Raw genomic sequence first — 143,436 nt, forward strand, 5'->3', positions numbered from 1 at the left:
GGGCAATGAGGAACCCCTGTTTCCTCTCTTATCCCTGCCCAATGCGTGCACTACGAATTAAAGGATGTGCAAACATGGTTGCCCCTTCCTATCCCTTCATAGCATCTAATTTGCAGCTGCATCTGGTTGTGTCTGTGCTGTTGTGCTGTCAGTAGTTTTCCTCATTTGTATGCAGGCACTTTTGCAACTGCTGGTTGCTTCTTGTTATGTGAGTTACAATTTACAGCTGATAAAAAGTCATCAGAAAATTCTTGAGGTCATACAGATTTTAACTTCTCCAGTGCTTTATGATGACCTTTACAACCTATAACTTGCTCAGTCGGAAACCTTAAAAAGACTTTGACCAAATTACAGTTCTGCATGTAATTTATAGGGCTATAATTTTTACAGTGGGCGTGACTGCAGTTAAAGCATTTCTGATGCCAGGTGCTCAGTCTTTTTGAAGGCCCGTGTTTGTCATTTTCTGTGCTGTTGGGCTGCAGTCGTGAGAGGCAGCAATCCCTGAGGGCAAGGCCAGGGAGGGCCTTACCGAGGGCTGGGGAAGGGAAAGATGTTGTGCAACCTGGGTGGTTCTGCAGGGTGGATGGAGAAGGTCAACTGAGCAGCGTAAATGGCTTTCGTGCCACCTGGGTCTGAGGCAGAGGAATGGCTTGGGAGTTAGGAAATCAAGTGAGCTGTTAGAAGCTCTCTGCAGAGAGATAAGTATTATCTCCTTTTGTTTATACCTGTATTGCCACCAGGGTGAAATAAGTGCAGCAGTCACCCTGTATTAGGACAAAACAGAAAATGTTGGAAAAAAAGAACAGTTCTTGTGTCTGTGTCCCTTCCTCCCAAGCAGGATCTGTGGTGTCCAGAATCAATTTCAAGGGCACTTTGGCTTAGTCATGGTGTATGTGAAAGCCGATCAATGCAACCAGCCTCTTGCTGCTTGCCAGCATGCTGCAGCTTTACCAGAGGGCTTGCTACTATGGTTCCTGGTGGTTTTACAGCACTGTGGGGCTTGCTGGGGCCTTTGGTGCAGCACAAGGATGAGTCATCAGGAGGGCTTCTTCCATTTGCTCATCCTGTGGGTTTCTGGGAATTACTGGCCTGGAGAAGAGGGTGGTGGGCATTTGAAGGCCAAGGAGATCCAGGGCCTCCTGATAAGGTAAGAAGTCCTAGAAGTCGCTGTGATGGGAATCTGGATGTGCGTATGTGCGTCAGTATTCCTAGGCATGAGCCAGAACATTTAATTAGAGGTGGAATATCTATGAGGTGACTTCACGGTGACGGCAAGGAAAGAGGAATGTGGGGATGAGTCTTCAGGCTGGTGTAAGTGGGGAGCAGAGCGCTGGGAACTGGGATGCTGAGGGCAGGGAGGGCTGGGGGCCCGTGGGAGCTGCTCCTGCCGACAGTGGGGCTTCTCTGGCCTCGCTGGAGGGGTGCAGTAAGTGGGGAAGGGAGTGATTTTGGATGGATGGGCAGTTTCTGCTGAAGGTGAGGTTTCCACAGATCCAACCCACTGGTCGGGAGCAAAGCTGAGCTGCTGCCTGAACCCTGCAGATGAGATGCTGGTATGCGTGGCTTTGTGGACTCACCAGTCCTCACTCCATCTCTGTCTGCCTCCTCGGCCACTTTTAAACATGGCTGACAGCACCCCGGGACTGGGCTAGGTGGGTGCCATCTGGCTTTGGTCCACCACACTCCTCCATGCCGCTGTTGACAGCACATCAGGGAGATTTACTGATGGAAGAACCTCTTCGTGTATGGGTGAGCTGTCTGAAACTTTTCAAGCCAAGCGTCTCTTGCCTCCACAGCATGAATGGCCATCAAAGGGGGTTATCATGAACCATAATTGGCACAGCAGAGCACCGGGAAGCCTGCAGGCAGCACCCAGGCGCCCCTGCTGCCATGCCAGGCTGTGGCTGGATCTCACTGCTTGAAAGTGGGCTGAGCACCAGCAATACAAGGGAGCTGAGTCTCTGAGGTGGTGACAGACAGGGCAGGGCATGGAGGGGATGGACGTGCCTGGGATTTCAACAATGCTCTGGGATCTTCTCCCAGCAGCAGAGCGATCTTCTTTCACCCAGGTTGGGGGCACTGGTGCATGCGATTCTGAATGAGTTTCTTGAACTGCCTTACTTTGGGAGGGTGGCTGAAAGCACCAGGGCCTCGTCTGTGCCAGAAAGTGGTGCTAGCGTTATGTGGGATGCCTTTTCTGAGTAACAGACCTGAGGCACAGGGCAGGGTGGCTGTCTGAAGGGCAGACGGACACTCTAAACCCAAGTTCTGACAAGCAAATGCTCTCTGGCCAGCCCCAGGCATTCCCCCTGTCTGTCCTGGCAGACCTTGCTGGCACTGGAGGTGTGCGGGCAGAGCTGCTCACAGGGAAAGCAGGGGACCTCTGGGCATCTGTAATGCGTAATGGGCCCATAGTCACAATACATGTGCGGCACATGAGTAGATGGCTGCCTCTGCTTTGCGTGAACAGTCTTGCCGTAGGGCTTGCAAGATCCCCAGTATACAGAAATATGCGTGCTCTTGCAAGTGTTTTTTGCATTTCAGAGCTTGGCAGGTGCATTCTGGAAAATGCAGCGGATTCTTCGTCCTGTGCCTGATACAAAGAGATGCAGAGCTCTCCATGCGCTCCAGAATTCTTCAGCAGCAAGAAGCTAACGATAACGATTGCTGTTTTTCCCAAACATATCCTTCCTCTTCTTTTTATTCCTGTAACTCTTCATTCCCACTGAGTGATTTTCAGGAGCATCATTACTACCCTGTTGCAGCAGCAGCTTCATCTGTCTGAAACAAGAGCAGCTGAGTAGGCGTGAGTCACCCTTGTTCCAGTAAGGAAGCCACTTCAGGAAGCCTCTCTAGCAATGATGTCCTGTGCAACCCTTGTCTGCCGCCGAGCTATTCAGCTCTAACAATGCTGACAGTGTGTAATACTGCCCCGGAAACCTTCAGAGATTGCTTGTCAGACGTAGCCAGTGTCTGCAGTGCTAATCTAGCTGCAGACAGATCTCGGGTAACGAAGCCAAGGGAAAGGTGGTACCCCTTTGGCAGTGAATGGCAAGGGACCAAACGGTGCGGGAGTTGTTTCATGAGCACTGATGGTAGCCCGGAACATAGGCAGAAAAAAAGAGACTGCCTCTGAGCGTCTTAAAGTCAGCTGAAAAACTGAGTGGCTAAAAACAATAAGGCTGCTGTAAGTGGCCTGGGGAGAGGGGAGGCTTCAAGGGCAGATTACAAACCTGAGAGTACAGTGAAACTGATGTGAAAGCTGCCACAGAGGAGGCAGCTTTTGAGTGATGTATTGAGCCTGTAATGGAAAGGGCTTGGTATCCCACAAGCCTTTAGCCCCAGAATGATACACATTCTTCAGGATGGAGAAAGGGAGGAAGTGCATTTGCCATTAATTTTTAATTATATTGGAGTGTTCTACAGTGATGGGTAGTTTTTACTGTACAGGCTGTCTGCAGCAGAGGGTGGCCCACTGGAAACCTCAGCAGAGAGGAGAGGACTAGAAAATGTTTCAAAAACACTGCTGCAATGCTGCAAAAAATGAAATATTACTACACAAACTGAACGTTTCCATCAAAGTGCTCCACTGTGACTAAATTATCATTTCTTAGACCTGCATTTCCATTTCTTCAGGAATGAGAAGATCATACAGCTTGCACTCCACTGGTGGCCAGGAGATATTGTCTCTGTGGTTCTCAGAGACTTGGTTCCCTGTGCAGTCATGGGTCTCTCCTGTGCCCAAATAAGGCATGTGGACCAAAGTCTGAGCTCCTTTTGGAGTGTTTCTGATTCAGAGGGAGTATGCTGAAGGATTCAGTCCTCCAAATTAAGTTTCTGATTTGGCTCTCTTTTCATTTAACTCCCCTTCTTTCTGCCTTAGTCTGGCCACTTTTATTTGGGTTGGAAGAGTCTTCGCGATAAGTATCTGAAGTGTCTGGCAGACAAAGGAGCAGTCATCTCGCTTTGCTAGTACTGCAGTCCGAGTAAGAGGCGGTAGAGGGAGGGAGGAGAGGGAGCCTGAGGTTTTGCCGATAGCCAGGCTACTGCTTCCAGCCTCCAGCTGGCTCCTTGCTCAGGTGGTTGTGTAGCTGTGACATGGCCTCTCTGCCAGCCTGACGGACCACCCATGAGTAATGAGTGAGAACCACACAAGCTGCCAAGAGGACCTGTTTTTACAAAGTCCTGCTAGTCCTTTCCAGGCCAGGAAATGTTGCTCCTTCCTGGTTACAGAGAATCTGTGGAAAAGAAGGCCCTGGGCACATCGCTTCTGCATATCTGCAGCCCAGCTTGCACACAGCAGTCTGGATTTGAGCAGTGTGAGCTTCCTTGGGTTCATGCTGGGAAAGAAGAACCAAGAGGACTGGGTCCTTTATTGCAGAGAGGACTAAAATTGGTGTTCCTGCTCTTACCACCCTAGGTTATGGGAGGGAGAAATACTTCAGCCCTGTGCTCCTCTGCCCCTCCAGGTGGGAAACTGCTAAGATCCTAAATGAGATGCTAAGATCCTAAATGAGAACAAAGCAATGTTTTCTGCATACTTTGAGGGAGAACAAAGACAAAGGGCATTCTGGCACCAAGGGGAAGAGAAAAAAGAAACTTGCTTCTAAGAATTTGACCCTTAAGCACAGTGACGTAGAAAAAAGGAGATTCTATTTACAGATGAAGTGAGAAGGGAAATTATAGCAATGGGAAGGAAGAAACAGGTCACCAATGCAAGTTTGTCCTTTGGGGCAGGGCAAAGAGGTAGGTCTGTTCCCTGGGGAGCTCATCTTCCAGAAGGAGAAATCACTGTGGGTAGCTGTGTTGCCTGTGGTACTTGTGTGCTGTTGTTCATGGGCTGAGCTTTGAGGAAACCCCTGTGTGCACTCATTGATGCTGCAGCACAGTCAGGGCTGGCTTCCTTCCCTCCCCTGGAGGGGACAGGGCAGGATGCTTTTTGAGTACTGAATCTGTTCATTCTTGAAGAGCTCAACTTCCTTGGAAAGTAAAAGATACTGTCGGGGAAAGGGCAACAGAAGACTAGGAGTGTGCCTTGGAAACTGGAAAATGTCCTGTGTGTTTTGTTCCTGCTGCTAGTGGGAGCCTGGAGGAGCTAGTTGGGTCTATGGCATTGTTCTGACTGTGAATTAGCACATCTCCCAGACCTTCCGCCAAGCACAGCACATGTCAGTGCTGCCCCTGCAGCCCTCTTTTCTCTGTTAGGTCTCAAAGAAAACTTCCTCCTTCATTTCACAAGGTCTTACAGCAACCTCCCCATACCGCTGAGCCTGCTGGTAGCTTTGGATGGTGTACCTCACAAGCTGACAGCAGGGTAGCTGCAGTGATGCTATCCCCGAGGGGCTGCAAATTCTGTCTTAACCAAGCAGTCTGATACTTCAGCTTCTCCGCATCCGCAATGAGCGTGGGATTGCTGCAGGGAACAGAGCAGAACTGAGAAGGGAAAACAGCAGCAGCAGTGACCAGAGTGCTGCATAAAGTTATTTGGCCTGTCTTGAGGAACTGAGCCAGGGCACCAGGAGCTGCCCAGCTGTGGCAGGGTGCCTTCTTCTGTTTACTCCATGACCACAACCTGCAGAGAGAGGAAGAGAGGCAGACAGGTAGGTGCCGTAATTTGTGTTTATCCCGACTCTCTCCCAGGGGCTCACTGTGGTTCCCTTCCTTCCTCTGCCCTGCAGGGGATGCTTTGGGTTTTTACTTTAAAAATCTCACTGTCCTTGATTTCAGAATAGCAGCCAAGGCCAAGGATGCAAAACCAGGGACAGGATAGAAGGTCTCCTAGGTGTCTGTGACTGATGATGGGAATCTTCTTCCATTTCTTGCCCTTTTCACTCCTGTCCACAAAGATACACACCCTCCTCCATTCTGCCCTCTTTCCTGTCCCAGGCATTACACAATAGAAAACCTGTATGTGCCTTTGTATTGAAAAAGGCTGAAAACTTCCGTGGTGGCTGGGATATATATACCTGTTGCCAGTGGTACTAGACCTGATGTTTGTCCAGTTTGGACTTCTGCAAACTGGCATGCAGAAAGCACCTTCAGTATCATGCAGATAACACTATCAACTGCAGGGCTTAAGTTGCCTGTGCCACGGTGGGAGGGGATGAGCATGACATCAGCACCAAGACAGTGTCAGAGAAGTAACGCCTATTGTGTATTTAGCAGATTTTCTGCAAAAGGCCAGAACTAGTTTGCAGTTGGGCAGCGGAGTAGCTGTCTGCAGGCAGCTGGCTGGATTCAGGGGTGACTCAGCTCACCAGGCATGTGTTCCCTCAGATCCAGTCATTTCTTGCCTCCTGCTTGACTGTTCGATCTTACAGAAATATTTGAAGAACTAACTGAAAGTATGTGCAGTGTGGTGCAGGATATGGGTATCTCTGAACATGCCAGGTTTTCTCTTGCAAAAAGCTATATGGAAAGCTGGAAAAAAATTGTATTAGTTTTCATTCCTTCTCTCTTTGTTTTCTTTTGTGGGGTAAGACTGACAATCTGGAGCAAAAGCAGCAGTGCAGAAGGACAGAAATGGGAGTTCCCAATAGAGAACTCAAACAAAATGTAACCTCAGCTTTGATGATGTCATTTTTCAGATGAGAAGCACTGAAAGGTATTCCTGAGTCATTACAAATACTCTACTTGTTATCTATCATGTATTGTGTATGTCTAGCGCATATCTCGTGTCTGTTTCGGCTGAGATGCTCTAGAGCTCTTATCCCAGGCAGTCAAAAGGAAACTTCTCTGTCCTTCCAGGAAAGGATCAGGGAGAGTGGTGGGAGATGTTGAACACTTGGTGATTTCTTTCCATGCTTTTTCTATGCAGATAGGCAGCTCGGGACGTAACCTTTGCTCTTGGCCACACCAGCTAGCAGAAGCTTCCTGGGACAGACCCCTCCTCTGTGGAAAGGTAGTGGGGTGAGAACAAAACTTGTGTGACAGCAGAGAAGACAGTTATTGATCTCAAACCCACCTTTTGACGGCCAGTGTGATTTTTCACAAGTGCTGGCTCCTTAGAGTTTTTCGTAGTATGTAAACAAATGTCCCTGTTCAATGAGTGCAAATGGGCTTCTTGCACCTTTGAAATGTCCTCTTCCTGCAGGTTAGGAAGAATGTGAAGGCTTCTGTAGTACATACCAACATCTCAGTGGGGATGTTCCACTGATCTTTGCTCCAGCAGAATTAATATTTGCTTCATCTGTTTGGAGATGAATATGAAATTCCAGCAGCTGCCATCTCAGAGGAGTACTGCAGAAGGGTATGGTTAAACTCCAGCATTATGTTGAGCTCCTGGGATTGCCAGGAAAGGCATCTTCTACTAATGATGACATTTTTAAAAACACTCTAAAGGTTTGATCTCGGTCCCGTTGGGCGTTTTGCCATAGATCTTAATGGCTCTGTGGCTCATCTCTTAATCTCTAATGCACCTGTGCAAACTTGACAGTTTATTGCAATTTCACGCTTTTAGGAAATCGTCCCTCACTAATGACATCAAAGCGAGCAATTTTTAAGGTCATTAGCTCAGGACATAGCAAATAAATAGTGAGAGAAAACAATTTGTAAATGTCATATTTGTTTAACACACGAAGTAGCTCCTGAAGAGCAATTATCCTTATGTCTAGAGGCAGGATGAAAATTGCATTCTGTGGCTTGAAAATGTGGGGCTGATGGAAGTAAGAAGAGTAAAACATGGTTGTTTATCTTTTCCGCTCTGTTCCCTATCTCTGCACTGTTCCCTATGCGTGCATACAAGTTTGACTTAATCACCAATATCTTTAAACTATTGGCCTGCAGACAAAGACTAATGGCCTAACAAAAAACTCCAGATTCTGCTGCTGAGCTTTGATAACGGTGTCTTTTCGCTCTGAGGGTAAATAATACTTTTTAGCTGCTATCCCCAAGAAAAAGAATTGGGGAAAGTGGGAAGAGTTATCCTTTCTCCACAACAATAGGAAAGGCACAGGCCTACTAATGTAACCTGATGTAAGTGCTCTCCAAACCAAAGAAAGGCAAAACCAGGTGAGATCCTTATCACTCAAATCAGATCTGTTCTGTCAATAATTACATTTAAAACTTATATTTATTATAATTATACTTAAAACTTATTATGATTATACTTAAATCCATGGCCCCATATGGGTATTAGAATAGGAAAATCAGTAGAAAGGCACAAAGGTATTCCCTTTACTAGGGATTAGATGGGATAACAAGAGGAATGTGGGCAAGGGGACTGTAAGCCGACTACCTTCCTGTGTCCCCATCATCTCTTCCGTGTGGGCTGCCTTTGCTATCTGGTGTAATGGGGAGAGGCTGCCCAGCTCAACTGCTGCTGGAACAGCATCATCGGCTTAGCTCTTTGCCACAAGTATTTTGTGGTCACTGATGTGGTCATTCCTCATCTGGAATATTCTGTCCAGTTCTGGAATCCTCAGTGTAAGAGGGACATGGACCTGTTGGAACGGGTCCAGCGAAGGACTACAAAGATGATCAGAGGGCTGGAGCACCTCCCGTACGAGGACAGGCTGAGAGAGTTGGGGTTGTTCAGCCTGGAGAAGAGAAGGCTCCAAGGAGATCTTACAGCGACCTTCCAGTACCTGAAGTGGCGACAGGAAAGCTGGGGAGGGACTGTTCACAAAGGCTTGTGGGGATAGGACCAGGGGGAATGGGTATAAACTGGAGAGAGGCGTATTTAGACTGGACTGGAAGAATTTCTTGACTATCAGAGTGGTGAGGCACTGGAACAGGTTGCCCAGGGAGGTTGTGGATGCTCCATTCCTGGAGGTGTTCAAGGACAGGTTGGATGGGGCCTTGGGCAGCCTGATTTAGTGGGATTGGACATAGATGATCTTTAAGGTCCCTTCCAACCCTAACCATACCTATGATACTATGATACATTTTAATTTGGTCTGTAAAAAACCTTCCCTTTAGATGGTCTTCCAACTACCCTGAAGAGGATTTCTGAACATCAGAACAGTGATATCGCCACAGCTCCAGGGCACAGCATGATTTTACCAGTTAAACCTTCTGCTGTGGCCCATATTGGTCCATTCCGACAAGGCAGAGTATCATGAAAGTAGGTGGAAGCACAGGCATAGTCTTAATGACCTGTGAAGGTGGTCTTAGTCAAGACCTCTTCTGCTTTTCCCTGGGTGCATGAAAACAGGGCATAGTATTGTATTACAATTCCCCAAAGAAGAGGCTCTGTCCTCCTCTGTCACCATCTACCCTTCCTCTCCCCCACTCTCGGTACAGGATACACTCTCCAGCAGTACTGGAGCATCTGCTTGTGGGTTAGCACAGATTCACAGATTTCAAAGAAAACCTGACTTCTTCCTGGGTATGTTTTTTTTTAAGATTTGAGGGAAGTCACTTACAACAGCTTTCTCATTGCTGAAACTATAAGCGGGAGATCAAACCCTCAGGTTCTGAGATGGATATTTAGTAAATACTCACCCTGCCCTACTTTGGGCATCTGAAATGATAGATTTGTCAGCTCTCCAAAGGCTAACTGTAGCTCCAAGTAAGTGATTCAAAGGACCTAAGGGTTTCTTGGTTTATACTAAATTTACAGACAGTTGGACCTCTGAAGGTGGCGAGTGGATTAAATAAGCTTGGTGTCCAAGATAAGTGAGGTGAAATGTGCATTTCTTTATTTGCTACAGGAACACCAGGATATCAGCAAGCCCAGATAAGCTTCAGTAATGGGTAATGATTGCAAGGCATTGTGTCAACGTTGGGTTAAGCATGACAAGAATTTCCCCAGTGTGAGAAGATGTCTGCATTTTCTGAAAGTATGTGCTTTTTTTTCTGCTTGATTAGAATAATTGTTTGTTCGTTATGAAAAAAGTTAGCACTGTAAATTTGCATTTTACAATGTAAACACTGGTCCGCTGGCTAGTTTTTCTTTTCGGCCAGGTTTCTTTAAGTATTAGCAACATGTTTAATGGTTGCTTCATTTATTACTGTTTTATATGTTCTTGTAATTAATCTTGTAACTCAGCAGGGCAGTAGAGGCTTGAACTGGGGCTTCACTCCCCTTACAATGACGTCTGTTTGCTTTTATCAAGCCCAGTGACTCAGTTTCAGTTAATTTGTACATGCAGAGTTTCAGCCACGCTAGGGTGTAGATGCAATTTCAAATAAAGAGAGACAAAGTAAAGTGAAAATGGAAATGCTGTCAGTTTTGTCATGCTAGACTATTTGGTGTCTTTGAAAAATTCTGTGAAGGGCTTAAAGTTTTGTCCAATGGAAATGTGAAATGGGAGGATTTGCTGTCCGAGTGGCAGGTGCAAGATGTCGAAACCTTCTGGATGCTTAGCGACCTGACACTGCCATAACTCACATCAGCAGTAATCCAGGCCGTCCCACTCAAAATGGGCAATCGATCAGCACCTAAAAAAACCAGCAAGAACTGCATCTTCTGCAGGCAGGTTGTTTCCACTGTGGTGGGGACTGTGCAAAGGCGGTGGCAGCTATACTGAGTAAAATCACAGCCCGTAAGCCAGAATCCCATCCCCAGCAGGGAACGCCACCAGATGCTCTCAAGGAAAATGCAAAAATCTGGGGAATAGGTACATTTCTTAGGAGGATGACGGAGATGGGGCACTTGTTCCTGTTTTTCACTCTGATCTGTACTCTGAAGCATGAGCTGGCCTCTTGGCCTTCACCACACGTTCCTGGGCCGCTGCCTCATGCTCTGACTGGAGAAAGCACTGTGGCATCTCTCCTGACCTGTAACACTCCCATAATATTCTGCCCAACGCAAGGGGTCAGACTGACTCATGGTCTGCCCCATGTTGCCCTCGATGGGTCCTTGGTGAATCCTGCCAGGGGGTCACGTGTTCCCTGCCCAGGCCCTCCTCCATCACACAGTGGTGTCCCATCCCATGACTTGGTGGTGGAGCAGCTCTTTCCCTTACAGGGGAAGAGAGATATTGTAGATATTGTAGGTGGTAAGGAAGCTTGTGTGGATCCAGGAGGAAGCTGGACAAGTTTGTGGAGGAAAATCCACTGAATATCACCAGAAGAGCTACAGATGCTGCAGTTGGCTCAGGAAATCCCTGAAACACAGGCAGCTGTAGGCTGGAAGGGCATTCAGGAGAAGCATTGTATACAGTTGCTCTGTTCATGGATAGCTCAGAGAGAAAAACCAGGCTGTGCTTTTGCACTGCCATGTTTTTGGCAGCACCACTGGCTTCAGCGGTGGGTGCCCTTGGCTCTTCACCTCTGCCTTGCGCTGGGGCTTGCCTGTCTTCTGTTGTGCAGGCTACCTGCTTCTGGCCAGCACTGTCAAGCAGGTGGGACACCTGAGCTGTGTCAAAACCCAAAGATACTTGGTTGTGGGGTTTTTTTTAATTACTTTTCTGCTGGATTCTTTAAGCCAGTTCAAAACCTGGCCCCACAGACAGCAGTCTAGGTAGTGCAAGGGCGTGACAGAGGACAAGAAAGGAGGGCAATGTTAATTGTCAGAGCCAGTGTTGCTACTAATGTCTTTGTATTGTGAAGCTGAAGACAGTTAGTCCTGGTGTTCCTATGCCCACAGGAACCTTTGCAGTTAAAATCTCAGCTAATGGCCACAGCTGTCTGCTAAAGTTAGGAGAAGTGTGCTAATTTGCAGTGGCAACAAGTCATTTCAGAGAATATCCCATGGCTCCGAATACTCCACATCAATCCTGCACTACAGTCTTTGTAGTTATACAGGTACAGAGCTGAACAAAATATTTTCTCTTTCTGGCAGTTTACATTAATAAAGCTAACAAAACTCTCACCAGTGTATCCACTGGCATTTTTATAGATTTGGATTCAAGGTTTTAAAAAAAACTGAGTTGTTTTATTTTTATTTCTCTGTTAGGAAAAAGAAGAAATATGATGAGGCCTTGAGCAACCTGATCTGGTGGGAAGTGTCCCTGCCCATGGCAGGGGGGGTTGGAACTGGATGAGCTGTAAAATCCCTTCCAAACAGAACCATTCTAGTATTTTATGATATATGTATATGTATATGCATATGTGTGTGTATATATATAAAACTGCTCAGAAGAACAGTTCCTACAATAGTAACGATTTTAAGCAAGAAAAGATTCTATGGAAAGAAAAGAGTGCTTCAGTCGAAGAAATGCTGGTATAAAATGATTGTGGCAGATTTCTCTGTGTGCTCTGATTGCTGTGCAGCTTCCCGGGAATTCAATATAGCCATAAACCCAGATTGTGAATAGCAGCTTATGGCTCAGAGCAGTGCCTCTGAGCATGTAGCTGGATCAGTAAATTTGTCCCTATATAAAGCAGAGGGTGTTTTTGAATGCAGAGTGCAGCCCCCTGCTGCTTGTGGAGCCTTCCTGTGTATCCTGTGAAAGTGACAGCAATCAATATGTGACACGTGACAGCAATCATCTATTGATTGTGTATTTCTTTTATTGTATATTGCATATATTGTCTATTGTGTATCTCCCCTTTTACAGCCTGACAACCCATGACTCATTGACCCTTTAATGCAAAATTTCTCGTTGGAAGTGGAGCAGCCTTCTGTGCCTCCAAAATCACCAGTCACTCTGGAAATCTGAGAAAACAGCTCACTGAAGGAAATACAGGTGTAGGTCTAACATATTTTTTTATACCTGAAAACCCCAAACCAAGCAGCGACTTGCTGGCTTGCTCTAAGAGCAATGAGCCCAATGGAGGGAATGGGGTGGGACTTACTTCCTGGCAGTGCATTCCTCGCTGAATTATGGGCCTAAGGCAGAGACCTCTTTTACTGCAGATGACTCTCAGGAAATACCCTCCCCATAAGCTATTATTGCCTAAATAATAGGGAGGGAAGTGCAACAGACTTGAGCAATATCTGAGGTACTCCATAGGGCACATCCCAAATCTGGTGCAGGGCAAGGCTGCTAAGACAACTGATTATAATGTCACTCAGTGGGCGTATTCAATTCTCTTTGTACCCCAGAGTTATGAGGTCATGTGGAAAAATACAGACACTTGTTTAGAAATAAGGTAACGTGCTGAAAAGAAACATTACAAAATCTCTTCCTGTGCATGGGCCCATACTGTCAACATTCATGCATAGATTTAGCCTCAGTAATGGGACCTCTAGGTAAGAAAATGTGCACAAGTGTTTCCAGGATTCAAATCTTAAATGTTAAGTTTCCAGAAAGACCAGTTCAGGAAGGGAAAAGCCTGTCGAGGGAGAGGTCTGCTGGGATTTGATTTATGAACAGGACATCCTGCTTAGTTCTGTGATCTTGCAGATACGATTCTAGTGAGACCGCTGGGTTATTGTGATGGCAAAGAAAAGGAGATCACCCACTCCCTTGTCTGCCAAAGGCACTCAAACCTGTCTGGGCGTCGTATCAGTGCTAAACATTCGGCAATCTTTATCACATTTCATCACTACTATTTACTAAGCAATGTAGAAATGCATGGCATGTGTGCAGCTCCATGCAGGCAGACTGACAGGTCTGTTGTTAATTAGCAAGTTGCATGCTGTCATTTGTGCAATTAAGCTCAGAGTTGAGTCCATGACCTAGCCACAGAAGATGGCTTAGGAGGGTGTTTCCAAGTTCTTCTGGATGACTGCGGCTGCGTATACATTTTCCATAAGCTGTGGCACGAGTCTAGCTCAGCTTCTGCGCTCATGTTTCCTTTTTTTGGAAACCAGAGTGCAATGGGGATGAAGAAAGGATTTTTTTGACCCCATATCATCCCCTAGTAGGAGATAAGAGACATCTGAGACATTCTGGGGGCAGTAGTGCTCTGGAGCAGTGATGTTGCCGCATCTTCTGTTACTCGAGTTAGTGAATCACAACAAAGAGAAAGCTGCTTTGCTCCTGGTGTCTTAGATGCTGGTGCCCAGCTCCAACCACTGAAGGGCAAGCTGCCAGTGGCTGCCTGAAGCCATCCCCTGGTTTTAGCTGGAGTTGCGGTACTTCAGCACCTCAAGCTACTTCTCTGCTACTTAATTAAATGGTGCCAGGGCGCGTTCCCAGACGTTAAGACTGAGTCATCTATACTGTTAAATTGTTAGGATGTCCGAAGCATGTCTGTGGTCCTTCAGATGTTTCCCAGGCCTGGTTTTGGAGGCCAGCAGAGCCTGGAGACCGTTCTCAATAGACATTTTAGATTAAACTGACTTGTTTTGGCAGATAAGATACTTCAATAGTCTGGAAATGGAGAATCTGGTGCTGGCTGGCCTTAGTGCCAGAGAACAGACCTGGGCATGTCTGATACACTGACGTGGCCTGGGTGTTTCTGGCTGCCTGTTCTTAGGAAAGAAAGCTCTTTTATTTACAGGGGGCATTAAAAGGGGTTGTATAGTGCTTTAAAGGTCAGTGCTGGATTTGGCTGTTGAACTAAATATAATACAGTGTAGCTTGGTAGGAGCTGGTGAGGAAGAAGGTGAGTAAACTCACTTGTCTAGCTGCTTCCTCATGTGTGGAGGAAGGAAATGCCTGAATTAGAAATGGTTAAGCTGTGTTTACCTGTGTTTCCTTCTGGCTACACCACTGGCAAAGCTATCTTTTTACCTTGTTTTATTCCTGTTATGTCAATTATTCACCTCATTCTTTTACGTCCCCACAAACCAGTGCTGAATTTCATACTTTGTTGGATATTTCAGAAAATCTTGTCAAACCTGCCCCATTGTCAGTGGGCAATGTGTGCATATTATTAGGAGGAGTAATTAATCCGGCTGTGGATTAACAGAAGAACCCTCCCTACCACTTCATTACTTTGTCACTGGCTGAATCCTTGCAGTTCTTCTTTGTGCTTTGTTGTTTTACTGGTGTCATGATGCTTCACTTTTACCTCCAGACAAAGGGAAAACAGCTCAGAAACCCCAGGCAGATGACTCGCAGCCACCTCGTGGACCTGTTTGTGTCTTCCAGTTGCTGATGTCCAGTTAGCTGTGTCATCTCCAGAATGAAGCAGCTCTGGGTGGGTCTGTCTTTCACTTGGAAACCCCCCGTTTCTAACCTTGTAAGTAGCCCTGAAGGTATGTGGGGCTGCTAAAATTAAACCAGACTGACCCCAGGAATGGGATGAATGATATGACAGCTGCGTGGCCTTTGAATCAGTTGTTAATCTAACGAAGGGTGATTTAGCTCTGCCTGTCACACGTATACGTCGTAGCTGCAGCAGTGCTTGTTGGAGAGGTGGTCAGAGAGCCACGCTGCTTCAGAGGGATCCCTGCTCCCCCTTCCCCAGGGTTATCTCCAGCATGGGCATAGCCTCAGCTGCAGGATCATGTGTCTGGGGACTGGCAGCTCTGGGTTTAGAGCACTTTGTCCTGGGCAAAGAAACACTGCAGCCATGTGACACAAAGTGCTTGAGAGGAATAACGTTTCTTGGCCAAATCGGATAGGTGTGAAGAATTTTAAGCTGTGAAGAATTTAAGCTGATGTGTTGCACTGGTCTGTGTCTACATGGCTCTTGGCTCTTCCCAGGGTTGTGCTCAGTTGTCTTGTCTTCTTTCCCTTCTCAGTTCTCCAGAGCTATAGCCCTAGGTGTGTCCTCCCTCTTTTAAGCAAGTTTTGCTCATATACACCTTCTTTTGCTCGGATGCTCTCCTGACTCGGATAATTCCTTGCTACCAGCTCTCTTGTGCCAACTTCCTTCACAGCCAGCAACTCGGCACTGAGCAGAGTCTGAACACCCAGCCTGCTCTCCTGCCTCTTGGCCTTATTATACCCAAACTCTGGAAAAATGTTGGCTCTGAGAAAGTGAATGCAGGATCAGGCGTGCAACCCGTCTTTTCTTTTTAGGCTCTGAACAGAGTTTCACGCAGTGAAGTGAGATAGGGCAGGTCCTACTGGAGGGGGAGATACTAGAGAAACCTCTGCCCCCAAAACCTTATGCACAGCACAGAGGATGGGTGATAGGACAAGCCATAGTGTCGGCATCCGAGACGGACAACTTGGGACACAGAGGGGCCAACTGCCTTCCCTAATCTCATGTAGAAAGTCCATAGCAAATTTATAAACAGCATCCCAGACTCTCTGTGTCTGGGTCCCAGCCACATAAGAGCAGCTTCTGGTATGATGAATAAGGAGAAACCCCAGCACATGTGCCTTGTCAGCTGACTCTATCTGAGTGGGGTGGTGAGACTGGATCCGGCTGTGCATGGGGCATCCTGGAGGAGCGTGGGTAAGAGCTGCTGTGGGCTGGGTGGGAGGCCACAAGCACTGGGAGGAATGCATGTGACTGGTGACAAGCAGAGGAGCTGTGCCCTTTTTGCTCAGAAGTGGTTTCAAGGTGACTTTGAAGCAATTTTCAAGATTTTGAACAGTTTTGGCCAGCTCCTGAAGGGAAACCTAGTGTCTGCTGGTGGAGACCACGGAAGTGAAATAACATGCCTGATAGCAAACCTCATGAGACAGCTCTTCTGTGGGTGTAAATCAGCACCATTCCTTACATCCCATTTATGCTACACTGACTTACAGCCTGTGCTCCCAGCTGTCCTCCCGGGGTGGTAAGGAGCAGTGGAACAAGTTCAGGTGTAATTGCTTCTCATAGAAAAAAAAAAAACTATAAGGAAAGCAGCTCACTTAGTGAGAATGAATCTAGGTCTCATTGTTTTATTTCCCTTGAAGGAAATCAGACTTGTGATGCAAAGACAGAAAGACGGGAATGCCACAAAACAGGCAAACAAGGGCAGAAGGTTTTGGCATCTTGTGGCCTTTTTACTCTGCATCCTTCTTCCACACAGTAGCTAGCAAAATGGACTTGAAGAAATCCTGATGGAACGGCTGCATGAACTGCCTTTTAAAGACCTCGGGCTAGTTTTCCTTGTCATTACGTTGGTTTTCCTCACCAGTGCCACTCCATTGGTTTTCACTGCAGTGCCACAGCTGTAAAACAGGCTTAATGTAGTGGAGAATCAGACCCTATGTATCTAAATTTGTTTTTCAGATTCTTGCTTTACTTACAGGGAAAAAGAAGTGCCTCCAGTTTAAAGGTAAGCTCCAAATCTTCACCACACCATGAAGATTTGTGGACATCATAAATCCCATTTAGATGACTTTATAAAGCACTGAAGTACTTCACAGCAGCAGCATTTAACCTTGGGATGTTCACTTTCTGTAATGTGATTAATGAGCCTTTCCCTATGCATAGCAGATATCCAAGCAATTTTTTTTTGTGTATGGAAGTGGAGCAATTGTCCGGCTTTGCGCAAATGAGAAGCTACTTCAGTATTTGCCCTGTGAAGAGACTTCAGTTTCAATGGGCTTCAAGATTGCACTTTTGTGTTAAGTGGAACTGTGATCTTTTTCCAATGAGTGTTGCTATGCAGGGCCAATTTGTGACGTCCATTATTCTAAAATAAGTAACTTCTGCACAGCAGAAATATGCTCTACTTGCACTGCTAATCTGTCTCTCACACAAAGGCGTGTTTGGAAGAAAAGTTATTTATTGCAAGTAATAAATGCAGGTTCTCAAAAGCATTTCTAACTTAGTTTCCAGAGTCAGAGCACTCCAGTTTGAAATAATTTCCTTTCAGTTTTCTGTATTTTCAATCTCTTTCCTGGCTGTTTTAGACCATATATTGCATACTCAATTATTCTCCAAAGGACAATCTCAGCCACTGAAAATGGAATGTACTTATCAAAATTCCTCATGCAATAATTGGTTCTTCAGGTATCACCTATTGCCTGGCTCTCCGTTAAATAAGCATGTCATGTCGAAGTCTTCTGCCTTACCTGTACAAATGGTTATAGATCTCATCTGTGTAGGTTATGAGCTCTTCTCAGTCATTGGTACAACAGTCCTTTGAATGTCCTCTAGCGGAAAATGGAAATGATAGTTAACCCTTGCCCCATTTTTCTGAAGTCACAGAGAAGAGCCAGAGCACAATGGGATTTGAAATCAGCTCATTTGTGTTTTCATATGGTATCTTTTCCTCTAGATAAGCTGCAGCACTGTAAAACGACTGAAATTCTTCCCAAAAGAACACAGAAACCATGATTTCATTAGAAACAACGAGTTGCCACCAATTGAGGACTCGACTTACTTGAGGGGTTGATATGTTTTTTTGAGACTGTTCTCAGGGAGGTGAAATGCAAATTTATCAATATTTGGTGGGGTTCATAGGATTAATTTGGCATTTCTTCATGGCTTTGGACATCAGGTACCATGGGACCAGAAAGTGCACCTAAATAATTCCATTGCAGCAAAAGAAGGAGTGCTTTGCTCTCCTGTTTTACTCCTGTGAGAGGCTGACTAAGACATCACAACCCTTTCCCCCCTCCCCAGCAGCAGCTGGCTGTGGCTTTGCAGCTGTACAGCTCTTGCAGTGGGACGAGGGCTGACTCCATCCTTGTGCAAAGAGTTTGTATGCAGGATGAGGGACAGCTGCATCCTTCTTCTGTTTAATAATCAGGAGCAAATTCATAGCTGTTCATGTAGGTATGTGAATAATTAGCGAAGTGGAAAAGAATGTTTATAGCAAATAATTAATCTGCTTAAAATCCCTGCCTATCCAGTGTGTTAGACTTACTGATGCCCTGACAGAGTGGGAGGAACTGGAGGCATTCCTGTCATTTCTCTGCCTTTGGAGGAAGGGAGAAGTTGTGGTTGAAAGCGGGAGTTAAACCACTGTCCCAAGGTCACACAAAATCTCTGTGGCAGTACTGGAAATATCTACCTTTCCCTCTCATTTTCAAAATCCTTCCAGGATTTCATCCTTTCTGGCAGATTGTGTTAGTCAAAAGAGGTTTCTTGTGTTCTCAGAAAGACATTCTGCTTGACAGCTCTGTCCTCTGAGGAAACATTTCATCATAACGAGTTTGCCTTGAATCGATTTGGCTTGATTTTCATTTTTTTTTTCTTCCACCCCACAGCAAAACTTGTACACCAGTGTAACTAGTTTCCACGAACATCCCTGCGAAATACAGGGCAAGCTGTGTTTGCTGCTCCCCATGGGAGTGGAAAAGGAAGGAAAAAATTACATCAGCCAGTCCCTTGGCAAGGTGCAAAGCCTGTATGGGATGCTTGTTTGACAACATGAGTTCACTGAGCATAAGGAACCCACACATGCATCAGGCACTGGATTATGGACAGGGAGCTGTACGTAGCGGATCACAGAATAGGAGTTTATGTGTGGAGGCATTCCCGAGGCACTGGTGCTTTGCCGCTTCAGCCCACTTTAGCTGTGTGGCATGTTGCATGGTTTGCATTTGTTATCACCAACTTGTACTTACATTGCTTATGGAGCCTGCTAAGTTCTTCTGGAAGACAGAGCTTTCTGGGGATCTTTCCCTCCTCAGCAGTCAGGCTACTCTAATCCCTGTTTAAAGGGAGGCTGCAAAAAGCTGTGAGCTAATCTGTAAAGTCAAGGCTTGCTTCTCTTTCACTTCCTTCCTTGGGACTTGTCTCCAATATGAAGCTGATATTTATATATATAATGCCTGTGCCCTGGGGGCGGCACTCCTAAGTGAGTCGGGAGTTTGTTGTGTGCCCAGTTAGCACACTGCAGCAGTGCCTGCTCAGTCCTGCCACCTTCAATTTCTATCTGTGCCACTGGGGAGAGAAGAAAGCTCTTCTCCTGGTGCTGTCACAACGAATATGTTTGCCAGATTGGCTGTGTCCAGGAGACAGGAGATGCCACCTTTCCCCAGGGCTCATGCCAGCTCCTAGAGTGCTGATCAGTGCCGTGCTGTTGTGGACACCTGGGAATGACACAGATGACACACCTCACTGGGGTAACTAAAAAAAAACCCCACTTTAGGTATCATAGTGTGGTCACTGATTGTCCCAGGAGTGGTTTGAACCCAACAAGAGGAGGCTCCACACTCCACTATGAATATCTGCAGAGCCGTTGAATTGTCTCACAAAAGTTTGTAGATAACTCACCAGAATTTTTTGGGACTTGTTCTGGAGGCTGTCAGTTCAGCTACACTTCCAGAAAGCTTGAGCTTTTACTTTGGGGTTGAGCTATCAGGTGTAAGTGAGGGTTCAAGTTAGTTTACTGATCCATCAAAGAGGTGCTTCATTTCTTACAGCTATATATATGTGTGTATATATGTGTGCACATATAAAGAAGAAATATGGGCTATTCCATTGGCTTCACTCCACTTTCCATGAAAAGAAGTGTTCTCCTGGAAGCTGTAGTGATTCAAGTCTCACAATCTGCCACCTGTCAAAGCAATTTGTGATCCACTAGTGACGACTGAGTGCTAATGTCTGCCATCCTTGCCTCGCAAGTAGCCGGTGCATTCCAAGTCCCGTACCCCTCACATCAGTTCTCTTCTCCTAGATTAGTTCAAACTCAGCCAGTCACCCAGTGGCCATTTGGAGTGATTCACTCTTAGAAGTACATATCTTTGACACTCAATAAAACTTCAGGGGAAAAATGAGTCATTTCACATTATAGAAAGTCATATCTTGCCCTTGGTATTTCTATGCATACATGACTGATAATAATTTATTTTTAGATAAGTTTCTCCAGTATACACACTGCTTCCTTTGATAAAGGTCATCTTGAGAGCCACATGCTAATATTCTGCTTATTGCACAAATGCTATAGGAGATTGTTTATTTATTCATGCGTTTGCAGCAGTGCAGTCGAGTGTCAGGGAGCTATAGCAGTAGCTGATTGTTGGGAGACAACCTGCAGACAGGGTCCCTGTTGCTAGGCTTATCTGTTGGATGTGCGTTCAATAGTGCAGTGAAATTGTCCCTTTTTGGCATTTGCTGGCTGTTTGAGTCACTTGGGTCTGCCTCCTAGACCTTCCAGCAATGGCTGTTTGCAGGACGCAGAGAATCCTGGCTTTGCAGGGGAAGCCATTAGGCAAGGTATTTGTCAGAGTCCTGGAGGAAATCTTGGCACTGGTAAACCAAGTATGAGCAAATGGATAAAGCAAAGCCTCAGACCTAGTTAAGTTTCATCACCATCCCAATGAACCAAACCATTCAAATTTTGACTGGATGTGATTTTGGTCCAAGTAGGCTATTGCACAGCAGATCTGTGTTGGACCTGTGGCAGTTTTGAAATGTGCCAATCCTGATACTGCAACCACTTATTTCACCTTCAAACACCCTCTGGATAACAGCTTCTCTTCTACTGTAAAAAACACAGCAGCACCGCTGCCTTGGAGGCAACCTGGCCTCTCCTCACCCAGTTTCACCTGTGGCAGGCCCATCTCCTGCTAAGCCTGCGTGAGGCAGGCAGCATGAGTCCCTCTGCCATTCCAGATCTTGAGCAAGCACAAAACCTCAGCTGCCTTCTTGACACATAGAATCATAGAATAGTTTGGGTTGGAAGGGACCTTGGATCATCCAGTTCCAACTCCCCTGCCATGGGCAGGGACACGTCCCACCAGATCAGGCTGCCCAAGGCCCCATCCAACCTAACCCTGAACACTGTATCTCTTTCAGAGGACATGTGCAGCATCCTTTAGCGTGGAGGGAGGGAACAGGAGAGGAAGACAAGCAATGCCTGCGTTGCCTTTCCTTCCTCTCAGGGCAGGGCAGTCAGTCAAGCTGCCTCATGTGCCAAGCTTGGTCCATGCCTTTCTCATCTGAGCCTCCTGCCCTGTAGCATACATTTTTGGGGGGAAACCCTAAGTCCCTTTGTGCTTCTTTATGGACATGCTTTTTCTTCCCTGCTTCCCTTCTACCTTTTCCCTTGGGACAGACATCCAAGAGGCAGTTCCCAATGCACCCAATAAAACTTGGTGACTCTCCCTCCTTCCCATCATCCAACAGTTAAATGTAATTTTGGATATAAACTATCCAGATTAAAGAGTTATCTGACATATTTTACTATCATGCTGGCTCCTAAGTTAAATAAACACTATAAATCGTGGAGCTATATTCAGCTCTGACTGAACTTTTACATCAAGCTTTAGTTTGATGTTGAAATAAGATGACATACTCATTTCAAGACTACTGACTTCTCCCCTACTGGTGTTTATGTAAAGGGAATACAGCTCATGGACTTCTCCCTGCATCGTAGAGATACTGCCAAGTGTTACTCAAAGTGGTGTTTTCCTTCTCCGTCTTGCGCTGTTCACCAAACGTTTAGAGGGAAAACAGGTCTCAGACAGTGTTTGTGTAGAAACTGTTTGAGCACTGATGTTACATCATTTTGGCTCAGAGTGACAAAATGTAATTATCAGAAAACATTTCTAAGTAACAGGCATGTTGTCTGCTCTAGTTAAAATAATTTCCGGCAAATGATCCAATCACAGGCAAAAGACCAGCCACCTTCTTGTGGCAGAATAGATCTGTATAATGAATATGCATGGTAATGATATAGGACCTGAGCGAGAGTCACATCTGCAAGATCATAGAATCATAGAATAGTTAGAGTTGGAAGGGACCTTAAAGATCATCCAGTAGATGTCTGTCTACTTACAGTGAAGCTTTCTTGCTACTTTACAGAGAACAGAAAGAAACCCAACTGAAAAGACAGACTATATATGATTGAAGATGTATGCCCCAAATGTGGCATTGGGTGGATTGGCCATTTTTACTACAACAGTAAAACTTTCTCAGCTGGCTTAGCAGAGGAAGCAAGGCAAGTATTTTGCATGCCCCCATTAGGACGTATTTATGTTTTATGTGACTGGATGACATAAAACAGTGTTTCTCATCTCTTTCTGTAGCTGTGAAAGCTGGCTGTGTTCATGCTTCACTAGGCCTGCTGGAGTCAACACATCAGTCCTGTTTGGCACCCATGTCCATAGAAATTACTAAAACAGACAGTGCTTGGAAATTTTCCTGCCTGCAGTCCAGCTGCAGAGCACGCTCTCCCATTCTGCTTCTCCTACATTTTGACAGTGACAAAAGCTTTTAAAATCTTTTAAATTATTGCATTCATAGTCTTCAGCATTTTCAAATCCCTTGTCATCACCTTGCTTGACCTTTGTATGATGGAGGACTTGAATTTTAACCTTCAGTTCCTAAAATCAAACATAACAGCTTTTGGATGAACAATGCCTGTTACGAAAGTTTTGTCAGTCTAGATGTAAAGGCATCAAGTCATGGGGATTGCATGGTGTCCCTTGCTAATGAGTCCCTTGATTGATTTCTCTCAGTATTAGATGTCTGCTAGCATAATGCTTTCCTGAATTCAGTTTTCAGCTGCTCATATTACCACTCCTTCGCCTGCTTAGTTGAAGAACCATCTTCAATTTATACTGCTTCCTTGGCAAGGCACCTGGATGCTTCCCTTTGATGAGCTGAGCAGGGATCCTGACTGAGCTCTTGATGACAGCCTTTGACAGGCACCTAGTCCCATTGAAGCTTTACACATCAGGGGATGCATCTGCAAACTGGAATTATGTATAAGGCCCCACGGCCATGTGAAGGCTTGTGCTCTTAGGTCTGGCCTCTGTGAGGTGTTTACCACGTCTGTTTGATGACATTTACTTCCCATCAAAATCATTGCTGGCGGAGGACATTCAACATAACTCAGGCAACTTGGGCACCTTAGATGATCTGCTTGTGTAAATGGCATCTGGATGTCCCTGCCCTTGCCAAACAAAGGGCTGTTGCTTGAAACAGCCACACTAAGGTTTGCCTCTTGACCAGCCAGCAGCCTGTTTGAAGGTAATTAGGGAGTCCTCAGCATGCTGCAGCTGATTTGTTGGGGGTATTGCAGTGGAGTTATACAAAGAAAATGAAAGGAGGGAAGGACAACAGCATGTACTTAGAAATTATTAATGTTATTTTGTTATTTATTTGTTTCTGGTTTGATTTGTGTTTCCTTTTTTTTGTTTTTTGGTTTTTTTTTTACCTTAAAGCAACTCCTCACAGTCTTTTATTTGCAAAGAAACACGATGTACTTATCAACAGAACTGTTTTTGAGCTATGGCATTTTTAGCTTCTGCTCCCTTGAGCTGTTGGTGAGACATTGAGCAATACTTGTTTAGTGGCTTTAGAAGTTGTGTAAATCATTTTAGTCAACAAACTTGGCTGCTCTTTCAAGTTAATGTGACCTTAAAATGTAATGGTAGAGTATTTGTTTTTGCAATGTTAATGTAGGTACTTTTGCTTATAAACAAGAAGCATCTATAAAAAGGACTCTGCAAAGCAACAGTCAGTCCGGAGTGTGCAATAGTGCTCCTTCCACAGCGCCAGCCCTTTCCAGAGAGTGAGCTAAATCACCATCTTGCTGAAGCCTGTGGGAAATGTTTCCATTCACTTTAACATTATCAAGATTTGGCATAGTAAGAAAATAAGCCCTGGGTGTCAACATACTCTACCTCTTCCAGAAGCACAGATGTGCGTTTTGGCCCTCTGACATGTATGTTTTATGGTTAGCCACTGGTTTATTAGTGTAAGTCTCAAAGGATTCCTTGAACCCATCAGCAGAAAATGAAGGTGCAAACCCTAAAGCTTTCCCATTAGATGAGAATCTCCTTTTTCCCATCAATGACAGTTGCCTATGCCATGGAAGTATATCAGCAGCTTTTCTGCTCTACGGATTATATCCTGTGTTTTGCAGCTTACACTTCAATCTTTTTTTTCCTGTTAAAGCCCTGCCGGGAGTATTCAGTCATGCAAAGTCATTAGAAGTCAGTGGCGAGGATCCTCATTGACTTCAGAGGAATTTGGATGAAGGCCATATAATTAAGCCACAGAAAAGGCTGTTTCGCTGTATTATCTTTTCCTGGTTTAACTGTGTCACCTGGATAGATCATGCAATCTCCATCCTCTATGGCTAGTAAAAATGGCACCAAAAGCTAATGAATAGCCAGCAAGTTGCGAAAGGTTGTTGGTGTTATCAGTTAATTATTTTTTGCTGCTTGAACCTATTTTTTCCTTTTTTTATTGTTGGCAAATCATCGTATAACTTTCTCTTTTACTTAGGTGATTGAGTTTTGCCAGCTGATGTCCTGGCTACATGGACAGTATTTATATACCTCTGAAAGAATGAGCTGGAAGACGAGTGTCCTGTTCCTTGTCCATCTCCTACTTCAGTTTTGTACAATTGGACTTTGACGAGAACAGCGCAGAGGGTGGTACAGGCACACTTAGTGGCGTGACAGCCTGTTTTGATGTGCTCATGCACAGGGATTCTCTCACTTTCCAGAGGTTTTAAATTTGCTGGAGGGCAGACCTTCTGCTTGGACAAGAAAGGTCTGATCTCAATGGTGGTTTCAGTCCTTCCCTGAGGATGTGGTGTGAAAGTTCCTGCTACTGAGGGAAAAAAGCAAACAGCCTCTCCTGCGTTTTAGCTATTGGCTGTGAATCACTGTCTCTGGCTGCAGCCCACTCCTCTGAAGTGTGTTTCATCTGTAGTAATAACAACCAGCTTCTGATTTTGGGACTCAAACGCTTCAAAGGAGCCTCAGTTCCTCTCTGAAAGACATTGGATATGATTTCCTCCTCCTGTGATGCTCATCCCGGATGATCCCCGACACCTTAGCAGGGGCAGCCTGAGGGAGAAAAACCTCAGGGTCCCCAATCCTATGTCTGGGCTCACAAGCAAAGGGCTGCAGGAATAGGAGGGGAAGGACCTGGAGGACTGAGGGACTGTAATGTCCTCTCCTTTTCTGGGAGATGGGAAAACCGATGTATTTTGCTTAAGTACAACACACCAATAGAATCATTGCAATGTGCTAGATAGTATGTGTAATGTTGCAAATAATGATTCTTTTGATTACACCGTGGTATGAGGGACAGTGAGTTTTGCCCTGCCTTAGCTCCTTTGTGTGGGAGCATCAGGGAGGGAATGGTCTCCTCCCTTCCCTGTTCCTGCCCCTCAAACAGAAGCTCTGCTTATGCCTGTCTCCTGAGTCAGCCTCAACAGCACAGGGCAGGGAGAGACTCTTGAGAGGCTTTGAGTTTGCATTGCCAGCCTCCAAGAGCAGCTGGGCCTCCTTCCTTTCATCGGAGCTGCCTCTGAAGGATGAAATGCCCAAACCATGGACTGCTGAGAATAAGTGCGGTGAAGAAGAGTGAACAGCAAGGAAACAGCAAGAGGTGGATTAGCTGGATGGTAAGGGATGACTCAGTAGTGATGCCTCCATTGTGAGAGCAGCTGAGGGGCAGTCTTGAAGCGCTAGCGCTGGGAGGAAGAGGCCAGGCATAGGGGCAAGAAAGGACAAAGAGAGAAAAAAGTGCAGTGAAAGTTTCTGATGAAAAAAATGTCATCTCCCTACCTAAAGCTGTAAGCATATTTACTCAGAGCTGTTTGTGGCACTGACATCAATTTTTTGCTCCTGAAACCGTAGTGGGAATAAGGGGAGAAATTGGAAAGAAAAAGAGGAAATGAAAGAAATCAATTTTTGGCAGTAAAATTTATCAGAAGCACTTAGGTATTTCTGGAAATGTTATTCCAAATTTCCCAAGTAGCAGAGGCTCAATGAGATAGTAAATCAGCTTTCAGGGCACTTAGCGCTGACCCAAATCCGTTGCAACCATATAACACAAAATAGCGAGCTGCTATTTTGAATCCGCCTCCTGCTTCTTATTCACCGGACAACGTGGTTTTGGACGGGTTAACATTATTACAGCAGCTTTCATGCTAGATCAGGTGCTACACATCCTCCTGAAACTGGCATGAGGCCAGGGTGATGGATTAAGGCTGCACAGACGTTGGGGCCATGTGTTGTGGCTAATTGTGCCTAATGTTGTGCCTAATGGGGAGGCAACCGTGTGAGCGTGATTGCTGGGGCTCAGCTTTGTCCTGCCAGGTGACCTGCTAGTGTGAAGAGATGATGCTGATGGCAGCAGAGCCTCTGTCTTTGGGGCTGAAATCCTGCTTGGTGGCTGAATGCCAGCAGCAATTCGAGGCCAGACGCGCAATGAGCTGTGAGTGATGGAGGAAGTAATGGGGTTTTGAAAGAGCCTTGGTCACCAACTTCCATAGAAATAAATGCATTTGGAGATTGGGATATTTTTAAAACCCCATTGGGTTCCTGTACAAATATGCCTCCAGGTGTCTAATTCTCATGAGAGACTGCTTGAATTGTGAAGTTTTTCTATCGCTTCCACAGACCAACCATCACTGTACTCTGTGGCCATACTTCCCTGGGCTGGGCTGATCTACTGGTCCCCACCACCCAAGGACACCTTTGGGCTGGCAGTCTGGAAGATGCCATTAACAAAACTTAGGACTTCTCTAATTTGAAAGGGCTTTGTATAGCCCTTCTCCTCCAAGGGTTTCCCTCGTTGCAGGAATGAGGAGCTTGGGGAAGCCGCAGTGGCTGCTCTGCCTGAACACCACCCTTCTGTGGCCCAGGGTCAGGGCTGTGGTGTACAGGAAGGACCTCGTTGTCAGAGGCTGAGGCCAGATGTAACCCTTCAGCCAGGGAGAAGCACTGTGGAGCCTGATAGGAGCTGGCAGGGGCAGAGGAGTGCCTCTTTAAGACCTAGCAGGATGTGGGCAGCTTCAAGGTTTCCTTCAGCAATCCATAGTCCTTGGGAACTGGCAGTATATATTTTGGGGTGCTCTGCAAAGCAGTGATATGATCAAAGGCACCCTGGGGTAGGAACTTGGTCGCCGTGAGAAGCTTGAAGGATAATGTGGCTTAGAAAGTATTTCCTTCTGAAGAATTTCGTATCACGAAGCTGAAAGATTTTACACTTCAGCAAGCCAAGTACCTTGAAAGAAGAGTTTCGAGGCAAGAAGAGAAAGCCCCTGAGGTGAGCTAAGGTCTGTCAGAGACATTGCTAATGCTATGTGAACATGCCAGTGATGCAGGTTTGGGTGCTCTACTAGCACACAGCTAACAGGATGCTTGGAGAGCCAAGAGCACTCCAGGTCACTAATGCCATCACCTGGGTCAGCAACTAATAGTCAGACACTAATTCACAGAACTTCCCTTCCCTGAGAGGTCTGGCAAATATATGTATCTTTTTAAACACTGAGGAAGTGAATGGTCATGCTGAGGATTAGGTCCTCATCACATCTGACCTGAGGCATACTAGCTTCACTCCAGCCTGAGCCGCCTGCTGCCAAGCCTTGGGCTTTCTCCAATTTTCCCCTCGCCCTTTCCCCTGCTCCCTTCTTCTCCCTCTTGTCCCTGTGTTGGGGCCATCCAAAATTGAATTCCTGCTCTGGCATGGGGTGGGGAATAAGTGTGGAAATCCTTCTTTTCTTATTTTTTCTATTTTTTTCTTTGAAATGCAATTCTTACTCACTTGTCCTCTTATTCTCAGTATATTCCCTGCTGGACCCATCGCCCCTTTCCCCAGTCCCAGCTCTTCACAAGCTGCACAAAGATGTTGATAACATTGCAAGAACAACCTCCCCAGGGTCTTGGTCTGGCCCTAAAGGCAACTCCCTGGTACCAGCTGCTGTGTTCAGGAGGTCTCCGCTTGCCAAGGCCAGTTAAAGCCCACTCGCATCTGGCCAGCCCACGCCCTGGACTACAAACATGCATGCCATAGATCTTCACAGAGCTTCTGATCATAGAATCGTAGAATCACTAGACCTTTTAGATCATCGAGTCCATTCCTATCTGCCACTAAACTATGTCCTTGAGTACCTCATCTACCTGTCTTTTAAAGACTTCCAGGGATGGTGACTCAACCACCTCCCTGGGCAGCCTGTGCCAGTGATAAAACCCTTCAATTGAAGAATTGCTGTTATTCACTTTTTTTTTGGGGGGGGGCTATTCCAGTTCAGACTTTAGATACTGAAATAAATACCTCAACAAATTTCAGCAGGATGCTTTATTCCAGGTCTCTCAGCTTCCTTCTCATCCCAATTGGTCTGTCCTCCAGAGCCCAGCCATTTCTGAAAAGGACATGTCCTTCAGGGCAATATTTTACACTTTCTTGATGTCTCTCGTTTGTCCCCTGATGTAAACTCTCTTTTAGCATGACTCTTTCTGTGATAACCTTTTTAGCCTTTTTCCCTTTGGGTTCTTTTCTGTAACAGAAATGATCTACCATTGGGAAGCCGTTCCTTGCCTGATATTTGTCCCAAACTTCCTGCCCCTTGTCATCTTTATATTTAATTTCTCCTAGGTTCCCCTCTTTATGTATGTTTGCTGCTGCATTGGTCTCCTCAGTCAAGCTGATGTTCTGAAGTTTTTCTGGGGAAAAGAGATTATTTCCCAAAACACATTAGATGGATCAGGAAAACCCACCAAGTAAGCAAAATTTAGACCAGCAGAAGAACACGGCTTATTTTATTTGGGGAGGACATTAAGATAAATCTTCCAAATCATCCACTTCCAAATATAAGCTTAGTATGCTTTAGGAGATGCCGCTGAGGCAAATCAGCCAGTTTAGCTGATAGGAAAGGCTTTGTAGTGTTGGCAAGTGCTCCTACATGCAGCTGACTGAAGTGCCAGTAGTTTGACTCAATTGCTATATGTCAGTTAGGTAAGGTCACCGCTTTAGTCATGCAGTGTTTCTGCATTTTTTGTAGACTCCCAAGGGAGCAATGCTCTGCAGTGAACCTTTTTGCGTTTCTTATTTTCACATCCCGGGTATCTTCTGGCAGTCATCATATGTATCACAGCTTGATTTCAGCCTCTCGCGTTCTCAGGTCTCCTTTACAAGCAGGGTGCGATCTGGCTTGCAGAGCTTAGGGTTGTCTGGGCTTGAGTGAAGTGACTCATCCTCACAGAGTGATCTCCCTTTTCCACTGACAATGAACTGCAGAGCCGTTCCTATTAAGCAAAGCACATAAGTCAATTTTTGGTTCCATTTTTAGTCAGCAGAACATTTAACCATGAGTTTAATATTAAACTCATGCTCAAATCCCCTGGCTTATTATTGGATTTAGATGAATGTCCACACTGCATTGCTAAATGAGAAGGGGATTAATTACAAGGATGGTGGAGAGGTGGGTTCAAACAGAAGAGTGATGCATTCCTGCACCAAGGCTTTCCCCCTCACCGGCTGTGTATCCAACATTTTATTTCCAGGGCACAATGTTGATATTTAAGTCTTACTCATCGAAGGACATTTTTGTAGTGTTGGATTTGCTGAGTGAAATTGCTTGTGGCGTTCCTTAGAAACATCATCAGCATCTCAGCTTTGTTGCATGGTAAGGGTGATGGCAGCAGGGTGATCCTATGTGGTGTATAGAGGGCATCCCTCTATGCATCTAGGTTTTCTCATCTAGAGCTTCAGATGGTGGAGATGGAGGAGGCACATGAAACACAGTGGGCTCATTTGACTGCTTTTCCACAGCAGATTTCACACAAGCCCAAAAGGATAGAAATGTAAATACTCAGTTGCTGCAGTGACTTTTTAGAAGGAAGGAGGTGACAGCTCCATTTGTATACTGCAGAAGAGCAGTTTGGGCAGGGCACCACAGGCCTGTGGATCTCTGTGGAGGGCTTCTGGCTTTCTGTAAAGGAGGCTCCTCCCTCCTTGTTTACTCCTTGTAGAAAATGCTAAACTGAACATGTTTTTAGAAGCATACCGTCTTTACAAAGTCCTATTATTTAGACAACTCTCTTCCTCTAAGGCAGGAGATGACATTATATTCATGAAATGTTTCATTCAACCCTGTCTTGTCCTTAACTGCTTGACATAAAACATGCTAATCTCTTAACAGAGCTGAATTTCTGTCCCAGTTGCTGCTAAGATGAACATATGATAAAACAGTCTTGTATCTGCCCTAAAGCTAGGCTTTAGAAAAACTGTAAAAATATCTAATTAGCTGAGCAAGGTGCGATACAAGAGATGGCCCCCACTCAGAAGGCAATACAGGAGGAAGTGTTATGCAGGTCATGCTGTTTGGATTTGATTCCTTAAAATTGGATGCTAGATAAAGCAAGGCATCTGCAAGCTACCTTGAGTCCTGAGCAGAAGTAGGCATAAAGATTGATGTTGTCAATCAAGTGCTGACAAAGAGCCCAGCTCTACGGGCACAGACCAAGCTCTCAGTCTTTGCGCCTCACTTTCCTCAGCCTTTACAATGCAAAGAATAATAACTGCTAACCTCATAGAATCATAGAATCATTAAGGTTGGAAGAGACGTCTAAGATCATCCAGTCCAACTGTCAGCCCAACATTCCTGTGTCTACTGAGCCATGTCCCGAAGTGCCATGTCTACACTTCTTTTTAACACCCACATGGGAAGGAGACTCCACCACTTCCCTGGGCAGCTTGTTCCAAAGCTTGACCTCCCGGCGGTATGGCATTGACTGGTCTTAAACAATGCTTTAAACGAAAAGTCTGAGCGCACTTAGTGAAACTCCGTTTCAGCTTATGGACTTAAATTTAGCATATGTTTTTTTCCAGTGTTCCTATTGTTTTCATTAACCTGAGATATCTGCACCCCTTCTAGCATGCAGTGGCAGTAGGGGACTGATCTGTGACTTCTAAAGTTGCAAATCAGAAGCCTTTCCTTCAGCTGAGTGGAGGTACGCCACTGCCAGGCTGTGGTAAGTGAGAGGACGATCACCACAGACTGTTATGATTTGTAGAGAAAAACCCTAAAGCTTAGTCATCAAAGCCAGGGGTTAGTCATCAAAAACAATCTACCTTCCTCTTAAAATATAAAAAGGCATAAAAGTTTAGTACAGTTTACAGGGCATTAAAAAAACCCACCGCTATTACAATTGCCAGCGTTAATTCTCATCAGGTAGCCTTCCTTTCCTACTTATGCAGAGACTTACAGCTTCGTGTCTGTTGCCAAATGGTTTAGCCCTGGTGCCCATAAAAGATTTCTGCTTTAACTGTCTTGTTATCAGATGATCAATGTCCTGACACTTCCTAGCGATTAATCCTGTGTTGAAATGAAATTAAGTTTCCATATATTTGGCAGAATGACCCCAGGACTTCCTATTTGGGGAATACAAAGAATAAAGCATCTGCAGCCTAAAGGAAGTCAGAGTCTCTGATTTCCTGCAGAGGCAGAACAAGAACAAACAGGGAACACATATTTCACAGCGGCAGTCGAAAGCGCACGTAAGAGCCCTGGCGGCCCTCATGATGAAAACAATTAGAAGGGGGAACGTCCCCGGTCCCAAAATTATTTGTGGGTGTTTTGTTATATACACAATATGCCATTAGAAAATAGATGTAACGCAAGTTAATGTTTTTTCCAGGTGACTATAAAACTTTCCCTTAGCATATGCCTTTTGTTTTACATCAGCAAGATTGTACTTGTAAAGCAAGTGAGTTTTACATTGCCATTTACTACGCTAGACTCTCTAAATCCATTTGTGCTTGAGAAAACACAGCGACATTTTGTTTGATGGCTTTGTTTAAATGAGCCAGGCCAAGTTCAGGCTGATGTAAACTCTAGTGAAAGGGGCAGGAGGAGGTGCTAAAGCAACAAATCCTACTTGCATCTTAGCTCTGACTTGCAGTGGAAGGCACATAGGGCAGTAGAGGCACCAGCCTGCCTTCTGAAGCTGTGCAGCAGTCTTCCTGAGAGTGAGCCATTGCTGCCTCTACCATGCAGTTTAGCACCCCTAGACCCACAAAAAGAAAAGCTTCCAAGTGCTTCCAAATTGCTGGTTACCCCTTGCACTAATGAGCATCATCATCTTAAAATTAGACCTCAGTCTGAATAATGCTTCTACCTGAATATGTACATGCCTGTGTCCATGTGTGTATATAGATGTGTGTGTATGTATAGACAGAGGCAAACCTGTTCTGTTTACTTGCTACATTATTGGGACCATCTTGGTTGTTGTAGTGCATTTACTTAGCTTTGTCAGATGGCTCTCACTCTTTGCCATGGCCGGTTTTGCCAGTATCAATGGTTCTCTTGCTGCTGGTTCTTGCCAAAATAAATTGTTTTATTTCTCTCCTGCAAAGGTACCATATTACCATAACGGCCAAGTCAAAGAATATCTTTTTTTCCTGCAGTTTTATATCAGTCAAGCCTCTTTTAATTCTTCCTAACCCAAACTGGAGTGAAAGAGGAGAGACCTAGGTGGTGCAGGATGTGCTCAGCATGCTTCCATGGGAAAAGATCTGACTGGTGGCTGGTTAAGACAGCTGTCTTTCAGCAGGCAGAAATAGGGCTAGTATGCTTCCCTGGCAAGTTGCTTGTCTTGGCATTTTTAATAAATGACTGTCTGGAAAAAAAAATGCAAACTATTACTCTCCTTTGAACTATGACTCCATAAGGGGAACTGGTTTTGAAGTTCCAGGACTGAAAGAAGACTCTAAGTGTCCAACCATGATATTTTTCTGAAAGGGCATATTTAACTTTTTCTTTGAGTTGTTTGCCTTAGAGTGCATATTTCTGTAGCCCTGAAACTATCAAATGCATGAGGAACATAGCATGTGGCTCACAGATCCTTACTGTGGTGACACTGAGAAGATCATGTTGTAACAAACAAGTCTCAAGAGAACCACAGAGAACTGTGAGTGAACTAAGGACAAGTTTACACCACAAAACACTGCTTGCCACTGAAATGACAGAGACAGTGGGAATCAAAGCTGGTCTGGCCACATGGCATGGGGAACATTTAGTGGATGCAGTCTAGACAAATTGATTTGGTGATTGCCTGGAGTTAATTAGCCCTTTTTCTTAATTCATGCTCTTGTCATATGGACTTTGTTTCTCCTGCAGTTTGGTAAAAGGCTCAAGCAGTACCTGTTTGTACTGAAACCTGCAGAGAATTCAGGACATAGCAGGGAACAAGGACGTTCACAGAGAGAGATTAGATCCACAAGACCCGCATGCAGCAATTCTGTATCTATTGGGAGTTGGGATGCCTTTTCACCTTGTTCTTTGCTCTAGGTTTTGCAAGGCACCATGTGTTCCTGTCTCTACTAGTAGAGCTGGTTAAGTCTCTACCAGTTATTCTAGAAGGATCAATGTACAGATGAATCTACGCAGTGCTGCCAGCTTTTGTGATTTTGTAAGTCTTGCAATATTTGCATTTTGTTCTCTTGGTCGATTAATGCAATGGAATTCCTCTTCCCATTTGCAAACAAGGAGGGGGAAAAAAAACCACTCCAGTCTACCTGCAGGAAAGGAAAACCACACAGGAAGCCTCTGGCTGTTAAAATTGGGCTCAGATACGTCATTCCCCATGAAAGCTGCAGCTCCATCACTGCAGTCTGGGTATTGTTGTACATAAGCCCTGCTCAATAACTTAGTCTATCAAAAGACCGTTTTTCTCTCTTACTGCTGCCCCCCCCTACCCCCCCCCCCCCCCCCCCCCGCATTCTGCTATCATTCTTTTCTCTTATAACAATTGTACTTCCGTGCCAACAGCTGCTGGTTGTTTTCCACTCTTCCAGTGTAAAGCGTTCAGGGACAGCGCTCCCTTCCCCTCGCAGAGGTGCCCATAGGCAGAAGCAGCAAGGCCCAAACTGACCTTCAACAACCCAGGGGGGAGAGCAGTCAGCGCAGACCTCTTAAAATAGGCAGCTGACCTCCTTGGCAGCTCTGGCCTGAAGGGAGTCCAGTGGAGAGGCCAAGGATACCTTGCAGCATCTTTTCTCAGGGATGCTACCCAGGTGGTGGAGAGTCTCCCTCAGCGTGCTGTGGGTGGGAGCCACTGCTGCATGTCCCTTCCTGTGCAGGAACCACACACCTCTGATGTTTTCAGCACTGGACTCCCATTGCCCATCAGCCATACCTTCCAACACAGATTTCCTGTATTATACTGACAAATCCCACGTCCTGTACAAGAGGCACACAGGACACAGCTTTTCTTGTGTGCTTTTGTCATCTGGTCATTGCTGGCAGCAGAGGCTCTTTCTGTATGTGTGACTTAGCAGTCCAGATGCCCCTCATCTGCAAACACTTCCAGCAGCCCTGTGACCAAGCATGTCACCCTGACCTACCCTGAGTGTGGTGCACTTTCTTCCACAGCCTCCGGGCTAATTCTTATCACAGCAACTCTTCAGTCAAAGGGAACATTAACTCTAATTTGGGCACCTTGATCTGAGGGCCTTGATCTAAAGATCTAAAGAAAGATCTTTCTTTAAGGAAAAGATATCTGGATAGCAAAGCTTACTATATACAAACTCAGACTATCTTTTTCAGCGGGTTTGTACTTTTATTCTCCTGCTCCATATTCAAATCCACCATTGTGAGTGACTCAGTGAATTGTAGGCATGAGGCATATCTGGAGTTGGAGAAGTCGTTCTACTGCTGCTTCTGTTGGCCAAACCCTATTTCTTCCGTAAGCACATCACATACAAGAATACCCTTTGCCTTCCTCTCTCACTGACACCAGCCTCCCCTGGCTGTGGCTCTCAGACTTCACATGATGAGAATCAGTAGTTACCTGCGGCACCACTGTGACTACCATTGTTTGCTTTAGAAGCTGTAATGTAGTGATGAACCTCAAGGTGCTGTTTCTGTGAGAGCGACTGGAAGAAACTGTAAATCTATGTGTTGGCTTGACAAAAACGCAGGCGTCTATGCTCTACTGCTTTACTTCTACACAGAGGTAACCTCAAGGAAGTCATCATTGCTGGTATGTAATGTGCCTTGCGGCTGGAAGTTGCTGTAGTTTTTCTCAGTGGAGGAACTCGCCCAATGTAGTCATTACCTGAGGACTTCATCAAAATCACTGTTGTGTTACAAAGGTGTTAGTGAACAGAGGATCTGCCTGATACGTCAGAAGTGATAATGTTTTCCTGATGCAGCACATAAATTGCTAAGCAAGTGTTGTCTTAATTTACATCGCTTTTACCCAGACATAATTTGACAATTACAGGAGGAGCCTGGATCTCCTGGGAGGAAGATCACCTTTGCGGTTCTTGAAATTGATGATGTGTGGGTTTCCAGCAGGACGGCTATGATTGTTCAGCAAAAATTAGCTCTACACAGAGCTCATGAAACTGCGTGCATCAGAGTCATTAACAGTCAATCAGCTACCAAATCTTCTTTGCATTGTTTCAGAGATTGTTTAGAGTTGGAAACCCATAAATGAATGATAAGATCCTTTGAGGAAAGAGAGCGTTAAACTTTCTATCCTTTGCCAGTCTCTAGCCTGAGTACAGGCTGCCTGGCAAGAAACTTTGGGATATCTCTGGTCCAGCCCTTGTTCAGTCACAGAGAGGAGATCAGCTCTGAGGAAGGTCTGACCCTCACCTCTTGTCCTATCCCCTTGCAAGAGCGTACAGGGGACATTGCTGCCTTGCTTTTTGGCAGTGTGACCGTAGCTCTTGTATGGGTTTTCATGTCCCTTGGGTCTGACAAGGAGTTGGGATTTTCTGCTTGTGGTTTGAAATGTGTAGATGACTGTAAAGCTTTTATCCTAGAAAAATGCACTCCAGGAGCAAAACACATTCCTGGACCTTGTGTTAGGTTGCATATATACAATGCCTGTTGCAAACTGAAAAACTTTGAAGTCTGAATAGGGAAACTTCTGGTCTGAACTGTAGCTTTGGCTGGTAGAAAGCCCTTCTGTGCTTAAGAGCTTCTCTAAGATGTAAAACATTTTGAGTTAATTAGGGTTAGGGGTTGTTTCACTGTTTGAATTTGTGGCAGCAGAGAGTTAAATAAAGCTTTGCTTACAAAGTCTCTCACTTGGAAATACACACAAAGCTGTTCAGTGTTAATTCACAAGTTTGCTTTAAGGTTTTTGGGTAAACATTTTCTCTCCTCTCAGTCTCTTTGAAGGAGCTCTTCCAGGTCTTTATTTGCTTTCCTTTCATAGCTGAGTTTGTCTGGGCTTGGTGGGCATTGTGTCAGCTTTGCCATCAGGTCTGCAGGAAGACAGTTAAAACACTTTCTACTTGAGAGCCAGCTCTTCAGGATGACTGTTAGCAGGGGACTGGAGATCCAAATTTAGTAGAGGTACTGATATGATGAGTTAAGAGTTTACAGATGAATTCTGATAGAGCATTCAGAGAGAGAGAGTATTAAGGGAGGTTCACCAACTTCAAGTTGAAAAAAGCATCCAAGATTGTGACCTGACTTAGGTTAGGTTTATTCATTAAATTTTCACTAGCCTTGTGAGAATTTTACAGGGAAGCTCTGTAGCCTTTTCTTGTTAGGGGGAAGACACTAAAACACAAAAAGGAAAATGTATCCTGGAGTAATGAGAGCAAGCCTACTTCTCTATGCTATCTAAAGGGTTAATCAGCATATCTTGGGCCTCTAAGGCAGATAAGACACCCTTCATCTTCCCAAGGGCTGACATTTTAGTCTGTAGAAAGGCAGGTCTTATCCCCACCCTATGAGATAAGACTGAAGGAAACCTCTTGGCTGGTCCAATTAGTGTCCTTCACTCCACCATGAATCTATGGGACTGCAGCCCAACACCTTGCAGGAAGCCTCCTCGAGGTAGTCCCTAGCTGCTCTGGCAGCTTATCCTCTCTCCCCTGACCATGTGCCAGAACACAGCCTTTTGCAGAAGTGGTTACCACTCATCTGTGCCTGGAGAAGGACCTCCCCCATTCCTGTACCCTGCTGTGATTGCCACGGTGCAGGGTTTCCATGCGTCCTGCTGCTGGAGGCTGCAGTCCAGGGTTTCCTGGTGGCTGAGAGCCCAGGTCATACTCCAACCCTCAGACCTTGCCAAGTCATGACACTGATCTCACTAATGGCTTACTAACCAGTTGCAACTACTTACAAGATACAAGTGAATTTGTATGTCTCCTCAAGACATCTTGCACCAAGGTGCTCCCTTGGATGGATCAGAGACCCTGGCTGCAATCTAGTATCTCCCACTGACTGACTGGATTGGAAGCACCTTTCCTGCCTCACCACATGAAAGTCTGAGAGGCCATTCCCCGTCATGCTTTAATCAGACATGCCGGAGGCACTGTGAGTGAATAAAAGATGAGGCAGAACTGGGGACCACACCAGCCAGTGAGTCATGCCAGGAATATTTGAAGCAGTTGAGTTCCCCTCACTTACACATCCTGTCCAGGGGGGCATATTCAACTCTTCTTAAAGCATTTGTCCCACAGTAAGGCAGGGGAATAAACTATGGGCATCCTACCTTATCAGCCTTAGCCTTTCTGTTAAGGATGATATAGCTAGGTGGTATTTTCTAAGAAACAGCTGATTTTGGCAAAAATTTACTGTCAGCCTGGCCCAGAAATGAGAAAACAACTCATTACTGTCAGCCTGGCCCAGAAAACAACTTTCAAAGTTGTTTCAGAGTAGGTCATCCACAAATCAAGACCATTTATAGTTGTAATGTCCACTACTAATTCTTAAGATACTTGAATGGCATTTCAAGACAAGAGCTTGGAATTCGATTAGGGTGTAGAATATTCCTCCTGTTTGCCTTTTATTTAAATAATCACTGAATGAGATATTAAGATCTTGTCTACACTGAAGAAAAATGCATTAAAATATTTTCTGTCAGAAAACCAAAGCAGGCAGCTTCCTGCAGACACTAGTGTGTGACATTAGAGTCTTTCACTGATTTCACTTATACCTCATGGGAATAGCTCGCATTTAAAGTTAAATCTGAAAGGTAATTTTTGTACTGGAATGGGGGTATTTACGTAGGGAAGAGATCATGGTGTAACTGCACTGTATACCTGACTGCTAATGCTGTACCTGATTACAGAACTCATGTTATAGATAACTGCTAACAAGTCAGAAAGTAGATAAGGTCTTTCAGACTGTGTGAGGGAGTAATTCCAGATCTAAATTTTGGCCCAAAGACAGGCTCGAGGCTTATTCATACATATCAGGGTTCAGGCTCTCAACTGGGGTAAGGTGATACTACCCTATTGATTTCTGATGAGCTAAACTAATTTACAGCAGATGAAAATCTGCTCCAGATTTCCCAGCCGCCCTATCAAAAATCTTCTCAGAGCATTGACTGAGGAAAGAAGAAAGGTCTCGGGCTGATTTCAAATAACATAATAGATCCTAATTTAATTGACTTAATTTTATTGGCAACTATTGTATGATGAAATGAAAACAGATTATCTGTATGAACAAGAAAAGGTTAGATGGGAGTAACCCATTAGCAAATATCAGGGCATCATCCTACTGTCCTCATTTAATAAAGGAACGGGTCAGTAAGTATAATCATAAACATGTTTACATTTTAGCAAAGATTTATTTGAGATCATTGCTAGCAGAGAGATGGGTTCTTGGAAAAGCAAATGATGAAGTAGTCTAGATAAGAAGCTAGCTCCTTTACCAGGCATAAACAGGTTTACCTGTTTAATTTCACCTTTTATGGCAGCTGAGCTATTACTTCGGACTGGTGTGAGATATATGATATTTTTTTAACCTTTGACAATTTTTCTCTATTTACAACTTCTCTTGCCTGGCTCTAATGCCCTAAGCAATCTCTGCATAGATGTAACTTGACATATGGTGTACCTGAGAGTGAGTTGGGGTTTCTTCTCAGAGTGTGATCCAGGGTAAATCTTCAGGTCCAATTCTTATTAACATTTAGCATCCAACTGCATCAACACTTAGGGTGGCACAGGACAGCTCAACTTTCTGACCAGCATGGTCATCCGTTGGCCTGCTAGCAAGCATAGATACTGCCTGGATCTCCACAGGTGTGCCATTGAACTGCACTGTGAAGGCCAAACCCCTTCCTCCACCTCAGGTCTTCCATTTTCCTCCTAGGCCTGGGCATTGTCTCTGGATGCTGCCAACCTCTGCCAGTTTAAGCTCCTGAGAGCCAACAGGGCCTGCCTGAAGATGCTGCCATGGCTGGGCCATGAAGGAAGGTGATGTGACAGCACATGCGAATCTGTGGAATGGGTCAACAACCTAGGTTATCTGCAGGACCACAGGCCTCGGAAAGCAGGGAAGGGGTGGGCAGCTTTGGAAACCTGCCGTTCACACGTGAGACATTGTCTGAAGAAGCAGTTTGTGCCCATGCCTGCTCCATGCACCGCGTACCAAGTGGTCCTTTGTTGCGTGCTGTGCAACCAAGCTTTGAACTGTCTGGGGTTTGCTGGAAGTCCATCCAAACAGGATTTAAGAGCAACACTAAAATCTGATCCAAGGACAAGATTACCCTGAGGGAGGGAACAAATACCATTCAATGCGAAAGAGAGAAAATTCAGATCAGATGCAGGGAAACCAGACGTGATTCTTTACTTAATTCTTTGCTCATGTTACTTGCCAGTGGTATGTGCCGCTTGTGCAGGAGAAAAGTATGTTTTAACAAAAGGCTGTCCAGACTGACCTTTAAGAAAAGGGTTTTTGGATCACGACCTGCAAATAAATAATTTAAAAAGTATATATGAACTAAAAGCTTAGAATTTTCTTCATTTTGATTAGAAATCGATACTCCAGGAATGCAACTTTTCTGTGTGTTTACATATGCTGGGGTTTGATTTGGCCCTGTAGGTGCAAGGCTTCAGTCCTGCTCCCTTACTTGTGGAGATGTCGCCAAATCTTGTATCCTAGGCACTCAGGAAGTCACCACTACTTCATACCACTCCACTTGCACTGGTCACCTTGTTTCCACACCAGGGAACATGCGTACTGCTGCAGACCTCATTTGCCTGAGAAATGGGTTAGTCTTGCCTTGAAAACCCTGGGTTGAACTTTGCCAAGCTCCAGACCAGCTCCATCATTTTGTGCTAGTTTCTGTCCCAGCTCTTTGCTGAAGATTTCTGCCTCCACAGCAGAGGCAGTGGGAAGAGACTGCTTGTCCTCTACCTGGGCTCACAGATCCTACTGCTGCATCAGTGGGGGTCCTTGTCCCTCTCAGAGCACCCCTACAGGTGTGCCACCAGGTGTACTTCGGCTGTGGTGAGTTTCGTTCTGATTTTCTTCTCTCCCCCTCTCCCCAGATCCCTTAAACTGCTCAAACCTGGCTCTCTGCTTTCAAGGCACCATCCCCAGCCAAACCTGAGGCCCAAAAAAAAGGCAGAGCCAGTAGTGAAAACCAAGGATTACCAAAATGGCAATCCAGTGACACTGTATGAGCTAGGCTGGACCACTCCAACACTGATCACATAGCAGCAACTTATTTGTTACAGTGCTCCTGCCCTTTCTCCCAGTTGGATTTAATGAGCAGAGCCCTCAGGGGCTTCACTGTGTGCTTCCTCGCAGAGGGCTCACTCAAAAATCAGCATACAACCTCTAGTGCCGTGACCAGGATCAGGGAGAGGATGTTGGGGGTTCTGTTTTTGGGGCGAAACACTGGCAGCTCCCCTTGTCGAAGAATAGAGGCAAGTTATGGGCATGTTTGCTCCTCCTGGGAGTGTGATGACTCCTGAGGGCAGAGTTTTGCGATGCTAGGGTGACCTCTCTAATCTCACATTCCTGCACAGCGAAGCAAGCCCCAACTGCTGCAGAATATGCCCACTGCTGTAAGACAAAGTGTCAGAGCTAGTGGGCACACGCTGGTATTTCCCCATGGATTAGCTGCCGTTCTGGTGGAAAGCTGAAAACTAACCATTTACACCTGAAAAGCCCCAACACGTTCTCCAAGGAAAATTCCAAATCCCACCTCTTCCTACACCATTTCAAACATATTTGTTTTCAGGTCTGAGCTTTTCAACAAAGAAAAGAGGTGAAAAAAAATAAAGTCTTCCTAGGAAACCAACTCTTAGTGAAATTATTCGTTCTTGTCCGTAAGAGAACATGATGCAGTTGACCTCTCTGTTTGAATCCCGGCAGGAGCTGGAGCCTGTGACGCAGGATCAGGTCTCCTTTGCCTGCTCCCAGGGATCTTGCCATCTGGCTACCTGCCACAAACTGTGCCTGGCGCAGGGTGGGTTCCAGAGAGGAGGGCTGTTCCCTGCACTGCACCCCGTTACGGAGGAAAAGCAGCTTGTATCTTAACGTGTTTTGCCTGGCAGGCATTTCAAAGGCTTCTCCTCTGAATCAGGGCTGCAGGCACTGCCTACATTTCCTTTTTGCAGAAATTGGCAGGTTGAGCTATGCAAAATTCCCTAATCCTGTTTATCTGCTGCCTCCTTCCCAAGAGGCACAGTGCTTCCGTGGCCTTTCTGAACTTTCCTCTAGGCTTACACTGGAGACTGGTTAGACACTTCGACTTGCCTGCTTGAAGGCCAAACACAGGCAGGGTGAGAGGAAGGCAGCTGGGGCTCTCAGAATGCCAGGATTTGGGATTTTGGTGTACAGTGCTGCAGGCAGATGAAATGGCACTGTGCCCACTTAGACTTTCCTGGAATAATGAACTTCACAGCAAATGGCTTATGTCCAGGGCAGGTGTTGGGCCCCTCTAAGAATAATCATAGAAACATAGAATGGTTTGGACTGGAAGACACCTTTGAAAGTCATCTCGTCCAACCCCCCTGCAGTGAGCAAGGACATCTTTAACTACATCCAACCTGACCCTGAATATGTCCCAGGATGGGGCTTCTGCTACCTCTCTAGGTAGCCTAGGGCTACAAGCATCAAACTGATGACTTTAAGGAAGGAGCCATGCCTCGGGTCACACTCAACCTCACCTTTTCTCTACTGTGCTTTGATCCTAGTGGGGCAGAGGAGAAGGATGGGTTGAGGATGTGGGCAGGGGATTCTGTGTTACCTGTCTTCTGGTCCAAATTTTTGATCTCAGTGCCCTGAGCCACTCAATGCAGAGATGCTGCTCTGTGTTGCCAAGCAGCGGAACTTTGTAGCCCAAAGGGAGTGAAGAAAATAAATCAGCTCTGCCTTTAACCTTTGCACAGAGAAATTCACCTCTGCAGTTGCCAGGGATGGCTGCTGGTCTGTTCTGAGGGTTTTCTGCTCGAGACCAGGTGTGCCAGCTGGGCTGGTACTGGAGTGCCCGTGGGGAATAGAGAACAAACTGAGGGGCTGATGGAAGATTGAAGTGGAATGGGGTGGCAGTGGGTCAGGTTGCAAAAGTACAAAGTGAGGTGCTGCCAGGGTGGAGGAAGAGAAAGAGCTCAGGCAAGGGCAGTGTGAAGGAGAAGGAGAGAGAAAGGGTCTCAGTCTTGGGGAATGGCACAAGCACTGTGCCATAAGGAGCAATGCTCACCTCCTCGGCTGGGAAAGCGGATTGCCGAACCTCCATATGGCTGCTGTGGGTGTAGGTGTGTGAAAGCCCTTGGAGCCCTTGAGTCTCACACCTCTCTCCTGTCCTACAGATGGCCTGTGCGTGCATCCCTTACTCCGCAAGGTCCATTGGTGGGGGTCCGGGTGGTGAATTTTGAGGTCCGAATCCTGCTGATGAGCGGGGTGAGGGCTGACACACTGCTGCGAGGTGGTCCTGAAACAGTGCTGGCGGCATGCGTGCCCACAGTGCTCAGTGAGCGTTGGTGCTGAAAACTTGACTTCGCAACCTTAGCGCTGTTTCAGCAAAGTTTCTGTGTGGGTATTGACTGAGCAGGGATCCTGTCTGGATATGATTCACTTTCCTTCCCCCTCAAGGGAGGTACATTTGGGAACCTATCACCAGGCTGGCAGCAGCTCTGTGAAACACTGACTGTCTTCTTGTGGGGTTGAGCAGAGAGGCCACCTCAAGTACATTTCTAAAATCAGCCTCTTTTTGTTATTTACGACATTATTTTGCGTAAGGAGTGTTGCTCGTGAGCCTGTTCTCTGGGATGGCATACTGAAGGACCATATGTCATGGTTTGAACTGCCAGCACATCAACATTGCAGTCATTTGCAGACTGTTTTATATTTCTTTGATTTGAGAATCTGTGTAATTATCTCCCCAGAGCAGCCGGGTAGAGGAAATGCAGTCTGTTATTTAGGCAGAATTAACAGCCTTGTTCTCTGTATTGTGATCTTTAGTTTCCTAGCGCTGCTGTCACAGCAGTGGAGACATCAGTGCTGAGGCATTCATTCCGTGAACCTGCCGTTATTGCAAAACTATTCATGCTCCTTTGCTAGGCTACCCTTAGGACCCATGGATTGGTATAAGGCGTGCTGATGCCATAATTAATAAATGCCCACTGCAAGCGGCAGCGAAAGATTTGCAGCCACCATTGGAGGTTTCAGCAAGTGGAAAAGCACCGAAGCGTGTACTTGCGCTCACCACCAGCACAACAGTTTGCTGCTGTTTATGGTGTTTTTCTCCAGCCTCCCAGTGGGGTCCAGCTAGCATTGCCTACCCTTTGTGACACAGACTCGGTAAATAAATCTTTGCTGACCTGTTGTGGCAGAAGTCATCTATGAATGTGCTGATGGGGAAAGAGTTATGTTATTTTAGTAGGTTAACAAGCTCATGTAGGCTTCTTTGCTGTCAGCATTTGGCCTGCTACCAGGCATATGATCATCCTGTTACGCTTTCCATTCCTATTCCGGTGGTTTATGCAGGTTGATTTTTAGCGCTGCCTACATACAGCCAAAAAGCAGGAGGAAAGTGCCCATGTCAAATGGCCTCCCACTCATGTGTAGGTGGAAGCTTCATACTGGTGCTTCAGAGGCAGGAAAGGGCTCTGCCTTTGGGCAGAAAGGACAGGCAGGTGTCTGCAGGTCGGTGGTTAGGGGTTAGCGGAGTGCTCCCTCAACCTTAGCACAAAAACTGACACTACCTGAGGGCATCAGTGGAAAGCTGTGATGAACAAACAAGCAAAAGGACAGCTTGTTTTGTGCTATTGCAAGCAGCACATCTCCTAAACACATTACCAGCAAGGTGGTGAGTCTAGTGCTTGATTAGACTTAGTGTTTAAGTACCTATGAGCTTGGCCAAGGATGTTCCTAGTGATTGGATACCTCTCTTGTCCTCTTTCTTCCTCACCTCAGCACAGGCAGGATTCTCTCTCAGCACAGACATGGATTCTCTGTAGCTTGGTGCGGTCTCACTCGGCACTGGTGAGACCGCACCTCGAATACTGTGTTCAGTTCTGGACCCTTCACCACAAGAAGGATGTTGAGGCTCTGGAGTGTGTCCAGAGAAGAGCAACAAAGCTGGTGAGGGGGCTGGAGAACAAGTCTTATGAGGAGCGGCTGAGAGAGCTGGGGTTGTTTAGCCTTGAGAAGAGGAGGCTGAGGGGAGACCTTATTACTCTCTACAACTACCTGAAAGGAGGTTGTGGAGAGGAGGGAGCTGGCCTCTTCTCCCAAGTGACAGGGGACAGGACTAGAGGGAATGGCCTGAAGCTCCGTCAGGGGAGGTTCAGGTTGGATATCAGAAAAAAATTCTTCACAGTAAGAGTCATTGGGTACTGGAACAGGCTGCCCAGGGAGGTGGTCGAGTCGCCTTCCCTAGAGGTGTTTAAGGAACGGGTGGATGAAGTACTTAGGGACATGGTTTAGGGAGTGTTGGGAGCGGTTGGACTCGATGATCCAATGGGTCCTTTCCAACCTTGTGATTCTGTGATTCTGTGATTCTGTGATTGGTAAATGGTGAGTTTATATTTGTCTCTCAAACAGAATAAATTCTCTTTTCTGCCTGACCAGGGCAACACTTATGGGAATGGAAATGTCTTTGATACCATTGCCTTTCAGTAAATTTAATCAAAATTGTCCCATAAGTTCAAAAGTTATTACAGTTGGGAGGAGGGGATCAGAGAGAGCTCTTTGTTTGTATTGGAAAACAGGCAGAAAGGTGTATGTGTGTTATAGGGAAGAGAATGGAAATGAGTATTTGCAGTCTTAGCAGGTTATAGTTTTTCTCTCTTTCCATTTTCTTCTTTTCCACATGCAATGCAAACACTTTAACTGAACATTATTTATTCCCATTTACCCTTTCGGCTCCCTTGGCCATCTCTATAGGCAACATGGATGACCTCCTCAGGCCGATTTGAAAGCTTTCCTCTTCTCATCTGCTCCTTCTCCTCAGGAGATGAGTCCTTACTATGCTGGGAGAGATGCACTCAGCTCCTCAGCTACAAATGACGCAGAGTTAGAGTTCTGGCTCACTCTGCATAATCTGTGATTTTCCAGTAACCCTCTTGTCCCACGGAAAGGCGCTGTGGACCCACCGGATGGTTTGACATAGAGCTGGGCATGATAACAGAAGGCATAGCCAAAGTTAGGTCTGCTGGATGCTTTGGAACATGTCCCCTCTGGGAACCGCCTGCCTCGGCTGCAGTAGCTGGCCTGTAGCTGACCCTTGGACTCGTGGCATTTCAGTCAGAGGGATGCTATTTTGATGGTGCTTCTGCAGATTTAATGTCGTTTTGACTTTGCTCCCACTAAAGTTGTGGACATAGCTCTGTGCCCTGTTCATCAGCTGCCCCCAGTCCCTCCTCTTGCTCATCTGCTTTCTGCTGTATTTTGCCTTGCTCTCCTCAGCCCTGGGCTGTGGGACTTTCTTTCTCTGGGGAAGGGCTCAGCAGACTGCTCCTGCCTTTAGCTGCATCTGGCTGTCTCTCTCACACTGCCTTCTTTGGTTCATAATCTTGACGTGTTTCAAACTTCAAAGTCTTTTTTTTGTTATTTAGTCCTTTTTTTTCCTAGAGTTTTTTTGGGGAGCTGCTCGGTAAGGATGACCATCCTGGTTTAAGTCCATTCCTTTTCCTTTTGGCTACCAGTTGACCACACAAATGTTTTGTGTAGTTATAGTGGTATAATCAGGCAAGAATTCAACTCCTAAAAAGACTTTGGAAAGAACTGGACTCTAGGTTAATTGGGAACTTGGCTGATCAGTGTAACAGAAACAGGAATTATTTGCTCTGACCCAGAAAATGACGTTGCATTCGCAAATCAGGTGAAAGACAAAAACTCTTGTCATGTATTAATTTGATCAGAATCTGCTTGGAAACTAAAGAGGTTTTGATAAGATTTTTGTGAATAAGGCTGATGTTAATACCTCCTTATAGGCTGATGTGACCCTGAAGGTTTCTGACGAGGTGTTTGCAAAGTCGTTGTGATTCTGTGAATACCCACGAACATGAATAAATATTTTACCAATGGTAAAAGGCCAACTCCAATGTGTTGCAGAATATTTGCAAATGAATGCAGAAAATAGATATTTAGAGTCATAAAAAGGTATGCTTGAGAGGGCATTTCTGGGGCTTTTCCTGGGGTGATAGATCTGTCAGATCTCTAGGCCTGCCAACCAAAGAAGGCTGTGAGCATGGACCAGATGACAACTTGCTAATAATTTTTGTTCTGTAAAAAGGACTCTTTGAGTTAGTGGTTAAAACGCTTTATCTTCCTTTGACTTCTGCTGGAGTAAACTTTTGACTTTATGTAATAATTTTTATATGTGTGTCAAGAACTTAATCTAGAAAGCACAACAGGGCTGCACTAAACAAGCTTTTTCTAGTCTCCAGCTAAGCTGACCGTCAACAAACAAACAGGGCTTACTCAGGATGGATGTTCCTTGCGTTTACATGATGCACAGCATAGTTTCACCTCCTGGGCAGAAAGTTGTTCCCCAGTCATTTTGTGGTGTGCTTTGTGGGAGGAATGAATTCACTCCTTATAGTTTAATAGCGTCAACTGTAAAATAAACCTTTTCCCCCAGGAAATGTGTGTGCCAGAAGAGGCCTCTCTGAAGCATCCTTCAAGCATCCACAGAGTCTGACTCCTGAAGTGAAGTGCTTCTTTTGTGAGATCTAGTCTTAGTTTGCATTTTTATATTTCCCTCCTTGCTGCATCCACTTGTCCAACCTAGTGCCTCTTTGAGGGGGGGGGTATCGTTTTCCATTTCCATCATATCCAAACCCCATGTTTTCCACAGTGTATTTACACAGAGTTGCGAGTATATTGCTAGGACTGATCAAAGCTGGAGGTAGTTCGCTATGTTGACAGCAATGTAGGCCAGATGGGCATTTTGAAATGGAGTTGAATTAAAGACAAGAAATGATTATGTGTCAACATATACACACACACAGACATATATATATATAGTGCACATACATTGGATGCCATGCCTCCACATGTGTTTTCGAATGATATCAAGCTGCTAGCAAATTTGTTTTCATTAAAACTAAACCCACCAGGACATTATGTTTCACAATAAGATTCTTACAGTACTTTTTCTCTCCAAGGCAATCTCACTGTTGCTCACATCTGAACATAAATATCCCCTTCCAGCCTGATTTTAGTTCAGAGGAAAAGTAGTGAAAGATCCCATTAACTCAAGTCTTCTCATTGTATGAGAGTTTCAGCGAGGCAAAGGCATCTGGTCTTTCCATGGCTCTAGAGCTAGAACTGAGCAGCCCTGCTCCAGGAAGAGAGATGGAAAGAAAATAAAAGGACATGTGCAAGGGCTATGAGGAAACCTGAAACCATAAATGGAAAATTCCTCCACGCTCAGCAGGAGGTGCATCACCTCCTTTCAATGTGTTCTCACCCTTGAAGGCTTCCATGGGAAGAAATACAGAAGGAAAACTCTTTCCCTTCTACACGACAGGATGCCAGCAAGTGGCAGCAGCACCCTGCCTGACAAAGAGACTGTCCACATCTCACATCACCTGCCTGCTCTTTTGTTTATCTGAAAATAGAACAACAAAAAAATGTGCACCTCATAAGCTCTTCTGACACCGCTGGAATGGTTTAGCCCAGGGCTGACTTGAGGGGCTGCAAGAGGTAAGCTGGAATCTGGGGGAAGTCTTGCTCTGATCCCCTTGCGGAGAGGCCCAAGAGGAATGAGTGTAGAGGAAAGGGGAAATGTGGGGTTTAGGGAATACGGAATTCCTTTTTTGCAGGAGGAGCGCCCATTGCTATTCTGGTTTCTGTGTCTTCAATCATCAAATGCAGCTTTTGTCTTTAATAGGGCAAGGAGGAAAGTATTGTACAATAGCTGTTCTGACAGCCCGGCACACCCCACTTTGGTGGTTTAAAGCTTTCTTTGTGCTGAATTTGTTCTTATAGTGCTAATGACCAGGTTGCCATAAATAGGCACTAAATAGGTCTGGACACGGTAAGAGAAAGTAAAGGTCAATGTCAGCTCTTATGTTGTGTTTTAGATCTCTGTATCAAAGAACTTCATAAGGAAGGGGAAGACACATTTTCAACTTCAGCTTCCTTTTATGTACAGAGGGGGAAACTGAGGCATAAAAAGTTGCTTGTCAGAGCACGATGGGGATGAGAATGGACATGGACTCTTCCTGAGTCTGGCATGGTCACTGCCTAATGTCCTGCAGCAACCATATAGGGCAGAATTAACTCCCCATTGAAACCAAAGGTAAAAACTGCCATTGGCTTCATTAGAGGCAGAACTTCATCTGCAGTCCAGCTCAAGCGGCCTAAGCTCTGAGCCATGCATCCTAGTCTAATGTCCAGTGTGAGGAAGGCAGATGTATTTGGGATGCTGGAGTGCAGGTGGTATGCTGGCCACAGCGGCTGCAGGAGAAAAGACAAAAGGGAATGTGGAAGATGCTTGTGTGTGAAAGCAGAGGTTAGATTTCATGGTCCACGTAGAGTTGATATCTCATTTTAGGGTCCTAGCACCTCGAAATGTGTTTCCTTAATGGCTTGGTCACTGAGCCTTACATTCTGCCAGGGCATTACCCTTTGCACAGGTGGCAAATGGGTGAGAAATGTGCCCTTGTGAGAAGCTCAAGTGTCTTCCCTGTGTAGGCCGCTGACTAACAAATGGTTGTGTTCCACCTTTTGTGAGGAAGAAAACCATGGGACATTTTTAAGAATGAGTGCAAGTGGTTTAATATCTGCATTTCTTTTCCTGCCTTAAGTCAAGCTTTCATTGTTACAGCATGGGCACTCAACCACTCCTTGGATGTACCAGATCTCATTACCAGCCACATGAGCCTAGTTATGTCCCCAAAACTTGGGGAAATTAGGATATGCTTCCTTTTTCAACCTGCTGCAGCAGCGGGACCGTCTGGTCCACAGGCATCCTTACTGGTTGGCATTTTAATAAATAGGGATAAACCAAAGCCTACCTTGAATGCAACTCCTTCTTAAGATTCTTGTGACACAAACCTAACAAATCCCTCGCAGAATCCCTCCGAGGCTGGAAATACACTCCCCTGAGTGCTGATAGTTGGACAGATGTGAGAGCAAGGCACAGTGTGGTACCACTAGGGAACACCAGCTCAGCTCCCAGCGTGTGCCAGAGGTTGCCTGGGTCTCTCATACAAAATCAAACTCAGTTCCTGCCTAAAAGTGTTGATTCTCACTTTAAGACTGTGTGAGAACATTCTGGGTTGGCAATGATGGCCTGTGCCCTGAAGGCACACTTTGGGGACCACATTGCCCACCCATTCCCCAAGTGTTCACGGGGCTGCGCAGAAACACTGTTGGCTGTTGCAAAGTGATTAATGGATGGGCAAGGGACACAGAGCCTTCTTACGGGGACCTGACACCTGCAAGGGCACAGCTCACTGCATTATAACATGGTGACACATGGCAATTCGTACCAGATGGAGAGGACACAGACGTGACAGGTTATATCTATGGGGGCATTGTCAGATATTGCTGGTGTCTGCCAGCCCCTGTTGGCCTATGCTTGGCTTGCAGCAGCTCTGGAAATACCCCAGAAGGAGGAAAGGAAGGGAGGATTTGTCCTGCACGAGTGACTGTCAGTTGTCCAGAGAGGGTCAAGCTTATTTCTAGGCAGCTCTTGGCAGCCACTTCAGTTCATGTAGGTCTGGTGTTTGTGAAATACCCTGTACCAGCTGGCCAGAGCCAGAGTGACACGTTCCTCTTCTCTTTCTAAGAAACAACCCCTCCTTTTGGACTCCTTTATTTTTCCCTACCTCTTGTGCCTGCTCAGAACTCCCCTGCCAGGGATCAGCTGCTGTGGAGGGCTTGGGTGGCATCTGCCCTGCAGGCAGCTGAGCCTGAGCAGGCATTTTCCAGAACAGGACCTTTTCTGTGTGGCACACTCCCGTATAATGTGACCTGATGTCATTCTGCTGCCACGTGGCGTTGCGACAGGGCTTGCTGGCCTTTGCATTGTGCAGATAGGATGTTGTGTTCCTCCCCCAAACCAAGGGACTGCTGGAAAACCACACAGGATGCCAACCAAATTTTGCTATTCTTCGTTCTATGTTGTTTACTATGAAAGTGTTTGACCTTAAATTACTCTTCTTTTTGAAAAGAGAGCTTGTTTCTTAGGAAAGATGCAATTGATGCTTAGGCTTTGGAATAAGTCTGGTATGAATCTACCTACTGTTTGATGCTGCCGGTCCTTCCCACCCAAACAGGGAAACCACTGTGGTGGCTCGCATTAGACGTCTGTTGTTCAGGTAGGGAGCCTGAACCATGCTCTGTGCTCTCTGACTGTTTTCAGGCAGTGATCCAGAAGCTGGGACGCCTCTGGTTTGAGTGCAAGGCAGGCTGTGTACCTCGTGTAAAATAAGTTTACCACACACAGGTAAACATCTCTGTTCTTTAACATATCAGGTCAAATGGGAGACAACCCAGTGTGAAATGCTTGCAATAAGATGAAATCACTTCTTTTCCACTCTTTCGTGTCATCCTAATTCCAATCATCCTCGTATGAGCCTATGCTTGTCTGTACAGACAGTGAAATGCAAAGAGGTGGAAAGTCAGACCTGAATCTTCTGATGTAAAAATCATCTCCCTGGCTTCTCATCTTCAGCAGATTCCTTGGTACTTGTGCAAAATGTAGCATATCTTCTTCCTAATTCCCGTACCTGCACTTTGGCCTCTAAAACAAGAGGTTTCTTTTCCCTCGGGCATTACAAAACCAAGATGGAAATTACAGAGATTTTTTGTATAAATGTAAAAATGGGAATATCCAGAAAAGGGACAGAGGGTGTAAAAATTCAGAACTGCCTTACAGAGAATTGCATCCAAGAATTTAGGATTTGTAGTTGCTGCAGTCAAAGATAGGTTTGTGGGCTCAATACAAAAAATGGGGTAGCGGCCAGCTGAACAAAATAAAGCTTTTGGAAACCAGGCAGTCAAATAACAGGATTCAGTGTAAGCATTGTTATTGAAAAAAATCAATGACTAAAATGTTCACTTTACTTAGATGGTCGATTTTTCCTATTTACGTGTCTTATTTACCAAAGACAGCACAGCTATTGGGAAAAGAATTCTATTTTTTTAATTTTTGCTTCATATTGTATAAATTCTATCTGCAGCTTTTTTAGCTATCGGTGCTAATGATGGCTCTGTGAGCAACCTGGCTTGACTCTAGGAATGCAGGGAGGATTTGCAACGGTAGCACTTTAGAAGGCCTACCTTTTGACCTCCTGATGAAATTAGCCATGGTCTCACTGAGAGACTTATTGCGCACAGAGCACCCCCTCTGAGTCCAGCTGCATTGAACAAGCAGAAATTTCTGAGATAGCAGAACTTGGAAACCCTTCCACGAGATTGTCAAGTGACAGCAGGTTGAAAGTGTGTAATAGGGAGCACGAGTTCACTGATTAAGCACCCCTAAAGGGAGTGATGCTTAATCCTCTCATAGATGGTGCCCTCTTACCCCACTCTGAAGGAGGAAGGGGGAAATGAGCTCTAGAGGAATGACATAATTAAGAGTAAGGTTGATCTACTGCTAAATATGAATAATAAAGGGATTTGCCTTCTTACTGACCTGCCTAGAGCAGGCCAGTCTATCAGTCAGGCCACCGCATGTAGTCCTTGATTTGTCCCTAACACCTTGCCCCGAATCCTCTCATTTGGGAGGCCAGTGAGTGCTCCTACTCAGCATGTGGCAGTAAAGGCTCACAGTCTCAAAGCATTTGACGCTGATGACCTAAGTATTGCCTTGTTCCTATACCAGCTTTTTGCTGTTCATCATGACCCCTATTCATGCACATGCTGAGATGTTTTAGGAGATGCCTCCACTTCCATATAGCTGCAATACTGAAGTATTAACTCTAAACCAAAGTTGGTGTATAAAGAACCAGAAGATAAGTCTGTTGTCAATCACTGCACAGACTGATGTCCACTTGTCTGCAACAGCTAATTCCTGCTGCTACAGAGACTACTAGGTATAGCCCAGGCTGAAAGCAGTGCAGGGTAGCCAGCTACAAGAAGACCAAACCCATCATCACAGTAATGTGGATAGAGTTCCTGTGCTTATGCCTCCCCCATGTCCCACCTCACCCCTGCCTCTGCCCTCTGTGCTCTTGCTCTGCGTCAAGGGGGCTGCACAGCAGGGGAGACATCATACAGATTTTTCTGGCAGGTTTATAATGAGAGAGAAGTGATGACCCTGCACATTCATCAGATGCTTGTTTGCAGCCTGGACCCATCTGTGATGTTTTTATAATTTTTTTCCTCCCTCTGCTCAGCTCATGCTGCTTCGGGAGAAGTGGCACGTAGGCACATACGTCCTTGCACACACTATACTTGTATAAACTCCATCAGGAAGTCATCTGGCCAAATTTTCCAGAGCTCTGCTTTTAACTCTTCCTTAGGCAGGCTGGGGGTTTACGGGGAGAGTGGACACATGCATTCATCCTCCTGTTCTGTTTATTGATTCCCACCAGTCTTCTTCCTACAAGTCCTGAGCACGTGACTGTGCAGCTTTTGCACCCATCCTATTCCAAGTTCCCATCAGAAAGAAGTCCTCTTCAGTTGCACATACGCACATGCACGCCCACAGGCACATGCAGGTCTTTGCAGTGAAAGGTTGTCTTGGCTTTCTTAGAGGATGAAGTAGCAAAAAGCCAGTTGCCAAAAAGTGCTGCAGCAGCAGCTACCCAGGCAGGGCAGTAGGAAAAAGCACGAGCAAGGCAAGGCTGTCAGCAGGGGCAATCCTTCCTTGTGGTTATTATTTCAGAAGAGTGTCCTTAGCAGGCACGCAAGTAACAAAGGATATTCTCACAGCCTTTAAATGTTTGCTGTGGTCAGGGAAAGATTAACAAAAAAAAAACCCCAACCCCTTCATAAGTGACCCTGTCTTCAATGAAGATGTGTCTCGCTGTGTGTCACACTCTACGCAGAGGCACGATTACACACCCACATAGGCATGTCAGCTCACATATAGACATTTTAAAGGGCTGAGAAAAACCCTATGAGACTGTTCACGCAGGAGAAAGGCTGCTATTCATCCCTGTGACGTGTGGATTAGTAGTTGTCCTGATTGTTAAACGCAAAATAACAGTCATCTCATTTTGTTGGTGCTGGTTGACTGCCCATTGCCAGATTTCAATGGGCCTTATGAGATTTTGCACAGGAGTGCATAAATGAATTGCTGGAAATATTATCCTCTGTGAGTGGGTATGGAGCAGGGATATCTGAGCTCATTTGCTGTTTGGCCAGTGGTGCTGGCCATTTTTTGCTCCTGTTTACCTCAGTGTGAGTATAAAATGTTTGTCAGACCATCAGATCTCTGCTGGAGAGGTGCCACCAATGGTGATGCCATTTCTCCTGACTTTCACCACTGTAAAACAGTCCATAATTTGACCATTTAACCATGAAGTTGTTTACAGGCATTTATCCCTGGTTTAGTCTGTATTTGTTTATCTTCTTTAGTATTACAAAACCATGACATGGTGAAATAGATTCAGCATACAGCTCTCGATTGTTCTTCTGGGTGCATGGGTGTAAATCAAGAGATGTAACTTCATTAAAGTTGATTTAGTTAGCTTAGTGTTAATTTTCCTTCTCTATCAGATTTGCAAGAGTCTGTCTGAGATAAAGGGGCGCGTGTTTGGACTCACCCTTGCTTGGACAGCTGTGGTATAGAAGGGATTAAACCACCAGAAATTCCCAAAAATCTGGGGATGGCTTTTACGGTAGGCTCATCTGCTTCTCCTCTCAAACAGTTGTTCATGTGCCATAAACAGCAAAAGAGCCTTCTGTTTCTGTCAGACTCCTGCTGAAATTCACGAGACCATAACTGCTCATGGTTTGGAGTCGGAGGTATTAATAATATTCCTCGGTCGCCTCCGCTCCTGCAGTCAGAGGAATCAATCAAGCTCAAGGAGGTGGAGAAGCTATGAGAAACATGTAGGCTTTTGACCATGCATGGTGTTTTCCTTTTAATTTGTTCCTTCAGATCTTTTGTCAACACAGTTTATTCCTCTATCTCCTCAGCTGGAGGATCGTAACACTAACATTTGCCCCAAAAGCAAGACTTGGTTCCCCCACCCTAACAATACATTGTACCCTGAGCTTTTGCATGGTGAGTGGGAAATGTACAGAGGTATCCTTACAAACGGGATTCTTTATGCAGCTGTGTATCGTGATTAAGAAGCCTGAGGTGGCATTCAACATTAAATGTTTTTCTCTGTACAAGTAATTCTCATTAGGGCATTAAAGAAGGAATCTACTGTCCAGTTCTTTTGTTTTCTGCCTCTCGGTGGCAGAGGACAGTGGTTTCCTGATGATGAACTGACCACAGAGACTCAGCTCTGTGTGTGTTGGCATAAAGGATGGGTTTGCTCCATCTTTGTCAAGTGCTTCCTGAGGCTTGCTCGAGTTCTGTCTACTGAGGCTGTCCCTCTCAAACAGCGGTGGCAGATGGGGATTTGAGTTCTAAGGAACTACTGCTAAGGTGTCCTAAGGGACACCACATAGCACTTGCACCTTCTCCTGAGGTCAGTGGGAGGAATGGAGGCGTAGCCTCCTTGGCACACAGACACCTGTGGTGCACTAGAAATGGTTGATGTCGTTCATCAAGACCCTAACTTTTGTCTAATTGGCCTGAACAAAAGAACACTTGGATGCTTAAATCATAACACCTCTCTCTGCCACCTTAGGTAAACCAGCACTTGCCCACTGACAAGCAAAGGTAGCAGACTTTTAATGGGCTGCATTTTAATTATGTGTAAGTACTGTGTGGCGGTTCTCAAAACGTCCAGCAAAAGATATAACCCTGCACACCCTGGGGAACTGGTGCAGGCCTGCGAGTTAACAAGGACACCTTATACAGCGCCTGGGCAGAGCTGGAACCACCACCCACGTCACTCCAGGGTCTGATTTTTATAGCCTTTCTCAGAGGTCTCCAGGATAGGTCAGCACAAGGACAAATCCCTTCTCACCAAGCTTTAGCTGTAAACCTAAAGCAGGAAAAAATTGGCTGATTTCTGCGTAAAATCTAACACAAACTCATCCTTACTCTGCAGACGTCAGGGCAGGCTTCCAGAGAAGGCTTCCCATGTGGCCGCCAAGTTTTTTGTGCAGAGGTAACCTTATGGGCAGACTGGAGTAAAGGTATCCTTGTAGGTTCATTTCCACCTCCATGACAGAGCCTTTGGGATTAAGTTTCTGATACTGAGGAAGCGAAAGGCTGGAGAGTGCTCAGTTCTGACCTTGCCATAACCCGTGGAAGAAGCAACAAAGATTCCCTTTAACCATGTATGGCATAAATAGCAAGGAGCAAGCACATAACAAAATTAGAAAGGAATCTGATAGATAGCCCCAAAGATAAACACCACTTTGGGAAATGTTACTTTAAAGTGTTGACAGAAGTACCATTCAGAGAGGAACTGTGAGATTTAAGTGCTTCTCTGCTTCTGAATGGGATAAGGTGTAATGTAAATCTTGTTTTGTGTTTTTGTTTCATCTCTCTCTCTCTCCCTCCAATCTCCTCCAATGAGAGCACACATGCTGAAAGCATTAAAACCAGACTGTGGCGATTTTACTTCACTACAATCCAATGCCTTCTCCACATCAGAGGCATTGGTGGAATCTATTGATTCTGGCAGAATTGCAGAAACTAGTGATGTTTTCAGTGAGAAATCATGCACTCCTCAGTTGATTTCTGGAAAGAAAAAAAAAAGAAAAGAGAAAAGCTCCACTGTGTGCAAATATTCACCCTACAGAGAAGTTGATAAACTGCAAAATGTTTTGGCTGTCTCTGTCAGTGCCAGTAAATACTCAAGGCTGCCTTTATTGACAGGCAGTGGAGCTTTAGCTTACATGATGTTACAAAAAAAATGGCCTATATAAGTTTTGTTTTCACTATTTCTGAATAACATGTGACAGTTCTTATCTGATCTACTGTTTACTTCCTATTTCTGTAGTAAAAGCACCCTATTCCAGTGAATGGTGTTGGCACACAGCCCCATGAGCTATCTCAAAAAACCCTGGGATTATCAATGACATCAGGTCAGAACCACAGGCCAGATTGCTGCTATGATTTGGGAGTGGTCCAGGCAGATTTACGTCTGACGTAGGTGTACCTTGATTGCAGTTTCATTGGAAATTCTACTTCAAAAAATCCATCAGCTATTTTGACCCAAAATACATTTCCATTTGATTTTGCCTCATAGATATGAAACCATTGTATTTGTATATCCCTTTAACTGAAGCTACTTAGTTTCTACTGAAAATGTCTCTGTGCTGTAAGAGCTTGTAATTCAGATTAAAACGTGAAAAGGGCATAGATCAAACCAGATAGTGAAAGAAATTGTTTTGACCCACTCTGTTTCTGAGGCTTTAGTGTCTGTAGGACTGTCTTGACTCTACTTTGTTTCCATCCTGCACATGAAGGGCTACTGAAATGTGAAAGCATTAAGGTGTTCTCAAAAGGTGTCAGCATGCAAGCAGATGGTGTGATTAATGCAGACCATATCTACACTACAGACCTACACTACAGGTTAAGCTGAGGTATAAAGAGGTGTGATCCTCACCAAGACAGTTTGCAAACTCACTAAGCAAAAGCACAGTGACCACCAGTTTGCTGCAGTAGTTTGCTTGTCTTTCCTTGGGGAGATGCACGTGGCTCTACTACTTTGACCCAAAGCACAGTACAAGCCATGTGCCTTGCTGGTATTGTTGAACTCAGGTCAGTAAATTCCTTACTGGAGATATGGCCTCATCTAATGGTGTCGTAAATGTTGTTGAAAATAAATGTCACTCCCAGAATTACAGCGCCAGAGGAGCCTTTTCCATAGAAACAACCTGCTTGGGGTCTTCCCAGTCCCAGCAAGTGATTTGCAATGCAGTTACCTTCTCAGAGGTTCTCCTCTCGACTTCGCACTCACTGCCACACAAGCCAGCACGTGCAGTCCTCAGGTGGGGGCTCTGCTGGTGGCACTGCTCTTGCAGCCAACCACTGCTTGTTCTGGGCAGTGCCCTTCCTCTGCTGACTAAAGCAACGGTGCCTTCTCCTACAGACTCGCCCACCAGCCTTAGTCTTGACTAATAGAACATTGTGACAATCCTCACCTCCTCAGGGGGAAGAGTATCTTCCTGGGTATCTAATTATAGTGAAATGGAAAAACATCCAGTAAAGGATGAGGATAAGTTTTCCAATATATAGCACAACAGTAATCAATACTTGCATCAATGCTTAATTTATCTATGTCAAGTGGAACAGCTTCAGCAGGAGGGAATGAGATCATCTCTTCCAAGCCTGACGTGCTATGCAGTGTCACATGGGGTGGGAAATGTGGGTTTAAATCCCTTTACTCAGAGATCTTAATTCCCAAACGCCTGGATACAAGGGCACTGCCACCAGGAAGACTTTGGCAGGATGGGCTCATGCTTAGCTCATGAATAGAAGTGACATCTTAATCCCTCTGCAAACCTGACCCCAGACCCTTAACCCCTGAGTAAAAGCCCACTGGGATCAGCATGAGTCTCCTTTGATCTCAGGGAACTTTTTAGCTGGCCTCTGATGAAAGGCATTTACCTCATGGCCACTGAGCCAAGCCTTTGGAAGACCCTTGTTGCTTCTTAAAGACGTACAGTTTCAGTAGGAGGATGTAGGGTTACCCAAATATCAGCCACCATGAATATTTACTCCCTTGCGCCACAGCAGCTGTTTAGTCAAGGTATTTGCAATGTTCCCTGTGAGATATTAATTTTTGCACACCTCCCCGCAGGGACATCTGTGGTGTGACTCAAGAACACAGAAAGCTTGCTGGGAAGAGGGGAAGGGTTGTCTGCCATGCACAAGTGGTGACATAAGTGGTGGGCAAGAAAAAAACAACTTCTCTGTTGCAACAGGAGGTGAAGCTCTCTATGAATGGTTCCCTTAACAGTGACTAAGCTGTTCCTTCCATCCAGCTAACAGAGAGACCGTGCTACACGCTGCGTATTCCTGTAAACCAGCTGGCTTCTGGTCATCCCATTTCAAGGCGTCTCAGAAAGGGTCTTTCAAAGCGCTGGTTTCATGAAATACGCTAAATGCAGATTAAGTTATACTTCAATCACTCTTTCTCATTAAGTACTTTCCATTGGAGTTGTAGCCCCTCAGTTTAGCTGACAGGAGGGTAAGCATGTTTGACCCTTAACTTCTGCCTGTACCTACGTTTATAGCTCGGGTCTTGCTCCTGCACTGTGGTGTGGCTCATTACCCCTTTGCCTGTAAGAGAAGATGACCATGAGCATTTGCAGGACTCTATTTTTCACGGGGGGCTGTCTACATGTAATATTTATCCAGTATTAATGACAAGTGTGAATTTAAAGCCCAGTACCTCCTCCTGGGTGCCTCAACTGAAATGGATGAACTGAGTCACATGTATACTCTGGGACAGGGGTGCTGGCACACAGGCTTGTCCAGGAAAATCTATCCCAGAACGGTTCCAGGAATCACTGGAGAAAACTGAAGAACCTGAATCAGTTCCAGTGGTCTGTGTAGGTTCAACAAATATCCTAGACTGCAGAGAGAGCTATCAAACCAACTGGGAGCCCTTCTTCAAGGGCCTGTGTTTCTAAGCTTTCAATGGACCATGAGTGGTCCCTGCTCATGACTACTTTGGGCTGTTAGACCATACTCTGAATGCCTATATTAGAACTACCTTATTGTCTGGTAAATGCTATCCAGCACTTGAGTGAGCGTCCCCCACTCTCCAAGCAATTGGGGAGGCTGGCACTTCCTTTTTTGGGGAGAGGACAAGAAAACAAACATGTCAGCTGTTCATCAGAGAGCCAAGTGCATTGCCGGAAGGGGCTTAAACATTGTCATGATAAGTAAATACGACAGCCTACTCAGAACACAATAGAGGCTTCAGTTTATTCCTAAATTATTAATCTTCCCCGAGCAGTAGCTTTGTAGTGCTGACTTGGGCACTGTGGGAACATGGCCTTTTCCCAGCAAGGGCAGCAGGCTCCCCCCCACAGTATCTCCTGGTGGGATCACAGCAGAGCTCAGCCCATCCCAGGCAGATTATCTGAGGGGGGCAAGATATGAATTTTGGCACTGGCTGCTAGAGGACACCTCCAGCATGGAGTGGCAGCTATGCTTTCTACCATGTGTAGCAAATAACTTCTCAGTTTAGCAGGCTGGTAGTGCCTTTCCCAGTGAAAAATAACTGCCTTGCAGTTTGTGGGAGGGCTTTCCACAACCACTTTTTCAACTTTCTGTTGTCTGCTACCTACACAGGGGGATGACAAGTCAGGACTTGGGTCCCTTAGCTCCATGAGACCGTGCTTCTCCTGCAGGTTGTAGAGTATTACCCCTTAAAGGCTTTTAAAGGCATTTCAGTTCAGTCTCACTGGAGCCTGGTGAATATCTCAGAGCACATGTGTGAGGAGGTAAGCTGTGGGATGCTGTACACTGTGGTCTGTGCAGACTTTAGAGGGGACAGGAGGTATGGGAATGTTCCTACGCATTTGAGCTTGAGACTAAAGGAGGGATGAGAGAAACTCCGTGGAAACAGTGAGTTGGGATAAAGGATGTGAGGTGAGCTGTAGGAGGGGGCACTCTGTGGGACAAGTGAGCCTACAGTAAAAAGGAAAGAGTAGCTGCATGCATGACTACCTTCTATACATGCACATGGCATGTATATGTTTGTTCTCACGGCATGCCCCTAAAAGTGAAAGGATTCTTCCAGAAGAATAATCCCCAAAATCCTCCATCCACTGGGGCAGACAATGATGCTTCAGAAGGAAATAGAAAAAGTGGGCTGGTTTTCTACCACAGAGCTGCAAGAGATGGCAAGGACTGAGAAACAAAGAACTGCAGTCACACAGGGACATTTTTATCAGAGGTACTCATACCAATGACTGCTGCCTGTCACTGAACTATTTTTCCCCCTTCACTCACTAAGTCGCATTTAATATGCCCAGGCTGCATTCTTCTCCTCGATGGACCACATTTGGAGATGCTTTGGAGAACGTGAGTGTTTTCCAAGAGGTTGCAGATGGTTGGAGCCAGCTTAGAGCTCTCAGAAGAAGTCTGTATTTTGGAGATGTTCAACCCCTCCAGCTGTTTTCCAGGCAATCCAGCTACCTCCCTCATGTAAGAACTGTGCCTTCTCCCAGGGTAGCACAGCACAGTCCACCCCCCTGGGCAGCTCCAAGCCTGTGTGCCAGGCTCCAGCTAGGCACACATTTGTTGAGTGAGAGGGAATGGTACAAAATAGTCACAGCAAGGGGATGCCCTCTGACAGGTCTTGGTGTTTATTGTAGCTGTGAAGGGGTCAGCTGCTGGAAAAAAAAGGGTGTTCCCTGTGCCTTGGGGAATCACTGCTAAAGCTAACAGGGAGTAAAAGTCATCTTAAAAGGTACCTCTTCCACCACAAGAAGCAGTGGCAGGTGCAGGGTAGTAACAGGGAGAAATAACTGAGGTTCAGCAGACAGGACCTGGGGCAAGCTAGAGAGCACGGGAAAGAGGAAAGACGGGGAGAAGGTAATGAGACAGCCTCTCTATTGTTGCACTACTCCTCTAATCAGTCGTGTGGCAAAGCCATTCATTAGGAAACATGAATTGGTGTCGGTCCTCTGCTGTGCACTCCCCAGGGAGCCATTGCACTTCTCCATGAGACCTCATGTTTCTCATCTGACTTCTCCCCATTCCCACACTTGCATGCACTGATGGCTGCGGCAATGGAGTGATCAAGCACCTGCCCTGCCGGTGTTTTCTGCCCTGGCCATAGGCTGACCCCTGAGGTTATCTGACAAGCTCTTTATCAGATATCATCAGGAGCAAGGATCAGGACGAAGACAGCACTGCAACATGGGAAATCATCACACTTGTGCATCTTACTCAGCAAAGAAGAAGACAGTCCAGGCATTTATGGTCTTTCAAAGGCACACACAGTTTCGGCGTCACCTGACAGCCTAAGAGTTGTTCTTAAGAGGTGTCAGCCATAAAAGAGCCGGCAGTGGCTGGGCACTTGCTTCACTTGGGCTCTGCTGCATCACTTGGCCTCATCTACAAGGTACAAGACTTAATTCCTCCTCTCAGGTGGCACAGTTTTCTTCTAGCTCAACAGTTTCGTGGGAAGGGTTGTTTTACATTCATCCTGGCCATGCACAGTGGAGCGAAGATGCTACCAGGTCTGGAGACCTCCGTCACAAGTTTGGCTCCTCACTTCAATGCAAAGTGCAGCAATGATGGTATTGCAGCAATGATGATTTTGCAGCAAGGCGCTGAGTCACCAGCACAGGCTCTGAACCCATCTGTCTCATCTGGATGTGGCAGGCCACGGTGAAATGTCACACAGGACATTTCGTAGTAGATAAAGAGGGATTGCCCTCCTTGGGCACTTCCTGAAATGAGGCTGCCCCAAGCAGATCGGGCAGTTGGGTGCCAGCTTTGAAGGTGGGTGAGAGTCCCACAGAAGAAGGGAAACAATAGCCAAGGGTGTTGATTTTGACAACAAACAGCACTAGGCTAGTGGGGGAAAAAGAATCGAGCCCTTCTGGAGCTATCAGCTCACTTTTAACACCCTTCAGGATGAGCAATCCTTAGAGGAAGAGGAGGATGCTCTCCCACTCCCCATGACTCCCACTGCTTTGTGTGTAGGTAGAAATGTCACCCTGCTTGCTGCCACCTCCAGGAGCTCCTGAGTCACCAGCAGAGCCCAGCAAGACTGCACCACCAAGCCTGGGGCGCTGCATGACCATCCCCATGGGTCACACTCTTGCCCGGCTCTAGAGCCCCACAGGGTTTGGTGTGGCTGTCGAGGCTGCTAGAAAATGAAATTTCAGCCCTGCTGGGAGCCTTCCAATTTCAACATCTTTTCTTTCTTCTTGAAAGAAGGCAAAGGGGGAACTAAGGCCGGGGGGGTCAAAACAGAGGCAGGAGGATCTCAAACCAATGAGTTCTGACACTTTATATTTGCCCAGGCTTCTTAGAAATGCTTGCTTGGGAATGGGGCATTTTGAAAAGTTCCACTTAGATGGGAAATGCCTTGTTTAATAATAATAATTTAATAATAGTTAACATTCTCATCTGAGAGGCCTAAAAAAGTTTCACTTGTCTTCCTTCCATGCAGCTGACAGACAGCCCTGTCCCAGCCCCACAGCTGTGTGCTGGGTGCACTGTTTCCAGTCACAGGCGCTGTGCGGGGGACACAGGCTCACTCCTCCACAGCCCGGGGCACCAGCCAGGGTCCCTGCAGATGGTCCTGCTTCCCCAGCTGGAGAGCTGAGGGAATCAGTGATGACAGGGGCATGGGACAGCACAGTACTCACTTCTGCCTCCAGCTTGCCATCCAACTGTGTGTTTTGGCCAGATCAATCTGCAGAGCACAGGGGTCTTTAGTTAAAGACAACTGACATTTCCATTGATTATATTCACCGCAGCCTGCTCCACCTCCGTCATGTCCATGTCCACTCCAAGGCAAGTCCCTTCCTTCCTGCCAGGAACACAGACACGTTCCTGGCTTTCTTTCAGTGCCACCCTTGGGAATAGAATTGCAATCTGGCTCTCCTCTCTTATCAGTGAAATGACAGCCACCACAATCTTCTGGTTGCCCATCCTCAGCTTGCCTGTGCCCCGGCCCCTCCTTCACAGCTCTGTCTGATGGGGTTCAAAGAAAGCTCCAGCTACTGATGGGCAGCGCAACTCTCTCTCTTCTTGCCATGAACCATCACATCATCACGTCATGCAGATGGACAGAGGGACTGACCAGGCTTAGGAAGGGTCTGATCTGTGTGTACAAGTGTGGCACGGTCCCTGCTGATGGGAAGATAAAGGACTTTCTGCAATTACCCAGCATATTTCAAAAGCCAGGATTTCAAAGCAACAATTGAGCCCTATTTGATTAAATGCTCACCGCATTCCCAGGACTGAGCCACCACCCCTCAGATAAATGGGAATAAGTCACAGGCAATTAGTGATTTGCCTGAGGTACTTCTGTATGCTGGCAATCTCTGGACTCAGACTCCTCTGGCCTTGTTAGTCATTAGACCACACACCCTCTGTCCTCTCCGGGTGGCATCCCAACAGCCCCGCCAGGATGGAAAGTGCAAAATAACCTAACTTCACATTTATCTAGGAAAAAGTTTCCCGCAGTTCCTCTTGGTTCTTTTTGTTTTGATTCCCAGGTTTTGTTTTTCTGAAAAGTTAAAACAAATCTCAAACTGCAACTGTGGAGCTTTTTTTGAATGCAGTGTTTGTTGCTAGATGATCGTTTGAAGGAAACATTACAGAGTAGTACAGTGCATTCATTGCCAGCACTGAGCTGGCTGAACAAGGCTGATCAATTACTTTAAACGCAGTGTGACATTTATGCTTTGCAGAAAGCAGTTGTGGTCTCTCTGAGCTTGTGGCCACTATTTTCCTCCCTTCTGGACAGGAACAGCTTCTTACAGCCTTTCTCTCTTTGCTTTGCTATGCAATAGAGATCCTGGCTTTCATTCTGCTTATTCTGTGCTGTCCCCCTGTCCCCAGCAGGACCAGGGGCCATTTCTGACCCTCTGCTCCCCACTTGTATCTGACCATCTCTTTTGGCCACATCAGTAGCGCTAAGGGCAAGTCTCAGTTGGTCTCAGTGTCCAACAAGTACCCGAATCACATTTTAGTCATCCCCATGCCCAGGCCATAATTTGGGAATCAATGAAAAGACATTTGTTCTTTCACACTTTCTTTCCCTCTAAAGCCACTTCAAAGCAAATGCCACTTTCTTTAAGAATGTGGTATTTTTTTAAAGCTTTTAAGATTGTTTTTACCTTTCTCTTTCTCTCTTTGATATTCAGTACTATCAAAAGTGAGTGGAGTGACATTAATGGAAGTTAAACAGGGTCTTGACCTTCTCCAGAAGATCCAAACTAGCACTTAGAGTCTCTGTCTCGCCATACATTACTGTGGTTTGAAAATCCTTCCCATGTGATGCTTGGGATGATCCCATCTGGAGGGTTCTTTCCAAGAAAGCCTGGAAAAAGCACTCTCATTGCAGGAAAATGGGTATTTCTAGGTAAATGCAGACCTTTCCCCCAGTCTAGCTATTTTAAAGCTGTGCAGTAACCACCCAGAGAATTTCTTCAGCTGCACACAAACTGTCGATTTTCAAAACCCTGAACTTTGCTTTTACTTGGTATCTATTTGTCTGAGAGTGTCTTGACCTGCTATTCCAATAGTGTGGGATAAAAGTGCTCAATTGCTGACATCTGGGGAAGCTGGGAGGAAGGGTCTCTAGGCTAAAAAACGATGCTGCACTCTGTGCTGTGACTGGCATTACCCCATTTTGGTGAGTTCCATGAAAAGGCAAAATGCCTCCATGAATGAAAACCCAAGGTGCAATTGTGGTCATCTAGAGAAGCCCAACTTCAAATGCTTCACATGGATCAAAGGATTTAATAAGTCCGCAGTGGGCTAAACATATGTGGCCCAACACAAAAAAATCCCTGAGACTGTGCCTGTAATTCTTTCTATTTAATAAATTAAGAAAGTCAGCTAAGATCACCTTCAAAATAGTTCCCTTCTGAGTTTACGCACAGCTGCACACAATGCTGCCAAAGTCCAAAGCAGATCATTTTCTGAAAGGCTGTTGAGGATCTCCATAGTTTTTGCTTTCACATCTTCCACTGACAAAAAGTGAGTTTGTTGAGCACCAACCTGGTCTTTGAGATCTCTTCACTGTAAGTCTCAGTCAATAACTGGAAAGTTTCCATTGTGGATTTCTTCAGTTTCACAAGAAATCTGATGTTAACTCACTTTTTAGTCTTGCACACTGACATTTTTCTGACCAAGGGTAAGAAAAAGTCAATATTTGAACACGCGGCTGCTTGTAGTGAGTGAAGCAATCGAGTCGAGTCTTGTCTCACTGTTACAGGTTAGAACATGTTCTATAACCATCTCTTTGTCTCGCCTTTCCCACTCTTGGTTCCCAAGCCAGGGTTAGGGTTTTTTTGTTTTTTAGTTTTTTTGTGTGTTTGACCTTGTAAACCAGGTTAGCACTTTGTTTAGGGGTGCTGCAGATCTTTTGGATAGAGAAAGCTGTCTCCATGTGATTCACTTGAAGATGTAGCCTTTAAATTGTAATTAGCTGTATCTCCACTCTAATCAAAGGTGCCTTATAACAAAATGGTGTCCTAAAAGCATTCCTGACTACTGCACACATTTTTTGAATATCTCAATGGTAGGATTTTATTCTTTGCAGTCAGTGGAAAAACCTCCAGTGACTCATAAGGGCTAGGAATCCTTAGGAAAATAATCTGTGCTGGAAAACCAACACTTCCCCTCTGTTATCACTGCTTGCTGACAGTGGGAGTGAGAGCAGTGCGGCAGACAAGGCTGCAGGAGGACTTCTACCCTCACTGGGTCGGGCTACATTGCGTAGTAAGGAAGGCACTCACAGCCTGATCTCCACTGCCAGTGCTGCCCAGGACAGACATACTGCCAGCAGCCAGCACAGACAGTGTCAGAGAAGAAATCTGGACAAGAGCTCAAAGAATGCCCATGTGTGACAGTTCTTTTTCAAACCCATTAACATGTGGCTTCCCTGGGTCGCTTAGCACCACTTACTGCTCCTCACCTAGCTTCATATACTGAGGCGTTAGGAGACAGGGTCAGAGCTGTGACCCAATGCAGCTGTGCGCCCTGCGGTGATGCATTTGTAGCCCCATCTGCTGATGCTCTCATGGTGGGTCTTCAAGTTCAATTTTTCTGCATCTCCTTTGCATTGCTGCTGCTTCTCTACACCCAGCTCTTTCTGCAGCTACTGCTTCTATTCTGAGGATGAGATAGGATGAAGTAAGATAGAATGGGATGGGTACAGGGGTTGAGCATGCAGAGGAAAGCAAACTAAGGTGTGAGCAGCATTGTCAGCAGCCACTCAGCTAGGCTGAGCCCTGCATCTATGCAGCAGCTCCCTGGTAACGCTCATCACAGAGAAACCTTCCTGTTTCTGGGACGCATGAAGCTGATATCAAAATACTGAGGGGACTTCTCCTCCAGGAGGTGAGATCAGGGACGCTTGTGAAAGTGGGACCTGAGCATGGAGCATGTGCCAGCATGACAGATGGGGATGAAGCTGTCATTATGAAGGGGAGATGCATCCATACTCTTCAACACTGTATCGCGATGCACCTCACTCAGCGTGTGCCTGCCTGTGAGGCGCCAGCAGGGCTGTCCCCTCCTTCCATAGGCTGTGTGTTCCTCAGGCTCTGCCGTTCAGTTGCAAGCACGTCTGGCTCTTTCTGAGATGAAGGAAATCTCCCTCAAAACCAAGTGGCCTCTCTGGCTGCAGCTTTATCTCCTCCTTCCTGTTTACTGTGGAGGCCCCTGAAAGGGCTGTTTGTTCCCACTGCCAGCACCCAGCACCTCTTGGGGATGTCAGAATGTCTCCCACTGCCCTGGGAGCCCTGTTCTGCCACCTCTCCTCCCCTCTCCTTCTTCACTTACCCTATGCCAAGCATGGCAGGTCCCCCCACAATGCCCAGCAGTGCCAGTGCCCTCCCTACCTTCAAGGCTGCCCCTTTCCTCCACTGACGACTTGATTTCTTCCCTTCCACATTTGGTCAAGCTCTTCGTGTTGACATTAAAACCTCCGGTCTGAGCAGTCTCTGCCCACTACCTTGCTCAAATTTCCTCCTACTCTTCCCTTTCCTGCATGAGAACCACAGGATCATGTCATCTTCTGCTGTCTTCATCTTTGGCTCCTGCTCCCACCTCCCACTTGCCATCTCTCCAGGCTGCTCCCTCTGACTGCAAGGGGGCTTGCTTTCACCCACCAAACAATGTATGCACCTTCCCCATGCTGCCCCGGAGCTGGCCTCCTTTGCCTTGTGTTTCACCTACGCTCTCTGCTCAATATTGTTTGTTCCTCTTTTGGGCCTTAGGACAAAAATATCTCCCCACCCAGGCAGCCTGCGCTGCTGGTCATATTTCCTCGTGAGTTGTGTGAGCAGTGCTGTTCATGTGCTGAGCAAATAGAGTGACCCAAAGGGAAACAGCAGGCAGTTCCTGTGAAAAATGCTCGTGTTCAGTTCTCGTATTATTGCTTTCCTTCTATTCCTTTATATATGTGTACTTATATATATAATTTCACCAGTTCAAGGCTTGATTTTTGTTTTGAAGCACATGGGCACCGCCTTCCCCCATTATTTAGTGCAGGAGGTTGTTACAGTGCCACAACTCATTCAAGAAAAATACCCACTAGATAGAGTAGGAGGCATTGAAAGCTTCAAGGGTCACAGTCATAAATCCTGCTCACCTCCCTCTCTCTTGTTTGCTTTCTGGTTAAGGTGTATCGGGTATCACTGTGCCCCTGCTCCCTTCCTACTGTTTGGTTTGTCCTTCTAACAGCAAAATAGAGCAATAAGTTTTGCGCTGGATGGAGCTCCTCATCTGATGCTCAGTAAACATCCCCAGGTGCCTGCTCCCCTCTTGCTGCAGACGGTCCTCGCAGAAACAGCAGGACACAGTGCAGGATTCTTTGGGGTGCTGATGCCTCCACACTGAGGCTGAAGGCTCTTGCACAGGATGTGGGTGATAAAGAACCAACTGCTTCACCCCTCAAGGGAACTCTATGTCTCCAGCCTCCTCCTCCGCATCCTGACCACGTCTCTGTGCTCTTGGGGGATCTGTGGGGGGTGTTTGCTTTAAATCCCTTGTTCTGGAGTTGTTCCACTTTCCACAGGCTCTTTAAATAGTGAGGAGCCAAAGAGAGGATGGTCTGGTAGTTAAGAGACTTCCTTGTGTGGTGAGACACCCTGCTTCTACCATTTGGTCGGAAAGAGGCAGGTGGGTTTCCCACATCTCAGCTCCATGCCCTGACCACAAAATGCTGCTGCTGGCTTCCAACAACTTTATGATTCCTCCTGAAATGTCAGCTGCTGAACAGGAACTACATGCTCCATGGCATGATTGGAACTGTGTTTCTTGCAAATAAGCTAACAGCCAGAAGAGAAATCCTGCCTTAATAAAGTTGTAGCTTAGGGATAAGTAATAGCAGATAGAGTCTTGCAGGTCCCTGAGGTGAGCAAGGGTTTTGGTTTTGCATCTTCTCATGTAACAGTTATAAAGCAGAGGAGAATTTAGCTCAGTGTCCAACCCTGGGTTGCCTTCTTGAATCACAGTGACTTGGTCATCACTGGCCATACAGTCATTAAAACCACTGACTTGTGCAGATCACGAAGGACCTCGGATGACATTTGGTCCCAGTCCCTGTTCAAAAATGTCCAGCATAGACCAAGCAACTCAGGGACTCATCTGGCTGAGCTCTGATTATCTTCAAGGCTACAGATTACACAGAATCTCTGGTCAGCCTGGTCCAGTGCTGGAAAAGAAATTTTTCTAGTACCTAATCAGAATTTCTCTCTTGCAACCCATTTCTGTTGCATCTTGTCCCATGCCTGTGCACCTCTACCACACCACAACCTCTCCAATGCCCAGGGAACTCTAATTCCTTGGCTCATGCTTTTGAAGTTTTGGCTGATGAAAATGCTAGTTGTTAATGTGGTATTTACGAAAAGCTAACAGTATGCTTAACTCTTCGCCTGTGAGACACAACTCCTGGCACAGGAAGTTTCCGATCCAAGAGACAGATTAAATGCGTGAGATTTGGTGCCAAGCCCATCTGTCTGATATGTCCAACCCATTAACGAAGCTTTCACAGTATAGAGAGCTGGCCATTTCATGTGCCTACCTTCCAAATAGGGCTCTGCAGTTCTCCAAGGAGTATTGAACTAGCTCTGCTGCATTTTATTGCTTATCAATGTTTTGATGTTATTAATACTGGAATAATTTAGGTGTTTCCATCTGCTACTGGGCCACTGGATTCCTGAGGAGCTATTGAAAACATTGCAGTGCTGGCCATGTAGTGGCCAAAGGACTGAGCCCTACGGAGTGGTGTCAGGAAGAAAGAAATTGGGCTCTTGCCACAGAGGAAATGAGAGCAGAAGGATCAAAGTCTGTGACTAATGATGCAAGCCACGTATCCAAAGGGTAATTCTACCCCTGTGAACACAGGCAGCTCGGTAAGTCTGGCCTAGGGTTCAGATGTAGGCACATCTGTAGAAAAACAGGAAAATACAGGATGATAGAATCAAAATTACAGCTATACTGGGATCAGTTTTCTCAGAGCTTCACAAAATCTTAGTAGCTTGGACCCAAGCTAACAGCAAAATGGTCCTGGAATTGCCTGTCCTCTGACTCACGATGCTTCTGCAGGATGCCTTGACTATAATGCTTCTTCTTCCTGAGAGCAATTATTAGGGAAGCATTCATTTTCACTACTTAATACAACATAGACTTTAAAAATACCTTGTGTGCAGAGGGGGAAGCAGAGGGGTGTGCATGCTCTTTGGGCTGCGCATCAGATCCTAGGGGCCAGATCCTGAAAACTGGGTAGCTGCTCATGGATTTCAGCTGGCAAAAGTACATTATCCCCTGCAGCACTCGCATCCTTCTAGTCAAAACAAAAAAAGCCACAGAATGACCCTGTGCAGCGGTTGCTTTTTCACTTTTCCACTGTGCAGGATTAGGCCCCTTCTGAGCAGATTTGTGTTGGGGAGAGCTAGCTGGAGCAGTCTAAAGCAGGGCCAAAGAGTGAGCTAGCAGTAAAGCAGCATGGACAAGCAGGTCTACATGTCCTTCTTCATTTTTTAATGCAGGTCACCTGTAAGTGACCATCTGGGCTCATTTACTGCACTGGGCTCCTCCACACAACTTAGGACCAAAGTGTGTGTTCCTTCTGCAAAAACTGTGTGTCAGAGGAGTCTCTTCATGAATCAGTCTCCTTCATGACTAATTTCCTCACGGTGTAGAGGCAAAAAGGATCGTTCTACCCGCAGACGTCTGTGTTGGTCTCTTGAGTAGGCAGGGCCTTTTATGTTGGAGGTGATGGTGGAAGCTGGGGGGTTGTACTTTTCTTTACCTGCATTTGTTCAGGCTCTCTAGTTGTGTAAACGGAAGTCAGCCTCTTTGCAGCTTCATATGCCACTGCTATTTATTGACCTGCAAACACATCTTTGTGCTGATCTGGCTGTTTGATGTAAAAATCCTTTCCCCAGGAGCTTGGAGAAAAGGAAGGTGAATGGTGGATCACAGCAGCTAAAAAGAAGAAAAGTGCCCATGATGCAAAGGCTTGCTTTTTTTCCTTGTTGTGCATAGAGTAATTAAAGTAAAAACTTAATTCTGGTCACTGAGCAGAAAATCTAACCTAGTGGGTGGGCAGTCAGCCCTGCCAGACTCACCACATTGACTCTATGGAGGTACCCAGAGTGCTACCGGAACTTGTCCAAATTCTCTGTAGGCACTCAGCCAAATTTTGCAGACGCTTCATATTTTTCACAGGGTGAATAATGAGGATGCACTGATCTACTGATTGTGTGGGGTTGCTCACACAGAAATGCACTGCAGCTTTGGAGACTGAAGACCACACCACCACAGTCTGTTTTCTGGTGGCAGTGTGTAACTTCTTCCAACACCTCTGAACACCAGGTGATGCTGTGGCTAAAAGTCCTGCCTGAAAGCAGGCAGAATGTACTGCCACTGTGCCTGCCAGTTAGGATGCAGCTGTGGAGCAGATGGGGGATTTCTTCAGCTTGTGATTATGGATTCGAGAAATGGAGACATCAGAATCATCTCACATGAGCTTGTTAGGAAAAGAAGCAGCACTGATATTATTGCCTATAAAAAAGAGCTCTCAGTTACCCCGGAAGAACAAGGAAGATGAGGTAATTATGGTTTTGGCATAGTTAGCACTGTCTGAGGGCATTTTCAGTTAAGCTAGGACAAGCAGCATGCTGTTTCTTTCCAAGGCAGTTGAGACAACTGTACACATTACCGGAATCCCTTCTCTCTTTCCAAAATACAGCTGTTAAAAAGCATGCGTCAACACCAACCAGCTGCTAGGGGCTGTCTGCAAGAACCTGCAGGGTGACTTCTAGGTAGATAGGATGCAGTTGTCTTAAACTATTTTGGACCAGGAGCACACCAGTTTTCCTTACTCCAGAGCGAATGAAAAGCTTGACAGCTGTGAGGGCTTTCAAGGACAGCCAACTGCATTGGCCAGAGAGATGCTGGGAGATGAAGCTGAGCCATTTGGGAACCCTAGGGGCAACCCTTCTCCTCAGTCTACCCCTGGGGCCAGAAAGGATGGAGGATGGGATGCACAGCTAGCCTGACTTGCTCCTGCCTGGACATCCAGAGCCAGCTTTAAAAGGTGGGAAGGAGAGCATCAGGTCTCTTCTGGGTCTGCACCCCACATGCCTATGCAAAGAATTCTCCTGTCAGGAGATCCAGCAGAGGATGACAAGGGATCAGGACTCCTCCTGGGAGAAGGTGTTTGCAAGGTATATAGAACTTCCCATGCTTTGCCTTGGCAGGAGCTAAATGGAGACTTCAGAGACAGCATGCAGCAAGGGAAGGATCAAGGCTGCCAGGAAAGGGCTCTGCTGGAGCAGGTCCCTGCTGCTGGGCAGAGTGTGGTTGCTGGCAAATGCCGTAAGGCAATCGCACTGTAGTGTGCCTGCAGGACTGCTGTGTGGAGCAAACTTGAGCAGCCGCCAAGCCTTTTCACTCACTTCCCCAATGAGAGGACATACCAACTGTGCTCGGTGCTGCTTTACCTGTGTCCACACTTCTCCCTGTGTCATACAGACACACTGCTCCTGCTAGGAGGATCAGATCCATTACGTGCTTTACAGATGTGGAAATGAAGGCCAAGAGAGAAAGACGATGAAGGGGAAGAGCTTGCAACAAAGGGCATATTTGTAATTGAGGTGGAGGGAAACTTGCAAGCTTCCATATCACACAGAAATGTTCACAAAAATAGGGGAAATGTTGCAATTTTTGCTTTCTTCCATCTTTTTTTTTACCCATTCAAGTTTAACTATTGCTATTCTTCTCCAAGGGCTTCAGCTGGCCTCATGTACAATTGAGTGAATGGGAAAATCAAGAGGAATACTTGTGTTGGTGTCCAGCAGGGGTCACTGATGATTTTATTTATTTTAAAGCTTTTTTCCCCCCCTTCTTTCTTCCTTTTTTGGGGGTGTCTAGTATTGCAAGAAAGCATCCATATTGCACTGTTGGAGCAAACTAGGAATATGGGGAAATGTCCTCTCACTAAGGCAAGGATGCCTTGAGCCTCACTGCCAGCAGTGGGCAAGCACTGGTGTGACAGATGCAGGAGTTGATCAGGTTCAGCATCATCACTTACACTAGTACTACATCAGTGCAGTGGGTACAGAAAAGCTCGCGGCCAGCAGTGGACCAGCTATGACTATGATGGTCCTATCCAAACAAGACATCCTGGTGCAAATGGCTTGCTCTGCACTGCTTCTGTGAGCACTTGATCTCCTTGCTCTCCTGCCAGCTCAGCTCCCAGATGGCGCAAGACCAAACAAACCTTCCCAAGAAACAAATCTATGATCTCCTCCCATCTTTCCTAGGGACTGTAGGTTGCACAAGTACAGGAAGGATCTCATTTTGTTTACTTTAAAGTTGTGGCTGACAAAGAGGCTTGTGGTGATCCTGACTCTGGGGAATATGTGGCTCCCCTCTGCCTGTGGGGTAGGGGTGATGCACATGTGTAGTTTCCTACTTGGGAAGGTTAACAAGGTCGGGCTGGTAGAGATACAGGCCTAAGGAAGATAACTAACCATTAGCATGCAGAGCACCAGGAGCTGCTGGAATATTGGGCTGTGATAAGGACCAGGTAAACCAGATGCCAGAGGGGGGCAGACAGTGCTCAGGAAGCAGAGAAGCAAAGCATTCTTGTGTGCCTGCACCTGTCCCTCCTCTGTCTCTCCAATCCAGAGGGGCGATGCCTGGTACCCACAGCTTCAGGAATGGGGCACAACCTGGCTGTGTTCTCCCTCCCCAGGAGGGCTCAGCTGCTCCCTGCTTCAGAGTATGCTTCATTGCATTATTCAGTATGAGTTTCCAGCTTTCTGGTGCTACTCCAATAACAAAAAGTTGCCACAATTACTCCAGCCATGCACTTAAGTCTTTTTTTGCCTTAGGTTTATTAAGATGACTGCTTTATGATTGCTGTGTTTTTACTATGTCCACTGATGGTTTTTATGTAAAACGACTAGCTGAAGAGACTGTAAAGGCCAGCAGTCTAAGCAAGTGATATTTCTGCAAAGCTTTCCTGTCCTTTCCAGTGACATTTTCTGGGGCAGTGCAGAACTGCTGGTCCTTCCGTGTCAGGACATGGTGATATGTTGGCACAGTTGGCAAGGACATCTTCTCTGAGTGTTCATTCCAACTGGAAATATGAACTGTCAAAATGTGGAAAACCTCTGTAGATGGGATGTCTGCACCTATCTCCTCATGGCTCACCTTCTGCCCTGGGCTGCAGCAGTCTGCTAGGGGCAGGTAACTCTGGGCATAGGGAGCATTGCCTCCATGTGCAGCAGCAAGATGATTTAGAGAGGAATCCTCCTCCAGACACAGGAGTGTGCCTGCACATAAATGCTATTCACATGCATTGGGCTTAAAAGCAAAGCCCTAGGTGAGGGTTGCTATTGCTGATTCAGTAGCCTTCAGCTAGAGCATCCCATACGACAGAGACTGTTGAATTGTTGTGAATCCTTGAATCATTCATTGGGAAAAGGTGCACCTTCATCCCTGCAAATAGCGCCTCTCCTCGCTAGTCATCTCTCTGATAACGGGTTGCAAATTTTTGCAGGATTCTCTCTGCTCAGGAGCCTTGTGACACCCCCCCAACCTGCAGAGCTACTCCAGTTATTGCTGTGTCCTATCAGTACATTTCCACCATCCAGGCTCCAGTGACAAGCTCTCTCAATTCACTTTCAGGTGTTCCCAGCTTTTCTTCAAAATGCAGTGAGCAAGCAGAGACCACAAGTCCTAAGCCCTTCAGGGGTGCTAAGTTACATATTCCCCACTCTGCTGTCTTCTAGTGCCAGGCAAACAGTTAACCATTAACAATATGTTTGAGAGAAATTGTCTCTCTGTCTATTTATGAAGCTGGATGCAAAGTCTGGGGAGTTTGTTATCACTGGAAGTTCTTCAGTGAAAGACTTCAGTAACCGGCATCAGATTGCCTGATGAACTGTACTGTTGTTCATGCCTTTAATACTCATTGGTCATTCTGTGGGTTTAGTCTTGGCATTTTTTTCTTACCTCTGATTCCCCAACCAATATTTCCTTTTCATGAAGGTTGTTGTGTGAGTACATTCTCTCTCAACGCTCATGGGGCTGCTCTATTATTTAACAAGTCTCCTTCCTGTTTATGAAAAACAGCAAAAAAGAGAAGATTCTGAAAACAGAGGAGCCTGCTCCATAATACCTTTCTGTCTTGTGGAGATGCCGTAATAGATGTTCTCACCGCAGCCCTGTTCGATCTGTGGTGATGAGTGTTGCTCCATCCCATACTTTGTCCATACTATGCTGCAAGCTTGTTTAACAGCCTCAGTGTGTGTTCTGTAGGGCACCTTATTCTGCTTCTGCAAAAGCATAAGGAAGTAGCTTCTAGCACTAACAAAGAGGACACATATCCCTTTATGGCTCATCACTTTGATTTCAAAGGTGAGAAATTTACTTTTTGACTGAGGAAAATATTCACCAATATTGCTAGTAGGTTAAAGCCTTAAAACACAGGTTAGACTGCATTTGGTATTACAAACCACCAGAATAAATTTGTACTGTCAAATGGACATGCACACGCATGTCCGCATGCAGACCTGCCACAAGGGGTTTTGCACTGGAATTCAGAGCAAATCAATATCCTTTTTGTTTTCTTTCTTCAGGGTCTTCCTCTTTCCATTATGAATGACACAATTTAGAGGCTTTCAGCTCAAAAAGCCCTGCTGACATGAGTGACTTACCAAAGTCGGATCGTGCTGGCTGAAAGAATATTTGTTACAAGACTCGGCTCCTATGCAGCACCTAAGTGACCAGAGGTTTCAGATGAGTTCAGTTCCTAATGTTCTCACCATTGCTTGCAGTGAGAATTGCTGCGTTACTAGATCTTTTCCCAATCTGTCCCTACATATTTTATGCATCTAGCATAAAATAAATACCTATAGAATATGATCTTGTTATACTCACATAATACCTTCTAAAAAGGCATCTCTCTAAACCAAGACACCAGTCTATCTTAACCATCAAGATTAGTAGCTGTAGATCTAATTGTAACAGTTTTCTCCCGGTATGTACTACAGGACTGGGGAACCATCTGCCAAACAGAAAAGCGTAAATTGAGCAAGGAAAGAAAAGCTGTCACTGATCTTTTGAGTGGTGATGGCTATCAACAAAAAGGAAGCAGTTTGAGCCAATCTCCAACCTGATCTAGAACATGCAATGTGAAGACTTTCTGAAGATAACACAACCTGAATAAGAGGACAAAGCTGTGTGCTGTCTGGTTATATCGGCTGTGTAACAAGAATACTAGTTCTAGCTGAAATATGAACATCTGGTTTCCTATTTGAAGAGTCACAATCAGTCTTCTCCAGTAGCACAAACTGCTTACTGTACCTCAAACTTAAAGCTCTTTTGAAACAATCACCGGAGAACCATCTGGTTTTGACTTGTCTTGTCAGTATCTGTCTTGTGAAACGTTATTTTCAGGATGTTAACAAACAACTCCATCCAAAAAGTTCTTCCACGTTTCTTGTCATCCATGATTGCAAAAATTTAGATGCCATATGCCCTGTCTTCCTTAGAAACTCAGAGATGGCTTGTGCCAAGAATTCCACATGAGAAATTTGCTTTGTGTTTGTTACTGTTCACAGGCTCTTGCTCAGCCCCAAGACTAAAGCATAATGTGCATGTACATATATGAAAATACATTGTCTTGGTGTCACGAACTGTGAGCCAACCCACCTCCCCCACTCCTCCTTCATTGGAGTAATTTCATCAGTTGGGGCTTATGAAGCAAGAATTTTGCTAACCCTTTGTTCTCTAAAGCATTATTTATTGTCTTCCCCTTCATCACAGCCTACATGCAGAGCCAGTATGTAAGAATGTATGATGTATGATTCAATGCCATGTAAAAATTCTGCTTAGATTCTCATGTTTGGCACCAGTAGTAACCTTTGTCTGGTCTGTGACTGGAGAAAGACAGCTCCTGAGTGCATAAAGTGCTTTTGACCTTACTTTCAAACACCCACATGAACACTCAAAATGGTGGAGAACTCATTACATTCATGGTCCAGAAACTGGCATTTTGTTTTCTGCCCCTGCTTTGTCTGACTTCGGGTGAATGCAATTGAAAATGTCAAAGATGCAGCTCCTATGTAATGTAAGAGGAGGATTACATTTTTTCTGACATTGGAGGGGTGTTCCAACAATGCAGCTGACGTAGGAGGGGACAGATTACCGTGCATCTGACATAGCAGCAATTATAGGAAATGTATTTACAGGAATGGATGGAAAACAAATTTAATATGCTGTTCCAGAGGAGGACAATAAAGGTGTATTGCAACAGTCCTTCCCCCATCTGCAAAACCATATTTCTCACTTGTCTGTCGGCACAAACAATCTGTGCTGTATGGCAGGAAATATCAGACGCAAATATCACATTAATCTCTAAGGAAGGATACCTGTTTTCGTAACTTGCTCATTCACTAAGGTCTCTCAGTAGTGGCTCAGACAATAGGTGGATATATCAGGTTTTCCCTGTGGAATAACTGTACCACTGGCACTGTGCTGCAAATGTGACTTTTATTTGGTTTCTGCTTTCTTGCAAAGCAAGTGAAGTAAAGAAGGGGAAGGGAAGAAGCTCCTAATTTTTCAGTATGCAGTAGACAAATGCTGTTAATGCTCTTTTCACAGGAGCCAGTGCACAGCCCCTTGCCTGGCAGAGGCACAGGCAGGCACAAGCAGATGAAGCAATTACTTACAACAACTGGAAAGCGATAGCCTTTCCATTTCAAGCTGCAGTGAGTGCACTGTGGATCTCAAACATTAAGGCATTAATATAGAGGAAAGGGTGGCGGGGGGGAGGGGGGGCTTATTCATTTTGTCCCTAGGGAACGATGTGTAGCTTTCTGCATGAATCATTCACAAGTGAGGGGAGCAAAGTGGAGGCTGGAGTGAGGGACATAAAAAATGCCACATTTGGGTCAGGGTTTCCAGCACAGCTATCAACAAAGAACATACGTGTATAACAAATTCTATTGTCTCAGGCTAATTCCTGTTGGGCACGTGTCCATACTGCCCACAGCCGTACCACTGGGGCACCTCTGCATCCGATGGCACTCCTTTAAAAAGCAATAGGATGCTAGTGAAGGCCACGCTAAAAGGGACAAGGATAAATGACATTACTGCCCTCACAGTTTGTCCCTCCAGCTCCATACCAGGGCAGGCATCCAGAGCCTGGTGAGGGCATCCACAATGGCTGGAGAATAATAGGCAGATCTTGCTCAAGGGGAAACATCTTGTGGATACCCCAGCAGACGTAATGTCAAGGGCAACAGCATTCAGTCTTCTGGGCTGCCCACAGCAAGGTTCCCAAACTTATTGACTGGGGGCTGGTTTCCCACCATGTCCATAAGGCTGGCAGAATTGCCCTCACCTATTTGTAGGGCTCCCAAAGAGGCAAGGGAAGGGGAAAAAAAAGTTTGGCCTCGAGTCTCGAGTTTTGGCTCCTACACAAAGCTCAAATGTGGAGCTCCCACCGAGAGCCTTGGGCTGGTGGTGTCCTGGGGCTATGAAGTCATTGGATATGGATGAAAGGATGACCAAGCACCCTGACTGCTACATGACAGCTTGGGACCAATGCACGGCAGCCTCTGCAGCTTGTCCCTGCCCCAGCATGGCTTTTTCACACAAGCCGTTTTCCTGCAGCACTCCCCTGTCAAATGGATTGTGGACATGTCTTCCTCCCGCCTCTGCTCTCATATCTGAAGTCTGCTTACCATTTATTTTTTGCTTTGGAGCTGGAAGCTTCTTACTGATCTTACACTGCTAAACTTCTCTGTCAGGTCTGGCCGAAAAAAAACCCAAGCAACAAAACAATACACGAGCTACTGCAGCATGTAGGGTGTTTCAGGGAGCAGTGGGAAGTCATACACACTGTAAACAGAAACTGTGGGCAAAGAGTCACAAAGCCCTGGGGAGTACCAGAAAGCTAGCTGACTCTGTTTAACCTGCCTCTCTGTCCATACTCCAGCTGGAATTGGGGTCTAGCATTAAATTACAAGTATTAATCTTACAGAAAGTCCAGCCTGATGTGAAAAATCACATAGAAGAGCTGCCTATTATATAAACTGTTCTAAACCCAGTGTGTACATAGCTTTATTTATACCAGCTGTAAGATTAACATTAATCACTTAATTGCAGTGTGAAAGATGGCCTTGCAGTAAAAGCACTTTGCCTGGGCTCAGGACACAGAAGTGTAATTCACAGCTCTGCCATAGACTTGCCACATCACCATAACTGTTAAGACACTTCATCTTGTAAGGGTTTTGCCCTCCTAATAGTAAAATAGGTATAGTAAATAGGGGAAACTACCTCTTTTCCTTATGTGTTGTCCATTTTGTTTATGAAGATCCTATGCTCTTGGTGGGAAAGTGGCAGTTCCAAATATTGATCTACAAGCATCTGAACTCTGTGTGGTCCTGCCCCAGGAAAGTGCCTACCTGGCTAATACTGATGCTAATGTTACAGTAACAGTAGCTTAACATAGATGTACTCAGCCCCAGAAGCTCTTGGGATCATCTTTAGTCAAAGCCCTTCGCAGAAGACGTGCTTTACTTCGCAGTATACTTTGTAGATGGATGGTTTAAGAAATGTTGAGCCACTGCAGCTTCCATTAAAATCAGCAGAAACATCAGATGCTCACTCTCTCTGAGAATCAGCCCACACACTATAAAATTACTTTCAGCTAAATGTAAACAGGCATGGTTAGAATACGGGTGTGTATTTGCATTTACTATGATCATGACTTTCAGTCATTAAGATTAAATGATTGAAACAAAAACATAATTCAAAAGCCATTATTCAATGTTGGTGGTTTAGCTTTATTTATTCTGGGCAATGGAAATAACCTGGCTGACTTCTCTTTCTACATAAACTTTTCCTATGTTTGTTGCCAGTTGTTAGTCAGGTTTGCATGCCTCAGCACAGTGGAGCACTATTAGAGTGACAAAGACAGATAGGAAATGATTACAATAAAAGAAAGACGCTCTCAAGGGCACAGACCACCTTGTTTGTTCTTTGTTTGTACTTCCCTTAATACAAACAGAAACAGTCAGAGCCTTGATATTAATGGTAGATTTTGTAGCACATTATATTTAGGAAAGTAAAGAACCTTAACATACCTGGTGGCAACCTTTTAAAAAGCTATTTTACAGCCCTAGATATGAATGAATGCTGAAGAGAAGCTCTACGTGCCTTCATTCTGCAAGACAAGCTCAATGTATTATGTCAGTGAAATGTCATCACCTCATTAATTTTTAAATGTCATAAACATTAATGACAAAAGATCATTGTTGTGATGATAATTATGTAACTCTGATGCAATGTTATGACCAAAGACATTCCAGTGGTCTGAAATACATTTCTGGATACCATTGTGGTGCCTCAGTAAGGATATGCCAGCTTTAAAGTATTTTTGCCAAAATTGCAGTGGTAGCCCAGACTTTTTCAAATTCAAAGACACTTTGAAGTCACATTAGAAACAGTCATGCATCATTGTTTTCAAGATAATCCTTTTGTCTTTAAAATAAGCCTACAAGTATTTTAGTCTATTATCTCATCTTCTTTACTTTAAATGTCACTGTACTTTTGAGAATGTGACACTTACCATTTTACTTTTTTCTAGGCCAGAGTCTGACCTGGTGTGACCAGAAGCAACTCTATTGATTTCAGCAAAGTTTTGTTTGATTAAATTGTGTAATTGATGGGACACTGAAAATAGCTCAACAAATCTCTTTTGCAAAATAAGCTGGTCTTTTCTGAGGGAAAAAAAAAAAGAAACTACACCTGTACTGCAAATACTGCTCCAGTAAACCTATCATAGCAAACCAGGCTCACTTCAGCTGGGGGGGAATGGTGGGGGTGTGTGTGTGTGTGTGTTGTGTGTGTGTGTGTGTGTGTGTGTGTGTGTGTTTGTGTGTGTAATGGGTAGAAAGGAATGCTTCAGTTTCTTGGCTTTGTTTTCATTTCTCCAAGTGAAGAAAGATGCTATTGTTGGTAGTTTGCTTTGAAACTGATAGAAAAAGTTAAGCGAAATGACTGAAGATTGAATTGCTGGAAATACCTGCAAGATGAGTTCTTGTAGCGGCAGTCTTTGTGAATATTCCTATCCGTAGATCACGCCACCCTTAGGGAGGGAGCACAGGACTTCTGCAATGGAAAAACTCAGCAGTTGTGTCCTTCTAGTTTCCCCCTCTTCCTAGAGAAATCAAAGAAACATCCTAGTGGACATGCTTTGGAAAGTGCCTCTCCATTTTCCTTGCTTTTCTGCTCCCGTTAAGTACAAGCCAGCTCTGTAATTACACCTCTCCTGACTATGAAATGTTTCTCAGAGGTGATTCCTCATTCGGGATATCTGAAACACCAGAGGGCAGCAAAAGTGTTAAAGCAGGAATTGAAAAAGCATCTACCTTCCCAACAGAAGCACCTCTATAATTATAGAGCATGACTGTGTAAGATGATCATAATGCCTTGACAGCATCAATCCATAGTGAAAATGGTAGAAAACAGATGTAATCGTGACATTACCAAAACTGTGCAGTGGCTACTTCTAAGCAGCACTGCTGGAAGCCGTTGTGACCCATACATATAAAAATGGAAGAGAAATATCAAAAGGTTGCTGGGAGTAACAGATGCAGCAGGTCTTTATTTAAGTCACAATAAATCATGAAATGGTGCTGTAACTCTTACAAATTATAGGCTCCCTTCTCCACTGTAGATCTATGTACTCTAACCTCTGGACTAGAGATTGCAGGTCTGTGGAAGTACTTCCACGGGTAGCAACACTTCCCCGTTCTTTTGGCTTCTTCCATCTAATGCAGGTAATTAAAATCAGGAAGGTGGATTCCCCTCAGTGTAGCCCTCTGGTGAGGTCTTACACTCGCCAGGCAGTCCCATGGTACAAATGTCTGCCCTTCCTTAGGATGGAACATTGTGAGATGTTAAGGACAGCACCAAATCCAGTCGTCTATTTCCCATTTCAGAAGACAGAAATTCTGAGTCCTTTAAAAAGAAATAAAAATGTTATGCTCCTAGCTGGGGTGGCTGTCTTGAGTGTTTTTTCTAAAAAGACTGCTTCTGTTTGCCATCCTAAAACACTTAATAAATTTTAAATGAAAATGGCAACTATAATTAAAGGGAGGAAAATCCCACCACAGCAGAGGAACTATTATTAAGGTAATTTTTTTCTTTATAACTCCTGGGGCACTATTCACATGCAGTTGCTACTGTACGTGGTGTTTGTGCGTCACCTTCTCTTCACGAGCTCCACAGAGAATATACTGTTAGCTTAATAATAACAATAATAATAATGTCAGCTTTTCATGCGAGTTATTCAAGGCACTGTGTAAGCACTAATTGAATGTTACAGTAGCCTGGGTTGTCTGCGTGCTGTTTCCCCCCTTACACTGAATGGCATAGCAGTCCCATGACCTGAGTCACACCACTGCCTCCACGTAAGCAGCTACTGTCCTGCAGCTCCTGACCATCAGCTCTGCAAGCCACTGCCCTCTCCCAGTGCCATTGAAGCCCTGCAGACTGTCAGCCTGCCTGCTTGCCATAAATAAGCATAGGAACAGCAGATATTTTGTGCAATGGTCAAGATAAACAAAGTTTGGGGGTTAATTTCAGGTGTCACTTCTCCACTGTTCTAGGAGAAAGACCCTGCGGTGTAACTGGCCTCCCAAAGGACTAGCACCCACATTACAGCAGGTAATGCAAATGTCGTGGTTTACCCCCAGCTGGCAACTAAACACCACGTAGCTCCTCACTCACTCTCACCCGGTGAAATGGAGAAGAGAATCAGAAGGGTAGAAGTGAGAGAACTCACGGGTTGAGATAAAGACAGCTGAACAGGTAAAGCAAAAGCTGCATGCACAAGCAAAGCAAAACAAGGAATTCATTCACTGTTTCCCATTGGCAGGCAGGTATTCAGCCAGCTCGAGGGAAGGAGGGTTCCATCATACATAACAGTTACAGTACAAATGCTACCACTATGAACATCCTCTCCTTCCTTCTTATTCCCCAAGCTTTATATGCTATTGTGAAGAAATGAACTCTATCTCACTCAAAACCAGCACATTCTCCATTTCTTATTCCACACCATTTACATCATGGTCAAATCCCATATTATGTATTCAACCTCATTAACCACCCACCCTCTTCCCATCCTTTGACATAATGCACAAATATCATTCCCTTAATCTATGGACCTCCTTGTAAAATGTCCATAAAATGTCTATTGAGTTCATTGAGTGTGTCATGAGTCGGAGTTTGGGTTCTGACTCTTACGGTGGTCACTCAGAACAGGGGAGGTGTTGCACTCCCTGGAGTTACTGGGCACCAAAGCCACCTCAGGATGGGTCACTGCTGCACTTGCACTGTGTCTTGTAAGGCTCATCCTCCATTGGCTCGGATGGTTTCTGCTATTGTAATTCCCATAACATGCAACTAAAATCATAGGTCACAATAATTTAAAGGTATTTCCATTACAATCTCCACCCCTGGTCCCTTTGGACCAGACCATAGGATTTAACATTGCAATGAACTCCTTGCCCCTGCTCCAGCTTGGGCTTATGCACAGACAGCAGTTCCTATGGGGGTTACCTGCTTCAAGTGGAGCCTGATCTATGAGGCACAGCCTCTCCAGGGGTACACCTATTGTGCCATAGACTTATCCTGAGCCACATTCGCTTTGAGATGCACCTGTTCCAGTGTGGACTTACCCACAGCTGTGGTCCCTTCAAGAGTAAACCTGCTCCAACATGGCCTTACCCATGGCTACAGTCCCTCCAGGGGTGCATCTGCTCTCTCATCAGCTTACCCATGGCCGCACACTTTGAGGTGCTTCAGCATGACCTCACGCACGACCGCTGATGCTTCAAGGTGTACCTGCTGCAACATGGACTTATTCACAGCCATGGATGCTTCAAGGCGTACCTTCTCCAGTGTGGACTTATCCTTGGGCCACAATCCCTTCAGAGGTATATCTACGGTGGCACAGACATAACTACTCAATGGATGCTTTGAGATATAGTGGCGCTGACGTGGACTTATCCACAACCACAGACACTTCAAGGTGTCTCGCTCCAATGTGGATTCATCCACAGCTCTCGAGTTCACACTGGAGTTCCAGCCTGTCCAGTACAGCAGCAGAAAACAACAGTGATGCCCTGGCCATCTGCCAGCCCAGGTGCATGGCTGTTGCTGTTATCAAAATGTTCCCAGGCACAGCAAAATAAGATGATAAGCAGTACAGCAATACAGCAAGCAGCGTAAGCAAAAAGCAGCCACTAATGAGCACTAGACTCTAATATACAGGGAGGCAAGCAAGCCCCATGGCAAGCATGGGAGCCTGCCAATTAATAATTAAACAGCAATAACAGCTATAAATTCGATTTAGCACATGCCAATCAAACCTATTGTTATCTTGAAGACTTTGAGTCTCATGTTGGGCACCGAAAGGACTACCATGATTTACCCTCAGCCGGTAACTAAGCTACATCAAGCCGCTCACTCACCACTCACACCAGTGGGGTGGGGCAGAGAAGCAGAAGGATAGAAGTGGGTTGAGATAAAGACAGTTTAATAGGTAAAGCAGAAGTTGTGTGCAAGCAATGCAAAAGAAGGAATGAATTAACTGCTTCCCACTGGCAGGCAGGTGTTCGGCTATCTCCAGGAGAGCAGGGCTCCATCACGTGTAATGTTTACTTGGGAACATAAGGACCATAACTTCAAATGCCCCCCACTCTCCTCTTCTCCTTCTTTCCCCACCTTTATATACTGAGCATGATGTCATATGGCATGGAATATTCCTTTGATCATCTGGGGTCAGCTGTCCTGGCTGTGTCCCATCCCACCTTCTTGTGCCCCCCCAGCCTGCTCACTGGTGGGAGGGGGTGAGGAGCAGAAAAGGCCTTAACTCTGTGTATGTGCTGCTCAGCAGTAACTAAAATATCCCCTTGTTATCAACACGTGTTTCCAGCACAAATCCAAAACATAGCCCTATACTGGCTACTGTGAAGAAAATTAACTCTGTCCCAGCCAAAACCAGCATAAAAAGCAACACAATTCATTAGGTGAGAGAAGCTGAGGAAGTCTCACTTGCTTCATACCCCTACGGATCTAAGTGTGTGATGATGATAGATCATGTAATTTGATTTATAGAGAGGACCACATTTTTTCTCATCCTGTCTTCTGAGTAAATTTACAAAAAGCTTCCTTTCCTCCCATAGTGGGTCCATCTTGAACCCTTTAGGAATGGTTGGACTCGATATAAGAGGTCTGTTCCAGCCTAGTGATTCTATGATTCATTCACAGACCCTAAGAAGACCACGAGCTACAGGTGAAAACAATGGCACCAATTGGTTTGACATCTTCAATGTGAAGCAGAGCTACACTTCTGCAATCCGAGGCATTGCCTTATTTCAAGCTGTCTGGCAAATCCAGTTTGCATGGTGCCTCTGGGTGGAAGAGGGGGGTCACTGTCCAGTGTGCCATTAGCCGTGATGGTCAGGTTAGGGGTTCAGACTAAGATGGATGGTCTGCCAGTCAGGAGCTCAAACAGTGCCTGGAAAATTACTTGTTTGAAAAAAAGCCTAGGCTTACTCTAACAGAGAAGATAAAGTTGAATAACAGATGTGGCAGGCATTATTCAGGACTTATTTTCGAGGCTAGACTGGAATTTGAGACCACATGTACAAACATTTTGTTCACTTACTGTGTGAAAGCTGAAGAGCTACGTGCTTGAATTCAGTGCACCTGCTGCTTCCTATTTGACCTTGACAATCCTAGACACTTCTAGGATGCTGAGGTTCAGTCCCAAACAGCCTCGGTATGCAAAAAAGGCACTTCCCAAGCCTCAAGTCCAGACTGACCAGAGACAATAGCGCTGCAGGTGCATTCAGAATCATGGAATATCCTGAGCTGGAAGGGACCCACGTGGATCATCGAGTCCAACTCCTGTCCCTGCACAGAACAACCTCAACATCTACATTGTGTGTCTGAGGGCATTGTCCAAATGCTTCTAGAATATTGCCAGGCTGAGTAAGTTGCCAAAGTACCACAGAAGTGCATATACAGAATCCAAGAATAGTTTGGGTTGGAAGGGACCTTAAAGATCATCCAGTTCCAACCTCCCTGCCATGGGCAGGGACATCTCCCACTAAATCAGGCTGCCCAAGCTCCCATCCAGTCTGGCCTTGAACAGCTCCAGGGATGGGGCATCCACAGCTTCCCTGGGCAACCTGTGCCAGTGCCTCAACACTCTCATTGTGAAGAAATTCTTCCTAATGTCTAACCTAAATCTGCCCCTCTCCAATTTAAAGCCATTCTCCTTCATTCTATCACTACACGCCCTTGTAAAAAGTCCCTCCCCAGCTTTCTTGTAGCCCCTTTCAAGTACTGGAAGGCCCCTAATAAGGTCTTCTGGGAGCCTTCTCTTCTCCAGGCTGAACAAGCCCAACTCTCTCAGCCTGTCCTCATATGGAAGGTGCTCCAGCTCTCTGATCGCCTTTGTAGCCCTCCTCTGGAACCGTTCCAACAGCTCCATATCCTTCTTATGTTGAGGATTCCAGAACTGGGCACAGTATTCCAGATGAGGTCTCACAAGAGAGGAATATCGAGGGGCAGAACCCCATCCCTCGACCTGCCAGTCCCTCTCCTCTGGATGCAGCCCAGGACACGGCTATTTTCTGGACAGGCTCTTTATCACCGCTCCCCTTCTCTTCCCGCCCAGCTGCTGGAGGTTGGGGTCGCTCTGTCCGGCCCCAGCCCCGGGTGCAGAGGGGATGGGCAGCTCCCCTCTCCATCACTCCTTAGAAATACCCGGCAATGAGTATTTCCAGCTGCCCTGCGCGAGTGGCGAGGCGGTGCCGCCAAGGGGGGGCGACCACAGCCCTCTCTGTGCTTTGCGATTAGGACAGTCTCTGTCGGTGGGCATACAGGGTGAGGGCTGTGCCCCCCAGCTGGCAGGACTTTGAGGGGTGGAGGGCGCGGGGATGGTGTTCGCAGCCTCCACGTGTCCGGACCCCGCGGGCTTTAGTTGACGCTGTGGATGGAGCGTCACGGGCAGCACGGGGTTAACGGCGGCCACCGTTCCACGTGGCTGCCGGCAGGGGGCGACCCCGGCGCGAGACGCGGCGCGTCACGTGACAACACAGCACGACGCCCCCCCCCCCCCCCGGCTAGGAGGGCGGGGGAGGGGTTTATGGGGGGAGGGGGGCCGGAGACCCACCTGCCCCTCCCTCCCGCCCTGACGTCACCGCCCCTCGGTCTCCCGGGCGACGGCTTCATCAGCGCGCGCGTCAGCGCCGGCGCCCGGTTCCCTGGCAACGGCCCCGGTGCCCCTCGCTCTCCCCGAGTCCTCGCGCCCGGGCGCGCGTCCCCTCTGGCGTCAAAGTGACGTCAATGGGGCCCGGCTCGGCTTTCGGCGGTGGGCGGGGGGAAAGGAGGGAGGGAGGGAAGGCGGGGTGTGCGTGGAGCGGGGGGGGGGGCGGTGTGAGCGGCGTTGATGATCGTGTGGAGGGGGGAGGGGCAGGGCTGGGGCATCCCGCGTGCTGCGCTCCCGCCTGCCCCGCGGCGCTCGCACACGCACGCACAGGCGCGCGCGCACGGGGAGGGAGGGAGAGAAGGGGAGAGAGAGAGAGAGAGAGAGGCGCTCGCGCACACACAGACACACGCACACGCAGAGGCGGACGCTCGCGCCCAGCCTCGCGCGCACGCACCCATCGGTCCCGCCACGGCACCGGCAGCAGCAGCAGCCGCCGCGGGGAGCGCCCGCCAGGTAGCGCCGGGCGGCGCGTGCGGGGAGCGGGGCACAGGGAGGGTGCGGGCTGGCGGCGTACCCCGGGCAGCTGCGAAGGCTGGGAAGCGGGTAGGGAAGGGGGATATCGTGAGCTGCCGGTGCCCGCCTTCGTTGTCCCTGCGAAGTGTCCCCTGCGAATGCTGGGGAGCGGATAGGGAAGGGGACGGAGGAGGGGATGCCGTCCCCCCCGGTTCCCACGCACGTGCGAGCGCTGGGGAGCGGGCAGGAACGGGGACAGAGGAGGAGGCACCGGGACTGTCCCCAGTCGCCGTGCCCGTGCAGCTGCGAACCGGGCAGGGAAGGCGATGGAGGACGGGACACCACCGGCTCCCGATGTCCCCCGTCCTCATGCAGGTGCAAATGCTGGGGACCGGCTAGGGAAGGCGACAGAGGAGGGGACGCTGCCAGCTCACGGTGTGCCCTGTAGCCGTCCCCGGGCAGCTGCGAACCGGGCAGGGAAGGGGACAGAGGAGGAGACACTGTCACCCCCGTCGCTGTCCCCGGGCAGCTGCGAAGGCTGGGGACTGGCTAGGGAAGGGGACAGAGGAGGGAACCCGTCACCCACGTCGCCGTTCCCGGGCAGCTGCGAAGGCTGGGGACCGAGTAGGGAAGGGGACAGAGGAGGGGACACCACCAGCTCTCACGGTGTCTCCTGTCGCCGTGCCCGTGCAGCTGCGAACGCTGCGAAGCGGGCAGGGAAGGGGACAGAGGAGGGGACACCGTGAGCTGACGGCGTCCCCCGTCCCTGTGTATGGGAGGGTCCGTGGTCTGGCGGTGCCCGCGGTCCCCGTGCAGGTGCGAAGGCTGGGGAGCGGGCAGGAACGGGGTCACGGGAGGGGACACGGCCAGCTCACGGTGTCCCCCGTCGCCGTCCCCGTTGCAGGTGCGAACGGCCGGCGCAGCGCGGATGCTCCCGTCGTGACCGCGGCGTGGGGTCGCCCGCCGCCCGCCCCGAGCCATGGTGATCATGTCGGAGTGCTCCGCGGCGCCCGGGCAGGGGCAGCAGCGGCCGCTGCGGGTCGGCTTCTACGACATCGAGAGGACCCTGGGGAAAGGCAACTTCGCCGTGGTCAAACTGGCCAGGCACAGAGTGACCAAAACGCAGGTGGGTACCGGCGGCTGGGGCTGGCGGGGGGACACGGAGGGGCGAGGAGCCGGAGTCGGGATGAATGGACGGCGGGGATGGAGAGAGCGGCAGCGAGCAATGCGACCTCCGTCGGACTCAGCCTGCCTCGTTGGGTGCACGTCGGTGGTTCATGTGTCTGCGGGAGCTTCACGTTTTCCTGGTCTGCTCAGTCTGCCTGGTTGGGTGCAAACCGGTAGCTGCCGTGGCTTTGGTAGCTTTGAGTTTTCCCAGTGTGCTCAGCCTGCTCTGTTGGGTTCACATTGGTAGCTGCTGTGGCTGTGGGAGCTTTGAGTTCACCCGGTGTGTTCAACCTGCCCTGTTGGGTGCACATCGATAGTTGCTAGGGCTTTGGGAGCTTTGAGTTCTCCCGGTGTGTTCAGCCTGCCCTGTTGGGTGCACATCAATAGTTGCTGTGAGTGTGAGAACTTCACGTTTTCCCGGTGTTCTCAGCCTGCCTTGTTGGGTGCAAACCAGTAGCTGCCATGGGTTTAGAAGCTTTGAGCTCTCCTGGTGTGCTTAGCCTGCCTCACTGGGTGTACCTCAATAGTTGCTGTGGCTTTGGGAGATTCAAGTTCTCCCAGTGTGCTTAGCCTGCCCTGCTGGGTGCATATCAGTAGTTGCTGCGGCTGTGGGAGCTTCTAATTCTCCTGGTGTGCTCGGGAGAGTTATGTAAAATGAAAGCCAAGCAAGGGCTGCCTGGGCAGGCATAACAGGATGAGTGGGCAGTGGGTATGAAGAGAGCAGCAGCGAGCGCTGTGAAGTCCAGTGGGCTCAGCCTGCCTCGTTGAGTCCCAGCACACTGGTAGCTGCTGTGCCTGTGGGAGCTTTATGTTCTCCTGGTGTGCTCAGCCTGCCTTGCTGGGTGCACATCAGTAGATGCTGCAGGACCTTCAAGTTTGCCTGGTGTGCTCAGCTTGCCCTTTTGGGTGCACGGTGGCAGTTGCGGTGGCTGTGGGAACTTCAATTTCGCTGGGTGTGCTTGAAAGAGTGTGAAATGAAAACTGAGCAAGGGCTGCCTTGGCAGGCATTGTGGGATGAACACAACGATAGTTGCTGTTTGTAGGAGCTTGTTCAAGAGAGTTCATGTAAAATGAAAACCTGGCAAGGATATGGAAAAAAATATTGCGTTTCTGAGTGTTACGGTAGCTTCGTTGAGTTAGTCCAGCTAAGTTTGCCAGAGAGTCCAACAAATTCCGGATCTTTTGAAGACTTTTGATGTGTTTATTTTTTCATTCGGTATTTTTGCCTCAAGAACAAAGAGCTTGCAGTGTTACTTGCAGAAATAATTTATTAATGAGCATGCAACTGTATTTATATTTCTAATGCATCGCAAAATCATGCTGGTTGCTATGATAGAAAATACTCTGTTACAGGAATTTGTTTTTCACTGGCATGGGATGGATTAAAAGATTTACTGAATCCTGTGCAGTGCTAATTTCTGCACTGCCTAATTCCAGTGCTAATTTCTGTTCACTACCTTATATGTAATCCTTTGACGTAGAAAAGAAAAATGAAAATGTTCTGTGTTGTGAATTCCATGCAGTTCAGAGAAACAGAATCAGCTTTGTCAGGTCTGTACTTTAAAAGCTACTTTACTTGGATTTTGTAAGTTTGTGTGTATGTGGAGGGGGAGTGTCGTCTTTTTTCCTTTTTTTTTTTTTTCAAGAGACCTTAGCAGTAAGAGTACCTATTTTGTTAAGTATGGGGTTGTTTTATTGTATTATGTTTTAAATCTGCAGGTTGCAATAAAAATAATCGACAAAACAAGGTTAGACCCAAGCAATCTTGAGAAGATTTATAGAGAAGTTCAGATAATGAAGCTTTTAAATCATCCCCACATTATCAAGCTATATCAGGTAAGAGGGCAGCTTTTCAAGTGCTGCACACAGATGAGATATGCTTGTGCTCTTCTCTTGTACGAGATTTTACATCAAGTATTTGCAGAGAGAATACGTATTGAAATACCTTTTGAAAAACACTTAAAAGAAACTATTTTTTAGATGTGAAAGCTTTACTTTTAAAGCTGAAATTTGTTTCAGATCAAGAAATGAGTATCTCAACTTCTATGATTAACTCGCCTTTCCTAACTCCTCTGCTTTTCCACTTTAGAGGACTGGAGCTTCTTAGGTGCTTTTGATAAGGGGAAAACTTAAACTCATGTAGGATAGCAGAGAAGAAAGCACAAAAGTTGAGTTTGCCATAAGTGAAAGGGATTTAAAATCAACGGTAATCAAACCAAATCAAAGTGGAAGTCCAATCTAAGAATGAGAATTCTAATCTAGGTAGAAAAGAAAAAGCCTGTGAATGTTGGAATCTTAGATTGTGTAAAAAAATTACCTCTTTGGTTAATCTATTCCAATTTATGTAGTTTTGAAAGTGGATTTTAAATATCTCTCCCTTTGTAGAGTTTTGCAATATGAATTTTTGTTTGGATTTGTTCAATTTCTGTACTGATGTATACTTTTAATGGTAAGAACGAATTAGTGTGTTGTGCAGAAAACAGGATCACAGCTGTCTAGTAAACATCAACTGCTTTGCAAATTCACAATATTTGATGTAATTAACTACTTTGCAAATTCAAAATATTTGATGTAATTAATATTTGGTGTAAGTTTCTATTAATCATGTTAAATAGTGCCATGTGGATTTAAGAAGACGATGAGGTATTGCAGTCCGTCTGGACCTGTCTAGAAGGGCAGTGGGAGAAGAGAGTATTAGATGGATGAAGCAGCCCATCTGAAAGTCTGTGTGCAGTAGTAAATAGTATTATCAGCTGCAATCTTACCGTTGTAAGCTTATAAAAAAAGAAAAAATATTTTAATTAAGACATAAGGCTGAAGAGCCAGTAAGGCGGGTGCTTAGGGAAGGCATTATTTTTAAAGACCTTGACACACGTGAAGTGCTTGATACTTATAGTATTAACCATCATAACAAAAATTACTGTGTTAACATCTGACGTCATTGTTACCCATAGGGCGGTATAGGAGAGACAGAAACATTCAAACAGTTCGGTTGATTTCATTTCAGTGGAATGGTGTGGGTGAAAATGCTATTTCGAAGCTTTTAGAAAAGCAGGTTAAATTCCATCTAGTTGAACCACTTCACTTGATGGAGCAAATGACGTTGGTGGTGGACCATAATTTCTCTTCAGTGAAGTTTTCTTTTCTTTGTTGTTGTAACTGATGCTTTACCTGTTTGGTGGAGACTGAGAAGCAGGGATGGAATTGGATGACATACCAATGTAGGGTGTGTGTTCTTGTACTATTTCATCATTGTTTTAGTTTCAGCACGGGCCTCTTAATTTCATCCAGCTGGCAACTTTCCCAGAACACTTTCCTTCAGTTTTTTAAACTGGGTACCTCTCTTCCTTTGCTCCCTGTTTGTTTATTTTCATTTTGTGTCTGTGTGTACTTGTAGTGAGGGGAAGACAAGAGTATTTGGAAAAAGGTTACATGTTAGGAGCCTGGAAATTATAGCCTTTGAAGTAGTACTGGTGCATTTTTGATTGTTAACTTCATGTGGGCCTTTTGCTTCCAAAACAAACTATTTTCTCCTTGAGAGTCCAATTCCAGGGAAATGTTGTATTTTAAAATCTGAAATGCAGCATTTGAAAGATGTGCCATAGTAAATGAGTTTAGTTTTTAGTCCTTCTGTTTTTTATCTCCAAAGCGAAAAATTAATAAGTATCAAAGGAAGCTGATACTAGCTTGATTCGTGAACACTGGGCGATATATTGATAGTTGTTGATGTGCATCAGGCACTGCTGTTACACAAACAGCAACCTATTGTCACTTGTGCTGGAGGCTTGTCATGTCCCCAGCCAACGCCAAATGGGAGTAGGGTATTTGATACCACTTCTTGATTTGTCCAAGTTGCAAATATCTCCTGATCTGAGTACCTGCTAGCCTTGAAACAAAGATGACTTTATGTGAAGTTTTAAGTGTCTTTATATGTTTGAAACATCTCTAATGAATTGTGAAACTGTATCTGAATATTTTAAGGAAAGAGGAGTTCAGGGAAACATATGAAATTATTGAAATGCTGATCAGTTATGGAGATCAGGTTGTATGGTTATGGTGAAAAGAACAATGGTGTGGAAGCCGTTGTATATTGTAAGTGCATAAGCATTGATCTGTTATCTTTTTCATTACCAGTTTGCTTTGAAAGAACATTGTGCCAAATTAGATGCCTTCACTGCTTGCTTCTGTGGCAAATAAATAATTGAACTGATATGTTTGAGAATATACTTATAAAAATGAATGAAACTACCCAAGTCTGCATTTTTTCCTAAGCATGTCCTCTCGTGTCCTCACAGGTTATGGAAACAAAGGATATGCTTTACATTGTTACTGAGTTTGCAAAGAATGGAGAAATGTTTGGTAAGTCCGTGCTGCTGGAGCTTAGATTTAGAAACCATGGCTTTATTGTTGTCATTACAGAGTAATAGATATATTCTGATTAAAAATCCAGGGCTGGCATTATCAGTTGTCAAACAGTGAGTGCAGCACTTGCAGGTTTGTGAAAAATTTCCTCCAGGTGCTTCTAAATCCTATGCCTCTTTTATTTTGTCTTGTAGATCATCTGACCTCCAATGGGCACTTAAGTGAAAGCGAAGCACGGAAGAAGTTCTGGCAAATTCTTTCAGCAGTGGAATATTGTCACAGCCACCACATAGTGCACAGGGATCTCAAAACAGAGAACCTTCTGTTAGATGCTAATATGAATATCAAGTTAGCAGGTAATAAGAAATACACTGTTACTCGATAAACAGCATCAGGCATGTAGTCAAATTCAGTCTCCCTAGGATGATCTGATAAATGTTTTTATGGTAACTGAAAAGATAACAGAAGTTTTCTCTGAACATACACTGTAGATGAAAGAGAATAACTTAAATGAATGGGCAAAGAGAGAAAAAAAACCCAATACATCTGCTGCCTTCTGTCTGTTTTCTGCTACATTTAAAATATTAGCATGTGATTGTGTGAAGATACTCAGACTTTTACCTTCATTCCAGACTTTGGCTTTGGAAACTTCTACAAGTCAGGAGAGCCCCTCTCCACTTGGTGTGGAAGCCCACCCTATGCAGCACCAGAAGTTTTTGAAGGCAAAGAGTATGAAGGACCCCACCTTGATATATGGGTGAGTTTGACATTCCTTAGAAATCACACTTCACACTTTGTTGACGGTCTGTGGGCTTTCAAAATCATCGCTTCTACTGGAGTTACTCCATGCTCTGCCGTTTTCTATTGACAGAGCCTTGGTGTGGTGCTGTATGTCCTTGTCTGTGGTTCTCTGCCTTTCGATGGACCCAATTTACCAACTTTGAGGCAAAGAGTGCTGGAGGGACGGTTCCGGATCCCTTACTTCATGTCCGAAGGTGCTTTTCTCCGATTCTTAATGTTAGAAAGGGGAATACAGCTAAAGTAATAGCTGTCCTGTTCCTTCTTGGAGCAACGACAGATAAGACTGGTTTCGCAGCTGGCAATTACTTTGTCTTTATATATCCAGTAATTTATGTAGGGTAGCACTTACACTTGAGGGACTGGTTGCACACATTTTCTTTTTTGGGATCTGCTTGATGGTACATCTAAAAGTCTATTGTTTCCTTTCTTAGAGTATTTCTGTGGATTACAAAAATGCTTGACCTCCTAGCTGGAGAAATAATCACTCACAAAAGAGAGAACACAAGATTTTAATGAGACTAGCCTGCAATGCTTAAATGGGTGTAGTTCTACAAAGATATTTTAACTGTGCAGAAAGGGTGTATTCCAGTGTGGCTCTGCTGTCAAGGAGAGCAGAAGAAGTGGGGCTTAGAACTGTTTCTTGAGCACTCCAGCAGGCTGGTGAGAAAAGGTTCTGAAGATTATTATCACCTCTCTCTGATTTGGATTCGAAAACAAGTGAATGTGCCTCTCTTTTTAAGTGAAGAGTATTTTTTGAAGCTTGACCTTTATCAGTTATAGCTATGTACTGCTTTGATTCCCTGGTTATAAACAAATGAACAGTGTATATGGACCAGAAAGCTGTATGCGATGGAATTCTTTACTGAATTCTGACCTATTTTAAGTGGATGTAGCATCATTAAACCTACATCCAGTCAAAACTAGCTCTTCTACAAGGTGCAAGGCCACCTGAAACCTGCCAGTATTCAGTACAGCTTAATTTCCTGTAGTGACATGTTACTTTTGTGAAATGTATGTGGACATCTCTTGTGCTGTTTTGAATGGTAGTCAGATCAGGCAAAAGCTGCTCAGAAACCTCTAATTCCTGTTTTCATAGACATCATACACTGTTGCTTGGGAAAGTTTCTTAGCAGTGACCTGGGGCTGGGCTGTTTTTTTTACCCCTTGCTCATGAGTTTGTCTTTGTCTTCCAGACTGTGAAACACTAATCCGACGGATGTTGGTTGTAGACCCAACCAAGCGAATAACTATTTCCCAAATAAAGCAGCACAAGTGGATGCAAGCTGACCCATCTCTTCAACAGCAGCAGTCTTTGTCCTTCTCCATGCAAAACTACAACTCCAACCTGGGTGACTACAATGAACAGGTCCTTGGGATCATGCAAACACTTGGCATCGACAGGCAGAGAACTGTTGAGGTGAGAAGTGCTTGCCCCTTCGATACATCTTCAGTTACTCCCAGAATGCCAGTGGTGCAGTCACGTATATGTTGTTCAGTGACTAGCCTTGATCCAGTATTGCAGTTCAGTAAAATCTTCACCGCTCTTCTGGATTTTTACTTATTTTGAGTATGCTATTATGAGGCCTTAGTGTTGAGTTTAGGCTGCTTATATCCTGAGTTACCTATAACTCAAGGGTCCTTTCAATGTCTTCTAGTCTCTTCAAAACAGCAGCTACAACCATTTTGCTGCTATTTATTACCTGCTCTTGGAACGCCTCAAGGAGTATCGAAGCAGCCAGCTATCGAGTCGTCCAGCAACTGGCCGTCAGCAAAGGCCGAGGAGCTCCGAGATCAGCAATGTTGAGGTAAAGAAGGGCATTATTTACTAGGAAGCTGTGTCTGTTGGCTCTTTTTTTCCTGTCTCTTAATGTGAGAAAGTACAAGATGGTAACTCTTAGGCTTCTGAAAAACAGTTCTGATATCGGTGCCTTCTGATAGGACACAGCCTACTCTTCTTCAGCAGGAGGCTGATCGAATACTAAATGACCCATTTCCTGATTAATGACTCTGGGTCATAGTCCAAAGAATAGTCAGCCTCCAGTGCAGGTCAATAATGAGACTGAAAATTAGGCTTCTCATGGAAATTTGCCCTCTTAGGAATGTATCAGTTACGCTTTTTTGCTACATACCCTGTAGGATCCTCAGAACTACTCCATGAATCAGTTTGTATGTTTTTCTGACATTCTGTTTCTTTTCCTCACCCCCACCCCCTTTAAAGTGTGCTCTGGGTGCCTCTTCAAATTTTACTTCCAGTAAAACTGCGTGACTTGGGAGAAGGAGTTTGGTGTTTGTGTTGGTGTGGGAACACTAACTTTGTCAATTTTGATAGAAAGTATGTGGAGAAAGCTTTCACAAAAGGTGACACTGAAATTCTTTAAGCCTCCAATATCTGAAAAATCATGTGGAACTGTGGGGATGTGACAGCTTCTGTGCTTCTCTGTGTCTCTCCAGATGCCTCAGGACAATCTCACTAGTGAAACCCTGCGATCATCTCTGCTTTACCAGCAACCCCAGAGCCTGATTCAGCCATCCTTGCAGGCAGAAATGGACTGTGACATGAGCAATCCATTACAGGTCGGTGTTCTCAGCTAAACTGTTTGCTACTTTTTTTTTTTTTCCCATTGTTCTGCCTATCCAAAGCATCAGGGGTTGTGACTTTCTTTTTCTTCCCTCAGTCTTCTGTTTGGGTTTAGGGCATGGTGTCAGAGTAGCCTCTCAAACAATACGCCTACAGAAGACGTGCCACAGGGCTGTGAAAAATATTAAAAGTTTTGCACAAATTTTAAAAGTAGTGTGCAAATAAGCAAAATACCCTTCAGTTTGTGATCTGATTGTGATCTTTTGTAGCCTGTGTTCTTTCCCGTGGATCCCAACTTCAACGGGCTCTTCCGGAACCGCTCCATCTCCCCCAACAGCCTGCTGGAGACCACCATTAATGAAGAAGTAAGGCAAGAGAAAGAGTTGGAAGATGAAATTAAGGCATATGACCCCATCCGCATCCCTAGCAACACCAGCAGGAGGCACACACTGGCTGAAGTGACTACTCATTTCTATCAGAATGCCCCTCCATGTAAGTCTGGGAGAGACCCATACTGTGGTTAGAGGAAGAGGACAGAGAGAGTGCCATAGCAGACAAATGCTTGGGGAATATGTGCTGATTTTACCTTGACTGGGAGAGGAAAGCCCAGGAAAGAGGTCTGTGGTCTGCCTTCCCCAGGTCTCTCTTCCCATGAATTAGCATGGCCCTTAAGGAAGAGAGAGTGCATTGTTGTATTTCATCTAGATGACTTTAGGAGGGGAGCATTCTTACAAGCAGGACATAGCCCTTCTCTGCTTGCTTCTGCTATTGTACTGAGGGACGATGGGACACCTGAATTTAAAATAAGGTCATCACTAACTGTATTTGGTACACATCCAGACTCTGTGAATGAAAGAAATGAGCAGAACTGTTTACAAAACAGTAATCTCCTGTCAGAACTCTTACGTTAAAGAAATGCTGTAAGACTGACCCAGCATAGCCTAGTGGTGCTGGAGTTGCTGGCAGAGCCCTGCTGGCTGGACCAGAGCCCAGACTTAGGTTATGCATTGATGACCCCCTGCTGGAGTCAAGCCCTGTGACAACAGGATTTGCTGGACACCTTTTGAGCTTGCAGCTGCTTATTAGTGCCAGTCTAGGTGAGCAGAAGGCTCTGATGTCATGTTTGTTCCTTCCTGTACTCATCTTAGGAATGCTCTTTCTCTCCTTCCTTCCCCTCCATAGGTATAGTCATTTCCTCTTCTGCAAGTCCCACAGAGGGAACTAGTTCAGACAGCTGCCTTACTTCATCTTCAAATGACAGCTCAGCAGCCCTGAGCAGCTGTTTGGCAAGTCAAGTAATGATGGGGAGCCCAGCCACAGCTAGGATGACGTCGCCCTTCCTAGCTTCCCAGTCTGACGCTCCAGTGTTACAAGCCCAGGGCTGCATGGGAGGTGCTTCTCTCCTGCCTGTCAGCTTCCAAGAAGGAAGGCGAGCATCTGATACCTCATTAACTCAAGGTAATGTCTCCCTTGCTTTATTGCTGAGGGATTGCACCCTTCCAACTGCCAGTAGAGAAGGGTAGCATGCAGGGGTACTTCCTTGCTCATGTTAGTGTTACACTGAGGCCAGCCACCTGGGTGTTTCACCTCTTGTATTCACAGTCCTTGAGGGAGGATTGGAAGCTCTGAGGAAGGTGCCTAGCTGAAAGGTTCTCAGGTACTGATTCAGCCTGCCCATAACGGTATTTCTGCTGCCACGAGTGGGATGGCAGGCTCTGCCTTCCTCCTAAAATATGGAGAGCACAACATCATGATTTCTATCAGGTTTCTCCTTTGCTGTGCGCAGGGGTACAGCTCTCTCAGAGCCTGTTCTGTTACATAAATTTTGCTCTGATGATCAGGCAGAGGCGTGAACGTGAGCCAAAGAGTCATGGTCCCTTTTAGTGCAGTTCTCACGCAAATGAAGGCATCTGCCCAGAAAAGCTTATCTGTAAAGTAGGCTCCTAGGCAAATGCTAAGGAGGACTAAAGTGCATTTCTTTCCCTCGTGTCTCACAGGCTTGAAGGCTTTTAGGCAGCAGCTGCGGAAGAACGCTCGAACCAAAGGGTTTCTTGGCTTGAATAAAATCAAAGGCTTTGCTCGGCAGGTGTGTCAGTCCTCCTCATCTCGGGCAGCAAGGAGTGGCATGAGCCCTTTCCAACACTCGCAGCCGAACAGCTGCATGTACAGCAGCAGTGGGAGCAGCAGAGAGGGAAGAAGCCTCCTGGAGGAGGTGCTACAGCAGCAGAGGTGAGAAGTTGACTGGGAGGAGTTTTGTTGTTTTCATTGGGTTAAGCTTGGTGAGGGGCAAACAAGGAGGAGTAACCACCGCGAAAGAGGTTGTGGAGTTTTGGCACTGGGGATTCCTAGCCTCTATCTTTGCTGTGTGGCAGCAGATAAACTGCTTGGCTTCCTTTTGTGGCCTCCTGCACTGGCAAACATAACACAGGACGTGCAGTTCCACTTAAAAATCTCGATGTCCAAATATTTGGAGGTTGCTGAATTGAGAAGTAATTTAGTACTGTGGGGGAAAACATTACTTCTGCCCATTGCAAGCTGTGTTTTTCTTTGTTAGTTTTGGGAATGATTCCTTTCCTCCTCTGCCTCCTCCTGTAATTTTCCCATGGCAAGGAAGTGAGACCTTGTAATTTGGAAGAGTTACAGCCCACAAAGGAGGCACAATTCCAGTGACCTCAAATGTCATATGTGGTGGCACCTCTTCATTCCCATAGAAGCAAGATGGAAAATTCAGTTTCCGGTTTATCTGCATACGTCTCTAGAACATCTATTATTAGCAGGCCAAATGATGACTAGATAACTTTCTGGTGATAGTTGCCCTTTCCAACACGAGGAAAAGCCAAGTGAAAACACGTTGACTTGGCATGGTAGGCCTGCTTTAATTGTACTGGCTGGATAAGGAGAGGTTTGATAGAGAGAAGGAAATAAAGGGGAAAGTTATGGTCAGGATTAGAGCAAGAAAAGGGGAAGAAAAACATTCAACTATTCTAGCAGTTCAAATTAACTTTTTCCACCCTTGGATTTTGTTCAGAATGCTCCAGCTCCAGCATCACCAGCTACTCCAGACAGCTTGTCCCCAGTCTTCTCAGGCTTCTGCAACAAATGGTGTCCCTTCCTCTGATAGCCTAGGTACCTGCAAAGCATCCAATTCACTTCTGTTGTCAGAGCTACAAAGAGAGAACTCGTTTGAGTTGGCCTTTGCTGGCAACAGCCAACTGCTCCAACCTCATTTCTTTGGTGTCAGCGTGTCACCGGTATCCTCAGCTGCTCACCTATTAGACACACACCTGTACATCAGCAGCAATGTTTCTCCAGTTGGCACCACCTTCTCTCAGCAACAGAGTTTCTCTGCGCAGTCTCCAACCTATGACGTTGTCACTCTGCAGCACGGGGATTGTGAGATGGAGGACCTGACTTCCAACCAGCTAGGGAAGTTTGTCCTGGTCAAATGAAAGCCCCGGCTGCTACAGCTCATGCTGCTTTCGTTGCGAAGAACTTTCACCACTGTTCCATGGCATGTGTGAGTCCATGGCTGGCTGGTGTCGTGTGGACAAGTGACTCTCAGAAGCAATAAATTTTGAAGTATGTGAAGAGGCTGTCTGGCTCAGAAAGCTAGCAACTGTATAGAACTGAAACAAGCAATATGTATGTCTTTTTGCTTCTACTATTCTTGCACTGAACAAATATGAATAGAAACTGAATTTTTTAAAGGAAAAATAATGATGGGGAAGGTGGGTGGGGCATTTGTGGGGACAGGGAGGGGTGTGGTTGGGGAAGAACTTTTCGGTACTGTACTCAAGTCAGACCAATACAGCTCTGCTCTTATACAAGGTTAGCAGCTCTCAGTAGTAGTGACAGAGCAGGGAGAGGCTTTTCAAAGAAGGGACCAGAGCCTCCCTTTTTCGCAATATTCATTTATGGGTTTGTGAAGATTATTACCTCTTTTAAACAAAATAAACAGAAAACCAGTGGCATGCAGCATTGTGTACTCACAGAGGACAAAAATGGAAGCATTGCCATTTGTTGTTTTATTTTTTCTCCTTTAATCCTCATTTTGTTTAAAGGAACCAACACCCCCATTCCACACCTCCCAGATACATATACTTCAAATGAAAACTGTGAACTTCTTGCTTGATACATCAGCTGGAAAAGCTTAAAAAGCCCTTCAAATTAGTACAGAGGCAAGTAATCTATTGAAAATGTATCCCTTGATATCAAGATCCCAATTACATAATGTCTGGTCTTTTGCAGGGACGTTTGTTCAGGGGTGGTGCGTGTGTATATACATATGCACAAGTGCACACATACGCATATTTTGTTGGTCTGAATAATCATTAGGAAACTTTTAATAAATGCTAAGTTTTTTCATATTCTTGCAGAGGCACTGAGGAGGGAAGCATTAGTACCAGTAGGGTGATGGGAAGGGTTTTCTTTTCAAAAAGCCCTCCTGGAGGTTGCCTATAAAGTTGCCTGAGGGGTATTTCTTAGTGCTGCACATTGTTATTTCCGCTGCTAATTATGTTTTTATGCATTTCATTATCAGGGTCCAAACAGAACTGACTCTTGGGGAAATGTGCAATATTGAGGTTATAATTATGTACTGATGAAGACAAAAGGAATAGGCTAGAACATAATTCTACTCTAACAGAGTACAGCTATTTCTGAACAAAACTGTATTAAAAGTGAGTAAAACAGCACAATCTTTGGGTGTTTGTTTTTGGTTGGTTTGTTTTTGGCATATTAGCAAAATGAGGTTTTGGATTAGATAGGTGTTTTTTTCATATGGTTTTTAATGCTGTATATGTATATAAATAGGACGCAAAAACCTATGTAACACTAGTTATTTTTTATATTTTGTAATACGCTTATATTGTGTTTCTGGTATAAACCCCGCTCCTCTCCCAAGGCAAAGCATGACTTCTGTTGGTATCAGTAGAAGTTATGCTTAGGTATACAGGGGAGAACAGACTGTGCTTCTACAGAAATGAATTGGGTAGGGCGTTCAAACTTTGGAAGCAGGTGAGCAAACAGTGAGCCAGCTTGGCTGGAAGCTGCCATCTGAATGGCAGAAAATAGCTGCATTCTGTCTAAATGCTTAGAGGACCCATCTCCCTAGTGTGACACAGGGTGCCTTCGAGTTACCTAGGCTTCATGCAACCTGCAGTATTATGCATTTGCAAATAATATAGATACCTGTTTTCTTGTTTGTTTTGTTTTGTTTTTTTTTTTTTTTAAAAAAAAAAAAAAAAGAAAAAAGCCAAAGATTGACCAGGTTAATTGGTGGGAGTAGGAAGAGTTGAAGATGTCATGTGACTCTGTCTGTGGCTCTCCATAAATGACCTCTTTATCTGTGTGTTGTATCTGTATGTCTATATCAGTGCATCTCCAACTTGCCACTGCTGCTATGTGGTCTGGAAGCTTCAAAATGAGATAAAATTGCTTGAGTTGAATTTCTGTTAATGAGTGGTGCCTTGCAGCAGAGAAAACACCAAAGTCTCATGCTCATTTGTAGTGGTTTGGAAAAAAAAACAAAAATGAAAAAATGTAAACAAAAAAAAAACCCCGGAATAGAGATTGCATGGAGATGTCTGGAGAGGAGGGCAAGAAGAAGCCAGATCATCACAAAACAGCAACTTTGCCTTCAGTTTTGTAAGGGGTAGCACATGTCGAATTTCCTCTTCGATGTTTGTTTAATGCCATGGATCAAAAGGCCACAGATTATTTTGTTTCCTGTCCTGAGCAATGACGAGCACTTTACTTTGATAGTATTTTTTTTCTTTTCCGATTGCTGTAGAACCTCTTTGGAATTATTGCTGGAGCAAAAAGAGGTCATTTTAAAAGTTTGGCGGTTTTTGTAGGTATCCTGACAGTGCTGTTCTGCAGACTGCAATGCAATAGGGTATTTAAAGACACTTTGTGATTGGTTTAATTAAGATGTATAGTTTATTTTTTATCATGACTGAACAATCATTTTATTTCTTATGTTAAAATGAGAAGTGTACACTAAAATGATTAGTTGATGTGTTTTATTTAATATTTAAATAAAAAATGTTTTAAAATCGTTATCTTGTGGGGTATTTTCTCCTGATGTATACATACATGTGACTTGCATAGTTAAGACTCATTTTAAAGCCTAAGTCCATAGGACATTACTGGCACTTCCTATTACACACTAAATGAAGAGGAACGGTGGGCTCACAAATCTGATAATGGGATATTGAGCCTTTTGCTCGTAGGCAATCTGTCTGAATCTAACCCAAGTCTGTAGTAATCGGGTTATAAAATCTGACAGTAAGAGAGGGTTACAGAGTGAAAATGGTCAAGCATGGTTTAGTTATTACCAGATGAGCACTCTATCCGTGTCACCTTGGTCTGAAAAAGGCCCCAGTTGGATTAAGGCAGTGACGGAAAAAGAGCAGAGGCAAAGAGAGGGGTGGAGAGATTGCAGGGGTGATACATTTTGTCCTTTCAAATACAGTTTTAGAGTTTAAAAAATACTGGAAAGGTGGAGGCTTAGCTGGCCTGGGGATGTGTGTAGGGTGGTGGCTGCTGTGCCCTGAGGAGATGCTTTGGCTAGCTTTGAACAAGCTGAGGTTCCTGCTGCGACCACGCAAGTGGGGATGCACCTCGTCTCTAGCAAGAGCACTTGTAAGAGCACCCATCCTGGCCGCCTGTGAACTGAGGCAGTGGCACGGAACCTGGTGGAGATGTTGCTTACTGAGAGTGGGCTAGAGAGGGAAGAGCCAAAAGGAGGGGAATGGGGGTGAGGGGTGGGAGACTGGAAGGGGAAGGGGCCTGTGGGGCCATGCTGGAGGGAGCACAGAAGGAGAGACCCGCCTGACAGTTCTGCTTAGATTGTGGAACCAAATCCTTAGTCTTTCTCCTGGGTTTACTTCATTTGCTCTGTGTTTCCCTTGTGCTATTGAAAGACATGCATAACCTTGGGCTGTCATCTGCACAGCATGCACATAGGACGCTCACAACAGAAAGCTTTGCATTCTGCATGTGCAGTTGGAAAAAGGGGCAAGGATGGGTTTAATCTGCAAAGGCACCCCTAAATATTCGCAACCTTTAGTTTAACCTGGAAAACACTCAGCAAAAAACCAGAGATAATATTTATTTATTTTGCTTTCTAATGGAGTTGTTTTCTGAGCTGGGATTAATAGAACTCTATGCATTCCCTAAAATAGTAGAAAAGTGTCATGCACAAGTTTCTCTAGGGTTATGTTTTCAATGTGACCATCCAAAGTCAGGAATTTTGCAACTATTAAAAATATTGGAGGCACTTCTTAATTATTTTTTATCTGTCTTTTAGTACAACCTGGTTTAAGAATAATCTCAACTGCTGTTTTCAACTGAGTTCTTAGAGCATTATTTTAAACAGTAATTCTGGGAAATCTCAGAAAGTTGCTTCTTAATGGATATAAATCAGCGTAGCTCCACCAACTTTCACTGACATCACTGACTCTTGGGTATAGAAGGATCTTGACAGCATCATGATTTCTGTGTAATGGTAGGAAAAACAAGAACAAAGACACCTTAGGACTCTGGATTCAGTTTCCATGTGTACACTGTTTCACTTTTGGTGCTTTAGTCACTGTCTTCCTGCCTTTCCTCTGAAATCTGTCTCTGCTCCTGTTTACCACATTCGTTTTTGTCTTTAATATCTCTCAAGATGCTGTTTTTCTTGGCTCTGTTTCTCGCATTACAACTTGGTACCTAGTTATTTTTCCTTTCTTTCCTAGTCCAGGATTGGTGTTTTTTCCCCTCTTTGAGATGGAACAGATGCTGGCAAGTTTAGCATAGCCCTGAAAAGTGAGTGATCAAACCTTGTGTTTTTTTTAAAGAAGGAAGTGTTTAGAGCTGGCAGGAGATGCTAGACCGGTAGCAATGAAAAACACAGGCTGTTTTTGCATGGAGCAAGCTGAACGCAGACACCAAGCCAAGCACTTTGTTGTTGGTGTGGTCCAGCCATGGTAGCAAGGGATTCTCATCTGAACCTCTCCTCCCGCCCTCCATCAGGAGATGCACAATTCATCATCAGACCCACGACCTTCTTGCTCGCTGTGTCCAGAGCAGCATTCACACCTCAGTGAGGGATGGACTTCTGCATGGCAAAAGGCATTGTCCCGTAATCCTGGCCTGGGTCAGCTGGAAAGGAGAAGTGGCAGAAGGGAGAGCGGTTGAGCATACAAAATGATGGTGCATGAGATAGAAAGTGATCAGTACTTCCGTTTTACTCATCCTGTAAAGTGAGAATAACGCACGCTTCATGCAATGAAGGAGAATTAATTTAAGAACTAATAAAAGGAAATATGTGCCTCCGGAGGACCTTGCTTCAAATATGGTTGCTGGCTTATTTCATGACTGCTAACTACTTTTAGTGGTGACAGCTAAATCAATGATAAGGGTAATCCACTGTCATGGTTTAAGGATTTAGCGGAGCATCTGTGGGAGATCAGGAAAGAGACAGTCTTTGGTACAAACTGCCAGGGGCATGATAGATAGATTTTTAGGAAAGAAATGCTTTTCTACCAAGGCATCAGATATTAGTGCCTGCCAAAGGCAAGGCGTTCATGTGAGGTGAATGAACTTGATCATCATGTGCAATAAAATTTTAGTTTCTTAATATGCATCTTATAGGTAATGTTTTACGCAGTGATAGTGGCTCAGACCAAAGGTCCACCTAATCAGGTGGCTCATTTCGGAAGCAGATGCTTAGGGAAAGGCTGTAAGGACAGTGAAAGTATAGCACAATCCCGCTGGTACCACCAGCCCAATAGTGAGCAAACTGCGGTTAAAGGAATTTTTGACTGGCATCTAGGTCATTGTGTTTAACAGCTGCAGACGGGTTGAGCCTCCAAAAATTTAACTAACGCCTTTTGGGATTCTTTTACAGTCCTGGCCTTTACAGGATCCTGTGACAACAAGTGCCATAATTCAATTTTGCATTGTGTGAAAGAAGTATTTCCTTTTTTTTTTCTATTAGACCTCCAGCCCAATAGTCTGCGTTATGCTCCCTTTCCTGTCTGACAGGAGACACGATGAGTAATGCTTTCCTCTTCACATCTCCACGCTGCTCTTGAGTTGATGAGACCACTCTCACAACACTTCTCTGTAGAGGTGACCAAGCAGAAGAATGATGCTATAGTTAGCCTGTCAGCTTATGGAAACCATTGCACATTTCTGTGCCATATCTCCTATATCTTCATCAATTCTTCTGCTTCCTCCTTGGCGCATGCAGAGCACCAAGTGTGAGGCAGAGGTATCCCAGAAGTGGTCAATTTTTCATTCTCTCTTCATTCTGTAGTCTTTTCTAAAGTTCTTTTTTTATGCCTCATTGATAACTGTTGAACAGGGAGTTGGAGTTTCCAGCAAACTCAGTGACTTCAAGGTTTAACTTCCTGGCTGATGTTAATTTAGAGCCCCTGGTCGTCGTTATATGGCTAGGGATCGTGTTCCTCATGCTATTTGCTTTATATTTCCTGCTGTCGAGTTTCATATGTAATTTCACCTGCCTGTCATTCAGTTTTCTGAGATTGCTCTCTACTTGTTTGCAGTTGGATCTTCTACTTCTAGGCCGAGTTGCCCAGGTCTGGACACTAATGGATTTGTGATGCTGTTGTATCTAGCTATTCTGCCCTTCTGTGTTCTGTCAATTTGTCTTGCTCGTCTTTCCATCCCACAGGTCTCTGGATGGCCTCTAAAAGCCCTTTTTAAAAATGAATGTCACATTTACCACCTTCCATTCCTGTGATGCCTTGCAATTTCAACAGCTGCTGTGGTACTGTGCTGAGTAGATTATCAGTTTCAAGTCTGAGCTCCCTCAGAGATCTTGAGTGAAAATGTCTTGTCCCAGCAATCTGCTAATATTATTTTTATTGTTTAATCCTAAAAGGTCTTCATAGAATCACCACCAGCTTGGAAAGGACCCACTGGATCTTCGAGTCCAACCATCAGTCTTCTACTGATACCGAGGCTCGTTCCCTGTGTAGCCAGCTGCAGGAGAGGGGATGGAATGGGGCACGAAACTGAGTGGAATTACCATGAATGGATGGATGGGTCCACACAGCCAGTGGCTCAGCCATGCAGACAGCATGCTTTCCCATTTGCACCTCACAGGTAGGTAACAAAGCAGTGAGAGCGGGGTGAGCACTGAGGATTGGCCCAGGTCAGCCCAGCAGGCCACTCATTACACCCTCCAGAGATGACGAAGCCTTTCACCCTTCATTGTATTTACAGAGATGCAGAGTTGAATTTATGGATAGCTTCCTCAGTTGATATAAACTGAGATTGCTACATCAAAGCTAATGCAGCGACACTGCTTTATGCCATTGAATGCTATTAGCAGCACATTAAGGCTCTGCTTTCCAGAGCCAGACAATCTCATCCTTTGTTTCTTCAACCACTGAGGCAGTGAATTTAGACTCATTATTTTTGATGGAGCTTTTCCTGTATCATGCTGGGGTGCTTTTTTAGTTCTCCTTGGTCTTACACCCCTTTCTGCTACCGTGGGCAACTGTTTTTTTACCAGTCCTTGGTTTATTCTGTGACAACAGAAATATCTTAGTCAAGAGCTGGAAGGGATTTTAGAAATTCTAGCTAAATGCTTTTTTGCCAGTCCTCGCTGATCATTTCTTTCCCGTTTCCTAGTAAGGTAACATCATTATAATTTGGTGAGCTTGTCTACACACTCAGTAGATAGATGGGTATTTAAGGCTTCTCATATCCATTATCCCCAGCCACCTGCTGGATTTCCAAACAGATCTCCCCCTGCAAGCAACATCTTGCAAAAATTGAACTTTAAACCCCTCTGTTCAAGACACATGGAAAAAAAAGCAAATAATTTGATTTTAGCTGCTTTGTCCTGCTTGCTTAACAATATTGATCTTACGTTTCCTGAGATACATTCACACTTTCTGTTCTTTGAACCAAGTGAAGGTAGTTGTACAGTGGTCACCGAAGGGTCTTACTGTTTCTTTTCCTGCTCAACCTGTGACAGCAGATGCTTTTACTGAAAATATAAAATTAGATTTCCAGGAACACTTACACATGCCTTTGAAATTCATTTTCCTTGAACATTTTTGCTTTCTGTTCATGGAAAGTGAGCACAACAGAGACAAGGACACAGAACCACCAAATTAACTGCAAAATTGGACAGATCAGGCAGTTATTTGTATGGCCTACCGTCCTTTCCCTTTACTGGTATTTCTAAGAAAAAATCGAATGTTGGTCTTAATTTTGGGATAGTGGGGTTAATAATGCTCTGTGGAAGTTTGTCTGGATACTTTGAATTCAATTAAATATGGGTGTGAAAGGGTGGATCTTTGTACTGGAGGGAGGAAATTTTTGTTCGTGGATTAGTTGAGGTAAGATGGTTTTAAAAGGCTACAGCAATGTCCTCATAATGGCTTTGACACAGAAATGTAGCTTTAATTCTTAATTACTCAGATCTCTATTGTAAATCACCAAACAACAGAGCCGATGAGTCGTAAGCATCCGAATGATGTGGCCCAGTGGGTTGTGTTCCCGTGAGAGCAGTGAGAAGTAGAGAGGAACAGGAGATCTGACGGGACTAGGTGACTTCAGGCCACTCAACCCACTTCTGAACACTCATTGCTGCTTGGAAGGAGGTCCTGTTTATCAGCAGTCTGATGCATGGTGGTAGGTGTGCTGTCCAGAGGGAAGGGAGGAGAGAGCTTTGTTTCACACATCTGAGTTCCATGTACATCTGAGCTGCAGGAGAAAACGGGAGTCCCGGTCTCCCTCTCATGCCCCTTGTTGGTAGAAGTAGCTCTCTAAACAGCTTTGGTGCATTGAAGGCTGGTGTCTCTTCTACCACTGGCTCTCTGTCATGAACGGCACAAGTGGTGGGAGATGCTGAGATGGTCCCAGACAGCAGGAGGAGGAACTGTGTGTCCTGTGATGGAGGTATCAGTGAAAGCAGGCTATGAGGTTGTATGTGCTGCTGGACCTAGGGTGTGAGGGAAAATTGCCTGGGACTACCAGGTTTTTGCCATAGCCTTACTGTTCATCATCAAAAGACAGTGAATAATTTTGCTGGGCAGAGACCCTCCTTGACATGTTTTGGGGTTAGTCACCAGCTGTGAAATTCACTTTCTCCCAGCCCCAGCTGACTGCCAGTTAGTGGATACAGAGGTTGTGGAGTGCAGCAACCCCCAATCATTCTTCAGTGCAGGTTCTGTTTTGCAAGCCCGTAGGTGTCCTCCTGGTCTCTGGGTGGGTCCGTGTCTTCATGTGCAGGACCCCACAAGCAGCCAACAGTCACTAATTGAATTCAATATCTGGTTAAACACTGTTAAATGCAATCAAGTCACTGGCTGCATGCATTCCTTGAGGGAGCTGGATTAACCAGTTCCTCAGGGCAGGATGTACTCTTAAACACTGATTCTTGGTGCAGCAGAGTGAGCAAGAGCCAGGAACCCCAGCAGCGCCTCTCCTGCTGGTTTTGGTGGCTGCTGAATTTGAGGTGCCATGAACATCTGCTCTGCACGCCACAGCCACATGGGCAGGCCAGGGATATTTTGTTTTCCTTGCAGTGTGTTGATATTTGTTTTTTCATGGTGTACAGCCCATGTGGCCAGGACACAGGCTGCTTTGGAGCTGACTGCAGAGAGGCTGATGTGCCAGCACATGGCCTCTCATATCACACCAAGCCTTGGCTGTGAACTGAATTGGCTTTCACTTGGGTTTATGATCTCTGAGATCATACTTTCAGATGAGTATTGTTTGTTGGAGGTATAAAATCTCACTACAAGAATAAAAATTTACCAGTTTTTTCACCTGTCACATGAGCTGCTACCAAAGTTGACGAGGAGATCACCTCAGCTCCTACTTGCACTGCACAGAAGACCTTGCGAGTCAAGACCGTCCTAGTCACCTCCCTGCCTGCTCAAATCCAGTTGCATCATCAAACCAGGACTTGACTTGAGTGTGAAACAGAAGGCTTTCCTCTCATCGCAGAGATGCGCCGTGTTCCTCCTGCCATCCTGGTGTACCAGCACCAGGGGTGGCGCTGGAGCAGGAGCCAGGGAGAGATCTCCATGCTTGTATCCCTGCAGCTGACCCCTGAGGCCAAGCTGGTGGCTTGTCTAAAAGGATTCTAAAAGCAATCACCTTTTGAAAGGACTGGAGCTCTTAAAATTGTCGACAGGTGGGATTTTTGGAGTGTGTTAACCCAGGCAGATGAGGGGTGCAATTCCAAAGGGCTAAATGTCCACCTCTATTTTTTTAAAATATTGCACAACACTTCGCTGTTTCCACAGGCCCAATGGGAAGGGCTGAGTTTTGAGATGCCAGGGCAAACTCGTGCCTGTGTTCTGGTGGCAGGAGGTGGCTGTGGCAGGGGAAAGCGAGAGCTGCCACTGCAGTTTGCTGATCAGCGCTGGTGTCTGGCAGGGCAAGATGAAGGATCAGATGTGATTATGGCTGTAGACATGCCCAGTCAAACTGGAGCAGTACAGACTAGCTTACCTCCTTTCCTCTGGCTGATAGGCATCAGGAGAGGGAATGCACATGCACACCTGTGCCTGTACACGCGAATACACATGTACGCGGTGTGCTTTGAATCTCCTGTGTTACGTTCAGAGCCGAAATCAGTGCGATTTCTCAGTACCACATAAAATTATATTCCCAGAATTAATAATGACACTTTCAGGAACTCTTTCTTTGCCTAAATGGCTCATCAATCATTACCTATTGTCAATCCTACCCAGTAATGAGGGGCTAGTAAGACTTTTCAGGACTCAGTAACAGCAACGGAAACTTTTCCTAGGGGACACGGCTGTGTTTTTTCCTCTCTGCAAGGGTGATGGGAGACAGAACCACAGGCACACTACCTGCCTTTCGCTGGAGTGAGATGGGCAGCAGTTGGTACCCAGTGGTTCCTGATCTTTTGGATGGATAGAGGTAGGAAAGGTGCTGAGTTTTGGTGATGCAAAGCAGAAAAAGGCCAGAAATGAGGCATTTGATGCCTTTTTCTTGGAGAGAGGAAGGACAGCAGAGATGGGAGCCCAGAGATGGGAACTCAGAGAATCGATTTGGTGGGTTCGAACCTTCGTTTTTGTTTAGAGAACTGACTTTTTCCTGAGCCATCAGCAGTGGTGTGCAGGCATGTACATGCTTGGGTAGGAAAGAGAGCTTTATTTTTAAGAAGATAAAGAAGGTAATGTCTAATGCTAACTCTCCCACATGCTGCATAGCAGTTCTCTGCTTTCTCATATTAATTTTATACTTCAATGAGCAGAACAGGATAGCTTCTTTGAGAAATAAAGTCCTTGAAGGGATGACATTGGTCCTAAGCATATCAAAATGTAGCCGGTGAATTGTGTACATTATTATAAATGAAGATGATCACTGTTTTTTAAATACTTTAACATTTGTTCTTTGTTTACATACTTCCCTGCTATGATTTTTTCTTTGTGGCACAGGGAGAAAGACCTAAATTTTGTTGTTCCTAGGTTAAGATCAATAAACTTGTGAGCACTTTCTTCCTACAAAAATTCTCAGATAGATACCCCCCTAAAAGCTGGTCACTGGAAGACAAAACCAGAGAAACTGGAAGGCCCCTGAAGCCAATGACCTGGATCTAAACCAGGTATTTTGCTATGAAGAACAACTAGGAGACACAGAAGTCCCAGATCTCTTCCATCACCCTGTAAATACCATACGGACTGGGTGGTGATGTGCACACAGACGTCAGATCCGGAATCTATGAGTGATGGAAAGCAGCTAATGCATTAAAATGTTCCAGAAATATGAGCTGTCATTCACATAACATGTAGGTCACTGTGGTCATGTCAAGCTCCAACATACATAATATGGGTGTATCCATTTGTGATGTTGCCGCAGCCCTCTTCTGGCTAAGGTCTTGTCACAGAACCGCAGATTTATGGATGGAAACAATCTATTAGGTCATCCGAGACATCCCTCTACTAATGCAGCTTTATTCCCTCCTGTATATTTTCCAGCTCTTGGTCCAGTCTATTGTTCAAATGACTCAAGCGTCCGCTGCTTCCCTTGAGGGACTATTTCGGAACTTAACAGACCTTGCTGTCAGGATTTTGCTTCCCGTCATATTCCTCCTAAAGGTTCTTCTGCTTAATTTAGTTACTTACTATTTCTGCAGAACAGTGATGAGGAACAGGACTGTAGAAAAATGACATTCAATTTTTACTCATTCAGCTAATTGCTCTTAACCCATTTTTGATGGCCCTGCCCAGTACTGTTATCCCTGGTGTTTATCATCTTACACTCCTCTCTCTGCAGTTTGGTGCAGCACCAACTGGGATGAGCTGGTAGATGCCTACAGACTTTGGAGGGAGCCAGAATGGAAACATTAGTGGTACAGATACATTTTTCCACCTCAGTCTCTTTCTGGACACATCCTTTAAGGTCTGGCATGTGTCAAAGATATGTGGAAACTGGAAAATAACAACCATTGATAAGAAATTTTGATGGTCTACTGAAATTTTGTTTAATATTTACCCCCTCCTCTTTTCCTTAGCTACAATTAAGTGATGGGAAAGAGAGAAAAGAATGCGAAGTCCAGACTGGAAGGCGAGCTAACAGTAGGTCAGGAAATTAAAAAGGAGTGTACTATAACGGGGTTTCCCAAACAAACATGAACTTGGCAATATTCCACAGCCTGAGTACTTCATGTTATTATGAGAACTACCATCTGATTCTTGTTTGTTCAGAGCTAGATCCCTTTGCAACCAAGGCACTAGATTTAAATGGAATAGGAATGTCACTCGTCCCCTGGAGGACATTTTACATTGTCAAAGTGGTGGAAAAGGCCTCTGTGTAGAGGAAAGTCACGTCCCTCATGCATAGCAGTTTAACTTTACTAAGTGATAGATGAATAGGTATTTACATGCTGATCCTCTTGCTGGTACATCACTGTGTGTAGTCCATGTCCTCTTTTCCCTAGCAGCTCACCACCACTCCTGCTCCCAAAGGTAACTTCCACAGCCTTCAGGGGCACTAGCATTCTTAATCAACTTTTGCTGAGCATGCTTGAAACAAGAGCTCTAAATTGCCTTAGCTTGCAAAAAACTTCCTCAAAATACAGTTTTGGGGTTTTTTTGTTACATTTTTAAACCAGGTCATTTTGCAAAGTTGGCCCAGAGCAGAGCAAGTCAAACACAGAGATGGCCACAGCTGCTGTGGGCAGATCTGTAGATATAGCTGCATAGAGGAGGGCAGGAGGACACCTCTTAAGCTAAATCTGCAAGGAATTGTAATATGGAAACACAGCCAGACTTAAGGTTGCCATGTCAGTTTTAGCTTTGGGGATTTGTGTGGCTTGTAGGTATTTGCTATAAGGTAGTCATATTAACATTAGTCATTCCAGCATACACAGAATGAGGATATAGTTCAGAATCCATCCTTGATTTATTTTGCAGGCTGCAGGGTTGAAGACTGAAGGACGCTATTTGAAAGGCTTTGGGGAACTTGGTGAGGAGTGGGGATGACGTTACACTGTGCTGAGTCTGTCACGACTGACTGAACACAGTGCTACATTCTCGATTACACCAGTGGCGCTAAATACAGTAATTAAAGAAGCAGCTTGTGTGGAAAGCTTTAGTTATTGGCTTAACACATTATTGGCCATTTTTTGTGTATATTTTCTTTTGTTTCTTTTCTCTGCAGGCACTGTAAGCTTTCTGCATTTCTCCACCTGTGCTCCGTGGGTCTCTGCCATCTTGTACCTGAAGGTCCTGAGAGACATGAAAGGAAAAAGCAAGCTACTGTGGGGAAGGGGGGACTGAGGGAGCAAGGATGGTTTTTCACCACAGCTTTGGACTTTTTCAGACCTGCAATACAGCAGCTTTATGTCCAGCTGTTTTTGCTTTCTGGGACTGTGTGACCTAATTATTTCTCTTCCAGACTCGTTTTGATGTGGTTCTGCACTCCTAGGTTTGCATGCTTTCCTCCCTACAAATCCTAGCAAAGTTTTGTTTCTCTCTTTTATGTTATTCTCTCACCTTATCTTTCTTCTCTTTACCTTTCATCTTAAAAAAGAAAGGTTTAGCAAAAAAAGAACCCCAAACCAAGTTGTCTGAAAAACGTTCCTTTGGGGGTTTCTGCTAAATATATGCAAGCATAGATTTCCCCTAAAAGGTTTCAATGTGAAGGACTTTCATTTTGAATGTACACATGGACATGCCCATAAAGAACCTAATCCTTTCTAACACACCACACCAAAGTCATCAGCTAAACAATTTCAGCGGCACAGCCTGGTAAACAGAACTTGTAACCACCAGTCCCCAGCACAGACTTGAGCAGAAAGAAAAAGATTATGCATGACCTGTCTTGGATCAGGCTATGAAGAATGAAGCGCGCATGATTGATGCAACCTCCACGTGAGTGCTGGTGAATATGTATTAGTTCAGCTCATTACCCTGTTCATGGTTTTGAGCTTCCCCTTGCCATTACTGTATACTTGAAGGTGGTTCGAGATTAGAGCTTTCGTTAGGCTCCATGGAGATATTTACTGAAGTACACATGCAAATAGCTTTCTCTCTAACTTTCCAAGGTCACCTGCACAAGCCTTCACCTCACCTTTGATAATCTGTTGCTGTCAGCTTTGTGTGGCTGCACTTTGGGTGACAGGGAGGTGTGATACTGCCTGGACAGAGCCACACATGCACAAGTGTGGTGGCGGAACCCAGCTTAGCAGCTCTGCCCAAACCCCGCAAACGTGCACCTAATGCTCTTGGCCCAACACACTGGTGTTGCTGCCTCTAACCTAATTGCTGGCATTTTCCTGCCAAAGCCAATAGCCACAGTGAAATAGTGAGTGGTGCTGCAGTCATCAGCAGCCCACCATGCTCCCCTCTTCTTCTTACCCCTCAATCAAATAACCTCTTGCTTTCGGCAGGTTCGTGCTGGTGCTGCCGGCACATGGCTGTGATGATGGTGTGCACCCACAGCCCCTTCCCGCTGGCTCGGCTCATGGGCAGACATAGAGGGAAGGAAGGATGGGGCTTTCTGGGCAGCCCAGAGTCAGCCAGCAGCATGTCCCCCACTTCCTTGGGTGTCCCAGGGAAGGTGGCAGGGTGCAGCTGCCCTGTGCCAGGCAGAGGGGTCCCCTCCCTGGCAAAGCAGCTGCTGGGCGCAAGCACTGGACGGGAAAAGGCTGCAGGGAGACGAGTCCTAGCAACAAACCTCCTCCAAAAATATCAAGACAACCCCTCAGCCTCAAACAGAACAACATATGTGGTGTGAGGGTTCTCTCTGGGAGCTCATAGAATAGTTTGGTTGGAAGGGACCTTAAAGATTACCTAGTTCCAAACCTCCTGCCATGGGCAGGGACACATTCCATTAGACCAGACTGCCCAAAGCCCCATCCAGCCTGGCCTTGAACACATTCAGGGATGGGGCATCCACAGTTTCCCTGGGCAAACTGTTCCACTGGACTACAAGCCTTTGTGAACAGTCCCTCCTCAGCTTTCTTGTAGCCCCCTTCAGGTACTGGAAGGTCACTCTAAGGTCTCCTTGCAGCCTTCTCTTCTTCAGGCTGAACAAACCCAACTCTCTCAGCCTGTCCTCCTATGGCAGGTGCTCCAGCCCTCTCATCACCTTTGTAGCCCTCCTCTGGACCCGTTTCAATAGTTCTGTATCCTTCTTATGTTGAGGATTCCAGAACTGGACACAATACTCCTGGTGAAGTCTCACAAGAGAGGAACAGAGGGAGGGGCAGAATCACCTCCCTTGACCTGCTGGCCATGCTTCTTTTGATGCAGCCCAGGATCCAGTTGGCCTTCTGGGCTGTGAGCACACATTGCCAGCTCATGTCTAGCTTCTCATTAACGAGCACCCCCAAAGTCCCTCTCTTGCAGGGCTGCTCTCAGTCACATCATCCCCCATCATGTACCGAAACCATGAATTGCCCTGACCCAGGTGTAGGACCTTGCACTTGGCCTTGTTGAACCTCATGGGGTTCTCACAGACCCACTTCTCCAGCCTGTCCACATCCCTCTAGAGGACATCCCATCCTTCCACTGTGGCAACTGCATCACTCAGCTTGGTGTCATCTGCAAACTTGTTGAGTTGTTTTATGGCCTTCTTCAGAAAGCATTCATTGATGGGGAAGAAATATGCAGGCTGGTGCAGAAGCCAGCTTCTTTGCAAGCCAACAGCAGACTTGGGATGGCCAAGACCCAGTGTATGTCCCCTGGAGTGCACAGGTGCTTGTTGCGGGCAGAGCACTGCTCCTCAAGGGGTGCTCCTCCTCAGGCAGCAAGGAGAAGAGGGTATGAGCTCTGCCATTCCTATCTCCAAGTTCCTTCCACAGTCAGACTGTGTGCTATGGTCAGAGGGGGATTAGCCAGGATCTGCAGTAACAGTACCCCATTGAAGAAACGAATTTTCCGTTTCATTTGTTGCTGCATCTGCAACGACAAAGAATTGGTGTATCGAGCACCTCAAATAACACATATTTCTCCAGAACTCACTGTTGCTTTTGGGAAACCAATGCTAAAAACTATAGAGACCTTTCAGGACAACAAGGGGAGAACAAAGACCTCTCCATGCTCATCTCTTGGTGGTGGTTGATGCCGGGCATTGCCAGTGAGGGCTCAGGTGACTGCAGAGCCCCATGTGCAGCAGGGTACTGGCCACCCAGGCCACATCCACAGCAGAGGGACTGAGGTTTCTTCCCTGTTTGACTCTGGATCCTGGTAGCATTACCCCTACCAGTAGTGCTGGCTCTGGGGGCATGAGACAGGGAGAGGAACAGCTACTAATTTAGCCCACTGGTGACTTAAGTCTTTCACTGTGCTCCCCCCTTTCCCATCCTTCTCCTCAGGGAAAGAGTCTCTCTCCCTAGTGTTTCTCCAGAACCTGATAACTCACCTAATCAGCTCTGTTTCAGCTGCCCTGATCCTCTTGAAGCACTTTGAGGGAGCTGTACTGCTCATACCCTTCCAGCAGACTTTGCCTCACTGGCTCATGCTAAACCTTTTTCCCTGCAATATGTTCTGTGTTGGTTCTTATGTCTCCAGATATCTGAGTCGCTTCATCCGACTGAGGCACTGGAGAGAAACGAGGTATTCCTCATGATCTCTAGAGGTGTCACTCCCAGGTTAATACAGTTACATTTCTTCTATCAGTTTAGTCTAGCCAAAAGCTTGGGAGGCTTTTCTGTTTATTGTCCTGGGCTTCGCTGTGGGACCACTGAGCACGTATTATCCATCTCCTTTCCTCAGCATGTTTTTATTACTGAGGAATTTGCACAAATATTTTGTGGCACATTACTGCCAGACTAGTGGTCCTTTCTGAGGGAAGTCAAGTTGATCGTATGAACTCTTTTAACTGAACAGGTCAGCCAAGCAAGGTGAGCAGGGTCTGGATAAGTGTGTTTCTCATATTGCTTTGGCTCAGCTAGAAGACCTGAATACAATGGCTCATAGAAAAGGAGGAAACAAAACAAACTTTGCAACCAGCTACTCATTTGGATTGGAACAGTCTGGAGATCAGCTGAGGGCTAGCAACACCCTTTATTTTTTTCTGCATTCGTTTGCCCCACCAACATAAAAGCAGGATCAGAGTAAAAACCAGGTCTTTATTTTTTTCTTCCATCACTGCTTATTTCCTTCCTGAAGCGATAATCCTTGGAGCCATCACAACTGGTTGCTATGGAAGTGACTGAAAGCACAAAGAAAGGATTATAGTTTCAGGTAAGAAAACAGCAGTGGACACAGACAAGCTCCTAAAATCCAGTTAGACTCAGAAGCAACACTAAAAAGAGGCCTGTTTTATTTGCCTTATTTGTGTGTTACCTTCAGTTTCACAACAGAAAAGTGGCAGACTGGAACTAAACACACGTAGATAAATGGAGAGGTGGCTAGAAGGGCTGAGGAAGGGCTCTGTGAGTTTGCCTCCAGCAATGCAAAAGCATCCTGGAAATCTGGGCTACTTTCTCCCATACTCAGAGTTCACTGAGATAGTACCAGTCTGAAATTCCTTTCATCTGGGGCCCAAAGCTGGATCCAGGCTTTTCTGCAGAATTTCTGTAGTGATGCAATGACAGACATCCAGTGACAAGGCCTTTTGTTGCTGAAAGTATGATCTAAAAAATCATGAGATAGATTAAAAGCAGGTGCTTTTATTGAAGGAGGATATTTTATTCCACCAAAGGGTGTACCTGCACACAAATCCCCAAAGAAGGTGTGTTTGTGGGGATGTCCTTAACAAGCCCAAAAGCAGAGCAGCAATCCCAAAGCCCAGGGCCATGGCAGCCAAGGTGCTGGGGACAGAGACAGAAGGCAGAAAAGACAGCCATGGCCAGTTGGCCAAATACAGAGCTCCATTTCTTTTGTTTTAGCACACTCCAACCAAGCCCAGCCAGGGCATTGCTCTGAGTTATGGAAGTTTGGTGGAGGGAGGGCAGGCTCAACCAGCAAGCATTTGCGCGTAGTCCTGCTCAACAAACATCTCTCTCCAGGACAACTTTTGCTCACATCCTTCTGCATGAGGAGGGGTGTGCTCTCGCTATGTTAAGTCCAAGTCTGGGGGGTAAAGCCCCAGAAATTATGGTATAGGTGCCTTACAAGGACTCAGGTCATCCTTCTTCATCCCAACAGCTTCAGCCAGGGTCTGTAACACTACACTCGTGTTTAGGTTGAGAATATAGCACACTTTGGCTAGCTAGGGTCTGAAAATACATTTAAAAAAATGTCTCTTTGTTGGCACAGCTCAGGGAAACTGTGCTAGAAATAGCTGTGCTTATGCGTAGCTGTCAAAACCAGACCGTTGCCGGTGCCGCTTGAACGGGAGTGGGGCCAGGACCTTGCTGCCTGGCAGGAGGAATGGGACATGTCAAAGGTTGGCCTTTGTCCCTGGACTAAGGATCGAAAGCCATGGAGTAAATTTTGCTCCGTGCCAAGGAATTTCCCTTCTTGGCACGTCAGGAGGATTGTGTCCCCACCAGCTCCAGCCTCAGGCACTTGGAGGGCTGAGGTAGGAGAAGACCACTATACTTCCACCACCTTGAGCCACATCAGAAGAGGCAACCCCCAGATGAGCCCTGTGAGGGACATTTGGCAGCAAACTCCTAAGTGGATTTTTCCACTTAGACAAACTGCTTTTAATTAGACTGGACAATGTAAGGAACTCTCAGAGGTTGTCCAGCAGTTTTCTTTGGCCAGGAGCAGTAGGTCTATCTAGTGAAATACCTGGTCAGAAAAAGGAGCTACAGGGTCTTATGTGATAAATTGAAAGGGGAAAAAAAACAAAGCAGCCTCATAGATATTTGAGTCATGACATGGCTAATTACACAGACTAAGTAAAATAGTGAATTAGTACTACAGTTGTGAAATTCATAATAAAAAAATAAAAATGTATGAGATTGATGTAATTGCAGGAAAGCAAAGGCTGCTAGATGATAACCATTCTGACGTACAGTTTCAGGTTAAAAGGGAGACCTTTTTCACCTTCTGGGCCTTATAAAAAAAAACTGACGTCCCCCCCTCCGAGACAGGAAAGGTGGCTATGATTGAATCCCAGGGTACTAGCTGTTCCTTATTTCCCAGCGCTGACACACAGTTGTGACGAAGAATTGTACATTACATTCATCACGCCTGCTCTACAGGCATGATCCCCAAATAATTAATCCTTTTAGCTTGCAGGAGCTGCCATCTGGCCAGTTTCCAATCAACTTGGCTTGTTTTACTACTGAGTTGCCAGTTGCCCGCGTTCATATGGGCATGTAGGGTATCTGCTTGCTTCAGGTGCCTGGGATTTCTTCACATTTTAAAATGGTAAGCTTCAGACACGCCATGTGCTGCCCAAACACAGAGAACATACCAGCCGTTGCTTCAAAGAACTTACTGTCCAGAGGGAGAAGGAGTTGGAGCTGTATTCAATGCATACAAAAAGACTCAAGTAGACTTTGTTTTATGTTGAAAAGCCTAATCTGAATAAAAGGCCCAGAATAAAATCCAGCTGTTTTGTTCAGTCCTCTTAGTCCTGCAGCACAAGCATGGCAATAAAATTAAAAAAGGGTAGAAAATTCTTTTGACACTACAAGTCTGGAGAAGGGATGTGGAACCCAATAGGATTTAAAAGAAGCAAAGTTGTCTTTTCTCCAATGCGTCTGATCTGCTTTCAGTGTGATAGACAACGCTGCAAAAGAGAACTGAAGCTCTGGAGCACGAGGACATCTGGAACTTCTTGGAAGGTGATCTCTGGGATCATCCTCAGACTCCATGTGGGAGAGGATCCTCTCAGGGCTTTGCAATGCCCTGTATTGAAGCCGGCACGCCCATAAAGAGCGAACGTCTGTATGTTTCTGAAAGTAATCTCATTTACCAGAAGTGCTGAGGAGAAACCTTGATCATTTCCCTGAGATCAATACCTTCCCACTTTGCTCTGCCACTGCTGCTAGTTTAGGCAAAGTGTGGACCTGATCTTGGATCTCATGCTGCTCCCTGATGTGGTCAGTGTGGAGCCGTATCTGCTTGGCTTATTAGAATACCTACCAGATCAGATCTAACAGGTGGAAAAACACTTACTCGGTGAATATTTCCAGGTTAGTTTAGAGCTATCTAACTGCTTGGATCCAAGGAAACTTGGGTAGCTCTGCATATGAATAGCTGTCCAGTGAAGGTATCTACTGCACTGAAGCAATAGGATACTGAGGGAATGTAAAAGATAAGGAGCTATGGAGAAGCTGAAAATTCCGAGAATCCTGAAAATTTCAGAATTGGATTCAAATCCTTAAAATGGCAGTTAAATGCTTTATGAACATTCCCAAGTGAGTGTGCCTCAGCTGGGTAAATGACTTGAAATCATGCTGTGGTCCTTCATGGCGCAGTTCATTTCTGAAAAGGGGGTTTTGAGATTATAATTGTGGATCTATAGAGACCATTTGGGCGACAAGTGAAAACAGAGGTTTATTTACATAGCTGCTTTTCTGGCTCAACCTAAAATGAGAAACTTTCTTCCTTAGGACACCTGGCCAGTGTTAAGAACCAAAGTGCTGCTATTTAAATTAGGCTTCTGGTGATACCTGAGAAAGCCATCGTCATCAACACAGACTCTGAGAAGAGTTAGGGCAAGGCTGCTGCGATGCAAGTTGAAGGAGAAATCTTAGCCTATTGTCTCTGGGTATTTCCCCTCTGTACGACAAACAAAAAGAAATATCCAAAGCTTGGTTCTCCATTTCATTTTTATGATATCAGTCACCTGATAGCATTTATTCCCATGGGGAGCAGATCAGCAAGCATCTTTACAGATTTGAGTGACCGAGACAGAGGAGAGGTGTTGGAATTTGGATTAGCAACTGCTCTGTCAAGAAAAGGCCCTATCTGAGGTTTGCTTAAAATCTGAATAATTAGAGTAGGTGGATAAATCCTTCAGGTACAGTGAGTTGGATTTTTTTTCATGAAACTTTTGTATTTCCATTTAATACCCTGCAACTTTCAGCATTTCAAACTTCTCTAGTGACAAGCAGTCTCTTCTCTGAATCTGCAACAAAGCTGCTCAACCTAACCTGTCTCGGAAACCAAATTCTGCTGTTCACGGGCTTCACTTGAAAAGAAACAATGAAAAATTACTACCCCTACACACACATGCCAGCATGTGGAATTCCTGTTTGCTAAATCCCAAACTACATAGCAGTACTTTATTGGTATCAGATGAATTGTTATATAGCTGAATAACAACATTTCTCAACTCATGATCTCTGTTGGAGTTGGGTGGGTGCTGGATATCCTTGGCGTGAATTGGCTGCATCAGTCTTCCATGAAAGAGATCCTTTATTTTTAAGGTTATAAAGGAGTAGGAACTGAAAACTAACTACAAGTACGCTAACACTAGAAGAACAATATATTCTTCCAAACGAAGATGTGAACTGGTCAGACCCGTGCTGCCATGAACTTTCATATTCATACTTAATAAGTTCAGGTCTGATGTTAGGGGAGCAAGGGATGGTTTGGAAAGCATCCTTAGGAGACAGGGCTGCAGATTGCAGCTCACAGGTGAGATGGTGGCAGAAAGGGCCAACAACTCTACATGGCAAAGGTCAGGGCTTGGGTTTGGGGCTGCCCATGAAGAGTTGGCCACAGAGAGTTGTCTTACACCTGGATGATGGAGCTGGCACCAGGTGTCCAGGGATGGACAAGCTGTGTACCAGCTCTCCTCTCCAGCTACATGCCTTGCTCCTCCTGCAGCCTGCTGCCTGAAGTATCTGCCTCTCTCCTGTGGAACAGTTTAGTTTGTTACTGAAATGAGCCTCAAGGGTTAATTCTTTCTGGTTTCTGTGATTACTCTCCCAAATACTGGGTGTGTTACCTTATTTTCCCCCTGTGCTCCCTCCTTTTTTCCCCAAGCAGAGCTTTGCTGGCAATTTGGTCCCCCGCCACAATGCTTGCAACATATTTGTTCACCTAAAAGTAAGTGCTCTGTTAGCAGGAGAAATCTTTTGACAACATAACAAAAAAACCCAAAGGACTAGAGATTCACAGAAATAAAGGCAAATGATATTTACATAAATGGCCTCACAAAAATCTGCTTGTTCGCCAGCCCGGTGAACTTGCTGCTCAAGGCTTTTTGAATTTGGGTTTGGATTGGTTTTTTTTAATACATGTTGAAAACAAATTTATTTTCTTAAAGCTTTAATGAGCACCTTCAGACTTCTGGATGGCTCATCAGCCTACTTTGGCGTGACAGATTTCCTCAAAATGATTGATTTTTCTGGTTGAAAGAAGCACCGCAACGTGCAAATCCAGCGCAGCAAGAGGAGCAGGTGAGAGTACAGCTTTTACAACAGATGGCTTCTGAATACTCAGGTGAGTTGACTAAGGCTGTTATCACTTTTCAGAGAGGGGAAAAAAAAATAAATAGAGTCTCAGGATGCACCACAGTATTTAATGAGATCTCCCTCCCTGCCCGAAGGTAAATGGGTCACTGCTGGATAAGGAGCTTGGCTGTGTTTTCCCACCAGTCTGACAATTGGGGAGCTGCTGCGTGATGCCCCGCCCCCCTCTGCCTTCCCAGCTCTGCTCTTTCAGTAAAAAACACATATTATGGTGAGGAGGGGAGGTTTTCAAACCATCCTCTTTCATGGTAATCTCAAGCATCAGCTCCTTTCTTGCCTAAGGATTCCCATGTAGCATGGTGTGGGGCAATGAAGGGGAGCGGGAGCCTTTTGATAGCAGTTGAGCTGCTTTGTATCTTACATTGAGTAATGAAAGGTCATAAACAAATTGGTGTCATTGTTGGAGGTTTTCCTGTGTTTTAGTTGAGACTGGATTCTCCCTATAAGGACAAGCACAGGCGCAATACCCATGCAGCAGCAGGAACAGACAGTCGTCACCTCTGTCTGAGGGTGTGTCAAGCAATGAGGCAATGGGAGCAGCAGGAAAAAGCAATAAGGAAACGCTGAGGCTAGCGCGTATATATGGGATTAGCCAGCTGGTAGCTGAGTGTATGCGTCTACTGCTAGAAACGTAGTGCAGGGTAGTTGCAACAGTTAGCTGGACGAATACCGAGTGATTAATGGAGAATGGTCTGTGTAACAGCTTGGGAATATTTATATAACTGACAATTCCTTACAAATAACTCTCATTATCCTCGAATACCAAGCTGCCTTCCTTCAAGCCTAATTGAATGGACATTTAAGATGTTTAATTTAGTGTTTTCCCCGTATAACCACGGGATATATTCACCCTCTCATTCTCTACTATGAGGGAAAACTGAATCAGCATCTTCCACTTCTCCAAAGTGGTTTCTCTAGCTTATACAGTGTCTGGAGGCCATGAGGAGTTTTCCCGGTAAAAATGAAAGAGCTGTTGCTACAACAAACAACTTGCTCACTTTGTCTACTTATTTGGGTCCTCAGATAGATTTTAAATAAGAAAGCATGTGGTTCTGATGATGCAAGAGGTCACTACTAATGCTCATACCCATTAATTAAAGAGATGTATAAATAACATGTAAGTGATACATCCTTGATCTGGTAGCTGAACGCCAATAAAGAAAAAAACAAGAACAAAACCCTGGTGTGAAATGTTTTGGGCATGTTTTTTATTTACTCCAACGTGACCCCTCCACACAGACACTGCTTTGCTCTGAGTCAGCAAAAGCCAAGCTCAGATCCTAGGTCGCCTTTCATCTTCAGGGCAAGGCTTTTCCCTGTACTTTTGCTGTTTTACATGTATACAGTTGGAAACAAAAGCTCTATTTTTAAACTAATACATTCCTTAATTTTTAAAATATCAATGCCTTGCCTGAATTTATTCTATCAATTTTTTAAACCTGTTTTGTCAAATAGATTCAAGTATTCAAATATATAAAAAATACTTACCTCCATTTCAATCATTTATCACGTTCAAAAAATATTTTGCTCAATTCTGATGGACATTTAATCTTGTAAGCATCTGGGACCACTGCTGTGATGGTCTAGTCCTGGTGCTGCAGTGAATGTGTATGGAGTGCTGTGTCTCTTGGTAGGAGACAAAATAGGAGGCCTGGCCTCACCTTATCCACAGCATATAGTTTTACCCTAAGATCTGACTTTATTATTGTCGTGTGACACTATGTGGAACCTATGTGATGCAAAATAAATTTAAAAAATGGTCTTTTTTCCTATGAAAAAATTAATATATATATATTTTTGATGCTTTGGGGGTTTTCAGTCGAACAGAAAATCATCCCCTGAATGCTGGCCTTTCAGGAAAGCACTGATAATAACAAGTCTTCTTTGCACAACTGCAATAATTTGGGGAAAAAAAAGTGGGAGTTTTCCATCCAGTTGTAAAAAATGTGGAGGTTTGTTGACCAGTTATAATTATCACTGCCTTTTTTTTTCTTATTGAGGCAACAGCAACCGGATTGTTGGTCTGGAAGCAACAAAGCCCATTGCTGGTCCAAACCTCTGGCTCTGGACAACAATTGTGAAGTGGGAGTCTCAGAGGAAGACGCCGACTATTGCAGGCAGGGTAGAGGGTCCCAGGCTGAGAGAGCAATTGAGTGGTGGGCTTGCCCTCACGAGGCACTGGGGAGAAGTATGTTGATTGCAGAGACTTGAAATAAGGGGTTACGTATGGAGATTTGGAAGCCTCAGAGGCTGGAGTGCAGAAGTCTGTGCAGAAGGCCAGTGCTTTGGAAGCACGTGGGTATTGGGCTGCCTCTGTCTTGCAGCTGAACTTCCCCCCGCACACGAAAGCATGAGTGTGAAGAGGAGTTGGAGAAAAACAAATGGGCGGTGGAGGTGAGAGGGAGTGAAAGCCAATATCTGTGTTAGACTTGTGGGAGCAAGGCGAGACGTGGTAAGAAATGGGTGCCTCGTAATTCTCTGTACATATGTTTTGGGTGGGTTAATAGCTTGACTCAGCATAGAGGAAAAACAGATTTCCTTCTCAAGCATAGCTCATGAACTCAGACCAAGCTTTTGATTCACACTTTGAGTGGGTTAGTTTCACAAGTCTTCTGGTGAATCTTTGAAATTGGATAAGAGCAAAACCACAGTAAAAAAAAGTCTTCTTGCATTTCTGAGCACATAACCACTGCAGTTTCATTATGATCTAATGTTTCATTGACCAAACCTCGGCTTGGGAAATAGCAGGGAGACATGGTAAAAGACAATCCCTGAAAAAACAACGCATCGAAAAACAAAAACTAGAACTGTGAAGCAAAAAATGAGTGGTCTTATAATTAAAGTGCACCTTCTTTCCTTTAAATTTATAACTGCTCTGAACCTGAAACTACCAGGCATCCTCAAGAGGCAAGACTAGACAGTAGAAAGGACAATGCCTGTGTGCCTCAGGAATGGAAATGCAATATTGAATCCTCATCCCTGGCTTATGTGGTTTAGGCTACAAATCACAGCCTCTTCATCAATGGGAGCCACTCACTAGCTGTCAGTGAGATGTTGGCCACCTCCCAGGCGACCCTCGTGGATGCTGAGAATGGAGTGGATGTGCTGCTTGGACCACTCAGTCACGGTCTGTCTGCCACAAAGGACTGGTCAAACTTTAGTGTGACTCAAAGTCTTTCTGCAGTTGCTAGGGGCGGCCTGTTTCACAACAGAGGTTGGCGCTGGCTACTGCAGGATCAACAGTCTAGAAAATGCAGTCTAGAAAACTTATCCTCTGCAGCACTAGCGTTTTAAATAACTGAAAGCTGCAAGTATCTGCAGGCAAATGAGGATAGCAGAGCTTGAAAGCAGCTGTTTCTTGGTGGCATCTTACTGACCCGTCTCTGGCAAACCAGTAACTGCCTTCATGAATGAGGGACGTGTTTGAATTGATAAGCTGAGAAAGTGTTCTTCCAGAGACTTGTTGTCATTGCCAAACATGTTACTACTACTACTGTGGTTGGTCCTTTAAAAACTACCCGTGTTTTAAATTCTCATGCAACTCCTTCACAGAGCAAGAGCTTCCTACAGCTCTGCTACCCAGCTGCTGAGGTGAGAAGGGGGGAACCGCAGCATGAAACCAAAAGTTAGACAAGTTTCTAGGCCTTGTGACTGTGATGGGGAAGCCTAGCAATTTGATAGCACACACCTCAAGAGCTCAGAAGACAGAAGGCAAAGAGACGATCTGTTGTTGGCTGTCTTCTAATATTTCCTAGGTTTTAAACCAACAATGAGCCTTGCCTATTATTTTGCAGTGTTGTTCAGCTGTTTTAAAGTCTGTGAAGAGCTTCAGAAAGTGTCTTTTAATCAGCCAACAAACCGCATGCATTTCTGACAAAAGAATGAAATAATTTGGTACCTTTAATTCCCACACTGAAGCAAAATAACATTAAAAATGGAAAGCCTGCAAAACTGAAGTAATGTGTACAGGAATTCTGTTGTTTTTTTATTCCTACACACATGCCATCAGGGTGAGGTAGTGTTTGTACTTCACTCACAGTGGCTGGGAACGTCACTGTCTGGCACCACGCAGGTAATATATTCAAGACAGCTTACAGGTGGTGGCACAAGGCTGTGCTTGTTTTTTCTTTCCTTTTTGATTAAGCGTGTTCATTTTGTACCAAGGTCATAGCATGTGGGGGAGGACTGGGTGAGAGGAAGAAAAATTAAAGGGGAAAAGAACATGCAATAAGAGATGGAAATGAAGAAGTCCTAGCAACTGCATGCAGCACAGCACTTGTTGGAGGAGCCGATTCAGTGCTTGGTGAGCCTGGGAGGCCTCCTCGCTGCTCCTTCAGCCCCACCGTGCTCTGGGTTGGTTTGCCAGTGTGAGCCATTTTCTTGCTAGCTGCTCATCCTCCCTGGCTACCCCTGCTGAAAGCCAGGTGCTTTCAGACTTTAAAGGGTGAAGGTTTTCAGGGTGGTGTGGGGAAGAACTATAATGTAGGTACACGATGGGCTGGGATCCTTTTCCTGACTGCTCTTTGCATTCAAAATTGGGACATCAGGTGAAGTTTGCCAGAGCTCACCCAGGTTGGAGGGGTGCCAAGCTGGGTTCAATGACCATTCTATAGCCCCCACCCCATTTACAGTCCCCTGATTTGACTCAATATGATGCAGGAATCCAGACCTTTAGTGTCTGAAACTTGTAAAACCATCTGTGGGGGTTTTAACAGCTTAGTAAATGGTTTGCTTCCTGCATGACTGTTTATTTAAAGAGTACAGACAGTGAAAGAAACATAGGAAGCTGAAGACATTTGCCATTATAGAAATGCCACCTAACTGAAAGGGAAATAATTTTTAGTCAGATTAAAGTTTACTAGACATTAATTAACATAGCCAAATGCAACTTGAATACCAGAGACAGATGAGGAAAAAAACCCCAAGCTAACCTCAGCTCATGCAGCACAGATTCAGTTGCTTTGTTGCTGATGTTGAAGTCTTTGATAGCTGTCTGAGGCCAAGGCCCTTGAGGGTTTTTTTCCTCAAGCTGACCACTAACACGATGTAAAGAGGAAACTTGGACATTCCTGATAATGTTAAGGTAAAACAAACAAATGTTTTAGGAAAAAAACCCAAGAAAACAAAAAACCCAGCCGTTCACGACTCCTATATAAATCATAAAAATATGACTCGCTCAGTCATGTCTCAACACATGCTTATTTTTTCTGCCATGATTTCTTTTCCGTTTTTTTTGTGGCTACGCTCAAGGAGTTGCCTGGAAAGATTACCCATGATTTGTACACAAATGCATAAGAAGCTATTGGCCGTGGGGACCATAAATAGTCACTAAATAGCCCCTTCCCTCCTAGCATCTCTCCTCCAGAAACCCATGCTCTGGCAGATGAAAACACCTCAGACCAGGAGACAAAATCACTCTGAACTTCCAGAAATATAGAAAAAGAGAGCAAATCTTCAGTCTCTGGGGGTTCCTAGGAGGTGGATGATGCTCCATGCTACAGGAAAAGGAATGACAAGAGCCTTGTCCTCTCCCCAGTCTGACTAGGGGGTGACAGGGAGACATCCTTTCCTTATTCTACATCTAGTAACCAGTTTAACCTTGAACACAGAATCGAGAGACAGTTGCTTTTCAGGACTTTGAAGGGCTTTCAAACCCTTGAAAACATGCAGGTCATCCTCCTCTATGTCCTGCCTTCTTCTGCTTTACCTCCCATTGTGGGGAGGTGGGGCTTGGAAGAGCCTGGGAGGAGACATGTTTTCCAGGCTGTTGTAGTCAGTCAATAGAAACATATGATCATTTAAACTGCGAACATAAGGTGCTCACAAATACAATTAGTAAAAGGTAATTAAGTTTCTTTGGTTGGAACCTGGAGGTAGGCTAAGAAATTTGCGTCTAAGAGGGATTTCATAAAGCACAGCTTATTTGTGTAAAACATGATGGAGATTTAGCGTCTTGACTTTTCATGAGATTTGCAATATATGCTGATTTCAGTTACAGAAATGAGACAAATTGCTATGCTATAGTCAGTATTTCTGCTTCCTCTTTGTTAAAAACTGGAAAGTTATGTAGAGGAGAAAAAAAAAGATTGAAGGTGAAACAACTCTGAACAGGATGAGAGAGGTTCGTTTAAGTTTTGGGTGTAGTTTCAGGTTGTTCTTTATTTTTTCTGAACTGTTGTCCCACCCCTAATTACAACAGTGTTAAAACATTCCTGGGTGTGGTCACTTGAAATTCTTCAGTGGGCAAAAATTTTCAGCTATGTCATATATGTGAGGTGTGTATCAGCAGACCACTTTGCATAGTCCAGCACGGTCCTACTGGCTTCTTGGGTGGCTTCTGACACTATGTTTGCTGTAGCTTTAAGGCAGGAATGTCACATCATTCCTCTTTATTGAACCTGAGTCTTAGTCAGCATGACAGAGGGCTGTGTTCTCCCAGCCACAGCTCAGATGCTCAGATAAAGGAGCAAAGGGATCATAACAGGTCCCACTGCATTTTCATTGAAAGTTTGCAGTGTTGGTTTTTCTTCTCTTCAGGTTTATTCAGATGGCACTGCTGGCAATCTTTTCTATCTGCTTCTCTGTTGGTGGGTTTTTCTCGAGCCAGGTAAAAATTTCAGTTCACAGAGCAGATGGTGCAGCGACACACTTGGCTTTGACTCACCAGTGGCTTTTACCTTCTTTCTTAGGATCTGGTGTGAATCACAGCGCATGCGAGACAGCAATTATAGTACAGTTGTGCGTGAAGCCTTCTCTGGATTATTTGATAGCTTGTTAGCAATCGGCAGACTAATTTGGCTTCGAAGCACAGAGTTTCAGCCTTTTCTGACTCTGTGAAGACTAGGAATGTTTGGAAAGTTTTCCCAGGTAACATTCTGCTGCTTTTTCAAAGTATCCATTGCTGCCAGCTACATGGACATTTACGAACGTACCATAAAACCAGAAACATTCAGTGGAAGTGGGTTGAAAGCCAAGAAGGACTGATGCATCATCCAACAGCGCAGGCGTGCTGCTGAGTTTTGTTGGATGTGCATGGGAATCCTCAAAGTTCAGATTCTCAGTTTGTTCTGCTAAGCATCCCAAACTTAGTTACTCACCTATAATTTATTTAAACTATTTCAGTCTAGTGTGTTGGCTAGAGAACTCAGTAAGAGAGGGAAATATGCCTTGGTCTCACTGGCTAGGCTAGAAGGATAAGGAAATTAAAGTGCCCAGGATAGCTGTGTCCTCCTGCACCAGGACCTGGAAGCACAAAGGTGCTGCAGTGTCAGTTTTCAAGTTAGTTGACCAATACCCTCATGGAAGCTCCTTAACGTTGTCTAGGTTTGGTCTTGTTCTTTATTCCTCTGAACTGATTTGCCTGTGAGCTAATGTTGGAAACAAGGTGTTAGAATTGCCTTTCCCTTTAGCTAAGAAACGTGGATGTTTCAGAGCTCCTGTTTACATCCCTAGGGAGCCAACTTTGCAGCACCTGAAGGTATGCATACACGGTATCTTGCGGTTCTGTGTGGGAAGTCTTTAGGGAAATCCCAGGTTCAGGAGAGGTGTAGCACTGTCAATACTATGTGGTATTAGTGCAAAACCTCTGTACTAAACCATGCATTTATGCCCTCAAAGTCAGACTCAGCTGCATGGCTCAGGCCTGATTTTAGCTCGTGCAGTTCGAGTAAATAACCTGCATCATTTCTCAAGTCCTGCCTGCTGAAAGTCTGGAGGCTAAGCTGAGTGCAGAACAGACTTGAACTGGGACTCCCTCTCTGCATGGCATGCTTCCCTGTTCAGAGGGGCCCGGATGAAATTCTAGCCTCATGATGAAGGTACGCGTGTGGTAGATGAGACTGGAGCGCTCATCTCTGATTAAGTGAAGGTTTTAAGTTGTCATGCAAAGTGAAACGTTGTCAGCAGGAGAAACTGAGCTCTGCCCTTTGTGTTCCCTTTACTCCTGACTGTCATCTTATATGTTCAGGACAGTTCTCTAAAGGATGCAATGTGGGGGTCAGACTCCTTCACATGGAAAAAGGGAAAATATCTGATCTCCTGCAACCCTGATGAATGATCTGAGTGCTGAGCTATTAGATAAGGGAGCATGCCTGCTCTTCAAGCATTGCAGGAAACCAGTTCTTCCTTTCCTTTGCTTGTTTTACCAGTGCCCCAAAAGAAAAATATTTTATCTGGGACAAATAGAATATTGATGCTTAGCATCCAGCCATTCCTCCGGCTCACAGCATTGCAGGAAAATTGAAAACACAATGTGATCTGAACCCTTCCCCTTTCCTGTATTTTCTTTTTTGCCTGGTCATCAGTCAAAGGGGGAAAAAAAATGCTTATTTACATGTTTAAAAGGTAAATAGGAAGTCTTGTGTGCTAAGTACTGAATATATTTTGCAGAAATACTGAAAATGATAAAAGAATAAATGAAACTTCTACCTTTCTTTCTGTACCCTGTCTCCAGATTTTTTCTTACAAATTGTTTGTGTAAGTCAAGTTCTGCAAACTTAGAATTTATATTTCAAGGATACACTTGGGATACATGGTGCCAAACACTTGATAATTTAGGCTTGTGATCCAAACTGGTGTCATTAGGAGAGAAACTGGGCTCAAGGTTGCATTGTATATTCCATTGGCCTATAAGAAAACAAATCTGATGGGTGGTAGGGTTTGAGACTGCTGAGAGGTGATGCAACACGCTGCTTCTAAAACGCTTGATGTTAATTCTTTTATGCAAAAGAAGAATTTGCAATAGTTGCTCCTATTAAATAGAACGCATAGCAACATTGTGAAGGAGACAGAAACATGGTCAACTAACTGTGGTAAACTCCTTGCTATTAAAATAAATGGAAAAGTTTGAGGTTTGTGGGACACGCTTCAGAGAATTTTTCTGGCAAAAGGCTCATCAAGGACAGCACACATCAGAAGACTAAGAGCTCTTTTTTGTTATGGCAACAAGAACAACAGCAACACATAAACACAAGCCCTAGATAAACTAGAAAGGTTATCCTTGCCGTAGATCAAGGCCCATAAACAGTTTGTACACTTCTTAAAGGCAGGAAATCTTACTGACGTGTGACAGTGAATAGCAATGTCCATTTGCTATGTACCTGCTGCCTTCGCATGTCTATGAGTGAGCCCTGCACTGATCTCACTTGGAGATGGCACATCTCCGAGCAGTAGGTTAAAGGAATAGCCACTTGTCCATGCACGTGTACCTCCATGCTATTATATATGTATGCGTTCTGAGCACACGAAGGACATGGATCTGTTAGAGTGAGTCCAGGAGAGGGCCATGGAGATGGTCAGAGGACTGGAACAACTCCCATATGAGGACAGGCTGAGAGAGTTGGGGTATGTTTATCCTAGGGAAGGCTCCGGGAAGACCTTATAGCAGACTTCCAGTGCTTACAGGGGTCTACAGGAAAGATAAAGAAGTGCTCTTAACCAAGGAGTGCATTGATAGGATGAGGGGTGATGGTTTGAAGATTGGAGAAATTTAGAGTGGAGATTTAGATTAGATATTAGGAAGACATTTTTTGCTGTGAGGGTGTTGAGGCACTGGAATAGATTGCCCAGAGAAGTCCTGGATGCCCCATCCCTGGAGATGTTCAAGGCCAGGTTGGCTGGGGCCTTGGGCAGCCTAATCTAGTGGGAGGTGTCCCTGCCCATGGCAGGGAGGTTGGAACTGGATGATCCTTGAGGTCCCTTCCAAGCCAAACCATTTTATGATTCTATGATTTTGTGATTCTGTTTTAAGCCAGAAAATGTTGAGGATTCTCCTAAGCATAAACAAAGAACCTCAGGAACTAGACGATTTCAGTAAAGCTCAAACCATACTTAGGTGTCTAGAGAAGGGCCAAATTTTCAGGGTATTGTGCCTGTACCCAAAGCAGTAACTTCTACAAGCAGGCAAAATGCTTCAATAAAACCAGTTCCTATCGTTTAATGCTGAGATGGGATGAGAGTTTCTGGAAATCTTCATATGACCAAGGCTTGGTCTCTCTGTGAACATCTGCTCCCATACTGTTTGCCAGTCTCTCTGAAGTGAGTTGAAGTAAATCATACCACTGCTGAGGCTTTCAGACTGGTATTTTCTGTAATTTGCCTATATACAAACATCCTAGTGTACTCACCAAGTCGCTGCATGCCTTGATGTAACAGCTAACCTGTTATGTTTCAGGAGAAAACCCAAAGAAAGGAAACAGTGCTGCAATGCAGGCTGGAAATTGCCAAGGTTGAATGTACGATGTTTGCTTGGCCAGTGAGAACCCTTTTCACTCGAGATATTCAGCTAAGATGTACAAACAACAGACCAGGATATAGCAGATTATAGTGGTGGGGAGAAGGAAAATCTTGGGTAATACAGTTTCTGGGAAATGTTGAGCACAGACACCTGAAAGACTCTCCATGGAATCAACCAACACCTGGCCTGGGTGTGGAGCCAGGTCTGATCAGTTCAACAAGACCTTCCTCCTTTGTGTCCTCTCAAGTGCACCAAAAGGGTGCTTCCCAAGGCCTTGGGAGTGGGCTCATCCACACCATTTGCCCTTTTGGGAAGCCAGCATCATAAGATGAGGAAAATGGCATGATGGTTGCTATTGTGTTTCCTCTTGAGCAGTACAGAGGTTTCAGCTGCTGTGTCCCATTTCCTGCCTTCTTGTTCTGACACACATTTAAATCTAGGAAAAGAAATCCCTAGGGATGAGGGCAGAAGGAGGGAGAGCCCTAATGGCTCAGAAGCACTAAGAAATTAAAGTTTCCCCATTCTCTTTCTTACAGGCTGTTTTCTGCACCTGGCTCCACTTAAACATTGGCTTTATCCTGTCCTCCCCCAACTCTGCGAGAGGATGCAGTGAAAGGAGTTCCCTGAAGCACCGGGGTTTCACTGTGTTTGTGAATCACGGTGCTTTCTTTTGGTGACGTACTTGTGCATGTCAGAAAGCTCAGCCAGCCATTGCTTTCTGCCTTAAAGGTTATTCGGCAGCACAAAATTATTCCCTTAAATGAGCGCTAGAACTCTCAGTTACCAAATTCTGAAGTGTGAAGGTTTTTTTCCATCCTTTTCTGAAGGAGGGGATTTGTGTTATTTTTACTATTGAGTCTCCATCCTTTCCAGACTGAGCCTATGTTTCTGCCCAGCCTCTCAAGGCAAGAAGACTGAGGTCTGTCAATTGTGTCACCAGATTTTTCCAGGGAAAGCCTGGTTGCAGGAAAAGGTGACCCTGAAAATAACTCACTCTCTCTGTGTGATCTCTTTTGAATCAAACAAAGGCAACTCGGTCTCTTACAAAATATCTTTACTAGGCATTTGGGGACACTGCATATGGAGTGTATCTCATTCAGCTGTAAACACCTGCAGACAACTCAGCGCCAGTCACCCTGGGCTCCCTTTATCATCAGTGAGGAGACACAGGAGTTCCCACGGCGTAAATCATCTGATTTCTTTTAGACATCTATGCGACGATGGGACAAACTGTGTCCCAGAAATGCCAGCTTCTCCCCATTTTCCATAAGCAGCTAATTCAGGTATAAATGTTCACTTTAGGAATTTGCCTACTATTTGTTCCCAAACAGGGATGCTTTCAAAGGAAATAGGGATTTCCTCCTTACCTTTCTCCACTCCCCCTTTTTTTTAATTATTTCTCATCTACTGTTGTTTTGGAAAATCTCTGGGTCTACATTTCTTGGGGCCTACAAGAAAGCTGGAGAGTGACTGTTAACAAAGGCTTGTAGTGATAGGACGAGAGGCAATGTGTATAAACTGGAGAGGGGCAGATTTAGGCTTGACATAAGGAAGGATTTCTTCACAAAAAGAGTGATGAGGCACTGGCACAGGTTGGCCACGGAAGCTGTGGATGCCCCATCCCTGGAGGTATTCAAGGCCGGGTTGGATGGGGCTTTGAGCAGCCTGGTCTGGTGGGAGGTGTCCCTGCCCACGGCAGGGAGGTTGGAACTGGATGATCTTTAAGGTCCCTTCCAACCCAAATTATTCTATGATTATATGATTCTACACTGTGGTACTTATGGGACTAACTCTGCTTTCCTCCCCTCCCTAGTGTGGCATAAACCCCCAAATCTAGGTGACTGTTTGCCATTTGGTTTTATGACATTCTTAGAAAAAGCAGGTGATCAAGTCTCGATGCAGTAGTTGTTTCAGCTGGGGAAAAAAAATCTTCCTTTCCTTAAAGAATTTTGTCTCTTTGACACATTGAATATACATTTATGTTCTGTCACAGATAGAACAGCACTGTAGACACTGTATGAAAATAAATTGTGGATATCACTGTTTGCTACTTGGTCTGCTCCTTCCTATCTATCCCTATCTCTGTACCAGACAGCTGGATCCTTGTTTGGGAGCTTGGTGAGCTTTAGGACAGGGATTCCATCCTGTATTTACCCATTGTTATGGCCATCATTGAGTGAGGTGTCTGTATACTTGGCCCCAACCAAAAGGGGCTACTCAAGAACTTGAGGGCATAATCAAGGGCTCCTTGTGAACCTGAGACTGGGAACTCTGTTGAATCAGGATCACTATGCAATTACTCTTTCCCTACTGCTTACTTATTGTCAGTGTTTCTACTCCCCACAGGTGCTGGGAAAGACATGTCCTTGGTCTCAGTCAGAAATGATATCACCACCTACCCTTAGCGATGTTATTCACTTTCCTGCTGTGATTAGGCAATACTGTAACGTGCCTAAACAGTGCATCCACAACAAGGAATGGCATCACCTTGCTTTCAAAACAAACCTGAGGTGGGTGGAATTAGCTGTGCTGAATGATGCTGGCCTGATTGATAACGATCAGCGAAGAAACTTCTTCAGCTATTCAGTCATTCATCTCTGGTCACCCTTGTTTTAGAGGGGATGGGAGCTGGCTGTACTCTCTTTCTTCATATCACCAAGACAAAGGAGAACTGCTGATATTTTTATATTTTTTAGTCAAACGTTCATTTAAATGGGTCAGTGTTAATCAACCAGGGGGAAAAGAGGGGCATTTCTACATCACCTGATGTGGTTGTACCTAATCTATCCGCTCAGTTTACCTTTTTTTTCTGCCCTAAATGCAAACCTACCTGCTCTTCTGAACAACAAAAAGCAAAAAAGACAAAAAACAAACCTGCCTGTGTCCTATCCTATGCACATGCAGGTGTATTATTCCCTTTCTGAGCTAAAAGGACCTCTGAGTAAAGGGAAGAACACTAAGTTTGTGGCCAGCAGTTTGGGTGCTCTCTGCTGCCTTACCTTGTACGCGTGCCCAGTTTTTCAGAAATACGTGAGAATGAATGACACCATCAGCACATCACATCACTGCCTGCGTAGTATGTAACATCATAAACAAACATACATCTGGGTTATGAGATGTGTTTTTTTCCTCCTTCCTGTGTAAAACCCACTCAAATTATGAAGCTTCTCATGAACTGCGCATAAAGAGGCCAGAGGTGTGAAAAGCAGTAACTGGACAAGAAGATGGTAAATGAGAGCTGAAAAGAGAGCAGAGTGAGGCCTGGGAGAAAGCAGGGGATATTCGGTGAGGGAATATGAGGAGGTGAGGAAAAAGTGCAGGGATTAGGAAGCTGCATTCATGGAAGGGAGGCAGAAAGGCTGGTCTGACTCAGAGGAAGAATGGAAGAGGGGATGTCTAGGCAGGGAGGTGGAGCTGGGATTACTGAGAGAGAGCTGAGGTTTTCCCTGAGAGTTTGAGAGAAAAAGCTAAAGAGAGGTGAGGACCAAGTCTGTAGAGAACAGAGAGACAGCTTATCCAAGGAAGCAGCGATTATAACTGTGGTGTTGCAGGATCTTCTGTGGCACACGAGTGGCAGGACTCAGTGGAAACGGAAAGGCTGGCTTGTCTCCTCGAGACAAGTCTAAAAAGAAGCTGAAGGGTCAAAGGAGACCATAGTCAAAGACTAGGATATAGGTGCCAGCTGCGTGAAGGTAGGCTGTGGGCATGGGGCAGCAGGCTGGTGCCTGGCAGAGCTATTGAGGGCACTTGGTGGGGATTGCATCGTGCCTAGTGAAGTTAGTGGCTAGTCCTCAGCTTTATGAACTTGTTAGACCTTAGATGCTAGAAAGATTGAGTGCTCCCAGTGGCAGGGCTGATGGCTCTGGCTGAGACAAGGCTGGCTGTAATGACAAAGACTTCAGCTCGTCACAGGAGAGGCTAGCCAGGGAGCTAAGAGGAAGAAGACGAGACTGGAACAAAGTTGCTTGCTGACCACTTATTCTTCTTTCCAAGTCCAGAGTGTCAAACCTTCATAGAGCATACAGAAAAACATGTACTGCCTTGGGAAGATACCAATCTTGAATGCAGCCTCCTGAAAAATGCTGCTTAGTTGTGTTTCTGGTTACGTATAAATTGGTACCAGGGATACATAAACAACCCATAAGTGTATCTTGTAGTGTATCCAATAATGTATCTTAAAGTACATAGAAGTCATTATTTCCCTTGAAGAAATCAGTTAGAATCTCAAACAATTTTTGACCAAGATCATGTTTTAGTGACTGAATTGTGTTGCAGCCTATTCTGTCAAGTTCTTGATATGATAGTTAAAAAGTGGCTGAAACCAAGCAGTAATCAACCATTCCTTCAATCTGGCTACAAGTGGAAGCGTTAGGATTTGACTAGCAGACATGCTGAGGATTTTTTATTTAGCTGAACTTGGTGGTTTCTGTACTTAAAGATACTGAGCACTGTATGATGGTGAGTATTGGGAAGGCTCAGGCTCTGAGAGTTTAACACTCCTAGTTTCAGTACCAAAAATATTCATTCATTTTCTCTCTTGCCTCAGTTTTGCACCTTTAGTGATGGGAAGTTTGGAAAAAGCTGTGAAATAACCATTTTCTGATCAGGACTGGAGCAGTGCACAGCACATAAAACTTTTTTAGCTTTATGTCAGTGGCCAGACACTAACCAGCATCATGCTGCCCATCTTGTGTGCTGAGTGAGGTAAGACGTTGTGGAGCAGGCAATTAGAAGTTATTTCCCAATACAGACACACGAGGATGATGAAGTAAGGCGGCACAGGTGGCCTTAATCATAGCATTTCCTAACTTTGGACTCCACACCTCTATTAACATTGTTTTTAAGGTGTGTATTATGTGCTGTAAGGAACTCATTCTGAGGTACGTTCCTCAGCTGTACAAGCAAGATTTCTGTGATATGAGGGCAGCCTTTGCATGAAGGATCACTCTCTAGACATGCCTCATGCAGGCAAGCCTACAGACACGGGCTAAGGAGCTAGAACTCCCACAGGAAGGCCTTACCTTAGGTGCCTTTCAGGACACAAGCTCAGGAGAGGGGAAAAGACTTGTTTTTAGAGAAGATGGATTCCTCTTCCCATTGCATTTCCATCCATCAGAGCCCTGAGGGCCCTAACAGTCCTTAATGCCCGTGACTGGTTTCACTTGTGTCTTTCCCACACACTCTGGCCATGGGCTCAGGAGCCCCATTTCAGCTCAGCCTGGGACTTCCAGTCCCCTTCAGACCTACAATTTAAGTGTGGCTGTCTCCAGCCCTATATCTTGGATAACCCTGAGGTCTGAGCTGTAGGCAGCTTGTCTCCAGCCCTGTCCTCAGCCTTGTCTCCTTCAGCTCACGATTGGACCCCGTGGATGGACCCTGGCTCATCGCCTCACTCTGTTCGGGGCTGCCCAAAGACCGCTGTAACACCCCCCCCCACCCCCCCAAGTCTGTCCACCACGTTTGGATCCTGTGGGATAGTGCTTGTCATGGAAGGCACAGCCAGGGCTGAAGTCACCCCTGCACCCAGCTGCCCAGCCTCCAGGGAGCAGCCAGCCCCCTCTGCATCCTGGCATCCTCCATCAAAATGGGAAGTGACACAAAACTCTGAGTTTTATTATGGGCTCTTTAAAACTATGTCCTCAAGTACAGCTCTGCTTGCCCTGGTACCCTCTGAGAAAACTTTTTAATGTAGGTTGGGGTAGCTGAGATATCCTCACCTTTGTCAGGAAAGGAAGATGGAGGGACCCTCTCTGCTTTGCTAGCTGGGTGATGCTATGCTTTTGCTATGATCCAGCTCCCTGGAGGCTGTGCTGCTAGGAGACAAAAGGCTTTGCAAAACTCTCTGCAAGAGTTTGAGAGACCTGCTGACCACATTGAGAAGGTCTTTCAGGCAAGCCATGCATTTTGCCTGCCTGTTTGCCGGTTTTCCTGCTCACTGGGCATAACACTGTGGGTCAATATGTAACTTGGGGTAATGGTTTCAGATGACACTGAGAGCAGTGAAGGAACATCCCCCACAAAACTCTGTGTGTGGGAGCAGAGTCATTTTAAGAGGGGAAGGGAGAGGTTTGGGCTGAAAATCCAGTGTGCTCAGACACAGCTGTTTTGATCCTGCTGAGTCAAAACAGATTCGGGTTCTTGGAGGTTTAGAAATACAGACCAACCAGTTTTCCTTTCTACAGGCCTCTCACATTTTTCCAGGTTAATCTGCAGGAGCAGAGGCAGTATGAGAAGTTGTCCCTGAGATAGTCTCAAAGTGCTCTGATTAAAAAGAGTTATTTGGACTCTCAGAAGAGACCATGCTTCCTTGTGATGTGAAGCCCTTGTGGGCAGCAGAAAGAGAGTCTTGACCATTCTAGAAGATGACAGAACTTGGTGGAAGTGGGTTCAGAAGTTTGCAATAAAATTAAGTCTTGGAGATTTCATTCCAAGATAATTCCAAATATGCTGTTACGTGACTGATTCTGTCTTGCACTGTCTCCCCTGCTCTTGACCCTTCTGCCGGCCTTGCATCTGTACGCCTTCATTCATCAGTCACTTTTCCTCATCTAACCAAAGCCTCCAGCATGGCTGTGGACGAGATGGCATCAATCTTTCTGGCGTAGCATCAATAAAGCCATGGAGCTTGCAAGGTTGCTTTAGCTGCCTGTGTCTATTTAACTTTATTTTACGTGTTTATGATAGTACATCATGCAGATAATTTTATCTTTTACTCTGTCTTCTCCAGAGCAATCATTTAGGTTCAGTCCTTATGGATCTTCTCAGCTTATTGCTTCAGTCCTGTCAGTCCCTTTACTGGACCCCATCACACACTGGACTGTGAGCCCCTGAAGAAAAAAGCTGCTACAGGGCTCCTGGCAAGGTGACCCCTCCTTGTCCAGACTGAGGTGTAGGCAATAGCCAGCGTAAGACAAACAAAGGGAAAATAAGCTTGACTTCAAAAAGTCCTTGAAGCCTGTTCTTACAGCAATTCATTTGTATATGCCAGTGTAAGGTGACACTGTCAGTCTGCTTTGCTTTGTGTTAGCGGCAAATTTGGTGATGGTTCCTCATTCTTGCAATGAATCCTGAATCTTGTGATATTTGTTGCTTTCTAAATGCCTGGATGTTTGCAGTCACATGAGAAACTGATCTGTTAATTTTTATGCTGTTCCTAGGTCTCATGGTCACTGGGGAAGTGGTTAAATCCCTCCCCAGTGAACCTGAAGACAAAGATAACAAGACAAATAGACATCCAGGTAGGCTGAAGTTCCTTTGTTTGCCTCTTTTCTTGTCCTTCTCAAAGAACAATGCTTAAATTGCTCTTTAATCCAGTGTCACAATTTGTTGAAGCCTGAATCATGAATTTTTAACCATGTGAGATCGGTTATATTTTATTTAGATTGCAGTTCTGTTTGCCTATATGCCCTCTTCTCTCTATCTTGACATTAGACTACAAGCATTTTTTCTTCAGGCACAAGCGAGCGCAGAAGTTTGATGGGAAAATGGTAAGCAGTCAGAGCACTTCTCATCTTTTCTCACTCAAAGTTTTCTAGGGAAAGAACTGTTCTAGGGAAAGAAGATTTTGGACAGCTTTGGAAAGTACCATGCTGAGGTTCTGCTAAGGCTGCCCTCCTGTCAAGCAACGTTGGATTTCCCCACACTTCACTCCCTGCCCCAATATCTAGCTCTCCCAAGCATGGAAACTGGAAAATAGTGGAAAAAATGAGGCAGCCTGCCCTTTCAGAAGACATTTTATAATGTCACTGTGTTTCCCTGCTTGCAGCCCGTAGGTGATGTTGATGATGTTTACAGGAAATGCCATGAGTAATTTGCAAAGCGAAAGCAGCTTACTATCGGGTCGGGGCTTGTCTGACTAGAAAGTGCCATGCTGCACAGTACTGGGCTCACGGCTGGGCTAGCTGCCTCCCCAGCAGCAGCCACGCTGGCAACTTAGAGAGGCTGGAGAGTAAGTCCTGGGGAGACAGTTATGCAATGCTTCTTCCAAGCGTAGAAAAGCAAGGACAGCTTGCGGGCAGGGTGATCTTGTCAGAAAGACCCAGCTTAAGAGTTGTCACCTTACCGAAGGGAGCTATTTCTAAAGCCTTCTTCACCTTATCCCCTTGTGTATTCACTGCAGGATGCAGAATGGCATCAAAGCCTTTTTCATCTCCCCGTGTCAGCTCAACCAATGCAATGGTTACTTCCTGTAGGGCTTTGAGTGTCTCCATCTGTCTCAATGAATTCCCTCCTTCAGTGTAAGGCCTTGCATTTCTGCTGTCTGCACCGGTCTCTGTGCTGTTGCAATTGCTCCTAGGTTAAAGCAATCAAGCAGTACCCTCCCTCCTCCCTGCACCCACGGCTCTAACCTAAAGGAAGGCTGAAAATTCATGCGAAGATATGAGGAAGATCCAGATCCAGCTCTGGTCCCCGTTGACCTCAACTGCAAAACTTTGAGGAACATCCCTACAATGAGGCTCCTCTCCAGTGGCTAATATTTGCCTGTGTGTCTTGGACAAGTCCGTGTGTATCACACTTTGTTGCAGACCTATCTGCCTACCCACACCAGGGATGCCTTCCCCACACAAGCTTCTTGTGCACCACCTGCCTGCTCCTCCCTGCTCTTGGGGCTTCTGCCGAATCCCCTCACCAAAGCCACTTTTCCTCCCTGCTTCTCCCACTGCACACACAGTATCTCTCTTTTTTCTGCACACTTGGCAACTTCATATGCTTATCTCCTTCCCCTCTCTCTATGCTCATCTCCTTCACCTCTCTCTTTCTCCTCTCTCAATATTAGGATACTTTACCTATCCATCTGTTCTTATATGAGGGGTGTTTAGGCTTCCCTCATACTTCTCTGTCTTTTGCCCCTTCCATTCTGCATTTCCCTGGGGATTAGGCAAGAGAGCTCAAATGCCTAGGCAGAAAACAATCATGTGGAGGTGAAAAAATTCCCCAACATGATTAAGAGCATGTCTACACTGCAGTCAGAACAGTTCGGAAAGTGCATGCACCAACAGGGCAAAGGATAGGGGTAATACAAGCTTTTGGGAAGAGGGCAGGTCTGCTGCCCAGTTGTGTGCCAGGGATCCCGGTCTGGCTTAGGAGGATCCATCTTCCCTGTTGCAGCACTTAAGCTGTGGAGTTGTCTCAAACTTTGTAATAAAGTCTGCAATGTGACTGCCCTTGGCACAGGGAGGGCTTAAATGGTGTGGGGAGAGAATTTCTACCACAGGAGTCACTTCAGGAGCCTCAGCTGAGCAATGAAACACCAAAAGAGCAAGCCACCTAGGAGGGAGCCCTGGGAATCCTCCCCCAAGCCCAGACCCCTCACACCACTGACGCTTGCCACTTCTTTCAGGGCTTGTGTCTAGTTTTGAAGATGCCTAGGCTGAGGAGACCAAGCAAGGGGCAGCAGTTCTCCCAGTTTGAAATCAGAGCTGGGTTTGTCATTTCTACGGATATACACCTATGGTGAGGGGACTCCCCCAGACGCTATCTGGAAAGTAGGAGAGACACAGTGCTGAAAAAACGCACATCCATTGGTCCCTTACAGGGGTCTACGGTGTGCAGGCAGCTCTTGGAGGCAGGGAGTGGCTGCTGAGCAGTCCAAGTAGTCTTGGTCTTACTGCAGTGCTCCCAGAAACTGTGCACTTCTGACTTTCCAATGCCAGAGCATCTCAGGAGCTCTTTCTGCTCTGTTCCTCCTTTCTTGCATTTCTTTGAAATGCTTTGCTTGGTATTCAGAGAGAAAACCTAAGTTACACAATGCACTTTCTTCCTTGTAACTGCTTGTACAAAAACGGAGGAGAACTGAGGAGGGGGTGGGAAGGAGAAGAGAGGTATGGTACAATATCTGTTCAGTTCCTTGGCAGCTAAAAGAAAGGCTCCTTGTTTCAGTGTAGCAATAGCCTAGTTAAGAACTCTTACACCCTCTGTGGGCAGGGTGGGTGACATTGAACCTATCTATGCCTTCAACACTACCTGAAGAGTCAGAGCTGCATTTCCACCTTGTGCACCAGCAGGAAGGCAAGGTATTGGCTGAGAGTGCTCCCCATCCTACATAAATTTACCACTGACAAATAGCACCTTCATGTTGCAGAAAAAAAATAAAATAAAAAAAAAATGCCACCCAAAAGAGGCCAAGAGGGAATCACTCTTGAATTTAGAAATGTTGTGGCTGCTTTCAGTCTCTCCACTTACTCTTCAGATTGCCTCATGTTTGTTGTGTTTCCCAGGCCTGCGGGGCTGGCAAAGCTGGTGAATTTGCACAAGGTGGGAACTGAAGCTGTGGCTAGGAGAAGGAAGCAGAAGCCCCGAACTGTGCCTCGTGGCAGGATTTAGCTAGGGAACTCCTTCTGCGGGGGGTGTAATTCTGTTAAGGTATGCAGTACCTCTCCTTCTCCTTGTACACTCTATCCCCACTGTCCCAGCTGTAACTAGCTTTCCAGGTTAACAATCGAGAGTAGCAAGACCTGCCTTTGTGGACAACCATTTTCTAAGTGTTTTGTTTGCAGCCCGGAGGCTCAGCCCTTTTGCGCTCTCCTTTTCTGCAGACTTTTTGCCCTCCTTTTTCATTCACTTCCAGTTTGTCCACTGCTTTAAGAGGACAGTCAGGGAGAGGCTGACGAATACTGCAATGACTACTTAACTCACTCCACATTGGATGCTCAGTGCAGTGCAACCATTGTGTCTGGTTTCTCTCCTCAGGCTGTGGACATCGCAGTGAAACTGTGCTGCCTAAACAGTCTGTCTTCACTCTACACTCATCTGTTTACATATCTCTTCCGAAACCAGTTATTTTGCATCTCATTTTGGCAGACCAAGCTGTGTCCCCTGTGTGCCGACACACGGTAGTTTAAGCCTATGCCCTCTTGTGCTGTCTTTCCTGGTCTGCTGTTACTTCACACCACGGTGCTGTGCACTCCACCTTCCAGCTCCTTGTCTTTACTCTGGTGCATGTGCGTGTACACACCATCA

The 143,436-nt window shown here is 45.5% G+C and overlaps 1 protein-coding gene and 2 long non-coding RNA genes across 6 annotated transcripts; all 3 read left to right on the forward strand.

Moving 5' to 3' along the window:
• Positions 1–2,565: 2,565 nt before the first annotated feature.
• On the forward strand, positions 2,566–15,815 carry LOC128850371 (uncharacterized). 2 transcript variants are annotated; one of them, XR_008447728.1, is made up of 5 exons: positions 2,566–5,600; positions 6,481–6,604; positions 9,654–9,782; positions 12,447–12,577; positions 14,797–15,815. It is a non-coding gene; the product is annotated as an uncharacterized LOC128850371 (long non-coding RNA). The 2 variants fall into 2 exon arrangements; XR_008447730.1 differs by lacking the exons at positions 2,566–5,600; positions 6,481–6,604 and adding an exon at positions 6,815–6,901.
• A 7,797-nt stretch (positions 15,816–23,612) lies between these two features.
• LOC128850369 (uncharacterized) lies at positions 23,613–81,731 on the forward strand. 3 transcript variants are annotated; one of them, XR_008447722.1, is made up of 3 exons: positions 23,613–25,930; positions 27,488–27,579; positions 75,320–81,731. It is a non-coding gene; the product is annotated as an uncharacterized LOC128850369 (long non-coding RNA). The 3 variants fall into 3 exon arrangements; XR_008447720.1 differs by lacking the exon at positions 75,320–81,731 and adding an exon at positions 39,380–41,264 and having other exon boundaries at positions 27,488–27,589; XR_008447719.1 differs by lacking the exon at positions 75,320–81,731 and adding an exon at positions 39,380–41,264.
• A 5,593-nt stretch (positions 81,732–87,324) lies between these two features.
• SIK1 (salt inducible kinase 1) lies at positions 87,325–102,460 on the forward strand. The gene is made up of 14 exons (XM_054077019.1): positions 87,325–87,492; positions 88,397–88,618; positions 90,379–90,495; positions 92,955–93,018; positions 93,216–93,377; positions 93,654–93,778; positions 93,893–94,016; positions 95,016–95,239; positions 95,478–95,627; positions 96,274–96,396; positions 96,670–96,892; positions 97,583–97,858; positions 98,398–98,629; positions 99,429–102,460. Exons 2-14 carry the CDS (start codon positions 88,472–88,474, stop codon positions 99,847–99,849), a joined length of 2,388 nt encoding a protein of 795 aa, XP_053932994.1. The 5' UTR covers positions 87,325–87,492; positions 88,397–88,471; the 3' UTR covers positions 99,850–102,460.
• Positions 102,461–143,436: the final 40,976 nt, after the last annotated feature.

Source organism: Cuculus canorus, chromosome 1 (assembly GCF_017976375.1).
Source record: "Cuculus canorus isolate bCucCan1 chromosome 1, bCucCan1.pri, whole genome shotgun sequence".
Lineage (NCBI taxonomy): Eukaryota > Metazoa > Chordata > Aves > Cuculiformes > Cuculidae > Cuculus > Cuculus canorus.

What these genes read in the sequence shown, in the direction of transcription:
- SIK1 (XM_054077019.1), top strand. Translation starts at nt 88,472, where the DNA reads ATGGTGATCATGTCGGAGTGCTCCGCGGCGCCCGGGCAGGGGCAGCAG. An exon ending in ACAGAGTGACCAAAACGCAG is followed by an intron (nt 88,619 to 90,378) that starts GTGGGTACCGGC and finishes TTAAATCTGCAG; the next exon opens with GTTGCAATAAAAATAATCGA. An exon ending in AAAGAATGGAGAAATGTTTG is followed by an intron (nt 93,019 to 93,215) that starts GTAAGTCCGTGC and finishes TTTGTCTTGTAG; the next exon opens with ATCATCTGACCTCCAATGGG.